General features: G+C 41.3%; 2 long non-coding RNA genes across 3 annotated transcripts; one reads left to right on the forward strand and one right to left on the reverse strand.

Annotated features, from left to right (window-relative positions):
* Window positions 1-6,110: 6,110 nt before the first annotated feature.
* Window positions 6,111-37,897, forward strand: LOC142830292 (uncharacterized). The gene is made up of 3 exons (XR_012905444.1): window positions 6,111-6,228; window positions 19,409-19,512; window positions 37,546-37,897. It is a non-coding gene; the product is annotated as an uncharacterized LOC142830292 (long non-coding RNA).
* Window positions 37,898-41,267: 3,370 nt separating this feature from the next.
* LOC112546220 (uncharacterized) lies at window positions 41,268-112,841 on the reverse strand. Of its 2 annotated transcripts, XR_012905445.1 has the most exons (4): window positions 112,189-112,841; window positions 109,514-109,694; window positions 44,739-44,804; window positions 41,268-41,767 (listed from the first exon to the last, which is right to left on the reverse strand). It is a non-coding gene; the product is annotated as an uncharacterized LOC112546220 (long non-coding RNA). The 2 variants fall into 2 exon arrangements; XR_003089866.2 differs by lacking the exons at window positions 41,268-41,767; window positions 44,739-44,804 and adding an exon at window positions 94,334-94,587.
* Between the last annotated feature and the right edge of the window lie 3,933 nt (window positions 112,842-116,774).

Consider the following 116,774-nt stretch of genomic DNA (forward strand, 5'->3'; position numbering starts at 1 on the left):
GCAGGGTCAAAGTTGAATTAAGCTACACAACCTTAGCTACATCAATTGTGTAGGTTAAGTCGAAATAGCTTAACTCGGCTTTTGGTGCTGTCTACACAGCAGAAAGTGAAAGGAAGAACACTCTTCCTTCAACTTCCCTTACTCCTCATGAAATGAGGGTTACAGGAGTCAGAGTAAAAAGTCCTCCAGCTCGACAGTTTTTTGAAATAAAGGCTTGTAGTGCAGACACACTTTGTTATTCAGAACAATGTCAGTTATTCTGAAATAAAGCTGCTGTGTAGACGTACCCTTATAGACTCATTCTCCTACATCAGTTAGTACAGACATTCTGTTTCCAGCCTCCTGATCTATTTACCTCCCTAGTCCTGTCTGTCAAGAAATGAAACCTTGCCCATGTCTAATTACTCATGTCAAGTTAAGCCTACCTTCCACTGCTTTTGTTTTTTGATTAGCATTCATTTCATTTGCATCATAGTCCTGTTTCTGTGTTTTTCTGTAAGTTCACTAGCAGTGTTTTATAAAGCCATAGTAGTTGTAATAATTTGAAAACACCATCAAATTAGGCTCAGTACAAAGTGGGAGTGCAAGCTCATCTTGCCAAATAGCCAACCAGGGTCCTATTCTATATTATCAGCTTCCTCTGCCTTTTAAAGCTTCCTTTTGTAATTTTAACTTTGCTTTTACTGTAATTACTATAAAATTTGCTTCGATGTATAAATAATTTCTGTTTATTACCACAGGAAATGTAAGTGTGAAACAATGTAGGAAAATTCAAATAACACTCCATGGGCCCATACCAGAAATTATCCTCTTCAGCTCCCTCGAGTAAGCCAACATGCCTGCAACTCTATGGGTAAGCCATTACTCCTGCACATGTACATGTCCCCCAGGTGCAAAGAGCAATGCAATATAGGAGCTTTACAGACCTTGCATTGGCTTGCTATGCTATTTCAGATGGAAAAACAAACTTTTTTTCAAAGCATAAGGATTGTAGTGCTTTCCATTACTTTCACTGATAATACCCCGGATGGAGGTTTTTGTTTTATTTTAGTTTTTTCTCCACAGATTTCATGGTACTGGACCCTAGTTAGTTGTTTGCTTGTTCCATATCACTTAAGGCTGCTTTTACTTTGTATTGAATGTGTAGCATGTTGGGGATACATGTGATTTACTGACTTAGGGTCAGCAAGCATCCTGACTTAGGGTATGTCAGAACATATTGACTTAGGGTATGTCTAGACTACAGGATTTTGTCAACAGAAGTTTTAACGACAGATTCTGTCAACAAAACTTCTGTCTACAAAGAGTGTCTAGACTGCATCAAGCAGATAGACAAAGCCATTCACTTTGTCGACAAAGAGCATCCAGACTGCCGGACACTCTGTCGACAGAAGAAGGCACCCGGAACTGCTTCTGCCAGGTCATAGGGGCAGAATGTACTTCCTGGTGCTGCTGCCTGCCCTTTGCAGAGACGCGTGCTAAAAGGGACCCCCCTGACCAGCTGCTGCAGCTGCCTTGCTTACCTCCTAGATGGACAGCAAAGGTTCCTGGGACACCACAGCAGTTTGAGTGGTTGTTGGTTTTTTTGGAAGGTTTTTCTGATCCCTTTGCCATGGAGCCAGAGCTGCCCCTGGGCAGGTGCTAGCCCCACTCCACGGTGCTTCAAATGCTGCTGCAACTGCATGAGACTTTCATGCTGTTAATGCCCGGTCTGGATCTTGCACCCAGGCTGGAGCCCCTCCTTCAGGATGCAGCAGCACTGTTCCTGCCTCTGAACTTTTTCCATGAGAGGCGATTTTGGAGGCTGGAGACAAGTACAGACTGGTGGGACCAGCTCGTAATGGAGCAGTGGGATGACCAGGCATGATCCGAAACTTCAGGATGCAGAAGTCCACCTTCCAGGAGCTCTGTAATTGGCTTGCCCCCACCCTGCAATGACAGGACACCCACCTGCACCCTGCCATCCTGCTGGAGAAGAGGGTAGCTATTGCCCTCTGGAAGCTGGCCACTCCTGACAGCTACTGTCAGTGGGATACCAGTTTGGTGTGGGGAGATCTACTGTTGGCGCCGTGTTGATGGAGGTAAGTCCCTTGGGGGGACGGGGACAGTCCATGAGGGGTAGGGGGACTCTACCAGGAGAGGGCGGGGGTAGGGGCAATGGAGGGTAGATGGTGAAGGGTTCCTGGCCTCACTCCACTGTACTGCTGGGAGCAATCACCGCGGGAGCGGGGGGACCTCCCAAAGACTTGGGCAACCCCTCTCACTTCATATTGTGTGTGTTTGTATGTGTCTATTTCTGCAGGTGGTGAGGGCCATCAACTCAGAGCCGCTGAGCCGGATTGTCCACCTCGGAGACCTAGACACCATCATGGCCGGTTTTGCAGGGCTGGGATTCCCAAACTGTAGAGGAGCACTTGATGGAACTCACATTCCCATCGTGTACCGCCTCTTTGAGCAGCCTGGTATATTAACAGAAAAGGGTACTTCTCCATTGTGCTGCAAGCCCTATTTGACCACCGTGGACTATTTACGGACATTTGTGTGGAGTGGTTGGGCTGGGCACATGATGCTCGGATCTTCCGCAATTTGCATCTTTATCAAAGGCTGCGGGCTGGAACCTTCTTCCCCCAGCAAACCTTTGCTGTTGGGGATGTGGAGATGCCAGTCTGCATTGTGGCCAATGCGGTGAACCCTCTCATGCCCTGGCTCATGAAGCCATACAAGGGCATCTGACACCAAGCAGGGAAGTCTTTAACGCACTCCTGACATGAGCATGTTTACAAGTTGAATGCGCGTTTGGCCGGCTGAAGGGGAGATTTAGGTATCTGTTCACTCGCCCCCCCGTCCTAAAACCTTCCCTCCCACAATCCATCCCTGCATCGGCCTCTGAACAGTTAAGACACACACATCATGTTAAATATGAAAAATATAATGTTTATTAACAAGTAACATTAGAATTTAGAACTGTTATAAAAATAGAATTGTTCAACAACTGTTAAAAATAAACTTTTTTGAAATATTAACCTGTGTTTATAACTGGGTAGGAGGGGGGAATGTCATCCTGGAGGGAGGGAGGGAGGGAGGGAGGGAGGGCAGACAGCTTAAGGGTAATGGTGGTATTGCCTGGGCTGCAAGGCTTTGCCACCTCTTGTCCATGGACCCTGCCATCCTCGGGCTCGAGTCAGGGCTGCAGATGGCTCTGCTCTAGCAGGGAGGGAGTGGGGGTAGGGCTGGAGGCATGGCAGGGGCTGAGGGAGAGGAAGGAGAGTCAGAGGGGGCTGGAGCTGGATGGGCAGGAGGAGTCCCCATGGGGGAGAGGACCTGGCACAGCCAGGGCCTCCTGGACGGTGGCACACATTGTTCTCCACTGCAGTAGGAATCGTCGAGCAGGTGATTATGCCAGCGAGCCTCCTCCCTGGTTCTTTTGGCCATGGTCTCCTCAATTTTCTCCATCGCCGCCATGTACCTCCACAAGAGGTCATTATAGGCCCTCCAATGCCTGAAGGTGCTGTGGGACTGGATGGGTGGTGGTACTGGTGTTGCCCGGTGGTCAGCAGCAGCAGCTCCGGCTATGGAGGAGAAGAGGGAGAACCGATCAGTGTTAGGAGTTCACACACAAGTCCTTACAACAAGGGATGGGAATGTTGTTACTGTAAGGCCACGTCTAACCCTGCCAGCCACCTCGGCTGCACAGGGGGCCCATTGTGGCTGGGGCAATGTCCACCTCCACCCCCTACATCCTTCCTCCCTCCACCATGGCTGTCCAGGCCAGATAAGTGTGCAGCCACAGTGGGACAGGGGTCTGCAGCACCTTGGGTCTCTCATGGCCCCCACCCACATACCCACTACCTGCCCGCCTGCTTGCACACGCACAGAGAGATGCAAGCTGTCCAGGAGGACCAAGACGTGCATATTGCTCTGCATCCTCTCTGCTTCCACCTCCCCCATTCTGTGTCTGTAACCCTGACTGCACTCACCTGATGTTCCTTTGCCAGCATCAGAAGATGCCTGCGAGGTTTCCTGGGTCTTTGGGACAGGCTGCAGGGTCAGGGTGTCCTCCATATCCTCCTCCTCTTCCTCCTCCTCCTCCTCCACATCTTCCCTGGGGACCTCCTGGCAGCCCTGCTGCACCGGTGTGTGCAACCCTGTCTGCATGAGTACCAGTGCACACATAGGTTCCTGGCCTCCCAGGATGAGGTCCAGTTAATTATAATAGGCGCAGTGCACCAGGGCTGCACCTGATGCTGAGCTCTGCTCTCGGGCCTTCACGTAGCCCTGCCGAAGCTCTTTAACTTTGGCCCGGACCTGTTGTAGTGTCCTGAGGTGGTGCCCTTTATCAGCCATCCCCTGAGCCATGTGGCCGTAGATGTTGGCATTCCTGTGCCAGGTGTGCAGGGCCTGGACTGCTTCCCCCTCCCCACACAGTTCAAGCAGTGTCAGGACCTCTGGCCCTGACCAGATTGGGGCTCTCTTTTTCTCTCATGAGGGAACCTGGGCTGGCTCCCTTGAAGGTCCTTGGGAGCCTCGTGGCTCTGGAGCTACACACATGGTCACGTGCAAGTGAAGCTGGGACAGCCGTGTGCTGACTGTGTTGGTCTGTGGCCAGCTTTCTGTCAGAATGCCTGCCAGGGGTGTCTGTGCCTTTAAAACATGGCCAAAGACAGGAAAAAGAGGTTTTCCCTGAAAAAGGACTGTCCAGCAGGGGGTTTCCTTGGAGGTCTTTTTCTGTTGACAAAAGAAACCCCGACGTCCAGACTGCCCTTTTTGTCGACAGAACTAGTCGACAAAGGCGTTATGCCTCGTAAAATGAGGTTTACCGGTGTTGACAAAACCGCCGCGTTCTGTCTACTTACTGTCAACAGAACGCGACAGTAGTATAGACACAGGTATAGTTTTATCGACAAAAGCCTACCTTTGTCAACAAAACCATGTAGTCTAGACACACCCTTAGTTATGCACACCTTTAAAGGCAAAGGCAACATTTATGTATTTGGTTAACAAATCATCATTAATGAGTCCTTAGTTTTACTCATTCAGTGGAGGAAGGCTGAAAAAGCTATATACAAGCTATTCATCTTGTATACAGGCAGTCCCCGGGTTACGTACAAGATAGGGACTGTAGGTTTGTTCTTAAGTTGAATTTGTATGTAAGTCGGAACTGGTACATATTGTAGGGGAAACTCTAGCCAAACATTTCTCCAGAGCTCAGTTTTATTCTCCCACACCTCACTTCCCTCAGTCCTTTATTCTCAAGCTGAGGTGTCTGCTGAGAAAAGCCACTCTGCGTCTCCCTGGTCTGCTGGGGAGGGGGAGGGCGCTAGCTTCGCGTCTTCCTGGTCTGCTGGGGGGAAGCAGCTAGTGCAGGGTTGCCTCACCCCGTTTGTAAGTAGGGATCTGATGTAAGTCGAATCCATGTAACCCGGGGACTGCCTGTATTTCATAATATTTTGGAATCCAGTTTTCAGGATACATAACAATTTGAATAAAATAGCTCCTACATTCAGGATTTTGGAATGAAAATATGCCTTCTTATCAGCTCTGAGAGCAAGTTCAACAAAAGTCTTGGTGGGTGAAATTGGTGAAATCATTAGAAATAAAAATAGGTTAAAATAAACTATTTTAATGTAAAAATTAGAACATTTGTAGATAAAGTTAGCTTCTTGTAAGGAAAGTACACAGACAATTATTGTACTGGTTCAGGGTATTCTATATATAATTTGAAAATTAAGCATGCACTGCTCACCAAACTTAAATACCTTCTAGACTATGAAGAATTGCAGATAGATTATCACTATCGTTCTAAAAGTAATTTCCTTTAGAATTTCAATATGGTTTCAGATCTGACCCATAACCTTGCTATCACAAAGTACTAATGAGCTCCATACGGGCAAAATATCATGATTTTTTTGGTGACTTGACAGAGTGTTATTAATTTATAAGGAGTAATTCAGTTACCAGATCTAATTTATTTCCCATTTATTTATTCCAAATATACTTCACCCAGCTGCTCTTTGCATATTACTAGTTAAATAAGACATTTTCTTAGGGGCTCATTCATTCTGCAAGATACAGTTGTGAAAAAGGGATTAAAATCTGTGAGTTTTATTTCAGATTTAGTTTGGAATTTTCCCCTCAGATGTGGGAAGGCAGAAGAGGATATTTGCTTCCCCCTCAATGGCAGAAGTCAGTTTTGCCTCCTAGACCTGGGTGTATCCCAAATCCATTAAGGTAAGAGCCTTCTGCATGGGTCCTATCTGCTTTGCATAGATGACCAATATCCCCATTCTCTGAGGTTTTTTCCAACATGGGCCACATGTTGGAAAAGCCTCTTTCAGAAGAAAAGTGGAAAAAGATACTCAAGTTGCGGTTCGCTATTTGCGTATCTTTTTCTGACTTTTCTTTGTAGTGTAGACAGCCTGAGTCACAGCACTCTCTGAACAATTACAACCTCTGCATGTGTCATGGTGCCAGAGATACTCCTGTCAGAATCCACCAGTAGGATTCTTGGCATAGTAGGGAATCCTGCCTACATCTACAGAATCTGTTTGCAGTAACTTGCTCCTGTTTTCTCACCCAGAGTTGGAGAAGTCTGGGAAAGCTCTTTTTGTTCTCTACTTGTTCTGTCTGTGGTCAGAAGACTTGTCTTTAGGGCTGTCACACTATCGTTTTTATTACTAATAAATTCACAATGTACATACATCACATGTATTGGTGGTGGAAATTAGTAGCATACATACCTATGTGGAACATCGAGCACTGGATGTTAATGTTCATGTGGCGTATGCCATGATCTTGATTTTCCTCTGTGCTTTTAAAAGATTTTTTTAAATGTCACTCCCCTCTCTTCTCTCTAATCCTCTGCTTAGAAATACAAAGGCTTTCAGGTTCTTTTAGAAAAAAGTAAAGCATTCACCATATCCTGCAGTCAATAAAGCTATTAGATCAATGACAACACACATCTGCATACAAGAATTTGTGCTTTGAGCAACACATGGACAAGAGAGAAATTTCTGTCAAAGTTCATCCCCAGCTAGTAATTCATTTCCCCTTATTTCTTACAAAGACTGTGTGTATGATGTTATAGATACACCAGTAATACTGCATTTTAACTAAATTATAGTTGTTGTTATTAATAGTCATAATAGTGCCTCTTTGCCTCTGATTACTATAATTGGTTGAACATCATCACGGGGTGGGAACATAGCTAAAACTTTGTCTGGTTTCCCTTTTTATCATCTGAACTCATTGGTTATGTCTACAATGCCATTATTCCTGAAAATAGTTGGCGTAACGACATTGCTCAAGAGGGTTTTTCTTGCGCAAGAAGGGGCAGTGTAGACAGCTCCTTCTGGTGCAAGAGCTTCTTCTGCAAAAATGGCAGCTCTTCAGGTATGCAAATGAGGCTTGGCAATATTCCACACTTAGCCTCATTTGCATATTTCTCACGCAAGAAGGTGCAAGTGTAGACATAGCCATTGAGTCTTAAAATATGCCAGAAGGCTTCCACAGGTGGGAACTCCCTGGTCTGGCACCATCGGGATCTGAGTAATCCTGATCCATGTGATAGGCTTTGCTGCTGGCCGGGGCAGCACTCCCTGCTGCCATCCCCTCTGCCTCTAGTCCCTCGCCATGCCAGATCCAGCGTTTGGCCCCACTACCTCAAGCCATGGTGGAGCTGTGCGTCCTACCACCACCCACCCCTAGGCAGGGATGTGCCCTGCATGACACTGGCCTGGGTTGTGTGCCCAGCCACTGGCCCCACTGCAGTCCCCACCACCAGTTCCAGCCAGGGTTGTGCTTCCCACCATGCTAGCTCTGCTGGGGCTGCACTTCACACCACCAGCCCAGGCCAGGCTATGCTTGGCCAGCTGGGACTCTCTGGTCCAGAAATATCCATGGTCTTTCTAGACCACGTATGTTGCCAGACCAGAGAGTCTGGGATTTTAGAGTAGGAAGAGGGTACAAGTTACGAGGTTGTGAGTTATGCTGTGTCTAGATAGCACCTTTCTGTCTTCTACACAGCACCCTTTGTTGCATAGCTTAGTCCTAGTCTAGGTTGAAAGAGCTTATTTTGAACTAGACAGAGTCACATTTCAAAATAAGGCACTATTTCGACAAATCCCTTAACCCTTGTGGAACGAAGGTTACTGAGATGCTGGAATAGCGTGCCTGCTATTTCAGGAAATAACGGGATTGCTTAAAGATGTGGCGTTGCTATTTCGGGATACTTTCAGTATCCTCAAATAGCGCCACAGTCTAGATGCACCCTTATGTGGTTTGTGTGGAGGAATAGGAATAAGAAAGGGAACAGGCAGAAATGAGAACAGAGACAGAAGGTTTGGAGTTGCTCTGAATCTTGAAGATGAGGACCAGATCTTAAACATGATGTGAACAAGAAACAGAAGGTTATGAGAAAAATTGTACATGAGTGTTCCATGGACAGGGTGAAAGGAGAGATATCCACTCTGTTTTGAACAGACTGAAGTGGAATAAGATCAGCTGGAGGGCCAGAGATGAGAGGGAGGTTTTATAGTATCAAGGCAGGCAGTGACCAGGGATTTGCCATGCAGCATAGAGAAGGTCAGGTTTTAGATGTACTGTAAAAGAACTATCAAATTTTGACAACTGTGTAGATTTGGAGGGAGAAGAAGAACTATGTTTCAGGATTTTGATTTCTGTTCATTCCTTGTGAAAAAGTTCCTGTTATCAGCATGCACTTGAAAGATACACATGTAAATCTTATGCAAAATCAGTTTCAGCCATTCGGATTTGCAGCCAACCTTTAAAAAATGCAGACTGTAGATTCAAATGAAAACTATACAAATAAATATTCTGGAAACAAAGAAAATCATTTGTATTCTGGAAAACCAATCTTCCTGTGGAATGGAGGACAGTGGGCTATTTTGAAATACGACTATTTTCTCAATTAATTAACAGTCATTTTTGATTAAATGAGAATACATACAATTGCTTTTTCATAAGAAAGGAGCCTTTGTACTAGGTAAATACTTAGGGAGGACTTGATTCTGCCACTCTTACTCACATTAAGTATTCCCAATAGATAAGTGAGTGGGACAAATATCTGGCACAATCATTCTTGCATATATGATGGTGAAAATTAAAATAAATATACTTGAGATTATGAAAACTGTGAGCCATCACGTAAAGATCAGGAAAGGAAAACAGCATGTCCAAGTAAAAAATAAACTACTTTGGGGCAGGCATGCAAAAGGGAGGGCAGTCATAACTATTATGGGTGGGGATCACAGGGCTGATAGACTAGATATAATGCATTACTGGTAGGGCCAAAGCAGAACCTATTGTCAATATGGGCCAGCACTAGGGGAAAAATGCATGGTACCATGTTTTAAAGTGTAACACTACCTCCCCAGCTCTCTGACAGCAATTCTGTTAGCTTCTTTCTTCTATAGCTAGACTACCTCCCACTTCCACTGGGTTGGGGGGCTCACAAAGTGCTGTGGAGGTGCTCACTATCATAATGATCAGGCTCAGTCACTGAATTTCTGACCTCTTCTAAGTGTCTCTGGCTGTGACTAGACTACACTTCTTCTGGAACCACAATTTGCGTATCTTTTTCTGCTTCTTTTTTCAGAAGAGGCTTTTCCAACATTTGGCCAGTCTACACTTGACCAAATGTCGGAAGAAAACCCTATTTCAGAACATCCCTTCTTCCTCGTAAAACAAGGTTCTGATACCTCTGGTATACCGGAAAAACTCTGCAGTCTAGATGTACCCTCTGATTTGCCTTAGCAGTTCTGACTTATGTCCAGCCTCTGAAATAGCATTCGTTCCAATGCAATGACAGTGGTAACCTGTGACAAAAGAGCCTCCTAATGAAAAAGCATTTATTTAGAACAAAAGAAATTCAGAGAAGAAAAACTAACTTAAAAACTAGATCAGCTTAGCAGGTGTTTAGCTTTCTTCCACATGGGGATCATCATATGCCCAGCTTCCCATACACTCTTCTGAAAAGCCTTTCTTTGTGTCAGCTGTCTGCTTCTCAAAGAGCACTGACAGCTCTCTGGAGACACTTCTGGCAACTCACCTTCCTTGGCAGGAAACAAGCCAATGTTTACAGCCCTTTGATATTGTAACTCTCAGTTTTGGCTAAATAAGGTTTCTAATTGGTAGCAATAAAAGATCGTATCTTTGAAGTTATCAGCCTAATCCATTGTCTTTCAGGTATTCACTGGGGTTTTCTTTAATCTATGAAGCCATTGTGTGGCCTGCATGTACAGACCTTGTTGAATCTGAGCATTATAGGCATCTAATTACACCACCCCCTATATGTTAGATCAGTATAGTCACACAGAAAATTCTAATAAATCAATGTTCAGTAGCTCCCCTGTACTGACTAGTCATCTACAGTGTTCATAAAATTTTCTCTGTATTCAGAACATTATTGCATATCAACTCTATGGGTTTCTTACTCACTGATATCAAACCTAGTGAGTTCTTAAAAATATAAGTCACAGAGGGGTAGCTGTGTTACTCTGTAACTTTAAAAACACGGTGGCACCTTAGAGGCTAACAAATATATTGTATCATGAGCTTTTGTGGGTAAAACCCACTTCATCACATGAGCTCATCTGATGAAGTGGGTTTTACCCAGGAAAGCTCATGATACTATATATTTGTTAGTCTTTAAGGTGCTACATGATTACTTCAAAATATAAATATAACTCTCACACATACCTTGGGTATAATAGCATAGCTTTCCAACTGTATCAATACTCTACTGAACATGTATTGTAGATTTACATCTCTACATGACTTGCAAAATTGCCATTTACCAGCAAAGACACAAAAGCCTACTTGTGTGCCTTTTCCATAATGATAGTGATGTGTTATGGCTGTTGTCACCAGGTGGCACTGTTAGTTATTGTCTTTCAAGTTCATGCAAGTGAGATTTTAGTTTTGGGAGAAATGCTTGAGCTTTTTAATGCAGCATTCTGGATAGAGGAAGCTATGAACAAGGAGAGTTTGCTTTCTGCCTTGGAATTTGATTCTTAGTCAGAGCTGCTTCCTGGGAACTGGGAATTTGTGTAATTTGTACTAATCATTTCTATTACCATTGCACCTAGGAGCCCAACTCATGGATCGGTGACCCACTGTGCTAGGTGCTGTACAAACACAGAACAAAAAGACACTTCCTGCTCCCATGAACTTGCATTAGCACCTTATTTCAGTAATCTCAGCCTATCTGTATGATGTTTGTGTCCAGCTCTGTTCCAGAACTGGTATATGTCTTTAAATAGAAAAGTTACATTTAGAATATATCCATTGTTGACAACTCCTGTACTGGGAAGCCAGCCTGTAAAGCCTTGACATCTGCGCTGATCAGTAGATGTGTGATGTGGTATTAGAATTCGGGCATCAATGTTAGAAGAAGGAACAATAATTCGCTTCACCATCAAAAGATTACTTTTTCTGTATAAGTAGCACTTTGCATGGCAATACTCCCTATAGCGTCATTTCTAATGCTGAAATGGTGCTTAGGTCTTACTTCCAGTTGGCATAACGTCAGCTATAACTAAAGCAATTGACTAGGACAACAGTCTAGCTATTATCAGGAATCTTTTTTATAAAACAGACATCACTTACAAATCTACAGGATTTTTTGTCCCCTAATTCCGCAGCACCATTCCACTAATCTCAGCAGCCTCTGATGAAGAGTCGATCAAGTTGCACATCGATGCTCTCATTAAATAGGCAGAAATGAAAATAGTCATTGATTTTTATTGGGTGAGTTGAGTATTTTTCCTGACACAGCTGCAAATCAGCAGAATAACAGGCAAAAGAAGTGACTCCTTAGTCACTTCTGGGAGTAGTGAATTACGGGAATGATAATTGTTTGAATCAGAATGCCCTCAGGGTTAATTATCCAGGCTCCACTCAGTACAAAGAGGAAAGAGAAACCACATCAGGTAATGTAACATTCGATGGTATTATTGTCTCTGCCCTTACCTCACTGGCTGACAAGCGCCTGTTTCATATACTACCCACTGTTCCCTGAAATTTAAATTAATTTTTGGTGGTGGGGCTTGCATAGGTTTCAGATGTATTCACCTCTTTGGTGCCTCCTGGTCTAAATTTTCCTCCTTACGTTTTTTGTTGCAATAGTTATTGTTACATTCAAAAATCTCCACTGTCTTCCAAGAACTTCCAAGAATGATAAGGGGGGAAAGAATTGCTGTGAAAGCTTTGTTGATCCCAGGATATTAGATGGTCAAGGTGGGTGAGGTAATGTATTTTATTGGACCATCTTCTGTTGGTGAGAGAGACACATTTTCACATTTACACAGAGCTTTTCTCCAAGTTGAGAAAACATCTCTCTCTCCAGGTTGATCCAATAAGAGAGATTATCTCACCCGTCTTGTCTCTCAAAGAAAAGAAGCGTTCATTTATACTTTCCTCTGGGTCCCCAGACTATTAAAAAAAAGGGAATCTCTGAAATAGTTCGCCACATATATATAACATTTTATTCCACTGCAATTGTGAGTTACACCTGAGATGACAATCAATACTCTCCCTCTTAACCTTACTATAATGACAGCCAACTTTGAGGACCTGTGAAACATGCAGCCAAGTTGAGGGGCCCTGCAGGATTTTCCTTACTCTAGGAGCTTTCATTTATGTCTTTTTATTCTGGACTATTTTTATTTTAAATGGAAGCCAACAACAAAGAAAGAACAAATGACTCTGACAGAGCACAGTGAAAGGTTCTTCCTGAACAGTGAAATGTTCTCTATTGTGAATTGTATCACGGTACTGCTCCTCAACTAGACAAGCAGGGAGATTCCTTGGATGAAGAAGGCCTATGAAGTAAATGATTGGAGTCAGTAGCAATACTTCCAAGCTAGGATTTCACCCCTGATATTGAAGGGGGAAGAGAAGATCTACCATTCTATCTCCCTCCCAGTAATAGTAAATGAATGAGAAAGCACAGATGGAGAAAGTTATATAAAAAAGAATAAAGCAGGAAAAAAGCAAGGGAAGCCAGATAGATTTGCAAGAAACAGAAGTGTTTAGGAGTATTGTCAAAAAAGGACTCACAACTTAAAGCCATCCCTGATTGTAATTCAGTGAGATGAAAATCAGTTTCAGAAAACTTGTGATAGCAAAATGAATTATCTATGAATTTGCAATAGTTGTTCCCAGCCTCTGACCTTCTCTGCTTTGATTCAATTTAATCTTCAGTGAGCAACTTTCGTGCAAGATAATTCTTTGATCAGTTACTTAGTGTGTAAAATTCATTAATGTAGTTCACATACAAAACTTTTCTCATTATTATTATTATAACACTTAGGCCTCAACTAAGACTGGGGTCCACTGGTGTAAGGAGGAGGCAAACACATAAGAAGAAAGAGTTCCTGCCCTGAGGAGTTTACAGTCTAATTAGACAAGACAAAGTGGAAACACCCTCATGGAGAGAAGCAGTGATTTGCCCACAGTCACACAGCAGTGTGACTCAGTCAGTGGCAAAGCCAAGAATAAACTCTGGATCTCCCCATCCCTAATTCAGTGTCTTTTCCAATAGATTGAACAGCTTCTCTAAACTGTTCACTCAGCTTTATGTTAAAAAAATGTTTGAAAGCAAAATCTTGAGTGTAGCAATGTTGTGCAAAGATTGACATTTCCCTTTTGACAGAGAAAACAGGACACAAGCAAATAGATAGCAGAACAGAGACTGTAATTATGGTGAATTATTGACAGAAATGCTAAGAGACAGATGTGTCATACATGATTGAATACAAATAGTATTTATTATCAGAATTAGACTTAACATTTTTAAAGTATTCTCAAGCTGGCTGAGACCACTGAGCATACAAAACAAAACAGACATGACTTGCAGGCACAAACTGAGGGAGTTTTCCATGTGGGGAATACCAGACATTATATATAAAATCTTGGAGCAATATGGAAAGTAAATGTAAACTTCTAGCCAGGATTTTTTGCATAGTGTCAAACACAATGAGAACTACCATCTGGGTGGAATAAGTAGAGCACATTAGGGTAATGTGCCAAGCCAACAAAAACAAAAAGGGAGGTAATGCAAGTCATGACTAAAAAGTGATGGAAGCAGCCAAGCTGGCGGAATGATGGTGATGATGATACATATGCATGAAGAGGAGGATGGCAATAAAACAGGGATGGAAAAGTAACTTAGAATGCTGAGTGACAGAACAAGATTCTATTTATCTGTCAACCTAGCTACCTTTATCTCCACTGTATTTATAATATGCCATTAATCTAATAGCTTGGTGCCAAATAGAACATTAAGTTCAATGTTATTCTTTGAACAGAACATAGGGATTACCATTAGTCCATCTAGTCCACTGTTCTGTCTCTGACCATCCCTGATGCTTCAGAAGAAGCTGTAAAAAACCCACAGAGAACTATGGAATATGCCGAGTACATGGGAAGTTAACACCTCAGTTAGAAGCTGTATTATGCCTTGAAGGTTAAAATACTCTTGAATGTACGTGTGTATGTTCTCATTCATATAAGTATCTAATCCTTTCTTGAATTTGGAATCTGGCTTCAATAACACCTTGTAGAAATAAGTTCCACAGGCTAATTATACATTGGCTATAAAAACTATTCGTTATTATGCATCTCCCAATTCTATTGAATTGTCTTCTTGTTTTTGTGTATGAGCCACTACATAAGTGTGCAAGCTAATTTTACCATTTGTTATTTTTATACATATGTATCCTCTCATTAGTTTCTTTTTTAATCAGTCTGTCTCTGTTTACCTGACTTTTCTACGCCTCTCATTATTATCACTAGACTAATACCCTTCTGTTTTTCCTTTATCACTTTTTGAGATGAGGTATTCAAAACTGAAGATTGTGTGTGCTCAGTGTTAGACTTTGTAAGCTCTTTGCAGCAGTTTGTTCTATGTTTGTAGCACCTACCACAATTGGGCCCTTGTTCATGATGGGGGCTCTGAGACAATAACACAGTGCAAATAATAAATAAGGGTATGTTTACACTACCACCCTAGTTCGAACTAATGTAGGCAACCGAAGTTGCAAATGAAGTTGCTTCATTTGCATCTTGTCAGGAGCCGCCATTTTTAAAGCCCTGGTAGTTCGGACTCCGTGCACGCGGCTACACGCGGCACGGAGTAGGTAGTTCGGATTAGGCTCTCTCGTACCGGAACGAGGTGTACCGGTAGTTTGGATTAGAGAGCCTAATCCGAACTACCTACTCCGTGCCGTGAACTACCGGGGCTTTAAAAATGGCGGCACCCGGCAAGATGCAAAAATTTAAATCCTGGGCTTCATTTGCAACTTCGGTTGCCTACATTAACCACCCTAGTTCAAACTAGAGTGGTAGTGTAGACATACCCTAACAGTGACCAGTGACTTGTTATACTTTCAGAGTTATTTTGCACCCCACTTCTTTTACATTCTGTTTGACTTTTGGACTGTTATTGTATATTGAGTGGGGATTTAATTGTACTGATATCCGGGTCTTTTTTTTCTAAGTGATTACAGATAATTTAGAACCCAGCAATGTGTATGAAGGGTTCTAATTATTCCCTGCCATGCACATTACCTTGAATTTCTCAAGGTTCACTTTCATCTGGCATTGAGCTGACTATATGCCTAGCTCTGGTAAGTTCTTCTGAAATCTCTCTCAGCCTGCTTTTCTGATTCTGTTCTCAGATAGTTTATCTCATTAGACTCCCAGCAATCTTTTAGGTGTTGTACAATTTCCCCACCCCATGAGATAATCTCTCTTTCCTGTAAATGTCTGTGTTAAGGATTCCATTTGATTTTTGACATCCTGCCAGGTTTCAGTAATGTCTGCTTTTAAAAAATCTTGGTCTTGAAATAATCAAGGTTGGCCTTGTTCTGATCTCTGCAGTAAGGAGTACCAAGTTTATGTTCAGTGCCAATAATAGTCTGGCCCTTATTCCTGAGTATTTCACCTTTGGTTCCATTGTTATGAGCCGAACACAGTGCAAGAGCTTCTGCTCCCTTGCATACTCCAACCCCTAAATGGAGGTAGCCCTTGGTCCTATCAAATCTCATTTTCTTCTGGATTGCAAATTTGGAAAATGTGCTATTGTCTCTCTGCCCACACCATTTATTAGCTAAACATTTAAGATTTCAGTTGCATGATACTCAGTACCTGGAAAAAGGATTATTATTTGTCTGATCTGCTGGGCTCTTTGCTCATTTTATACCATCTACTGAAAGAGAGTATAATTGCCTGCCTACTGTCCCATGCACTTAGGAGTAAGTCTTGTACTGTTTCTTAGGGAGGCCACTGGGATAGGAAGAGAGGTGGAAGTTTCTTGAACACCCCTCTCCTCTTAGTTCATAAGATCCAGGCAAATTTTGGCCTTATGAAGCATTTTCTTGAATGAGTTGCTTCTTTTGTCACAATGAGTGCCCATTATCTCAGCAATAGCAATCACTGTAATCATCAGAGTAAATGTCTCAGGATGAAAAATGATCTCATCAAAATGTCCCTAAAACTGGAACATTTCCATATGACTGTAATTAAAAATAATTATGATAGGCATGTTTTGTAAATTGGTTCTTTCTGCATCAAAGGTTTTTGACATGATGGAAAGCATTGGCAAAATACAACACAAAAGTCAACATGCCCTGTGATCTCTTAAGGATAGGGATAGTATCATATTTCCATGTGTTTAAAAATATGGAGAAATAAATCCCCTACATTTGGAATCCATTCTTTGTTGTAAATAGCTATGACATACAACGGCAATCTTTGTACTTTTTTGGTACACATTCCATATGACAATCTAGGCAGTAGGAATGTTACAAAAGTATGTTGGCTGCATTGTTGGGTTGGAATTGAGATTTTTTTCTCACAAACTTCTGCTTACTTTCTATCTATTGCTACAGTAGCTTCCTTTCTCATTACTAACAAAGGTAGATGTGACTTGCATTTGTATATCCTGTAGATGCACACACAGCAAATGAGTCCAGAATAAGTTTTGTATAAAGAAAATGGATTTTCAAGCATTTCATTTAAAATATAATGGAATACGGGAAAAAGATGGCTCTCTCTCAGGACATACAATGACTGATTCTTCTCTCATGCTAGTTTTTTGAAGTTTAATATTAGCAATATTTTTTTAAAAACCAGAGATGTATAGAATTGCTACAAACTATGCAAAAACACAACATCAAATATATGGTAGATCTATAACATCAAATATATGGTAGATCTATAACATTAAAGTGGCCATGTCAAATCATTTAAAACTTCAAGGAGACTTTAAATTGGATTTTACCAATTGATGTGGAATATTGATAACACCATGTATCTAAGGATACAAATGAGATATAATTGAAAAGAACTTCAGAAAGACTTAGAAATTGAATATGAGATTGCCTAATGCATTCAGTAAATGACTTCAGTAGGAAGAGAGTTAGGTCAATGTTCCTAGGTTTTGAAAATCACATGCTCAGAGTTTGGGTTCAAATGGTATTTCTATCTATTCCTTCTAGAAAGAATATCCAGATCCATGTGAATAATTCTTTTGATGGTTCAAACTCTAAAGTCCCGAGTCAGTATTTCTTCAAGTTAAATTTTTTCCAATTTTTAACGTAAAAAAGAATATTTGGAGGCTGTGGGATTCATTTACATGCAAGGTCTTGTAAGACCACACATGTTTGTTTACTCAACTAATTTCAATAGTGAATAACATTTTGGCATACAGGTGCTTAATGAAGAAGAATGAAAACAAATAAAAAATAGTTAATAAAATGCTAAATAAATTATAATCCACATTATCCTGAGAGTTTCTAGATTTGGACAGATTCCCAAGAGGAGCAGTTTCTTAATGGAGAGAGCTCTACAGTTGGATATGGAGGGGACCACATAAACTCCCAGCTCCTGCTATTACAGAACACTTGAAGTAGCTTGGAAAATTCTCTAGCACATGACCTATGTATGGCTGACATACATAGCTCTGTTCAATTCACTCTTGCAACCTCTACAAAGAGCAGTTGGCAGAAATGTTTCACATGGCACTACAGAAATTCTGGTGGCTTCTTAGCTCCAGGATAGCTCCAGGAGGCTGCTGTAAGTCTGAGCAATCTAGGAGCAGCTCTACCCTACTGGTCCCTCCAGTAGTGTGGAGTCTGAACTGTATGAAATTAGTGCAAAGCCACCTTGTATTCTTTTCTCCCTGGGCTCTGGTTTTGTGTTGTGCTCCATCCTGGAAACTTCAGCTATGCCACAGATAATCTTACCTGTCTCTTGGGGTAAAAAGTGAGAGGCTGTCTCTTTGGTTATTGGGTCCAAAGTTATTCAAGTATTCAAAACAAAAAACAGCACTATGTAGCACTTTAAAGACTAACAAGATGGTTTATTAAGTGATGAGCTTTCATGGGCAACAAAAGCTCATCACCTAATAAACCATCTTGTTAGTCTTTAAAGTGCTATAGTCCTGTTTTTTGTTTCAGCTAGACCAGACTAACACAGCTACATATCTACAAGTATTTAAAGACCTACATCAGTATCAAGAAAGTACACATGATATTTCATGTAGCATCCAGTTCCTTTGTGAGAAGAAACCTGGTAGTTAGATTCACCCCTCTGGAGATGCCAAGACCACAAGTGACCCACTCCCCCTAGAAATTCCTCCCACTTGAGACATAGTTGCTAATAGATACCCATTCTCTATCCATGCACCCTCCTCCTTATAATATGCATCCCCTAATTGAGATACCATGTGTGGTCCCCAAGTTCTTCCTCTTCTCTGAAAGGTACAGCAGCCTTCCCTTGATTCCTCTCATGGTCCCTTTTTTCTCTCACTGGAGAATTCCATTAAGTAAGGTTAGTTAAAACTTGGACTGAGGTAAATCTTTTATGTTAAGAGAGATATCTTCACATATGAGTGGATTTAAGTGAGGCAGGCTTGTGAGTTCCATCCCCTTTCTCTCTTCTCACTCTGACCATTGTGCACAGGCACAGAAACTGCGACATGTACACTAGAGGGAGAGAGTGCAGGTTTGAGATTGGAGTTACTTTCTCCTAGACTGATGCGCCTAAAAAGGCTTAGCAAACTCAGTCTGACCTGGTTTGGAAGCAGTTTCCCTTCTCCTAGGTATCGTTGGTCCATGGCACTTTATTCCGTATTATTTGGTGCAACCCCTCGCGATCACTTCATGGAGGGCTTCCTCAATCCGCCACCCTCAGAACGCACCTCAATGCTGTAATACCCCAGCACGAGGGGTTTCATATCTGTCATGGAAAATGTATACAGCAAGTCTGCCAGTCTGCATTGTTATATTATCCTGAAATATATCCTAATATGCTGCTTAGACTAGTACTTGTGGTTATTCACCTAAACTATAGTTTTAACTCCTATGGCAACTTTGATTTACTACAGGGCAAGGACATAACAGACAGTCCTTCAGAATCAGAAGTCATGGCCAGAGTTGTTCACCTTAAACACAAGGAAGAATTAAATGCAGCAATTTTCTGAATACTCAGGTAGGGAAAATATGACCATTAATGCTCATAGTTATTATGGCTCACTATTGTCTCTCATAGGTTTGACCAAAATATTTCTCCAATAATGTGGAACAAAATAGATCCTAGTTCAGCAAACCATTTAACATTAATGAATAATATTAACCGCAAAAGTAATCCCATCCCGGTTCAGCAAAATCCTTAAACCTGTGCTTATAATGAAATACATGCTTTAGGTTGTAATTGAGCAAAGCACATTTGCACATTTTGAAGTCCTTTTGAAGTCATTGGGACTATTCACATGTTTAAAATTAATCATATACTTAGATAACTTCCTGAATCAGTGCCGTAACAAATGTGAGATTCTAAGCTATTCATCATAAACAATTATTTGTATCTTTCCATATTAAATTCAAACTGTTACCTTAAAAAGGGTATTTTGAAAATTCATCTACTGATGAGGAAAGATTGAGTATAGTAAAACAAAGTAGAGTGAATTAATATTCAGCCACTCAGTTCTTTGCTACTGACACTTGTTTTTCTTTAGCTTTACTTTCCCTTGTAAAATTATTAAAGTGAAGCGAATGTACTCTCCTAACTGCTTAGCTGCTTAAAATAGATTCTTTTAGCACAGATAGAATTAATTAAATTTCCATGCAGACAATTTTAATTTTTATATATAAAGTTTTCATAAGGACAGGGTTGAAGGTCACATATTGGCTGTGCTAAAAAGACCCTTGTGATTGTTTTAATAGTAGGAAGGAGATTTAAATGATAAAGTCAAGAAAACCCAACTGGTAGTTCAACCAGTTTTTATGTAATGCAATCCTGAAGGAAGTAGGCTGGTGTATTTATGCACAACTCCTGATAATTTTGCGTCTGACTTTTTTTATTTTATCTTTCTTCTTGTTTGTCTCATGATAGATAAACTAAAATATGCCAGCAGTAAAAAGCCATACTTCTAGCTATCCCATAATAACAATTGGATAATATTGTATAACATTTCTGTGATGCATGATCATTAAAACAAACCAACCCCCAGAAATGTAGAGACCATACAACCTTGCACAAATTCAAGCAACAGAGAATACAGTGTTCTGTTTCAGATGATTGCACATCGCATAACTTAATTATCCTTAAGTCCTAGTTTCAAGAAACCAAAACAAAATGACATTTTAAGTTGAAACAAAGTGGAAATTGTTTTTTTGACATTTCGTGTGAGAAAAATGAAATGTTACATTGAAATTGACATTTGACCATGAAAATTTTTTGTTTTAATTAAATTATATGTTTTAGAAATAACTTTCCCCACACAGCCTCAACCTTTTTATCGCAAGAGCACCTTTAAGTGGGAGTCTGCCCCTGATGGAGTCGCTTTTTGATAAGTTAAAATTAAAATACGTTATTCACCCAAATCACTAGTGAATCCTGCTTATAACAGTTTATAAATGGACACAGGAATTTTGTTTAATGGTCAGTGAATCCTGTTTGGTTTATTGATAGGTAATCTAAACAGTTAATAAATGAACAGAGATAAATAATGTTAAGTAAGTCCTGTGAAACTGAATGAACATGTTTATTGCAGTTAGTTAAAAGAAGTAATTCAAAAAATTATTCATTTAAACATCAATATTTCTGATAAACCAACTCTGTTTATGGCCTAGACTTGCCTGGCAATTTCATGAAAATTAAATCTCTCACATTTAAATTATTTTTCACTATCTTAGAAGGTTATCTTGTGTCTCCTCTCTGGGAGTTAGTGTGCAGTCTAATCAATCTGATGTTCTGCTTTAACTTCTGAACTTACAATTCCATTTTTATATCTTATTAAAAGTATATGAAGAATAATTTCAAAGCTTTTTGTAATGCCCAGTAAACATCATCTCACCAACAGTGTTGAAGTCATAGTCATCATGCTGCAGAAGCAGTGCTAGGCTGGAAGTATTGTGTCTTCTTGTGTACTCTGTTCATACTGATGCTATCTTCTTGCTTCTGCTCTTTAAAACTAGAGGTATTGACTTGAAGGTGCAAAATAAGGTACACTAGAAACACTGAAGTTGAGAAATGTAGCAGCTGAGAGCTGGAGGATCACAAGCTTCCTTGGCTTTTATTTCTTCTTTTTCTATAGCCTTACACAGGGTGGAAAACTCTCCCCTTTCAAGTAGGCTGGAGAGACTGTTCCTCCAGCTCTGAGGGAGACCATGCCTCCTTCCAGTTCTCAAGGGGCCTGTCCTTCAAGCTGGGCAGGCTGACCAGTCCGGGCTCTGGCAGGGACACTAGTAGCAGTCTATTCACCTAGTTGTAGAGCAGAGTGGGGTAGCCGACGGTCAAGGGTCTGGTCTGCAGCTGGGCAGAGTGGAAGTAGTTTATTCACCATATCGCCAAGCAGGTGGGGGCAGCAATCAGTCAGGGCTCTGGCCTTCAGTCAGGCAGAGCTGCAGCCATTTATTCAACCCACCTTTAAGTGGGCCGAGGTAACAGTCAGGACTTTGGCCTCTGATCAGGCAGAGCTGCAGCCCCAGTCCCATCTATGGGGCCCAGGTTTGAGGTCCACTGAAGAGCATAGTCCTCCTGGCCTATGGAAGGAACATTCTGCCACCCCAGGAGGGGGAAGACAGGGCAGCAGGGGATGTAGGCTCACCCAACTGAGATGCATCCCAACCGAGGGCCCTGACATTGGCAGAGCAGTCTGCCACTGGGTTAGTAGGGATCTGCCTGCAACATGCAGAGCCGATTTCAGGCTCTCTCTCCAGGGGCATGTCTACACTACCACCCTAGTTCGAACTAGGGTGGTTAATGTAGGCAACCGAAGTTGCAAATGAAGCCCGGGATTTGAATTTCCCGGGCTTCATTTGCATGTTGCCGGGCGCCGCCATTTTTAGATCCCCGTTAGTGCGGACTCCGTGCCCGCGGCTACATGCGGCACGGACTAGGTTGTTCGGATTAGACTTCCTATTCCGAACTACCGGTACACCTCGTTCCACGAAGAGTACAGGTAGTTCGGAATAGGAAGCCTAATCTGAACTACCTAGTCCGTGCCGCGTGTAGCCGCGAGCACGGAGTCCGCACTAGCGGACATTTAAAAATGGCGGCTCCTGGCAAGATGCAAATGAAGCCCGGGAAATTCAAATCCCGGGCTTCATTTGCAACTTCGGTTGCCTACATTAACCACCCTAGTTCGAACTAGGGTGGTAGTGTAGACATACCCCAGTAGACCATTGCCTGGTTCCCTTGGATCGCTTCCTTCTCTCCTCCTTTGCCATACCAGTTTCCATGGACCAACTTCAGTCTCCCCGAGAGACACTGCCAGCTCCCTTTGAACTGCACTGCCGGGCTTTTATACTTCCCCTTCCTGTCCTACCCCTCTGTTTTCGGCAGCCAGAGTGCAGCCCTTCTGACTCTGCCCGCCCTTGTAGCTTGCAGTGCTCTCTCCGTGTCTGCGGGAGGCCATTCCTCCTTGTTACACGTAGAAATTATTATCAGAAAAGTTATTGAAGTATAAGCATGTCAGATAATTAACTTATTACCCAATTATAGTAACTATATTTATGTTCAAATGACTCTTTATATTAGCAGTTCTAGCAAGATCATTTGAGTACATGTTTATATATAAATAATTTCACTATTCATACAATCATGATGCCAGGAATTTTCATAGTGTATACTTTAAGTGCAATATGAGTTCCAGGGTATTCAATCACTTCTATAAAATATCCCCAACCATAAATGTTCTCCTTAAAGTCTTCTTTCTTGTAATTCTTGTATTGATAAAATGTCAGTTTCCATAAGACTATTTCTAGAATTCTTTGTTTGAGTTTAAATCTGAAGTCTGTGTCTTTGAAAAAAAGGTGTATGAGAGGAAGAGGTTTATAGAAAACAATAAAAGGCCTTTTAGCTTAGGTTTTTATGGTCTGGAGAACATCAGCTTCTTAACCCTTCTCTTGCCATTTTCTTAAATAAAGAGTATCTTTACATCCTTTAGACAAACAGACATCTTTGTAAGAACATAGATGTCTCAATTATTGAACTATAGATCCAGGCTGTATTAGACTAGTGTCTTGAATAAAAGAAAAGGAAAAGGTAGCCCGCTTTCTAAGATATTATTTGTCTTTTAAACAAATGGCTTTAGAATTGACAATTAAACTATTAAATACTCATGCAAAACATAAATCATAATAATATATATACAAGAATGTGTCTTTCAAAGTGGAAAAGAAAATAATACAGATTGCTAAAGCAAAATAAAAGTCATAAAGTTGCATTTCAGGGTATTTATAAATAGATTTGGAGGTAATAAATATGATTTTATAGCTAAAAGATGCTGTCCTCTGTGATGCTTTGATTCCTGTCACTTGTTGACAGAAAATAGCATTTCCTAGTGATTCCTTATGTTAGCTAATATGTTTTTATTTCACAAAGAGCATTCAAAAAGATATGATTAGTTGTCCTGAACATAGCTGTCAGTATTTACTAAAATTCGGTAACGCTGAAGGTATTTATTTAATTATAAAAATAAGTTATAATAATTACTGTATTACATATATCTTTTTTATCAAAATTGAGGTTTTTCTCCCCAATTTATTTCTAGATCACTATCTAAAATTTTCTGTTATCTATTGAAATGGAATTTGAAAATAGAAAAACATAATTTATCCATTGAACAGTCCAGATTTCTTATAAACTGTTTTTTCATTCCAAACTACCTAATGGTACAGTTTTATATCTTTATTTCCCTCTTGTCTCTTCTTATTGGGCTTTAACTTTCAATGCAGCTTGAGTCCATGTCAAAACTATTTAGCAAGTACAACACTTGTGCAAAACAGAGTTATTATGTAAGTTATTAAATGCACTATAATATTAAATCATGGTTGACAGCAGATAACATGCAGCTGAGAGAGCAACATCATAATGTTCTGAACCCATTACACCACAACTGCAAAATGGTTAGTAGTTTTGGAAAGGCAAGAGCTGTCAGAGAATCTGATTCCAGATCTCTTAGGCATACAGTGGATTTGGTGTGAAGGACCCTATTTATTTTGCATACTTGTACTGAATTTCAATGAGTGTACCAGCTGGTGATGGTTAATCTAGAGGTTACGCTTGAAAATTTGCTGCCAAAAAGATGGTAATTTAGACAAACATGCAAAACAGTAACTAACATACCAAAAATAATTGGCAAGGGACTGTGATGAAGTATAACTCGTATTCTAATTGTGATATGGATTCACTGTAGATGTGTACCCTCTCTTCCTAGTGCTAGTTTGTGTCTAGTGAATGTATTTTGCCGCAGTCATGCAACAATTTATGTACAACATAAAACATTTGCATGATAGCATCAAATGCACACATACCCAGACATGTTTGATTTCTATTTCTGTGTGCCTATATTCTGTGCCTTTTGTATACATTATCCATTATCAACTCTCCATCTAATCCCAAATTTCATCTAAAAATTGTTTTCTCACCTTGTTTATACTGCATTATTTCTTTCCACCCTCTGTGGTTTTCTCCCCACAGTTGCACCTATTTAATTCTAATGTAGGATACTATTTGTCTTAGAGATGCCCCAAAGTAAGATCCCCATCCTGTGGACAGTTAGGTTGGGATTTTTGTAAGTGTTCAGTGTTGGACTAATTTAGCTCTCAAAAAAGGAAATGTAGACTTGGAAGGATTAGATTTTTATCAGGCAACGTACAGAAATGCTGCCTAAGAACTTGTTAGTTTGATTTAAGGCTATTTACTTTGTATGTTTTGACATGTGATCTTAATAATTTGTATTGATGATTATAAACCTAACTTTTTGAATCACAATGGAATTTGAAGTTCAATTTTAAAAAAAGTTTAAACCTCATCATGTCTATGCAATTTTAAATCAATAAAAATGACAAAACCTCAAATACAGACATCAATATTATCTATCATAATTATTTAAAAAATAAAAATGGAATTCTGTTAAGCCTAAATAAATGGGAGTTTTACTGGTGGTGTCAAGGAGCTAGGCCAACACTAACCACTTTAAAATCCCACGCTTACAGTCTCACTAGATACAATACTTACTACAATGAATAGTCTTACTGACTTCAGTAGGAATATTTAAGTGACTAGGCACTAGTCTTCCCCCTTTAAAACACACACACACACACACACACACACACACACACACACACACACACGCTCATATTGAACTTGAAATACAATTTTCTTAGAATACATCTAAATATTAATTGCTAAAATTATTTCCCTTTTCCCATAGATTTTCTTGCACTTCATTTTTTTCATAGTTCTTATGAGCACAGTCTCTTGATAGCTATGTCAGAGCTGAGAAATATAATGTTGATTTAAAACCAATAACCAAGCACATCCACATACAGCACGTGAGGAACTTGTACCTTAGCCTGTGCAATGGGTTAAAGGTCATTATGTAGATTTATGGAGAAAACCATACATTCAGCATTTTGAGCATATTAGGACATTCTGCTGGTGTTCTGGGCAATGTAAAAAGACTTTCTACATAAACATTTAAATTTTAAATTTCTGAACATTCATAATACCCCCGGGAGGAAACAAAATTATATTATTGGAAGGATCTGCTTCTCTTTCTGTTCCTTCTAAAAGACAGGTCATCTGGTAAATTCTTAGTGCTATACCTCATGTGAGCACAGAGAGGAAGTCCATTTGAAAGGGCACAAGGACTAAAGTGCATATAAAATATTGCCATTTCCAACATGTGTTATATTATCTTAGAATTCCTGTGAGGACTTATACTAAATAACATAGTGTAACTCTATGCCCCGCTCTCTCAGTGTAGTGGGTCACTGAAAGAAGTACCTGGGGGAAATTATATTTAGGGATATGGAGATCTTGGAAAGGTAAGGAATTCCTATAGCCCGACAAATAAAGGGGCCAATGGACTACCGAGTGCCTTTCTTAGTGGAATTTTATATAGGCCAGACAATACATTGAAATTTAGGAAGCCTAAAGGTTGTTAAAAATACTTTGCCAAGAGTAATTTGTAGACCTCTATCTATGTCTATACTGTACATCGATATGACTTTTCACTTCCACAGAACTGAAACTTATTCCACCACCTTGTGTGCAGCATGAAAAGCATTCAGGAGTAGCAAATGCCACATTCATAGCTTCATGTGAACAAATGTAATAGTGCCCAAGATATAGTTAGACTCTAATTTCATCTCATAAAATGCAAATTAAAAAGGACATTTTGCATCTCTAATAATCCCAAAACTGATCTTCAATATCTTTTTAAAAAATATTTGTCAGCAAAGTACTTATAATTTGATCAGAGTAGGTAGTTAATGTTTAAGTTTCATGTTGTATTATAAAGTAAATGTCACTAATTAACAATTTCAAACACTTTTTTTTAAATTGTCTATGCTTGTTCATAGCTCAGAGGTGAGCTACTCATCAAGTTCTACATATATTAAAGCAACGTTTCCCTACATTTTCAGATATAATACATAATGAACCTCAGTTCCATGTATTCCAAAATACTGTTTTTTGACTAAATTATCCTGCTTTTCATTAAATGATACCACAGAACAAATCATGTCAGCTGCCTTCCAGTACCTTAATGCAGTACTTTATGTCCCTTTTCTCCTATCTCTCCTTTGCAACAAGCTGAGTGACTCATCAGACTCATAATGAGATAAAATATTACTGAAAAAAATGCCATACATATTACCTTAACTAATATGTTCCGTTCATATCAGCCTTTCTCAAAAAAGGATATGAAAGAAATAGAAGGGATTCAGACACAGGTGAACAAATTGATTAGAAACAAAGAAAGACTTTAAGAATCTAGACAAATTCAGATTGGAAATAAGGTGCATATTTTTAATGTTATCGTAATTAATGATTGGAACAATCGATCAAGGATCATGGTGGTTTCCATCACTGACAATTATTAAATCAAGACTGGATGTTTTTTCAAAAAGATGTGCTGAGTCTAAATCAAACAAATTAATTCAGGGAAGTCCTAGGGTCTATGTAAGGCAGTAGGGTCAACGGGATCACAGTAGTCCCTTCTAGTCATGCAATAGAATAGATGAAGACTACCATGTGTGGAGAAACTGAAAATCTTTGGGCTGTTTAGTTTGGAGAGAATACAAATCAGAAGAGACTAATTAAAAAGTATACAAACCAATCAGCTGGAGAAGAGAATACTCCCACTGCCCTTTATCATTATGCAAAAGCACGTTTAGTGAGGTCAGAGGCATTACTCAGATCACATAAAATTAAATGCTTGTTTGTACAAATCTTTGCAGAATTAGGCCTACTTTGTTAACCCATGGAACTCACTTCCATAACACATCCACTACTAAGAAGGAGTTAGAAAAGGATTAGGCATTTTTATGGACAATCAGAACACATCCCGTTACATGACATAAAATATAAAAACATTAATGATGTAAATCTACTTTTGTAAGAGCCTATGCCAATCACTAACTGAAAGGCTTTGGGAATACACTTTCCTAAGTAGATTGGGCCATAATTATGTTCTATGGATCTTTTCATCTTTCTCTGGTGTCATTGGCACTAGCCCCAGAAAAACAGGAGCCAGACCTAGATGAAGCACTGATTTTTAAGATCACAGGATTTAAAACGAAGACTTTTTCTCTTTTTTAAAAATAAATTATTACTTTCTCGGATCTCCCTGAGTAAAAGTCACTGTCTTTGTAAATTATTTAGTCTTCTAAAAACTGAAGTGTGTGATTCTCAACTCATGTAGGGATTAGACCATTGTAACTTCACTGATTTCAATGGATTGGCATCTGCGTGAGAGAAGAATGAGTCGGAGGTGTGAGAATATTAGCTCAGGGCTTCTAGAACAAGATTTAGCCACCTCAGTCATGCTGAAAGCACAATAGCACCTCCCCAGATGTGAGGCTTGCTTCAACTTTCTTATTACAACTGTCAGCAAGTATGTAACAAACCCTGACTGAATTAAGGAAATGTTCCTCCTTATTCAGAACAGCTGCCTGCCTAAACAGAAATTAAACTTCTTTGCTTTGAACACTTAGGATCCTCCAATAAGGTTTAATGACAGCTGCATGCGTCTGCCAAAATATCAGATCCACTTTGCATGTATTTATCTTTTCACCAAATGCACCCCAAGATGACTTCATTGCTTTATCATCAGCTCTTTTGGATTTAGTATCCTCCTTTTGCACTGATATCTAGATTGAGAAGATGTTTTCATTTGTCAAGTATGAAACACTTCCTGCCTCAATGTCGTTGTTGAGTACACATCTGCTTGCCATTTTCTTCCAAAGACAGCTGTGGTTCCTTTGAGATCTGCCATCCGGTGAGATTTAGAATCCAAATGAAATGTGGCTTTTTGTTTTTTTATTTTAAAGACCAGTACCATATTAAACAAATATTAGACTGACATCATTATGAAAGTACCTTCTGTCCCAAGTGAAACTCCAAACAATTGTACCTATCAAGAGCTCAGTTACAGCACTTGAAGTGAACCTGTGAGAGTAGGTTTGTGATAGAATTATATAATCATCGACTACTAGAACTGGAAGGGGCCTCACAGCAGGACCAAGCACTGTCTAGAATGTTCATCCCTGATAGATGTCTATCTAAACTGCTCTTAAATATCTCCGGTGATGGAGATTCCACAACCTCCCTAGGCAATTTATTCCAGTGTTTAACTACCTTGACAGTTAGGAAGTTTTTCCTAATGTCCAACCTAAACCTCCCTTGCTTCAATTTAAGCCCATTGCTTCTTGTCCTACCATCAGAGGCCAAGGAGAACAATTTTCCTCCCTTCTCTTTGTAATACCCTTTTAGATAGGAAGAGGTCTGTGCAAGAGGGCTGTTTTGAGACTCTGGCATGAACTTTCAAAAGAGCTAAAGACCATCATAAAACTCATCAATGAAGCTGGTCAAACATTTTCTACTAAAATATTCCCCCCTCCCCAAAAAAGACTAAATTGGCTAAATTTCATTAAAAGTTTCTGCTTCCAGGGAAATATTTGAATTTCCACCAAAACCTCCCAAAATTAGGAAAACCCCACTCATTTTCTGATCAGCTCTGCTCATGACTCTTTGCCCAAAGTTTGAAGTACACTTCTGCAGTCCTGCCTTCTTTAACACAACTACCTGTGTGTGTGTGTGTGTGTATATATGTATATAATGACTTATTTTTACTTCCATTGTACCTAGTAATAGATCGAAACTCCATTGTGCAGAACAAAAAGGTGGTTTCTGTCCCAAAGAACTTAGAATCTAAGGGTACGTCTAGATTACATGCCTCTGTCGCCAGAGGCATGTAGATTAGGCTACCCGACAGAGTAAAATGAAGCGGCAATTTAAATAATTGCCGCTTCATTTAAATTTACATGGCTGCCGCGTTGAGCCGACAAACAGCTGATCAGCTGTTTGTCGGCTCAGCGCGATAGTCTGGACGCTCCCCTGCCGACATCAAAGGGAGTTGTCGACAACCCAGGTATGCCTCCTGGGATGAGGCATACCTGGGTTGTCGACAACTCCCTTTGATGTCGGCAGGGGAGCGTCCAGACTATCGCGCTGAGCCGACAAACAGCTGATCAGCTGTTTGTCGGCTCAACGCGGCAGCCATGTAAATTTAAATGAAGCGGCGATTATTTAAATCGCCGCTTCATTTTACTCTGTCGGGTAGCCTAATCTACATGCCTCTGGCGACAGAGGCATGTAATCTAGGCGTACCCTATGTGTGGGTGAACACACAGTTCTGAACACACAGTACACTGAACACACAGTTCTCCCCATCTGGGAGGAGAGGATGGGAAAGCTAATGAACAATACATGACAGAGTGTAATCAGTCTACTTAATGCACTCCTAGAAGGCATGCAGGCCATGTCTTCACTATGTGGAAGATGGATGCTGCCATGGTAGATCTTCTGCAGTTCGATTTAACAGGAGTAGTATAGACGTGCTAGATCAAACTCAAAGGACACTTCCATCAGTGCCAGCTTCTTATGAGGAGTGAGGGAAGCATACTGGAGCATTTGCTCCCGTCAACCTCCCCCTGTATGTATGGCATGGAAACTCAAGTTAAGATACATCAACTCTACCTAGACAATTAACATAGCTAGAGTTGTGTATCTTAATGCCACCTTCCTCTGTAGAAAAGACCAGGCCTCAGATACTAGGATGATGAGGCTGGTATAAAAACCCTGAAGAAAATCATAGCGTTTAAGGTCAGAAAGGCACACTGGGTCATCTTATCAGGCTACTAAACACTGCCCAGCACCTGCACACTAAACCTAATGACCAAAAAGAACAGCAGGAAGCCAAGAGATACGCACTAACACCACAGTAGCTTATGGAAGTACTGTCTGACTCAGTACCTTCAGGACTCCCTAGGGAGAAGATTAGCTATGAGCTACCTGTGAAAGTGGATGCACTGAACTTCTCCCACAAAGTTCATGTGGAAGAGGAGTTGTGCCTTGGTCCCATTCACAAACTTTCCCCTCTAAAGAGGCTAGTATATTACTATGGACACTGGCCTTCTGGAGCATTGAACACAATAGTGTAGGATCAGCCCCTCTAAGCACAAATGCTGCAATTCTGCTTGCCTCCTTTATCCTCCACTTCCATCCTGCAACTTTTGTGTAATGATCAGGCATGCTCTAGCCCTGAGTTAGGAATGTTTCTATCACTTTAAGCCTCTCTGTTCAGGCTAGGAATATTTTTACAGTGCATTTTAATTTAGTTTTGTATACTAATACATCTTACTATGAGGTGCTAATTGTAGTGCTTAAGAAATATGCTCAGGGTTATGTAACACTTTACAGTTTAATACAAATTCAAATGTGCTAAAGGATTCCCTCATAATTTGGATATCAGCCGCTTTTTGCTGGTTTTCTAGCTCATTAATAACTAAGGATCCGATTCTGATCATATGCAAATTGTGCAACAATCGTATTCCATGGATTTCAATGGAGTTACATGTGATTTATGTCAGAGTAAGAGATAGAATTAGCCCCACATCATGTGCCACTTTTATTTATTTTGGCATGACACCACAGTATCTGAACTGAGATCAATGTCTGAGACAAAAAAGAAGTATGCTTCAAGTTTCATTTTTACACTACTTCATGTACATTAATTTCATCCTACGAGTCCAGCTTTAACAATACAGATGGAAATAATAAAATGTAAATGAAATATGTGTAAGATTGCAATGATTTCTGCAGTGACATTCCAAACCTTCAATAGAGAACAGGAATGCATAAAATGCTTTTATTCCTGCTGCTTGCAAATCCCTTGCAAATGGAAACTCTCCATTTTAGGTTATCTCCAAGAGGAGATCTTTACAGCACATAGCAACAGCCACATTCAATGGCTCCTCCAAACCCCATGTCTAAATTTCAGTGAGGGCTTAAGAATTTCATATGTAGTCAATCAAACTAAGAATAGATTCCAGCTGCAGGGCCAAAATTAATCACCAATGGGACTTAGGAATAATATACCTGCCCACAGTAGAAGGGGAGCTCAGCTTAGCATGTGCATTATGTGGTGAGTGGGGAAAGGAGCACAGTTTTGGTAGGGGAAATCCCTCCTACTGTGTGGAGTTTTTAAAGAGGGGAAGGGACAGGTAGCTGCTGGCAATTCTGCTTTGGTAGTAACATTTATTTAAAATAGTGACAAAGCTATCTGGAGTAGCAGATGGGCACTTTACATGTCATCAAAATAATTACATTATTAGAGGAGTTGTTTTGCCTTCTTCCAAAGCATATATCTTCAGTTTAAATGTAAGTATTAATGTAAGTAAATTAGCCACAGCCAGATACCAGGGACATATTTTGCTATAAAAGTATGATCATATTTAATGGATGTGTTCATATGCAGTACCATACACAGAGCCTACAGCAACATCAAATGAGAGCACTTACTGTGAAGACTACATGCAATTATATACTTAGAAAGTTGTTAGGTTGAGCCAATCTAAGTAGCTGGACGTGAAATGGCAGATCTTGTGTAAGATTTTTGGTTTATTTCATGTCATTTAATTCTTTTGTTTAAAAATTTGAATGAGTATCCTCTATAGAGAAGGCTAAAGAACCTTCATACCATACAAACTAAAACAACCCAAAGAGTTAACTAAAAAGAAGTTTAATGTTAGAAACTGTTCTTCTTACCCAGTAGGCATTTAGTCTTAAAGCAACCTTATTAGTCAAACAAAACAGCATATATGACAACAACTCTGTGTCCTTGGATTCAGCTGCTACAAAAAGGAAACAGCTAGCAAAAAAAAAAAAAAAAAAATGTTATTCAGAAGCAGAGATGATGCTGTTTTCCATACAAATGATTGAAGGTTCAAACTTATTTAGAAGTGTATGAAGCTTGGAAGTATATGAAAAATGGGCCCATTTGAATGAACAATGTTGTGGGTGAACATAACTGTGGTTGCATTTATATCTCAGTGCAACTGAGCTACTTTGGAGATTTCAGTATTTGATCTATGGACAAAATAAGGTAGTTTGACATCTAAATGAGCTAACCTGTGTCTCTGCAAAATTGTTCCCACAATTACTTATAGCAGCAAATTGTGAGCTCAAAAATAGAGGCCAATGCTTGGAATGTTGGCGTTTAATATTTAGGCTGCTGCATTGTGTCTCCAAGTTTTGCTTAGGAACATATTGGTATTGGCATCCTGGAACAATCTATAAAGAACTATACTACAACTAGCAATAAGTATTTCTTCAAGATCCAGTTGCTTACAAATTCACTTAAACAGAACTCATAAGAAATGAAATAGCGCCACGTGGCAACTTTCAAGTGGGATTGGTAGTTCAAATACAAAAAAATTATAAAAATCTTTATGGTACACTTAAATATCATTCTTTCTCTCCTTCAGATAGAATAAAACCACAGAGATTAAATATTTTCAACTTAAACGAGCTCCATAGATGTTAATGCAGTTAAAACTGTATGAAACTAATGCAGTATCTCAAAAGCAGCATCTTCATTTTCGAGATTGTTCTAAGAGCTCCTATGTTACTGTAAATTAAGGCACAGATTGTGGCCTAGCCTTGTGGGGGGGAGAGGGAAAAGTGTGTGTGTGGTCTGTCTCCATAGCCTCAAGGGGAATTCTGCCAGCACCAGCCAAAATATATTTTATGGATGTTCATTGTGGCATAACCCTCCACATCCTCACACAAAGCAGGCGCTGGTTGAAGGCTGCAATCTGGCCTTGATTGCCCAGAGTGCTAGCCCACAATCGATGGCTGATCTGTGCAACCATACCATTTACTAACAATGTATTCTGCTGTTAGAACATTACAGGAAAATTTTTCCCAGATACAATTGCCATCTGTGCATCACAGATGAGTAGTGAGAAGGATAAGAAAGGCTCCTTCATTGACATCAGGGGCGAACCTTTTTATTGTGGTGCCAAATGATTTACATGTTCAATTCCCTTTATGAATAAGGACCAAGAGTCATAGAACTCCCCACTTTCAATTTGAGTTCAGCACCCAGAAGAGAGATTAAGCCATTGTTCACCTTTTTTGTTCTTTGGCAGCACAATATTATTACTGAATGTTACTGTGGTCGGAAGAAAGGGCTTTTACAAACCACAGCATAATTCCATTTTACAAGGAAAAATGAGCTTCTGTTTCACTGATTTGGACATGCACTTGTAAATGGGTGCAAATCCATTAGAGTTGCTGGAGTACAGCCCGCTTGAACCAGATATGAATCTAGTCCTTTAAACATAAAAGTCCAATGCAAACAAGGAGTTCTTTTTTTGCCTCTCTGCGAGAAATCATTTAAAAGACATGATACATTCTGCAGGTGAATAATCCATCTATCTTATTTAAGAGGGATATAGAACTTTAGGACAAAATTCTGTTCTCAGTAACACTTATGAAAATTATTGAATTTTCTCCTGGAAGAAAAATGTTGCCTATGTCTGAGCAGAAACTTTTGAAAAAACAGAAATCTTCAGGATTTGATCCCTTCAGTATGTGAAATCAATAGGTCTACAGTCTGAACAGTTCATTGCTCCTTTATAATGATGACGATGATGATAAAGACAATTCACTTCTCTACAATCAATTTTTCCAAGGATCCCAGAACACTTTATGAATTCTTCCCACAGCCTCACCATTAGCAGAGGCTAATGATAAAAATTTCAAAAGTGGCCATTAATTTTGGATGCCTTCATTTTGGCGGTACCTTTCTTGAGACACTAGCTGATTTTCATATGTGCTAAGTACTCACACACAGATTAAATAGTGGAATAGCCCAGGAAGATTGTGAGTTGGAAATAAATCACAGGATCCTGACTCCAGTCCCCAGCTCATACCACCAGACTCTGTTTTTCTTGTAAGATTTATATTTCTCTTCTGCTCACTTTTGCAATGGAAACAATTGTATGATAATCTGATCCAGAAGAGGTGGATTCCCAGTTTCAGCCAACTGACCAGATGCAACATCTTCAGAGTATACTCATTAGGGATTTTTTCCACTTATATCTTCTACTGTAGTTATCCTCTGCATGATCAATGCATTCCTAATGTGGAGGAAAGAAGTTTTCCTGTCTTTCTAACTAATAATTTCTGATGATGAATGTACCAGGGAAAAATCCTTCTGATTATTTTTTTGGCTGGGGGAGAGGGGAAAAGTGTATTGTTCCCTTTCGGGGAAAAGGAGTTTTTTAAGGAATGATGAATGGAGCAAAGTAGTAATTAGGCAGTATTTTGAAGAGGAGAAAAAAGGCTTTGTGGAAACATTGAAAATGAAAGAGGGGAACCTATTAGATCATCTGGACCATTTTATTGAAGCAGTGCAAAATTTTTACAATTTATCCCCCTGCATTTTGTCTATTCCTCTAGTTTTAACACTCTCAAGTACTGAGGATTTGCCTGAACTTTAGCATAGGTCTTTCACCTTTCTGGTTAATATTTAAATATCCCTGACAAAAATGGCTTAATGTCTTGCTGGAAAATATTTCTGCATTTAGTCAAAAGAAGCAGAATGAAGTATAAAGACAAAGCATCTGGTGGAGTTGAGGAGGAAACCAATAGGTTTTCAATATTTTGTGTCTTAAACGTACAAAGCTTTCCACTGATTTAAAGAGAGAACTACACATGTACAGCTGCGGGATATTCAACATTTTATAATCATCTACACCAGCATAGCTATTTTACATAATGTAAACAAGCAATTGAATATTTTAAAATATTTTGACTTGCTTATATTTATTGCTTGTGAGCCATAACAGCTGCTACAACAGGTGACTCAAGAGATTCTCCATCCTCTATCCAAGCCTGAATAAGCTTTGCCGAGCTAGTCTTCCAGGGCACGTCTACAAAGCAGCGTTATTTTGAAATAACAAAGTGAGCATCTACATAGCAAGCCTGCCTTAGTCCTGAACCCATGGTGGCACACCTTCCTAACACGAGCCTCCACTAAGGAGGCTGCAGTCATGGACACACACATACAGCAGTGTTGTACACAGCACATGTTCAGGCCCTCACTCTTGGGGCATTATCCGCTCCTGGGCAGGTGCAGCAAGCCAGAGGACACCACGACCCTGCAAGGGGAGCATGCTAGGAGCAGAAGTGACCCCAGTACTACCCTCCTCTGCAAGTGGAGTCTGCTGCTCACACTCATCTCTCCCCAACACCTTCACCCCCTCCAGTAGGCAGTGTCACGTTACTGAATTTGAGGGAAGCAGCCAGATCACTGCTGCACACATACGTGGGGGTGTTGGCCCCAAAAATGTTATAAAAGGAGGCCATGTGGGGTGTTGAATAGAAGCTCACTGTCTGCTAATCCTATGTACGCTAGTCATGTGATTGTATAATGTCTGTGTGTGTAGTTAGGAATCTGTAATCTTTGTGGATACTGAATATTTCTCTGCATGTGGTTGAGCATTGGGCAGAGCCCTGCCTATGGACATGCTAATTAGCGAGGCCCTGAGGGACAATGGCACTCAACGGGCCAAGGACACACCTAAAGAATGAGGGCTGACACCTAAGGGCTGCCAGCAAGGAACACAGGGATAGGCTGCTGGCCAGGTGACCTGCTGCAGCCAAGAAGAGACAGGAAGGATGTAGAAAGAGGCCATGTGGCAGACTCCATTTTGGTACTCAGCTCAGCACTTCATCCCAGAGGCAGCAATGTAGGGATCGAAGAGCCAGAAAGAACTGTGGACCCATCCTGATCTAGGATGCGCAACAAGGATTTTAAGCCAGCAGCTGTAACATCTCTGCTAGAGCCTGAATCAAGAACTGGGAGATTCGATGCATGTAATGTATGATACTTTAGCAACCTTACTCTCATGCTTTTCTTTCTTGTGGTAATAAACCTTTAGATGGTAGATTCTAAAGGACTGGCTCAGCGTGATTTGTGGGTAAGGTCCAGAGTGTAAATTGACCAGGGATCTGTGGCTGGTTTCTTGGAACTGGACAGAACTCGTTCGGGGTAGGTGGGATTGGGTGCTAAGACCCCCCACTTGAGTATGAGGCCCGGGGCCATCTGGGGCATGGATATTTCTGGGGTGTCAGAGGGGTTTTGCTCGTGAGGCTTCAGGCAGGCTGCTGAAGCGCTCTGTGGGACTGGTTTGTGGCCTGTTTGGAGAGGTCACCAGTCTGGGGGCTGTAAGGAGCCCCAAAGTTGAGCAATTCGCCCTAAGCGGATGCCCTCAGCTGTGCCCAGACCGGCCTGGTCCGTCACAGGCAGGAATACAAGTCCCCTCCCAGTGAGACGCTGCTACTGCCAGTCCCGAAATGTGTATGGCACAGAGGGAACCTGAGCCAACCCATTGCTCCCTTCATGTCCGCAGACTCCTGGCCTGACTGGCACCTTCCCATGCCTGTTTGTCCTCAGGATGTGGGGGTAGCGAGGCTCCCTGCAGGGACATCTGTGCTCCTGCAGGAAGGGGCCCACTGTTTAGGCCACCGATGGCCTTGCCCCAAGCACAGTGCCTTCATCTGACCCAAGACCTTTTGCTGTCACCTCAGAGTTGAGGGCTTGGCTTCAGGCACCCTGTCTCCTGAGCTGACTACCCTTCTTTTTGTTTTTCACAGCTGGAACCAGCAGCGAGTGAGGCACCTGCAACACCTCCCGCGCTAGCCTCCTTACTCAGTGGGAGCCACTGCTGCAGACGAGCCCGTGAGGACCTGGAGCAGGAGCATATCACCACCCTGTGTGCACTGCCGTGGTCTCTGGAGGTGGACAAGGAGCTGCATTGCACCACCTGCAAGGAGCTCTTGCAGCATGCCCAGACCATGTACATGGCTTATACCACTGTCGACTGCCTGCTAGCCACTCCTGCCCCAGATCCTACCCCAGCTCCTGCCCCTCCAGCTTCTCCCCAAACTCCCTGCCCCGTGGCCACCGAGGGCCATGAACTCTCGATGCTGGGACCACCCAAGGAAGGTGCCATTCCCAACCCCATCCCTGAGCCTTTCCTCCCATTCCTGGTTCTTTCCCAAGTTATATTTTCCCCTAATTAAACCACAAATACATTTTCTTGTTTCAAAAACAAAAGGTCTGCTATATTGTATTAAAAGGGGAAGGGGAGGGATAAAGCGAAGGGGAAGGAAGAGGTGGGAGAGGAAAGGCTAAGAAGGGGAATGCACAGTCCCCTTGTGGAGAGGCCCGGGGAGAGATTCACTGGGGTCCTTGTGTGAAACTCTCGGGGCCTCTCAGATGCTCACAGCTCAGCTCCCTGATGGGCCTGCCAGATGGCAGCCATGTGTAGCTGTTCAAAGGCCCTGGCCAACTGCTTGGCCTCTAGCACCGCGCCCCCTGGCAGGAGTGTCGCCACCTTGTTCTCACATATATTATGCAAGATAAAGCAGGCCACCAGCACCTTGAGGACATTACACTTGTCAAGGTTGAGGAGGGTGAGGAGGCAGTGGAACCTCTCTTTCAGACAGCCAAAGGTGCCCTCCACCATGGTACATTCCTTGCTGTAGTCAAGGTGTCCTCTGTAGGGCTTCATAAGTCAGGGAAGCAGAGGGTAGGCTGCATCCCTCACTAGGCACATCAGCATATCCACATCCTGGACACGCATTGTGGGGTCAGGGGAAAAAGTGCCAGCATGTATCTTCTTGTAGAGGCTGGAGTTGCGGAAAACACGGGCATCATGCACATTCTCTGACCATCCAATGTTGATGTAGGTGAACTGTGCTCAGTGGTCCACAACAGCCTGCAGGACCATAGAAAAGTACCCCTTCTGGTTGATATATTCGGAGGCCCAGTGGTTGGGGGCCTAGATGAGGATGTAGGTGCCATCAATGTCATCCCCCCCCCCATAGTTGGCGGCAAATCTGGTGACGATGGGGTCCATGTCACTCAGGAGGATGAGCCAGTGCAGCAGGATGGTGTTGATGTCCCTCACCACCTGTAGAAGGAGACAGAGAATCAGTGTTACCAGGGCCCTTGGGAGGTCCCCAAGGTCAACCCCCTCACCCTCGGACACACTAGGACCAACCCCCTACTTAACCCATCCTCCATCAGGGTTTTGTGGAGGTTGGACTGAAAACCCTTCCAGGGAAGGAGCCTCCACTACTCCCCCACTTCCCTAGGAAACCCCATTCCAGCAATTCACCACCCTACGGGCACAATAGCACCATACCTACATGACCATGGCCCCAACAGTCGATCTTCCCATGCCAAACTGGTTCCTGAAAGAGCAGTAGCTGTCCGGTGTGGCAAACTTCCAGATAGCGATGGTGACCCACCTCTGGAGAGGGATGACAAGTCTTAAGTGGGTGTTCCATTGCATGAGGTCAGGGACCAGCCACACACAACTCCATCAAGGTGTCCTTCTGCATGTGTAAATTCTGGAGCCACTACTGGTCATCCCACCACTCCATGATGGTGGTGCACAGTGTACAGGGAAGGGTGGGCAGGGTTGTGCTGCATGAGACGCGTATGGAGAGAGGAAAGGATATGCCCCACAGTTGGGGGTCCTGTCCCTGCAGAAATATGAGAGTAGTAACTGCAGCAGGAGGTACGGTTTGGGGTCTAAGACCCATTGACTGCTTGGAGGCAGGTCTAGCTCCATGGCTGGAGTGCTGTGGTGTCCACAAGGGCAACCACAGTAAGGCTTTGATGTCCCTTGAGGAGATAGGCAAAGGAGAGGAGCCTGAGACATGGCTGTATGGCGTAAGGACCTTTCAAGCATGAGCCTTAGATAGCCTCAGGAAACAGCGCCAGGAAGCGACTGCTGTCCTGATGCCCTGCCTGAAGTGTTTTTGGGTGGCTCATCCAATGAGTATGGATGCTCTGTTTCATAATAGCTCAGTATTATTTCGATGGGCATTTGCAGTGCAGACATGCTATGTCAAAATAAGCTATTTCAAAGTTTCTATTCCTAAATAGGTTATTCCGAAATAAGTGTGCAGTGTAGACATACCCCCAGTGACAATTTCTCTTGCTTAAAGTTTGCTTGGTGAGGTTTTTATATTAGTGAGAAAGGCAAGAGGAAATGCCAAAAGGACACAATCTGGATACAAAACATAGGTTGACCATATATGCTAATGATCATAGTATCTAGATTTACCCAGAGGCTTTACATGCAGGGCCAGATTAAGGAATGGACTAGCCGGGCAGCTGCCCGAGGTACCAACCTATGGGGGGCACCTGATGGCAGCTGTAAGGGGCGCCACACGCCCAGCTCCTGGATCGTGGACTGCAGCAGCTCCCAGCGGCCACCCTGCAGCGGCCACCCAGAGCAGGGGCTGCGTTAACCCCCACAGCGCTGGCCAGCAGCGCCTTCCCCCTGTGGCCGCAGAGCTCTGCACAGCCTGCCCCGGGCTGCGCGCCAGTAGTGGTAGCTGGGTTGTGCTGGGCCAGGCATGTGCATCCTGCCGCCGCCTGCTCCACGCACCCTCCCTGCCACGCCGGCGCGGGGGCGGGGCCACACATGTGACTTCCCTCACACGCCGGCACAAGGGCGGGGCCGCGCATGCACCCTCCCCCACATGCCGGAGCAGGGGCGGGGCCATGCACGTGCCCTCCCCCAACCCGGGGAGCAATTAAACTGTCTTTCTGGGGCACCAGAATGGCTAGGTCCAGCCCTGTTTACATGAAAGCCACCGAGCAAATCTCACAGCTAACAAATATTTGTTGAAAATGTTAACATTCACAAGTGCCCGTATTTCATTTTTAAAAAATTAGAATGATTGCAGAAGAACAATTCTCAGATGAACTGAACTTTCAACATCAAGGAGAGAGAGAAAAAATCTTATGAATAGGAAAATTCTTTACCCATTTTTATCCATGAATACTTACCTAGAACCACCAAAAATTGTCATTAAAGCTAAAATTAAATCATAAAATTGGAAAAAACTGCACAAAACCCACCAGATCCAGAAATTTTAGTGCAGTTAGGAGTCATACTGTTTTAGTTCATTCCCAAAACATTAAGACTGTGAAAAATTATTTCCAGACCAGCTTGTCTGAATAAAGATAACAGAAGCTTGTGTGGGGTAGGTTATATGCAATGGAGGTCATTTGATTGAAGACAAATCATTTGTCTTTGATCCTGCCCTTGCTAGAAGATTTCTAACTCATTAACACAATATTAATGAGGCTGGATTTTAAAGCAGGTGTTGTTAAGTGCAATCAGAACAGCTTTATTATGCTGCAAATTGTCTTGAGTTGACAAAGGAAGTCAGATTGGTTCATGCTCAGTTAACCTTTGTCTATATGCATGACTTGGTTGATTAAACAGTGATTGATAATGACCTTCAATCGGGTGAAGCATCTAAAGGGACTGCAGTGTAAAATTCATGGTGGTGGATTTAAAGCTTTATAGCACAGTCACCTTTTAAATTTAAGAATCTATAAAGTAATTTTAAAATTAACCAATATCATGCTACAGTGAGCCAACTAATTTATTAGTGTTAAACAGATATTTTAAGTTTCATGTAATCTGAGGCAGAAGCATTAAAGTGGCTGCACATTTGCCAGCACTGATAATTCATTATCAGTACCTAAAAAATGCTGACTTTCCACAGAGAATTGCCTGTAGGAAAATTAAAGTTAGCAATTCTCTTTTTGACGTCTGTAAGCATTGACCCAAAATCCATGAAAGCATTTCCACTGGCTTCAGTGAAATTTACATCACGGCCAAACCATTTATGAAATATGTAACACCTCCCCTAGGATGCAGCTCAAACCTCTTCCCTGGTGCATGCTATTTTTTTAGCTTTTCTGTTCTTCTCTCATTGGCTAGGCTTTGGGGTCTCTTTCTGATGCCTCATGCCTCTTCTCAAAGGTGACTCTTCACTTTGCCTGAGACAGAAAGGGTGCTGTCACTGGAAAATGAATGCTACCAACAGGCAAGGAGTATAAAACTCTGTGCACAAGAAACAATAAATGTATATCACTACAAACCTCAGCAAAAATGCACCCCAAAACAACAATGCAGCAAAAGTGACTTTACTAGAAACAGGAAAATAAGAGGCCAGAAAGGAAAGGATTAAGGTTAGCTAATACATTATAAATATCAGATTAACCAATTTCCCATCTCTGAACACTCATAGTTCTTCCCAGCCACCAGCTTCCTCTTGGCAGCTTCCCAGGCAGATGGTACACTGAGAATGAATTCTGAGACAAGTGTTACGGTGCCAGGAACATTTGCTGACTCACAGACTTCTTACTGTGTCTTTGCCCCTGGGTGGGGAAGGATCCTCTCCTGCTTCTGAGGAGACTTGATAACTTCTGAGAGTGAGGCTCTATGGGTGTCTTGCCTGGCTGGGTATGTCTACACTAGCCACCCTAGTTCAAACTAGGGTGGCTAATGTAGTCATTCGATCTTGCAAATGAAGCCTGGGATTAAAATATCCCGGGATTTATTTGCATGTTCCCGGGCGCCGCCATTTTTAAATGCCCGGTAGTTCGGACTCCCTGCCCGCGGCTACACGCGACACAGGCTAGGTAGTTTGAACTAAAGCCCCTAATTCAGAATATCGATAGTCCTCCTGCAATGAGGAGTAATGGTAGTCTGAATTAGGGGCTTTAATTCGAACTACCTAGCCCATGCCGCGTGTAGCCGCAGGCAGGGAGTCCGAACTACCGGGCATTTAAAAATGGCAGCACCCGGGAACATGCAAATAAAGCCCAGGATATTTAAATCCCGGGCTTCATTTGCAAGTTCGAATGACTACATTAGCCACCCTAGTTCAAACAAGCTAGTGTAGACATATCCGCTGTCTGTTAAAGGTGCCAGGTAAGATCTCTGCCACTCTGGGCATTGGTTTCCTCAGGCAGGAACTGCTTGACCCATGCACCTAATCTCACAACAGTTCAAAGGCTCCATTTGCAGGGACTGGGAGTAAATCAGAATCCTCAAGGTGTTCTGCTTCTTTTTCAGCCCCCACACAAGATCAAAACAGAAACTAAACCTAGTCTCTTTGTCTCAGTCTAATAGGCTATGTGTATACAGCAGCATTGTTTTGGAATAATCTTGAGCTGGAGGACTTCTTACTCTGACACCTGTAACCCTCATTTCATGAGGAGTAAGGGAAGTCGAAGGAAGAGTATTCTTCTTTTGACTTCCCGCTGTGTAGACAGCGCCAAAAGCCTAATTAAGCTATTTCAATTGATGTATCTGAAGTTGTGTATCTTATTTCAAATTTTGCTGTGCTATGTAGACATGCCCATACTGTTCTCTCCCATTAAGGTGCTGAGCAGCACAGGCATTGTTGGTCCAGCAAAATGCTTGTCCATATCAACCCATTCAGAAGTCCTATTGGCCTTAGCAGGAGTTTCTAGTCCATCGTGTAATCCTGACTTCAAGCTAGAGGAGTTGTATCAGATGGCTTTGGTAGTCACTATCATTGAAGTCCCTTTGGCAGGACCCACTCAAAGTCTTAGTCAAAGTTCCAGAAAATGGCAATCGGTTACATTTAATTAACCCGGAAGATTGAAGCCCTTCATATAACCACAGAAAACAGGTGGGATTAGGTGAATATAAAATTCTCCATGCCACCTGCTAATGAAAGTAAACTCATATGGAAGGAGAAGCTGTAATGATTCAGACCTCTGATCTTGCTACTTGTTCCCTTAGCTGAAGATACCATAAAAGAGGCAAATTCTGATTATTATTTTGATAACTAAGCCATTTTATTTCATTCAACAAATAGCTAAGAGATGAGCTTCACTACTTCAGGAAGCAGCCAAGTTGGGTGCTTTATTTTGCATCACTTGAACGGCAACAAGTAATGTATCATTGTCACTACTAGAGGCCATTCTAATGCTAATATGCTATGGAATATTGCATTATGTTACCATGCTGATTATTAAGGACTGCATTTGATCTACTGAATGATAAAAAATTTTAGCTCTTATTACATTCACCAGAGCTATCTAGTTCGCATTTAGAAATTAGTAATGTTCCCCCAAAGGATTTGGAATGCTTAGCATGAAGTTATTTTAGTTTTTTGACATGCCACGTTCCAACAGAAATTTTTTGAACATTCTGACTATGAAGGTTGAAAATAATCTGAAATAGTAGGAGGGGTGAAAAACACTGTATTAATATATTTTAGCAATCAAGATGTCATTGCATTTATTTAAATTTACCAGATTGTAATCTTTCCCCCAAAAAATTTACAATAGACATTGGTGACTCACTATTTTAGAGCTGAGTCATCTAATAACATAAATGCATAAAGACGCCCAAGGAAAAGCTGCAAATATATTGTGTAGGTGAATCTGGGGTTGAAATCTTAGTGGAACAGGACTTCCTGGAATACAACCTGTATTCACAATTAGGGAAAAACCCACATTAAACCTGGCAAAGTTACAAGATAAATGTCAGCATAAATCTATGTTTCTCTAGAAACAGTTCAAAGCTGAGAATGACACTTCCTTGTTTATAGTCCTCAGCATATCCATTAAAAATACCTGCTGGTAAAGAAAAGTATAGAAGTGGTGCAGTTGTCACATATGGATATTTGTTAATGAAATGCAACTGAAAGCACAAGGAAGTACTTAAGAAGTGTTTAGTTCTCAGGTAGGAGAATTTTGCCCTGAAAGTTGTAATGCACCATAGGCATACAGGAGAGTAAATTGATCTAGCTAGCACAATGAACACACACCAAATTAAAGGATCCAAAACCATAAGCAATGATTGTCAATGAATAGAAATACAAAATACAACTAATAATTCAGAAACAGGGCCAGATATTTGGCAATAGTCCTGCAGAAGGAAAGGGCCATTAGGCTTTCGTAACCCCATTCTTCATCCAGTCTGACTGACCTTGCAGGTAGTTTTTCACTCAGCTCTATGTAGGATGATTTTTCCATTTTCAATGACCCCTAGGATCTGGAAAAAAAATGTAGTTCAAGTTCATCAAAACATTGCACTTTGTTTGCAAGAAGCTGGAAGAGGGTGAAGTGATGGATCACCTGGTGATTGCCTGTTCTACTCATTCCCTCTGGCATTGGCCGTTGTCAGAAGAGAGAATACTGGTCTAGATGGACATTTGGCCTGACCAAGTGCAGATATTCTTATGTTGATTTTGAGCATTTATTTTTTAAGCTAAATTTTCTAAATTAAACATCATTGTGAAACATTCCCCAGATTGCAACCTGCAACTGGGGTATTGCTGAGCCCTCTATCTTAGCAGACTGGTCTCCCTCTCACACTGTGATGCTGTGACATGTTGCAGCCCCTTCCAGGTCCAGCACTCTCACAGCCATCCACAGGCAACAGTATTACATTAATGTTTTTGCCAGCCACTCATAAACAAACAATAACCAATTCTAACCGATTAACCCCCTCCTCCAATTCTCCAGTCAAGGACTCCAAAGCCAGACCTTCTTGCCCTTGTCAGAAGCCCGACCAAGGTAAGTTGATTACAAAGACCTCCTCCCATGTGTAGTAGACATGCTCAGCCCCTGTCCCTGAGCAGATTTCCCTTTACACTTCAAACAACCACTGTCTTAGATTTAAAAAAAACAAAACAGATTTTATTAACTACAGAAAGATTAAGCATACCGAGCAAAGTTGGTAATCAAAGAAATGGAAGTAAAAATTCAATCCAAGTTCTATAGACTAGCCAGGATTTCAATCAAGCAGGTCACAATTTTACTATGTACCAGCTACAAATCCCCTTCAGCCTGGGATCAACTCCCCCTGTTCATTCTTTGTTCTCTAGATGTGTGTTCAAGTGTTGAGTTGTGAGAAAATAAGAACAAAGTGATGATGCCTCTTCCCCCTTTTATTGATTCCTCCCGGTTGCTGGAAAGATCTTTGCGGTGACGAGTCAAATAGTATCCATTGTTTATGTGCCCCCTCTGAGGAGTCTTCATTGTGCACAGCTCTTGTGATAGTCCTTAGTACAGCGGATTCCCCTTAATGAGGCATCAACACCATCTGTCTTCTTCAATGTTGTACCTCAAAGGCTTTTTGTGGGTGTTCCCAATGTGATAACATATTTCAGGTAACACATACTTATTAAACTTCCCAATTTCACATACAATGACAACACATGCCATCCAACAGGATATTAATGCTAGCCATAGCAAGACTTTTAGAATGATATATTCATGCTCAAACATACTAACTATTGTTAAAAGCAATATTTCATATACTAGGCCATTCCTTCCTTCTGCAGTATTCCTTTGAGTTGCCAGTAATAATGAATTTGAAAAGATAACTGCTTCAATAGGCCATACATCCCTTACCCAGTTGAATGTTAACATTATTCCCATCAATTCATCTGTTACAATGGCTATAAAATTAGGTATGCTTTTAGCTTTCTGAACTCTTGTTCAGGAGATGTTGAAACAATTTCATTTTTTTTCAAGTGGAAAAAATTAGTGTAAATTGTGGGTCAGTTTTAACAAATTGACATTTCAACAATGAAAAAAACATTTTGTTGAAAAAATCCCAACCAGCTGTAGTCAGATCCAATGAGAATCAGAGTGTACAGTCATTCATGGAGGACAAGCTCATCTCCCCCATCCCCCAGGCACCAGTCTATCAGTTTCATGTGCTGCTCCTGTGGCGATTATTAGAGCCTCAGGGTAGCAGTTCAGACACCTAATATGGATTAATCTGAAGGCTTGTCTACACTTATCGGAGAATCAGCCCTGCAGTGATCAATTCCCCCAGGGGTCAATTTAGTAGGTCTAGTGAAGAACCACTAAATTGGCTGCTGATCACTCTCTCATAGGCTCCAACACCCCCATGGAAACAAGAAGCATAAGGGAAGTAAAATGGAGTGTTTTTTTCCATCGACCCTCCCTGTCCTCACCAGAGTTACACTGCAATAACTCAACCTAAGGTACATGGACTCCAACTATGGTATTCATGAAGCTGGAGGTATGAAAATTAGGTCAACTTTGCCCTGTAATGTAGATCTGCCCAAAGAAGGGAAGTTGGGAAGGGGAAACAATGTCACATTCCCTTCATTGCTCAATCTCTCTACTTCCTTCCTCTTCCTCAGTGCTCTCTCTTATTTGTGAGCCTTCTCAAAAACAGGAGGGAATATGTCATAGATAATCTGACAAAATACAGTCAAGTGTGTGTGTGTGTGTCAGTGTAATGACTTTCCTCTAGAAAATCGGTAGAGGGATCATGGGTGAAGAGGTTAATAAGAGAGAGGGGCTGGAGGAAGTGGGAAAAAATCACTATTGTTGCATCTACACAGCACCCTAAACTCAAAATAAGATCCACAATTTGTGCTATGCAAGTTGAATATCTCATTTTGATTTAATTTCAAAATAGTATATTTCAAAATTTGGTGTGTCTACACACTATTTCTAGATATTCCTTAACCCTCGTGGATCCAGGGTTACAGGGATACTGAAATAGGTCTTGAAATAGCAGACCCATTCAAAAGACATGGGGTAGCTATTTTGGGATACTTCCAAAATGGCCCCGTTGTGTAGACATATCTTAAGAGGCATTGGGTGTTCCATAATATTAAAAGCATATTAAAAATAAATTAAATTGACAAGTGTTATTTAGTAGAGACAGCAGTTTTGTGAATTGGAAGAAAAATTGACAATAAAAACACTTTCTCTCCTAGAAATAAAATCTTTGTATCCTTGAAAAAGTTAACTTTTATAACTTTATTAAAAAAATATGTTATGCTGGCAGTGTAAAACTTTTCACAAGTCATCACAACTCATGAGTTTGATTTATATTCTCAATGAAGAGAATCCCAGACCTCTCAATCCAGTCTTTACCAAAAATCTTGAAAGGGGAAACTTGATTTGATGCTTCTGCATTTGTCTCAGGGCAAGTCTAATATCCTATAAGCAAATTAGAAAAATATTACACTTGCTCCTCAGCAGACAGAATAAATCAAAGAAATAAGGAGAGTTGTATCAAATCAAACCAATTAAATCTAATTTATTTTACAAGTAAAACATTAATTTATTTATAACATTTCAACATATAAGTCAAACCTGAGCATATTCCTCACCTAAATATATGGAAAAGGGTGGTCTCCATTATGAAAAAGTTTGGAAACCTCATTACTAGATTAAAGGTGATAGTGAGATCAGTCTAGTTCATTGTGAACAATTTCCATATCACAAGACCAACACCACTCTTGACACCCTGTTTGGCAGCCTCTAGAGAGAGGCTTAAAGGTTCAGTTACATGGAAAACAATGTTCTCATTTCAGTAGCAGTCAGCTTCTGGCCCATTGAAAGAGCAGGGTGGGGACCTTGTGCTACCTGTGCTCTTCTAGTTTTGTGACTAAGCACAGGGTACTGGAATCCAGGCTGTTAGACTGGTATGAAATTCTTTGGAAAACAAATCTGTGAAATGGAAGCCAGAGTTTTAAAGAAAGCACTGCTGAGGCCTGTCTTAGCCACCATGACTGGCCAGAGGAGACTTGTTCATTGTGAACAAAGCTCTGGCCCCATAAAAGAGGATCTCAGTTGTCATTTAAAATAAAATGTCAATTTTCTTGCAAAGATAACCCTAAAAACCATAAAACTATACAGATGGGAAGGCTAAGTAGCAGGTTGGTTCCACTTCTATGATGAGATGCTAGAGAGAACCTACAGATAGACACACACTTTTATGATTCATTTAAATTGGGTTATATTCCCAAAAGTTATGTGGCTTTTTCTCTCTCCAAAATAGCCTTGCATTGTCCAAGCATGCAGTAACGCGTCAGTGTTAGATAATGGATAGGAATATCAATTATCAATGTGGGGTGGCAAAAAGGTGCTCCACAGACTTGATGAGTAAAGCTAAGGCCTGTTCTGCATGAGAAAGTTCTCAACTGGTTCCTATTCCCTTCCTCATCCCTGAACAAAAATTCTTAGAACACATACTCCCTCAGAATTGTTGCTGCATGATCATCTGAAGTACTCACAACCTAATTTCAACATGACTCAAGTGAGGCTCCTTAGCCAAAAAGAAGGAAAAGAGCGGAATGATGAGCTTCATCATAATCATCATCATAATAGTAATAATAAAATAAAATAAAATAAAATAAAATCTCATGTTTATTCAGTAAGATATCTACACACTGAATGGCACACTGTGTCTTGCCCACCTGAGTAAGTGATACTCAGTTTAAGTTCAAGTTGCTTAATTGGGCTCTAATGGACAAAACCAGGCAAAGTTAATGGATCCAGAATGCGACTCCACAGCTTGAAAACAAACTGAGAAACTGAGAAACAAACTGAGAAAACCAGTTATAGACTTCACTTGTGCTTTAGAGGAAGCAAGGCTAGTATCAGTTAGGTCATGCCTAGATTTTTGCTTTGCAAATGGTAAACCCTGCCTATCAAAAGTCCTTATACACTTTTGTAAATTAGCAGGAATACAGTACATAGCAGTTGTCACTGGAATTAAAGGTGGCGAAGGAACCACAAACTGGGAGGAAGGAATTAAATTTGGTTATTAGTTATACTTGTACAGTTCCATTAACTGACTGTAGAACTTGGCCTAAAGCCCCTATGCATTTTGGACAAGTGCTCAATCACACTAAACTAAGGGAATAGCGTTGCTAGTTCCAGGCAGCAGCAGATTTTCTAAATATTACACAGAATTCCTTAGAAGTTCAGTAATGTGTTGCTCTCACAGATGGTCTGTTAATTACAGATTTGGGAAGTTTTTACGCTTGTTTTGTCTAGAAGACAATCTGTGGGGACAGCACTGTAATTATAAAACTTTTCTAAATCAGTGAATATGCCCTACAGCAAGATAGAACTCTTTGTGCAAAGGCTGCTGCTATATGTAAATATTCAAATATTCCTAACTTCTACCTGAAGGCAGCAGGACAAAGGTGACAAGAGAAAAGGGCTTGGTGCATCAGTGGAATGACTCTTCAAGTCTATAATTTCCCTGCAAAGAAACATGGAAAGCTTGTATTTATTTTTCAGTGAAAAAAGGAGATTAGCTCCAAGTTGTGAATTAGTAATTAAAAGCTTATCTCCAGTTCATTGGCTCTCAAATCTTTCTCAGGTATTTTAATAAAATTCTGTAAACATATTTAAATCTTTTACACATTCTCAGCATAAATAAAGCTTTACTGACAACAAGCTGGCCTGGCAAAACAAATAAAATAGAATGGACATTTTAGATAGTATCATAGTTAAAGGATTTGATAATATTATCGTTAAAGGATTTCTTAGGGGGACACAGTTAACTACTTATTTCCCTTCCCCTGTGCAGTTCATTGTGTAATGAATGGGAAAGAGGACTTTGCCTAAATCAGTGTAAATATCAATGCTCCCATACAATTTCTGGAAAAAGTTTTATAATGATTTAAAAAAAAAGCCAATGGTATTATTTAAACATTTGTACATGATCCCTGTGCACTTATAATCTGTGCACTTTCTGGGGGTGGTGCACTGACCCATCCAGCGGCACTGAGACCACGTGTCTGCTCTACAGCTTTAGCTGAGAGTCAGCAGACTTTTAGCTCATGTATTAGAGGCTCATGCACTGAGGTCCCAGGTTCGGTTCCACCTGTAGGTATTACACACTGTAATGAGTCTAGACATGGTGCATGACAGCTGCAAAATGAAGACAAATAGAAGCCTGTTTATGAAGGTCAGATGGTTCAAATACATTACGTCATGACCTATCTGCTCTGTCTGTGATGATAATCGTATTGCCCATTTTTCATTCTCTTTCCATGTTTGCCCGAGTCACAGGAGGCCCACACTGCTCCATGTTGCCAAGCCACTATGGTCTCTTCATCTCAAATCCTTCTTTAAAAACACCCCAAATAAGCTCTTAGTCTGTCATGCATCCTACAGATGCATGCTCACTCCTACCTTATCCCCACCTCTGAATTTCTTTTAGACTGTAAAACCAGACTTTTAGACTGTGAACTAAACAAATATAATAGCGGTAAGAAAAGGAAGCAGCAGCAGTTCCTGTCTCACTTGCACCAATGATTCCAGAAGCAGAGTACTCTCAAAGTTTTCTGGGTAGACCTATGCAATTAACATAGCTGAAGTTGAGTATCTTAATTTGACCTTGTCTCCTAGTGTAGGCATACCCTGTGGGGTTTGGCTCCAATTGTCATAGCAATGAGAAAACAATTTCTTCAAAAAACATCCAGTAGAGGTGGGGAAAGTCAGCAGTGACCTTTTGATCTAAAGGGCAGGATTCAGGACTAAGAGGTTGAGGGAAAGCTGGCCTAAAGTCAATGGGGAGCTCCAACAGAAAGGGAGGGGTCAATACTCCACCACTGGCAATTTTTAAATCAAAAGAGGATGTTTCCCCAAAAGATCTGCTCTTTGAATTGTTTGTGAAGTTCTATGACCTATGCTGTACAGGAGGTCAGATTGGATTATTACACTTGTTCTTTCTGGCCTTGGAATCGATGAAAAAAATAACTCTTATCTTATTCTGTACAAAATCCTCTTCCTCCTACTGGCAGAAAGGGAGCTGAGAGCCTGTATATAGCTGGTAACTATTATCACCTTACACACACACACATACACACCCCTGATAGCCAGAGATCATTCTGCACAGCCCTGCCTCATTTTCTCTTTTTACTTTTTCCTGCGGATTCATACGACTCAGCCTTTCAGCTGGCTGTCTATGTTCATTTGCCTTTTCTCGGTAACAAAAGTCCGCACACAAAAAAGTCCTTTCACTCCAGTTTGGCTAGTCTTCCACCCTCTCCCAGGCCTTCCTCTCTAGAGACTTTTTTGGATACTCCGAGTCTTACTTGCCTGGAGTCTTTTCATCTCCTCATGTGGAAGGGTCTCCTGGAGTTGCCTCCTGCTCACTTCTACTCTCTTGCAGCCTGCAACTCTTGGCAGCTGCCCTCCTGCTTTCTTCAAGCAGCAACTTCCAGGACTTTCTACTGAGATCTCAGAGTGGGAAGTACCTCTTCAGCTCTGCCATCTGGCTCAGGCACTGTCTTCCTCAGCTAACCCTCAAATTCCTCTTCTGTTTTATGGTGAAACCTGCTCATCTATTGAGTCAGTGGCTGCCATGCATATTCCTCATACATTTCTGCTACTGTACTCTTATCCTGCTTTCTTTCCTTTAAAACATAGTAGAACTTTCTCAATGTTAAACCCATTTTCCAACAGCCTCAGCATGGGCAGCAGCTGAGCCTCAGGCTGGGGAGGCAAGTGCCCCAAACCCATGGGAGGCAAGCACCCCACCACATTCTAGGGGCAGGCCACCCCTATCCTAGTTGGTGGTACATGGCCCCAGCCTCCCCCACCTCCAGTCCAAAAGCATAAGGGGGTTGAATGAGTGATGCATAGCTCCAGCCTTCCCTGCCCCAGCCAGAGTACATGGGGGTGTGGCTGAGGAGAGAAGGCACTGCAGCCCCAGCCTTCCCTGGCCCAGGTCAGAGCACGGAGAGAAGGAGGAGGAGATCAATCAGTGCTGATATCCAGCCTTCCTTGGTGCCGGCCAGAGCACGAGGAGAGGGGGGAAGCAGGTGGCACATGGCCTCAGCCTTCCTTGGCCTTGGTTGGGGGGAGGGGAGGGGCTGTGCACAGCCCCAGCCTCCCCTGATTGGAAAATGAGGAACGAGCAGGCAGTGAATGGCCCCTGCCTTTCCTGGCTCCAGCCAGAGCATGGTGGGGGGAGTGGACAGAGTATGGCCCCAGCCTTCTCTGTCCTGGCCAGAGCACTGGGGAGAGAGAGGATGGGTGATGCCCAGATCCAGCCTCCCCAGCCCCTGGACAGCTGGCAGCACAGCCCCAGCCTTGGTGGGACTCAATCCCAAATAGCCCAGGGAGATGCAGTGAAGGTGGGTGGAGACTGGGAATGGAGTGTGGGTGGGGTGGGCTGACAGTTTGGGGAGGCATTGCCTTCCCCTGCCTATTATACTTACCAACCATGAGCCTCGGAGAACATTCCATCTCTTTAAACTATCTAAATGTTTGAAGGCCTAGAAAATATGACCTCCAAGGGAAAATTGAAAGACATGGGTTTGTTTAGTCTGGAAAAGAGAAGACTGAGGCAAGGCCCATAGTACGGGGGAAGGTCAGCTTAATGTACTCAGTTCTAGCTATTTAAAAAGCCTAGCAGGAGTTGACGTACTTTAAGACAAGCTTTGGCACCATACTCACGGTGGGAGGTCGACAGGAGAAACACTGGAGGTCAATGGGAGAAACTCCTCATGAAGAATAGGAGTATTGGTGCCAATGGGAGCACCATCAACATTCGATTTAGTGGGTATTTATTAGATCTTCTTTATCAAATGCTGGAAGATGGACTGCCACAAAGTTGATTTTCGCGCAAATAGAGATGTGGCACAAGAGGGGACATAACAACTTTGAAGTACTTAAAAGAATGTTACAGTGAGGAGGGAGAAAAAATATTCTCCTATAATCTGAGGATAGGATAAGAAACAATGGGCTTAAATTGCAGCAAGGGAGGTTTAAGTTGGACATTAGGAAAAAATTCCTTTCAGGGTGGCTAAGCACTGGAATACATTTCCAAGGGAGCTTGTGGAATCCACATCACTGGAGATTTTTAAAATCAGGTTAAAAAAATACCTGTTAGGAATGGTCTAGACGGTGCTTGGTCCTGCCATGAGGGAAGAGAATTGGACTTAATGACCTCTTGAAGTTCCTTCCAGTTCTATGATTCTATGAAATTCTTAATCAAGAACTTTTCTTTCCTGGGAACATTCCCCGAATTCCCATAAAGGTTATCAGCTATTTCTTTAACTTGACATGTGTTACATAATCCATCCTGATTTCTGATCAATAACCAGAAATTATTACTCAACAAGATTAATATGAGTATTTCCCTGATTCTTTCATAACTCTGTAGTAGAGCATAATCTTATGTTTTGGGGCATACTCCATAGAAACTTCTTCCTCTTTTCTCCTCGGTCCACTATTTGTAATCTTCCTTTTAAATCCTTTTTAAACTAAACTTTTATATTCTTGCTTACTTATATGAATCTTTATATCATTTTCTCTATTTTAAAGCATTTTTCACTTCTTTATCAGACATTTCATTGCCATTGCTATAAACTGGAATCCATGCTGCAACTATGTTCATTACTCCCACCAATTCATTCATCATAATAGATACAAAATTAGATATGCCTTTAGTTTTTTCAACTCCTGTCTCAGGGATACGAAAGGAATCTCCCACACATATAGGATGACTCTTAATTCTCTTTATTTTATTATAGAATTCTAAAGCCACAGAGATACTATTTTAACTTACTGCTACATAACTACAGATTTTAATCTTTTGGGCTTGTCTACACTACAGAGAAGATCAAAGTTGCCGCAGTTGATCTTCTGGGGTTCAAATTAGTGGGTCTAATGAAGACACACTAATTCAAACCAAGAGGGCACTCCCATCAGCCTGCTAGTCCTGCTTTTCACAGGACGTAAGGGAAGCCGACAGAAGCGTTTGCTCCCATTGACCTCCCGCTATGTGGACAGCATCAAAACATGTTTTAAAACACTTCAACTTCAGCTACATAATTAACATAGCTGGAGTTGCATATCTTAAGTTGACTTTCCCGTTTAGTGTAGATCAGGCCTCCTAGTCCTTCCTTTTCACTTTACTCTTTTACCCATGTTTTCACAGAAAACCATGAGTAAGTTTACTGTGTCGGGCTATGTTTCATCCTCTTAATTCCCAACATTCCTTGAATATTGGTTCAGTAGTCTAATCTGTGCTTCCTCCCTTGACTTTAGCCCAGAATGTCAGATCTAACTTATTCATTCTCAGATTGATAGGCATTTCTTCAGTAGCATTACATACTGTGGTATTAGAAGAAATGCACCACATGCAGTCTGTAGCATTTGATCTTGAACTGACTATCTTTTTAAGCTCTGATCCAGATGCAGAACTAAAAGCTTGACACCCATAATCTGACTGATTTTATTAATACTGTATGCAGCATCATAAATGCTTTATCATCTTCCTAGTTAATCCCAGAAGTACTTTTAAATAGATTAATGCCACCTTTACATTTGTTTGTAATACTTTCTATAGGAGTCCTTTCAAGTAAGTTTATTATCAAACAATGTACTTTACAGCTAGTGTCTGTTCTGCACATAGAGATAAAGCCCACTCCTCTTTAATTTTTTTTCTAGTGATGATCATTCACTTTGTTTTAGTGACTGAAATTGTAAATTCCCGAACTTCATCCCAGCCTGAGATCTCCTTGAGAGCTCCATTGATTCTTGCTCCAGCCACTTTACTTCCAGTATGTTTGCCATATAGCACAATCATCCACAAATATGGTAATATCTATTCTTGCCCTTAACTTTCTGGAAGATAATTTTGTCATAATGTTAAATAAGGTAGAGCTGATAACATTCCCCTGTGGAGTGCAACTGGCAGCATGATACACACTCAATAAGACTTTCTAACCTGTATGGTCCTCTTACTTCAAACCAATCTCTTATCCACCAAAACATCCTTCCCTGTAATGGCCAGCTTATATAACAAGTCCTCCCTCCAAAATATATCATACACTCTTCTTACTCGTACCTTTTTGTATTGCTGTTTCTAATCTTGCATGACTGATCATATTGTATCATCCTCTCCTAAATCCACTTTACATATTATTGAGATTCCATTTTTTCCAAGTGTGCAAATAGACTTAAACTGCGAAGCTTTCCTCTTTTAAAGTCCCATCCTAGGGCAGGTGTAGCTGAACAGAGCTAACTGAACAGTGTCCGCTAACCCGAGAGATGAAACTTTTGCAGGTCAGAGACACTGGCCGATACTGCCCTCCTGAGAGGCATCTTATCACCTGCCAATGTCTGGAGAAAGAAAACTATGAATGAATCTGAACAGTGTCCTAAAACAGCTTTACCCTTACTGACAGAGGCTAAGTGGGATTTTTGAGAACTCCACCCAGGTATGATTTAGTGCATTTTTTCTCCTATTCCAACATTACAGTCCCTTCCCTCTTAAAGTACATCCCACTGGCTAACTCAGCTCAGCTTGTTTGCCTTTATGACTTTCTTTTCAGTTTAATAAGGACTAGCTCTTACTAACATCTACTACATTTTTAAATAAGGGGGATCCATTTAGTGACAGTGCTTAGGGACAAGGTTGGACTGTTGTATTTAATGTTAGTTTACCTGCAATAGAGTAATTTATTTATTTAACTCTAGTGAGTGTAAATAGAGCAATTAGAATTAGTAAATTAGTAAATTTCTTTTTTTCTTTTGTCTTTATTTTCTTAACTCCCAGTAAGAATAAAATAGAGCCATTTTGGGTAGGTTACCCAATTTCTATGTTTTTACTGTTCTCTTGTGTGATTTATCAATTGCTTAGGGTACATGTTTTCATCCTATACTACAAGGTTTTTTCTAAAGCCTGCGTCCTGGTTGTGCTTCCTGTTTTATCATATGTGTTTATCTTCCTAAAGAGGATCCTCTCAGGTCACCTGCTTACAACTTGCAGACTTCTGCCCAGGGGATCAAAGCCTTCCCTAGAGTGGATGAAGTCCCAGTGAGGAAAATGTCACATTGTTTTATGTTGACATTGTTTCCCAATAAACATAGAACAGCGTTGTGAAGATTGTATGAAGTTTCTTATTGTGCATGCATCAATGGATAGGTCGCTATTTTGGTTACCCGTTTCTTTAAGGATATATAAAAAGCAACGAGATTCTTTTTCTTTCACTTCAATGCCTCTTTAATTGCTACACACCACAATCTACCAGCAGCTAATTTTGTTATGTGCTTTTTTAAGACAGATAAATGCTAGTGCTGAAACCACTGTAACTGGCAAAGCACCAGTGAAAAAGATATTCCAGCCATCACAGTCTGATGTAAAACAACAATGGGAAAGAACCGTAATGAAGTCTTACAAAATATGCATCAAAACAACAGCAAATGATATTTTGCTTGTTGTAAACTTATGATTCAAGTCTTTTATATTCAGTCATCCAGAGAACGCCATGTCTCCAGAGATGCAAACCATGTGTTTATACCGTATTGTTTACTTCACCTTTTTGATATTTCTTTTATCTTTTTTTCTGCAAATATGCACATGAAATGTGCCAGATTGACAGCTTTATCCACCAAACAAACAGAACAGAGAAAGCCTCTGCAAGCTTCCCTTTATGTGCTACTGATACGCAACATTTCTATTGTCTAGTGAGCTAGAGAAAAGCCTCCCAATCCTGAGGGAGCCACCACCACAGATGAACCCATGAGGACCTGGAGTGGGAACGCGAGGGTCTGCCTACGTAGCCTCCAGTGCTTCCTTGACCGGCAAGACTAGCAGTGGGAAGCAGACCAGGAGCTGCACCGCAACATCTGGCAGAAGCTGGCACAAGAGGCCCACAGCATACGCGCAGTGTACACAGTTGCCATCAACCACCTGGTTGCTGCCATAGAGAGGTACAGCAGCTGCTTCCCCTCTCCCACTCCAACTCTTGCTCCTGCTCCTCCAGCTTCTCCCCTTGCTCCTCTGGCTTCTCCGCTAGCCCTCTCTCATGGCCACCAAGGGCCCTGCACAAGAGGTAGTAAGACTGCCTGAAGCAGGTGCCATTCCCAGCCCCAGCCCTGAACCTCTCCTCCAATCTCCTCTCCCATCCCCTCTCACAGATACATTTACCCCAGATTTTAAAAAAGCAGTTTATTCTTTGAAAACAAAAGCATTGGTTTATTTTATCAGAGGGGAAGTGAGGAGGAAGGGGGGATGGAAGAGCAGAAGAAGAGAGGCATGAAGAAGGAAAAGCACACTGGGGCACCACAGAGGCCCCCATGTGGGGAGGTCCAGGGAAGAGTCTCACAGATGTCCTTGTGTGAAACTCTCCCTCAGAGCCTCTTGGAAGCATACAGCCCCCTGATGGTCCTGGTGGGTGGCAGCTGTGTGCAGCTGCTCAAAGGCCCTGGCGAGCCCCTCATCCTCTGCCCCCCACCCTGGAAGGAACGTCTCCTCCTTATTTTCACATATATTGTGCAGGACACAGCAGGCTGACACCACTTGGGGGACATTCCACTCACCAAGGTCCAGCCAGGTGAGGAGGCAGTGGAACCTCCTTTTAAGACACCCTCCACCATGATGTGGACCCTGCTGAGCCTGCCTTTGAAATGTTCCTTTGTGGGGTCCATGTGTCCAATGTAGGGCTTCATAAGCTAGGGGAACAAAGGGGTAAGCTGCATCCCCCACTATGCACATGGGCATGTCCTTGATGGTGCAATTGGAAAAATGTGTCAGTATGCATCTTCTGGAAAAGACTGAAGTAGTGGACGATGTGGGTGTCATGCATCTTCCCCCACCACCCGACATTAATGTCTGTGAAGTGGGCCTGGTGGTCCATGACAGCCTGCAAGACTATAGAAAGGTACCCTTGTGGTTAATATACTTGGATGCCCAGTGGTTAGGGGCCGGGATGGGGCTGTGGGTGCCATCAATGCCCTCCCTGCAGTTGGGGAAACCCCTGGTGGCAAAGCCGGCGATGATGGGGTCCATGTCGCCCACAAGGATGAGCCAATGCAGCAGGATGGTGCTGATGGCCCTCACCACCTGGAGAAGGAGTCAAACGGAATCACTGGGTTGCCAGGGTCCTGGGGAGGTCCCTGAGCCCAACCCTTCCTTCGCCCTTGCACCAGGACCAACAGTTTGCCCCATTCCCAGCAGGGATTTATGAAGGCAGGATTGAAAAACCTTCCAGGAAGGGCGCTTCCATCACCACCAGCCCCCACACCCCTAGGAAACCCCATTCCAACCATTCACTGCCCTCCCAATAACATAGTAAGAGCACCATACCTACTTGACCACAGCCCCAAAGGTCGATCTCCCCACACCAAACTGATTCTCAGTGGAGCAGTGGCTGTCCCGCCTGGTGAGCTTCCACAGTGTGATAGCAATTCACTTCTGGAGGGGTGTGGCAGATCACATGTGGGTGTCCCATCGACTAAGGGCAGGGGAGGGCCACTCGCAGAGCTCCAGGAAGGTGTCCTTCCTCATGCAGAAGTTCTGGAGCCACTGATGGTTGTCCCACCACTCCATGGTGATCCAGTCCTACCAGTTGGAATTGGTGCCCAGTTACCAGATGCAATGGTGCATGGTGTTCAGGGGAGGGTGAGATGGGCTGTGCTGCATGAGCAGCACATGGAGTGAGGTGTGGCGATGTCCCACATGGAGCTCTGGGTCCAGATTCTGTAATGCCACAAGGGCAGCCTGCAAAAACTGCACCAGAAGGTCCTGGAGCTGGCGACTGCTTACCAGCAGGTCCAGCTCCATGGCAGAAGTGCTGTGGTTTCCGCAAGGGGAACCAGAGCCTGCAGTGGAATGTGTTTGCGGTCCCTCAAGGTAGGTAAAGAGAGGAGCTTGAGACACAATTATACAGGAGTGTCCTTTTAAGCTAAAGCCTCAGATAGCCTCAGGCAATAGCTCCAGAAAGTGACTGCTGTCCTGATGCCCTGCCTGAAGTGCCTCCTGGTGGCCTTAAATGCAATTCAGCCTCCAATGAGCATGGATGCTCTATTTCAAAATAACTCAGTGCTATTTCGATGGGCATTTGCTGTGTAGATGTACTATTTCGAAAGAAGCTATTTCAGAGTTTTTCTTCCAAAATTGCTTATTCTAAATTAAGTGTTCAGTGTAGACGTACCCTAAGGCTTTAACTGGGAGGGGCTGTGACAGTTGCCACTGGGTTAGTGGCTTCCCCAGACAGCTCAGTGGCTTCTCTGTCCTTCCCTTCTCCTATGTCAGTTTCAGTTCTGCAATGAGGGAAGGAATGGGGGCATGATTTACAAGGGAGCTTGCTTTGTGGCAAGAGGGAAGACTCAAGTGCCAGTCTATGGCTGGCTGCAGACCAGGCTCTGTTGCCAGGAAGAAGCCATTGAGAATGTAAAATAACATCCAGGTGTCAATGACAGAGAGACTGTTTTCTATGCCCTTCCCTAGTTGAAGGCTGACAGAGAACCCACAATAATTAGGCTGATAGTGACTGGGATGAATTTGAACTAACCATCTAAATATAAAATATGGAGGAAGATACTGACAATCCTGTTAAGATTTAAAGTTCGTATAGATGAGAATTCTTGTCCCCAGAATGAGAGTTATCCATGGGAAATCCAAGTCAGTGTGAATATTTTAGCTAAGCTGACTGATAATTGTACGTTCAAATCCAACATCTGGTTCATGTTTTGGGCTGTAGAGCCAAGTTGAAACACTAACTTTACATCTGCATTTATATCTGTTTACTGTTCTGCCACATCTGTACACTAGAGAGTAATACTTACCTATCCTACAGAAGTGTTGTGCAGATAGGTGAATGCTTGTGAATGCTGTGTAAATGTTAAGTATAATTATTTATAAAAGTAAAGAATGTTCCCAAATCAGGTTGTGGGTGAGCTTTCTGGGATACTTCTAACCTAGGACTACAAGGAATAAAAATAAATTAGCTCAGGAGAAAGAGTACCATGCCTGAAAGCCACAACTTTACTTCTTCCCCACTTATACCGTAGGCTCATAATACTGATGATATAACAAAGGACTGTTGGGTTGGGTGTAATGAGAATTTACTGGGGAATCAGAAGCTTGGTAATAGCTGGGAACAGGGTATCAGAGGCTTTATCTGGGATAAGGAATAAGAAAATTAAGACACAGCTGAAAACTTATTATTCTTCAATAATGTAATTAATTTTAGTAAGGTTATCATTGCTACTGAAGGGAAAGAAATAATTAATACACCACTTCTACATTAATATGCCAGAAGGATGTGTTCAAGGGTCATGTAAATATAGTTCATCAGTCTCTGTCAAATAATGTATGATTTGTGATAAGCAGTTGAGACCACTGAGTTTCATACAACTATTGATTATTCATTGGATAGTGCTATATTCATAGTTTATAGGAAAGGCAATGCTAGTGAGGGTAGAAATAACTGCCCTTCCAAATAACCTTTCACTACCAAGACAGAAATGAGAGCTACAATACATTTTTGAGCTAACATTATATATCACTGTGAAATGCAATGGAATATTAAACACACTTCAGCTACATGCTGTGCTTTGACATATATTTACTGCAACATATTCTATAAGCAATTCCAATTTGGATATGGTTTTCATACATTGGGTTCTTCAGGAGGGTTGGAAAGTGAGCAGAATAAAATACAGATGAAAAGTATATTCCACAAATACAAATCTTGCATTAGTACAGGTAATGCTATGTAATCCATTTATTGGTTCATTGGCCCAAAGTCCTACAAGAATTCTTACAAACCAAATGATGTAACTGAGTCCAACTGACATCTCTGGTTCAGTTTTCAGATGTTAGCACCATAAAAGTCAACAAAGCCTGTTTCAGATCAGCTTGGACATCTGTAGCTTTCACCAATATGAAGTCTTTGCTATTACGTGTTTTACATTAACATAGCTATTCTCACTCTAATGTATGTAAAAATACCCTGTGATATTTCATTTTGCTTCATGCAGAGCCAGGCATTTAAAATTCTTGTATTATGTCTGTTGGTGTAGAGGTGAGTTCTAGCTTTTCACTCTTAGCTTTGTACTGTACTTTCCCACAACAGACCCATCCAATCTTAATGACACATTAAAATACCATTGGTTCAATTACTATGGGTCTATTCACAAGTTTAAAGTCAAGCATACACTTAAGTATTAGCTGCTCATTTGGGGGTTGCTCAGGGATAGCTGCCAATGAAATTAAATGGCTGAAGACAGGGTAAAAAGTGTATCAGGGTTTGGTTGGGAAATTTACATATATGCAAATGTCAATGTATTATGCCCAGTTCCAACATTTCATGGAGATAAAGTATTTTCAGAAAACAGATGCTGGGCTTGGAACTCCAGTCCCCTCCCATTTCTCGGTTTATGTATTATGACAGCCTCAACAGGCATGTTAGCCAATCTGTTCTAATTTCCTTCCATCTGCTAGCAGCATCACTTCTATTTCAATCATACAAAGCACAGCATACTTTTTTATATCTCTATAACATAACTGCATACAAAATCATCCACTCAATATTATGGGTACGTCTACACAGCAGCTTTATTTTGGAATAACTGACATTATTTTGAAATTACAAAATGCACGTCTACACAGCAAGCCATTATTTCAGAATAATGTCAAGCTGGAGGACTTCTTACTCGGACTCCTGTAACCCTCATTTCACAAGGAGTAAGGGAAGTCAGAGGAAGAGTCTTCTTTCTTTGACATCCTGCTGCATAGACAACGCCAAAAGCCGAATTAAGCTATTTCGACTTCAGCTACGCAATTTACATAGCTGAAGTTGTGTAGCTTAATTCGACTTTTGCCCTGCAGTGTAAACGTGCCCTAAGGCAATATTACTTTCAGCAGTTTTTCAGTCATGTAGAATATGACTCAGTCAGGGACTTAATCCTTCAAATTCACTTGGGTGAGCAGTTACACTGCCCTTACTGGGGCAACATACAATAGTAAGGGCCACTCTCATGAGCAAGGGCTGCTGCAGAATCAGGGGTGAAACTATCACAGATTGATTTAAAATGAACTAAAGAAAAGATGCCAGATCTTTAGCTCTTGTGAATTCAATAGAATTACCAGCTAAGGATTTGTATGGAGTCCATACACTTTTATTCCCTACAGAAAACACCCACTTTCATTATTCACTGCACCTGTTTTCCTCTGTGTGTAACTGAGTATTTCTCATTTCCCAGCCTCAGGACATATATGCACAAAGAGGCCTAATTCAGACAAATTATCTGCAGTGTTTGTAGGGAAGGAAATGAAGCAGAAGACCAATAATTTTCGACACATATGTCTGCTTAGGAGTTTATGGGACTGATCCAGAAGTCCAATGAAGTCAGTGGAAACACTCCCATTGTCTTCTCAATGGACCTGTATGGCTTGTTTCATAAACTTTCCATCAGAATCTAAAACTTGCACAGCTCTAATCTGTACACAATATTTTTAAATTATTTAAAATATAGCTCACTGCAACCACAGTGCAAAAGGTTTCCAATAAAACTTGTTTCAGCTAAGACAAAAATGCAACATATTGCACCATGCAATTATAATAAACTTAATCCAATCACTCTCTTCCCCTTTTGTTATAGTTCTTTTAAAATGAAACTTATGATGTAATGTCTTATGTTCAGAACATTAAACAATGATTGGTCTTTGCATCTGTTTGTGTTTGAACTGTACTGTCTTACAGCTAATATTTAATTTTTCAGGAGATGACTCATAGGGAAATGCCAAACTCATTGACAGAGGATTTTCAACAAAGAGTTTTTAAAAGGGTATGAAATAAAGAAGTAATCTATCTAGAGTAAAGTGCACTATTTAATTACTTTTCATTTAGATTTTAAATACATTGCTACAGAGGAGGGTAAATCATGAGCCTAATCCATAGAAACGCAGATATTGTGACATCAATACAATCAAAGGTATGATTGGCTTACTGCTGGCATGGGTCACTATTCCTTTGTTAATAATCCTTTAATAAGAAACCCTATAGAACTGAATAGGGACAAAAGCAATACAGCCTTACACATTGTCTCTTTGGCTATGTTTATACAGCAGCGTTATTTCAGAATAACATTGGTATTTAACGGTATTCTGAAATAACAGTCAACGTCTACACAGCAAGCAGTTATTTCGGCATAATGTCAAAATAATGTTGAGCTGGAGGACTTCTTTCTCCGACTCCCATAACCCTCATTTTATGAGTATTAAGGGAAGTTGGAGGAAGAATTCTCTAATGTGGACTTCCTGCTGCGTAGACCGCTCCAAAAGCTGCAATAAACTATTTTGACTTAAGCTACGCAACTGACATAGCTCAAGTTGCATAGCTTATTTTGGCTTTAGCCCTGCTGCGTAGATGTGCCCGGAGAGTAGCAGTATTATATCATCTCATGAAGGAGGCTGTTCCCAAAAGTATTTGTCAAGATAATGATAATACTTAGCACTTCGTGACTGAGATTCAACTGACACTACCTAAGGGGTTTGGGCATCCAGATCCCTTTGGTGGTTTTAAAAATCTCAGCCTTCATCATAAAAGTGTAGCACAGGTTGAAGCTCTCTAGAGCCAGCACTCTTTGGTCCAGCAACATCCATGGTCTGATATGATTTTAGTTAGCTGGATGTCCACTTCTGTGTCTGGCCAAGTTTCCCGCACTCTCAAAGTTTGTTTACAGCCACCAGTCCTGGCTCTCAGTGCTCTATGCTGTTATATGAGCTTTAATTTACTCCTAATGTCTTCTAAGAGCCTAGTAAGCAGTGGGTGGGGCCCAAGAATGCAGGATTACAATTTTTAGCTAATTCAGCCTTGCAATACACCTTGGTGTTGGTTTCTATAAATAACTGGACACACTGACCAGTGCCATTGGAACTATTTTTAGGATGTGAATGTGGAGCTGTGCCCCACCACCTGTTCATGCCCCTTCTCCCTCCAGGCTGGGGTCACTCATCTTAGGTTGCCAACTCTCCCAGTCTGGACAGACTGGATGTCATTTGCGGCAATGGCATCTGGTCCATGAGAGTGGGCAATCTAGTTACAGATAGAGGTGGCTGTGGAGCACCAGGCAAAAACTAGGAATAGAGACCCCAGGACCAGTGGCCTAGACCCAGAGGGTGACCGGTTGCCAAGCCTGTGGGGGCAGTGGCCTGGCCCCTGGAAATGGCAAAGCCGGTGAGAACGGCAGGACCCTGGAAGTGCAGTGAATCCAGATGCAAATCTGGGGGTGCTACAGCACCTCCCGCATCACTATTTTCAGCACCTATGAAACTGACATACAAAGAGAGTCATGTATCAGAGGGGTAGCCGTGTTAGTCTGGATCTGCAAAAGTGACAAGGAGTCCTGTAGCACCTTATAGACTCACAGATGTATTGAAGCATAAGCTTTCATGGGCAAAGACCCACTTCGTCAAATGAAGTGAGTCTTTGCCCATGAAAGCTTATGCTCCAATACATCTGTTAGTCAAAAAGAGTGAAGTAAGTTGCTAAAGTCCTCACTGTATGGGAGCTGAGGATGGAACTCAAGTTCCTAACTCACTTCAGCCCAATCAGCAATCCAGTGGAGCACATAGTAACACTGATGGAGGATGGAAAAGGGCAGTGGCAGGCAGGCATCCCCTGTAGGGTGATACATTTGAAGGTGGAGAGATAATAAAGTTCAGTGGACACCTCAGATTTCCCCCATCTCCAGCGTATTCCACTCCCTAAACTGTCTAGTTGCAGGTCGGAGACGTGGCAGCAGTGGTAGCAGAGGAACGGTGGTCTGGGACTCAAGAGATCTGTGTTCAGTTCTTGGCTCCACCTCAGCCTGTTTTGGAGAACCTTGGGCAAATCCCTTGATCTTTCTGTGTCTGTTTTCCATCTATCAGTGTAGGTAGAATTACTTACCTCACATGGTGATTCAGAGTATGCATCAATTAAAAACAAGCAGCCTGGATGGAGCTGAGGAATTCTAAAACCTGCACAGTGCAAACAACTCTGGCTGCTGGGTTCCTGGAATATTTAACTCATGTCATGGGGCTGAGGAAAAGTCTACACATTTTCTCATTCAAAGTATCTTCTGTCAGACATTCTCCTTTCCCCACAGATTTTACAGCTTGAAGGATGCTGTTCTGAAAGAAACATCGAGTTTTCAAGATGAATGAGATTTTTATTTCTTTTGCCATGGCTTCCTGTCAAAGGGTAGATTTTAGTTTGCTTTGTTTGTTATCTTTCTAGTATGACAAGGATCAAATTCAAAGCATGCATGCAACACTGCTGTGTATTAGCAAGAAACAAATAGATGATTATATTCTGATTCTATGACAGAAAGCAAAACAGATACCTGTTTGTATTATCTTCAGGCAGCATCATCAGATGCTAATGTTTGTTTAACATTAATTCAAGCAACATTTAATGTTGATTTTAAAAAAGTACACAACCTTTCTGTGTGTAGCCACAATTAGTACATAGATAAACATTGTCTAATAAACAAGATGGTAAATTATTTTTAAAAAAATCAAGGAAGATTAAAACTTCAGATGTAAAAGCTAAGAGAGGGATTAAAGAATTGTGACAATATGAAACACTCTTAAGGTACGTCTATACTGTGGTGATATTTTGGGATACTTCCGGTATCCTGAAATAGTTATTCCATGTCTTTTGAACAAGCCTGTTATATCGAAATATAACAGGCTTGCTTTTCCGACGTTCCTGTAAACCTCATTCAACAATGATTAAGGGACGTTTCAGAATAGCGCTCTATTTTGAAATTTGGTGCTGTGTAGACAGCATCAAATTTTGAAATAAGCTATTTCGAGAACTTGAAATAAGCTATGCAATTTGTGTAGCTCAAATTGCGTAGCTTATTTCATGCTAAGTGTGCAATGTAGATGTATTTAAAAAGTAGTGAATTGTAAAGTTAATCTGATTTTTCCAGTTTTCATTATAGCTGTCAAAGGTCTTTGCCTGTATCTGCACCCTCCCCGCACCAAAGGCTCTGTCACACATCTCTGTATTTTGAGGATTCAACATTCTTTCTATTAATAATCTGTCTGACAATATGTACACTGAGCTTTTCCTTAAAATATCTCACAGTGTTGTATGTAGGAATAATGCTGGTGCTGGATTGGCAATTTGCAATTTTACTAGTGTATTGACCTGGTCTGAATAGCATTTGCCAGAAGAAAACTATTGATGGCGTTCTACATTCTCACGTCCTCCCATTGACTGATGGGAGCTGCAGTTGTGCTATGACAGCAGGGGGAAGGGTTTTTTTTAGTCCAGTGTAGATGGGAAAAGGCTGCATAGACAAGAGGATATGGGGAAGGTTTGTGAGCACAAAGTGCATCCTCTCTGCTAAAGGCTTGTTTGTCACTAGCTTAGGGTACAAGAGTATAGAGGTTGCTCCCGCCAGGTCTTCCTCAACTTAAGGTGTTGTCATTAAGCCATTAGGTCAGGTCATGAAGAAAGCTCATTTGTGGCACCCAGATTTTAAAGACATTATTAAGGGGGAACAATCTGTTCATTCTCTTTATTTCCTTACCAGTACTATTGTAAAACCCAATAGTCAGCAACAGAAATGCTTGTTGAATGGGTCATTATTTAATGAGTTTGCATCTTATTATGTGACTGATTTATTGTGTAGTATAAAAGGATTCCCCCAGGGCTGAACTGTATAAACAGTTTGGATAACATTTTGGATAGTTTAAATACAAAAATAAGATTTTTTTTACACATGGAAACTCGTATTCACTTGCACATATTGCAAAAGCTTACAAGCTCCTTTTCTTGCTAGGATCTCTCTCCCATTCTTATCCGAATATTAGATGTCTGCAAAAGCAGGGTGATAGGTTGAACTAAGCTGTAGCTGGTCACACACGGAAGCAATTAAAGTCAAGTCTCATTCACTATACTGCATATAATTTTGTGAAAGTAACTAATCTGTTTAAATAACCAATGTACAAATTAGAGGGAACTTCCTTTCCATCTGGTATTCTGACACAATCATTTCTGGCATCAACTTGGTAGAGTAGCTCAACAAACTCTCCACTCAGCTCCTCCCTATGAGGAGCTCAAAGCTCTTTGCAAGTATTAAAGCATTGCTGTGAGATGGCTATTGCTGGTAAAACTGAGTTACAGAGAGTTTAAACTCTCTGTAGTTTAAGCTAAGGCTACACGGGCATTTTACTGCACTGCAGCTTTCTGGCTCAGAGATATGAAAAAACACATTCTCAAGTGCCTCTAGTTACAGGACTGTAAACACCAGTGTAAGCCAGGCTATAGCTCTGGGGGTAATGTTCCGAACACTGTTAGCTGTTCCCCTTGTGGGGGTGGTTTACCTAGAGAGCTGGGAGAGTTCTCTCCCAGGGCATGTCTACACTACAGCATTATTTCAAAATAACAAGACAAATGTCCACACATCAAACACATTATTCTGAAATTATTTCACAATAAAGAGGTTCTGATTTCGAAATCATAGATCCTCATTTAATGAGAAATAATACTTATTTCAAAACTGCTATTTTGAAATAGCTCCTCCCCAGTGCCATTCAAAGGAATTACTCCCCAGTGCTTCCGGGAGCTCCAAATCAAGATAGCACGTCCATATTAGGGGAGTGTTCCTCGGACTAATTTTGAGGCTTCCCTGTACTGTGAATGTGGTATTTCAAAATAGTTATTTCAGGAGCTGTTATTTCTAAATAACTTATTTTGATGCTGTGACCACACTGCTGCATTAAAGTGCTTCCATGTTATAGGAACTCCATGTAATTTAGGTGAGAGTTGAGGATCTGGGAACCTAGGTGGGCTCCTTTGGTGGACCATGGCAGGAAAATACAATTGCAATTGCCCTCAACTGTGACATGGCCAATGCAGGAAATGTGAAGACAATGACAAACTCCAGTGCACCTGATGAAATGTTTTTTACCCATGAAAGCTTATGCCCAAATAAATCTGTTAATATTTAACGTACCCCAGGACTCCTCAATGTTTTTAGAGAGATCTATTTGTAGTCACAAAGCCAAAGTTCCTCCATGGTTACAGGCCTGAGTCACTGCACAGGTGAACAGGGTTAAGGAGAAGGAGGACCATGTCCACAGGCCCATTGAGGTTAGAAAAAACAAGCACTGACTGGCTCTAACATCCATGTTTAGGAAACTGCACAGAGAACTGTGTGTGTGTGTGTTTATTTATTTAATTAATGTTTTCGAATAACCAAGCCCCTCTCTGAGAATTTTGCAGTCCTCACAAGGAAAAAAAATGAGTCATCTTTTAATGAAGAAGATTAGTCTCTAAATGAAGCACAATTTCCCTGCACAAATTTCCATATCACACTCCTGTTTGGACAATATATTCCCACAGAAAATAGCTCTGTGCTGAAAAGGGATGTCATTCTAGACAACCATGTATTTTCATAGAATCATAGAGCTGGAAGAGACCTCAGGAGGACATCAAGTCCAGCCCCCTGCCCAAGACAGGACCAATCCCAACTAAATCAACCCAGCCAGGGCTTTGTCAAGCTGAGACTTAAAAACCTCTAGAGATGGAGAGTCCACCACCTCCCTAGGTAACCCATTCCAGTGCTTCACCACCCTCCTAGTGAAATAGTTTTCCCTAATATCCAACCTAGACCTCTCCAACTGTAACTTGAGACCATTGCTCCCTGTTCTGCCATCCGTCACTACTGTGAACAGCCTTTCTCCGTCCTCTTTGGAACCTCCCTACAGGAAGTTGAAGGCTGCAATCAAATCCCCCCCCCCCCCGCTCTTCTCTTCTGCAGACTAAACAGACCCAAATCCCTCAGTCTCTCTTCATAGGTCATGCACTCCATTCCCTTAATCATTTTGGTTACCCTCCGCTGGACCCTCTGCAATGCATCCAAATCCTTTCTATAGTGGGGGGCCAGAATTGGACACAATATTCCAGATGTGGCCTCACCGGAGCCGAATAAAGGGGAATAATCACTTCTCTGGATCTGCGGGCAATGCACCTCCTACTGCACCCTAATATGCCATTAGCCTTCTTGGCTACAAGGGCACACTATTGACTCATATCCAGTTTCTCATCCACTGTAATCCCCAAGGGTATGTCTCCACTAGCCCCCTAGTTCAAACTAAGGAGGCTAATGTAGGCATTCGAAGTTGAAAAGGAAGCCCGGGATTTAAATATCCCAGGCTTTATTTGCATTTTCCCATCTGGGTGCCATTTTTAAATCACCTTAGTCCAAACTAACTGCCCATAGCTACATGCGGCAGTCAAATGTTAACTCGAACTAAGAACTGACCTCCAGTGTATCTACCACTCCCCCTAGCTTAGTGTCATCTGCGAACTTGCTGAGGGTGCAACCCATCCCCTCATCCAGGTCATTAATAAAGATGTTGAACAAAACCTGTCCTGAAACAGATCCTGGGGACACTCGGCTAGAAACCGACCGCCATCCTGACATCGAGCCGTTGATCACTACCCGTTGGGCCCGACAGTCTAGCCAGCTTTCTATCCATCTTACCATCCATTTATCCAATCCATATTCCCTGAACTTGCTGGCAAGAATATTGTGGGAAACCGTATCAAAAGCTTTGCTAAAGTCAAGGTATATCACATCCACTGACTACCCATATCCACAGAGCCAGTTACTTCATCATAGAAGCTAATCAGATTGGTCAGGCACGACTTGACCTTCGTGAATCCATGTTGACTATTCCTGATCACTTTCCCCTCTTTCATGTGCTTCAAAATGGATTCCTTGAGGATTCTCCATTTGAGTCAGGTGTCCTGCTTTGTTGCTCATTCCTCGTGTTCCTTCCCAGTATCTGACTTCCTCACTTACCTCAGGGCTTTGGTCACCGTCCCCCAACAAACCTAGTTTAAAGCCCTCCTCATTAGGTTTGCAAGCCTGCTTGCGAAGATGCTCTTTCCTCTATTGGTTAGGTGGATCCCATCTCTTCCTAAAAATACTTCTGCCTGGAACAGAGTCCCATGGTCAGAGAAACGAAAGCTCTCTCTCCGACACCACCTGCGCAACCATGCATTTACTTCCTCAATTCAACGATCCCTCCCTGGACCTTGTCCTTCAACCATAAGGATGGTGCTGACTTGTCTCATCAATCCCAGACCTTACAGATTGGTGATCGCCTGGTACATGGGGCTGCTCACCCCTTATGTCCCCCCTCGTGCTCCAGGATGCACAAGGATGCCTTGTCTCTGTTCCCCATTTGCCTCTATCCTTAGCCCTTCAAAAATAAAAATCAACTCTCTACACCACAAAATCAAGCCTCCCCGCCCAAGCAACCCAATATACCATCAGAGAAGGCTGACTGATGTCCAACCAGTCTGTCGCCAAACCATGCTTGGAGACTACAGGCAGTCCCCGGGTTACGTACAAGATAGGGACTGTAGGTTTGTTCTTAAGTTGAATTTGTATGTAAGTCGGAACTGGTACATATTGTAGAGGAAACTCTAGCCAAACATTTTTTTTTAGTTTTGGATAGCATAGGGAAAGGTTAACTCCCCTCTAACGTTTGTTTTGCTGTCTGTCCCCTGTTCAGAAGATTTCACATCTATTTCTGTCCCTGTGACAAACTCAGGACTAAAGGAGTAACTCATCAAATACCAAACAGCTCTGCACCATGCTTTGAGCTAATAGCTTTATTTCCACACACCACTCAGGGTTCTAGGAGGAGGGTCCTTTTTTTGCTAACACAATGAGGCCAGCACTTTGTTTGTTTTGGTGGAGTCTTTGTTTGCCCAGGGAGCCCAGCATGTATAGGGGGAGGAGGGGCGGAGAAGCTGCTTTTGTCTGCTGTTCGGCAGCCTGTTGCTCAGGGGAGGGGGCAGCCTGTTGCTGGCAGGGGGGGAGGGGGGAGGCGTGCAGGATGCGAGGCCGCGGGGGGGGGGCAGCGGGCGTGGGGAGGCACTTTTCCTCTGCCCGGCAGCTCTGCGGGATCCCTGTCCCTGTGGCCAGCTGCTGCAGGCAGAGGCCAGTTGGAGCCGGCCGAAGAGGAGGAGGAGGTGGATTCTAGGACCCAGGTGAGCGAGCCCCGGGGACGCTGCTGCGCTCCGGGAGCCAGGCATGTATAGAGGGGAGGAGGGGCAGAGAGGCTGCTTTTGTCTGTTCGGCAGCCTGTTGCTCAGGGGAGGGGGCAGCCTGTTGCTGGCAGGGGGGTGGGGGGGGGCACTTTTCCTCTGCCCGGCAGCTCTGCGGGACCCCAGTCGGAGCCGGCCCGAGGAGGAGGAGGATCCTAGGACCCAGGTGAGCGAGCCCCGGGAATGCTGCTGCGCATGTGCGGGAGTTGCCTCACCCCGTTCGTATCTAGGGATCCGACGTAAGTCGGATCCACGTAAGTCGGGGACTGCCTGTATATATCTTAGCTCATGCACATATGGTGCATTTCCTTGTACTTTTTTTCTACCCTGACATCCTATGGCAGGAATTTCAACAACCTTGCAATGGTGTGGAACCACAGGGAGCCATCCAAGACCTTAATCCCATTGGGAACATGATTGATGGATCTAATAGAAGCTTCTGATATCTTCTCTTTCTGCAGCAAGAGATAGACCTTGGTGATGCCTCCCTCCAGTGAGCCAAATTGTAGCCTCTCTTCCAGCTCCTCCAGAACCTCAGGCTGACCCTCTTTTTTCCACTTTTTTTCCCTTTGTACAAGTCCTGTTCACAGGACATCCTCATCCACCTCCTCCTGGCACTGGTTAGATGGTTATCCTTTCGTCCAGGTTCAGGAGGTTCTCTGCAATGGGGTAAGGACCTATTTTCAGTCCCTATATATCTGACATATCTTGACAGAGATCCTCTGGGCAGTGTGCACTGAATCCTTGAAGTCCTTCATGGAGGAGTGTGCAGTTCAGTGTTGTCTATTTGACGTACTCATCAGGTTCTCTTGTTTTCAGTATATGAGCTGCACTCTAGTGCTGGTTTTATTGTTATCCCCAGTGTTTAATTGACTCCTAACTTTGTGGCTCCTCTGTCATTTGAGGAGCTGGTTTTTTAATATGGAGATTTTTTACAGACTTGTTTTAACCTTCATATCTCACTAGGAAATTGCATTATATTTACAGAACACAATGTCCCAAAGTCCTTTGAGGTGAATGCACCTCTGTTCATTGATGATGAACTGGTTTTGAATCAGTCTTTATAGCTTTAAAAGCTCACAACAACCTGATTTCAGCTCTGGATTCTGACAAATATGGCAATTTCCTGCTGCATCTTTGGGAGATCAGTTTATGTATTATTGTGGGCCAGGAACTGTGTGTAATTCCATTTGGGAGGATGATTCAAATTCCTCCGAGAACTAAGAACAGTGTGTATGTGTACGGGGGGAGGGGAAGATATTAGGCATATTCACTCAAGTGTAACCATTCCAGAGAAGCGGCAATAGCTGGAGATGCTGGCGTATTCTAAGTTCCAACTGGATTCTCCAAAGAGCAAAAGACGTGAAAGGTCTTCTAAATAAGCAGCCAGAGTTTATACCGACTAAGAATCTTCTCTCTTGTCCTGCAAATGGACAAGACCTTTACCTAAGAGGGTCTCTGTCCTTACTGGGAAAAGCTGGAAGAACTTTGACTACAGTCAGAGGCACCATAAGACTAATGAGTGATCTCTTGTATGCTTTTAGCATGACTTTAGGAACTTCTGCTGTTTTACATATATTTTCTCTATAACACTTACACCTTTAGAATAAATGTACTTGCTTATATAGAGGTGCACGTTAACTCAAAACGTCTCGCAATTGTGTTGTTCTTAGCCTTTAAAGAGCAAGCAAAGTACAAAGCAGTCTGATTTGCTGGTAGCATCACAGTATAGGCAAGGAACATGCAGTTCAGAAAAACTCCAAAGTCAGAAGGGAGGGAAACACCAGTCTCCATGTAAGTGAGGTGCTAGCTGAAGATGTGGGAGCCTTTGGTGGACCATGTCAGGTGTATACAAGTTCAATTGCCCTCAACTGTGACACAGACAATGCAGAAAATTTGAAAGCAATGTCAAGCTTCAATGCATCTGATGAAGTGGTTTTTATCCACAAAAGCTTATGCCCAAATAAATCTGGTAGTTTTTAAGGTGCCACAGGACTCCTCATTGTTTTTAGAGAGATCTGTTATATTTTTACATGTTGCAATTAGAGCCAAGTGTTAAAATTATAGAAACATGGAATGGAAAACAACCCCATCAAAATTACATAGTGGGTAAATGTAGATATGAAAAATAAATAATGGGGTTAAACATGCATGCATTTCTTTTGTTGAAATCAGGTTTCTTTCACGTAATATCACATTTTCATTAATATCAGGTTTTTTCACGTATCACATTTTAATTTATATAAGTTTTTTCACATAATATCATAGTGTTAGCTTTTTCTAAGAAGCAGCTAAATAAAAATATAATTAAAGCTTGGTTTTCTAGCAGTTTAAGACATACTTATCAAAGGCAAAAAAATCTACTTTTTTTTTTTTTTTACATTGCCCTGCTCTCTTCTACAGAAATTGCCTAGCATCGTCATTTGATTGACTGGATAAATGTCAGTTTCTTGTCAGGTTTCACTGCTTTTGTCTATTACTTATTATACTTCCCTATACCTTCAATCTCAGTTAAAAAGTATGTTCTGAGTACAGAGATTATAGGATAATATAGAGTTTGGTCTTACTATATATGGTACACTATACACTCAAAGGGTTCAAAAGCACTTTATGGTAACGGTTTAGATATTGGGGGACAGATACTCAGCCAACATAAACTGATGTATATGCCAGAAGTCCAGTGACTGTTTTGAAAGATGTATCAGCAGTTATGCACTTGGCAGTACTGTAGCTCAAACACATCAATGACACTAAATGTATTTGATTACTGTTATGGTAAGATCTGCATGCTTGCGGCAACTTCAGGTTGTGAACTCCAGACGGTTTCAGACTTTCAGCATTTTGTGAGTTGGATAAATATGATCTCCCTTCAAGGAAACTCAGTCATAGAGAAGTGAAGTGCTCAATCCTGCAAGATGCAAAGCACTCCCATAAGGTTCTGAGCATTCCCAGGGCCCATTGTGTCAGTGAAACATGTACTGCTCCCTGCAGAAAGCAGCCCTATGGAACTTGCCCAAGATCAAACAGAGAATTGCTGCAGCATTTATCCACTCTGGCCCCGATCCAGTCCTTAAAGTTAAGCACTGAAATAGTTCCACTGATGTCACTGATGCCTGGATCTGGGCTAGAGTGCTCAGCACCTTGAAGGAATGAGCTCTGGGAGGCTAGGGCTGAAAGCAGAGTTTTTCGTGTGTTTACAACATGAGTAGTTCCATTAAATCCAGTAAGACAACTTATGTGCCAACAGATAAGCATGAGCTCCAGCCTTTGCAGAGCCTAAGGCATTATTGTGATTGGCATGCTTGAAATGCATAAAGAGATACACAGAGAAACAGATCTGAACCAATGGATACAAATACAGCATAATATTATTTTGCATGTAGTATAGCACATCCCAGCATTTCAGTGTTTTTTCCAAACATGAAATAATGTGGGTATTTAACATGCTCATGAAAGGCTGCTAGCTCCATACACATATTTTTGAAAAGAAGTAAACTCATACACAAAAGTCCTGAGCTGACTACCAGTTTCTTGCTCTAACAACTAGATCACATTTTCTATTCTTTGACCATTAGAGTTTTATGATTTGCCTTTTGTGACAAAACATTTTTCCATAACTGTCCTTCTTTTCCTAGCTGGGGAGGGCAAAGGTGATGCATAGGAGGAGGCATGTAGGGTCATGAGGAAGTTTTCAATTACACACCTGCCTCATCCAGACAGGCTGGCTATCCCTCTAAGGGCTCATCTTGACTACGCAGAAGATTCGAAAGAGGATAAGCAAATTTTGTAGGAATTGGCATATCTTCTTACGATCTCACTTTCGAAAGCAGAGCTTCGAAAGTGAAAGTAATCAAGACGCGGTTTTTTCAGCAACTATCCTCCCCTTTTTTGAAAAGCCGCTTTTCCTCAAAAAATGAGGTTTACGTGGCATTTTGAAAAAGGGGGGTTGTCAAAAAGCCCGCGTCTTGATTACTTTCACTTTCGAAAGCACCGCTTGATTACTTTCCTCTTTCAAATCTTCTGCGTAGTCTAGATGAGCCCTAAGATGAGCCCTAAAACTAGTCAGGAAGGTGGAGGAGGCACTCTTTCCCACAATCCCATAGTGTCAGCAGCCCAAGCCACCTGCAATTGCCACCCTTCCTCTTCAATGTTCCTCTGCATTCTGCTAAGGGGAGAGGGGTAGTTGAGAGGCGAGGTAATGATCCTCCAGTTTAAAAACCTCTGTGGGGTAGTCACATCCCCCCTGAAACTTTAAAACATATCCCCCTATTATGAACATTACATGTTTCATTTGCTGCAGGAGCACATCTAAGGGTGAGTCTACACTGCACCCTTATCTCAAAATAAGGTATGCAATTTGAGCCACGCAAATTGCATATCTTATTTTGATTCTTTTTCAAAATAGGCTATTTTGAAATTTGGTGCATCTACACAGCACCAAATTTCAAAATAAAACACTATTTCAAGACATCCCTTATTGGTCGTGCAACAAGGTTTACAAGGAAGCCAAAACAGTGCGTCTGCTATATTTCTCAATAGCAGGCACGTTCAAAAGACTCAAGGTAACTATTTCGGGATACCTCTGATATAGACGTACCCTAATACTTAAAGACAGAACAGCCAAGCACATACACTGGGAACATTTCTTCTGAAAAGTAGTGTGGCTAAATGTAGGAGTAGACTTGATTTCTATTCCCACCTCTTGCTGAAGTGACACTGCACAATCCCTCTGTTAATGCATTTGTGGAACGGGTGAAGCTGATTTTAAAACAAAGATGCAAACAGATTTTAAAACAATGACACCAAGCTATACATCGGAATACCCAAAATTAGGTTAAGCAGTGAATAGATACTTTTTGGAAACAAATCTAGCTCCATCATTTACCGTGAATCCCCAGCAATTTCATTCCCACGTCTGCAATGTAGAAAGAAACATTTCTCTTCATTTAAACTATTACAAAGAATAGATGAGGCTGATAGTCGGCTGAACACCTTGTAGAAATAATATGAAATATGGGGCTAATAATGGAAAATGCAACTCAGCTTCAAGTACATCCTCACAAGCATGACACTCTGATCCCTGCTACAAAGGATTGGTAAGTAATTAGTATCTTTCCAGCAGCATTTCTATGTTTGATTTTGCAGCTTAGAGAAGGCCAATCAATTATAATATTTTAGTTCTTCACAATCCATAAATCGGACCTCCAGTGTTACAATGATTAATGGCAGTGTCTGCCTGGTGTATCTGTGAGAAATAACTTCACTTATCTAAGGTATCTATTCTGACAAAAGATTAGTGGCAGTGCCTAGCTCACCCTACCAGGGGCTGGAGATCAGAAAGGTATTTGAGATCATCCAGAGTTGCTTTAATAGCTAAAAATCCAAGTCTAATGCACTCCGGGAGGATATTTTGGTCAGCAGAAAATTGTCAGGGATTTTTAAAGCAATCTTCACTTTCACATATGTAGCTACAGCCCTTTTGGCCATACCAGGGTAAAAAGGCTCAGCATCTCCGTAGAGTCTGGTTCTGCAACATCAGTTTCAGTCTGAGCAGGACTGGGATTTCCATGATCCAGTCCCCTTGGTCTACAGTGTAGAATGGAGGGGCGGTAGGGGGCAGAGTGTAACATCTTAACAAGATCTGGGGTTTGTATCAGACAATGGATTTTTCTTGAAATTAGTCAATTGAAAAATAAATAAATTTGACAGTTGACAGACACGTTTAGTGCCATTTCCTCTACCAAACATTATTACAAAAAGAGTAAATGAACAACTTAGATTTGAGGCCTGATCTTAAATTTACACTCTGACTGCCTGTCAAATGATAGCTGCCATCATGGCATAAGATATTATGAACTCATTTATTACTGACATCTTTTTTTTTTTTACTGACTAAAAATGGGACATAGCTATTTATTTGGAGGTGGGGAGGAGGATGAAGGGAATACAGGGTTGAGCTTTGTCTTGAACTGGATTGACACCTTTATCTAATTTTTCGTGTATCTAGTTTTTATTCAAAAAGATACAATTTAATGTTTGTACAGCATCTAACACAATATAGCTAAGGTGTATAGGTACTACCCTGATATACACAATATATAAAAATAGTAATGTTATTTTTTGTGTACATAGTAGTTCTCACTAATATTAATGAAAATTGCATATGCATTTATTTTATGGACTTTAGTAATATTTAGTTAAGAAACATGGCATTTTTTCTACAGTTTGGTCATGATAAAGCAATAAAAGCTTCAAGAAAATGTGTAAAAGGCTTTGTGGCATAAATCTAATATTGCTCTCCCAGTGCTATACTGGCTTACCATTCTGTCATCATCACGGTGCCTGACCACTTGTCTACTCTAGGACCTCAGTCCTAAATAGCATCCCACCACCAAGTTAGTAACTGGTGCAACCACACCACCGCGCCCATTATTTCAGAACAAGGGGTTGTGGAATTCGATCTGTGTACTCTTGCTTTTCATCAGGAATAATGCTAATTCCAAACTTGTAAATCCAAAATAATGTTAGTGTGGATGCTCCAGTGCCGCTAATTTGAACTAACTGGTCTCTGGGAGGCCTCCCGCAGCTCCCCAGAGTGCTTCTTGGGGCTCTAAGTCCGAGGTAGTGCATCCACGTTAACGGAGCCCACCTCAGACTAATTTTGAAGCTTTTTTGTAGTGAGGACATGCAAGTTCGAATATTTTAAATCTCGAGTTCTTAAATTGAATTTAGTAATTTCTAAATAATTTCCTAGGATAGACATAGGGTAGGAGTCTCAGCCATGGATCAGGACTTCATAATTTATTTAAAGGGTGGAAGCTTGCACTGATGTAATTAATAGAGAATGGTGAAAATTTTACAGGAAATGACAATATTCTCACTTGTTAGTTATGCAGGTGGCTATTTTCAAAAACACTTTTTTATGAATAAAAGTGATGAGGTCTAGTTTAAGCGATCTGAGGTATATCAGTATTTTGCATCCTTTCCAATATCTCTGTTTGCTTTCCTACTTCTACACCTCCCTGTGTCCAGTGTGGATTTTCACATAGGAACTTTGCATGCACTAGGAACAGAGTACACAGCATCTTGCAAGACCAAGGACTTAGACCTCTGCTAAGAAGCCACTTCCATTCTATCTCAATTAATTGGAACTATTTCAGTCTTCTCATGCCCCAAACAAAAGCTCTAATTCACTTTTCTCTTCTAAAAATAAAGCTCTTTTTCAAAGCTTCTCAGTGTTGATCTCTCCAAAGACTATTTCACATCTGAACTTGCTTTTCATGGTACTGGACATAGCTGTTGCAGACAGTATGGAGAGGGGTAACTAGTGGTATCCCCCAAGGGTCAGTCCTGGGACCAATCCTTTTCAACTTATTCATAAATGATCTGGAGAAAGGGGTAAGCAGCGAGGAGGTAAAGTTTGCAGATGATACAAAACTGTTTAGGATAGTCAAGACAGAAGCAGACTGTGAGGGACTCCAAGAAGATCACACCAAACTGAGTGATTGGGCAACAAAATGGCAAATGAAATTTAATGTGGATAAGTGTAAAGTAATGCACATCGGGAAAAATAACCCCAACTATACGTACAGTTTGGCTACGACAAATCAGGAAAGAGATCTTGGAGTTATCATGGACAGTTCTCTGAAAACTTCCACATAGAGTGCAGCGGCGGTCAAAAAGGCAAATAGGATGCTAGGAATTATTAAGAAAGGGATAGAAAATAAGACCCAGAATATCTTACTGCCTCTGTATAAAACTATGGTACGCCCACAGCTTGAATACTGTGTACATATGTGGTCTCCTCACCTCAAAAAAGATATTTTGGCCTTGGAAAGGTTCAGAAAAGGGCAACTAAAATGATTAGGGGTTTGGAACGGGTCCCATATGAGGAGAGGTTAAAGCGACTGGGACTTTTCAGTTTAGAAAAGAGGAGACTGAGGGGGGATATAAAATCATGAGAGGTGTGGAGAGGGCCGATAAAGAAAAGTTATTTATTAGTTCCCTAAATAAAAGAACTAGAGGACACTAAATGAAATTAATGGGTAGCAGGTTTAAAACTAATAAAAGAAAGTTCTTCACACAGCATGTAGTCAACCTGTGGAACTCCTTGCCAGAGGAGGCTGTGAAGGCAAGGACTATAATAGAGTTTAAAGAGAAGCTAGATAATTTCATGGAGGTTAGGTCCATAAAAGGCCTCTGTGTGTCAGAGGCTGGAGAGAGATGGCAGGAGACAAATTGCTTGATCATTGTCTTTAGTCTACCCTCTCTGGGGCACCTGGTGCTGGCCACTGTTGGCAGACAGGATACTGGGCTAGATGGACCTTTGGTCTGACCCAGTACGGCCGTTCTTTTGTTCTTATGTTCTTAGTAAGGTTCTTGGGATTGAAGCTTTGGGTATGTCTAGATTACAGAGTTTTGTCAAAAAAATGGCCATTTTCCTGACAAAACTTGAGTTACGTCCACACTGTAAGTGCATTCTTTCGACAGTAAATCGAAAGAACAGAGGGCTTTTTGCGCAATTGGTAATCCTCATTCTATGAGGAAGAAGCCCTTTAGTGAAAGAGCTCTTTCGCAAAAAGGCATGTGTGAAGGGGGAAGATGGAGTTTTTTTGGAAGAGGGAAGAAGAAAAAGCACAGGTACGCTGGTGACCATTCTGTCCATAGCAATCACTGCTTACATGTGAGATAGCATCCAGGCAGTTTGGACGCTATCTTTCAAAAAAGCTCATAGTTTTTTCCATGAGCTTTTGCAGTGTGGACTCTCTATTGTGCAAGAAGTTTTTTCAGAAGCTCTCTTCCAAAAAAAGCTTCTTGCACAAGAAGCCTGAAGTCTAGATGTAGCCTTTGTCTTCAAGTGCACCCAGTCCACTGATCACTCATGAATCTCTCTAAACAACAACCTCCTTTTACTAAAATGAATTATTTGATTTCTTATTGACTTTGTGTGCAATGTTCACTGGGACTGTGAATAATGTGTTTTTGTAGAGAGGGTGGCAGGGTTTGACTCTACTTGCCTGTTGGTTGGAAATGAGATTTCAAAAAGTCTCCTGCAATTGGTATCAAAATATGTTTGCCCTAAACCTGTTCAAGAGTTCCTCATTTGAGAGTATGTCTTGTCAATATCACAATATGGTTAAGTGTTGTCTTTTCTCGATATAATGTGCCAAGCAAGTCAGAAGAGGCGTTGTATGAATAGCAGCCTAGGCATGCCAAGTGATGATATCTGTTCATCCATCATTCCATTTAGACAAATGAGAGATTACAGAGTTATAAGAAAAGGCAGCAGCAGCAGCAGCACAATGCCTTTTGCAGAAAATAAATTACCAGCTTCCACTGATCTTTCTGACAAGTAAATTACCAGAGAAAATAGCACTGATGGAAACACAATGACAAAATGCACCAACTCAGCCCTTCCAAAGACGTGTAAGCCCTTGAATAGAACTATTTCCTTTAAAAATCCTTATTTTATTTTAGTGGGTAGATATAATTTTCAATTTACATTTACAACTTTCTGACAATTTAGCTATTGGTTTGGAATATAAAATATCAAGAGGTAGCAAAAACGAAAAAAAACAATGTTGCAAGCATGAGAAAACAATACTACTTTGTACTCAAGTTGGACCCACTCCTGCAAACATTTACACTCCTGCTTTGTCAAATTCACGAGTAATCTCAGTGAAGTCATTTACATGTTTAGAATTAATACTAGTAAATTAATTGCACAATGCCAAAAAATGCAAAACAGATTTTTTAAAAATCATTAAAAAGTTATAGTGAACAGAATTCCAAAGCAAAATCTGATGCCATTATCAGGTTTAACACTTTAGAACTGATAAATGCAAACTAAGAATCATTTATAGTAATTATTTGGTGACTATTTCAGTAGCAAATACATTTAAGAAAATCACAATCTGTTCTCAGATAACTCATGAAAGAGAGAGGATGCAATATTTGTAAAACAAGTTATGAATAAATCACCCCGCTTCAGTGTAAAGGGATACTTTAGAGTGCCATCTGGAACATTTCAGAAATGAGATGCACATTCACAAGTGTAATTTGAGTCCTGGCTGGGAAAGAATCCTTGGATTTGGTTGCATTTTGAAATGCTTTTGGCTAAAATCGGGAACTGATTAAAGAAAACCCACTATTCCACAGATGAGAGAATTCATGTGTACCTGGATTTGAGGACTGTGATGTGGAAAGAGAAAAAATTGCAAGGGAAAAACATAAATACACAATTTTTATGGGTGAGAGAGCAGAAGCAAATCTGCCAAACTCTATAATGTTTTCAACATTTTGGGGGGGAATAAGAGAAGAAAGTTCAGGGCAAGAAAACAAGACTAGGTCAAATCTGAACATTCTAAAACTTTGTGTCAGAGATGTATCCACTGTTGCCATTCATCTAGGACTGTAAGCTTCTGGGGAAGTGACTATTTTTATGTGTGTTTGCACAAAGCCTACCAAATGAGACTGGAGCCTCTAGGGGTTACTGTAATGCACATAAATAATGTGTAAATAATGCACACCCAGATCTCCCTTGTGTTAATACACAGTATATACAGGGGGTCTTGCCTGCTACACAGAGCTCATTGCACAATCAAGGCCCTAATAGTTCTATAGTAGGGGAATACACTAGAAATGCAACAGATAGTTAGTGGTACTGTTAATAACATAAATACACATAAACACACACACACAATTAGAGACAACTTCTACTTCTCTCCTTATTTCCTTTATAAACCACTGAATGACAACTTTTCCTTCCTTCTGGGACTTTCTGTTTTCCCCATCCCACTGAAGAACATAAACTGCAACTGAATCCACATAAGCAGACTTTTTATATACGTATTAAATGACTTGGTGGAAACAATGTGTACTCAAAATTGTCTGGCTATCTAATGATGCTAATTACAAGGGCACAAGTCCCAGACAGGTTTTTAAATCAGAGCTGCACAAGAGAATTTGGAGAACAGAGAAATATGGCAAAGACACAAAAATCAAGCTGCTGTTCAAATGCTCGGTTTTTCACGTTAATCGGTATGTGGGAGTTATAGCATTAATGCTGCTAACTAGTAACAGTCTAGTTTTTCCTCCAGAAAAATGTAAACATAATTATTCAACTATGGCAGAAGGAAAACACATGTCAATTTCAAGAGTGGAATCACCAGGTTTTTCTTGCCAAAAATATAAAGTATTGTAGCACTCACAAGTGATAAGCACTGTAATATTTTTTCAATATAAATTCATCCTCTTTTGGGGAGGGTTTAAGTGTTTGTTTTGCAAAAATAATGGGTATTATACCAAATCCCTGAGTTATAATATATATATTTAATCTGGACACTACTCCCAGATTATCTCTGGGAAATAGTGTGTTTTTCCCAGCTAAAAAGAAATTATCCATATGTCACTATTTCAATAAAGGTTTCATCACATCACCAAGTTCTGAATAATTCATTGTTCACCCCACTACCTAGAACTTTTATAGTAGTCTCATAAAACAGGCATAGACCGGCCTGTCAATGGCAGAGGAGAGGGGAGAGGGCACCTTGTCCCAGGGCCTGACAATTCAAAGGAGCCGGGGTTCCTAGCTGCTTCAGCTGCTCCTGCAACAGCAGTGGCTGGAGCCCCAGGATCTTTAAATCACTGCTGGAGTACCGAGGGCTGGAAGGTGTGCCAGGGATTGGTCAGTGCTTCCCTGTCCCTGTCCCTTCTATCTCAGTCTCCGCCCCTTCTGAGAGCACGAAGCCAATCTCCCTACTCCCCTTACCTAGGGGCCTGGCAATGCTGTTGGCTTCTCTGGGCATGGAATGAATTTGGCTAGCGAGTGAAAACCCACTGGAACAGACTTCACAGAAGTTCACATTACCACTTTGCATGCAATTGCTAAATAAAAGAATTAAGGCCCCCAGCGTTTTATTAACCTAATTTTTTAAAGGGAACTTCAAGAAACTTGCCTAAAAATGAGATCTAAATCTTTTATTTTTCTAAACTCTGGTTGGTTGGTTGGTTGGCTGGCTGGCTGGCTGGCTGGCTGGTTGGTTTCTACCCCTGCATTGGATATATTTCCTGTTTAGAAACTCTACGTTTTTTACTGTTTTGTTTGTTCATTTGTTGCTGGTGAAATGTTCAATATTTCATACTGATCTCTCAACAGCATTTTTCTCTGACTTGAACCCATGAAAACTGTAATGTAAATACAGTGCTTATACACACAGGAAAGAAAATTAGAAAAGATCCTAGTTTTCCTATTGTTGGATTGTCCTTTTTTTTTTTTTTTTTTAATCTTTGGTTACCCCTCATTAAATTGGGAGAGAAATGAATTCCTTTACCAAACATGAAACACAGAGACAGACTCTCTTGTATAACTCCATTAATGTTGATTAAATGTAGTGAGAGTTATTTCATTCAACAATAAACAAAAGGAAAATTAATGAGAAACCTTTAAGTCACCATTCAAACCTGGAAGATTAATTTTGCTATTGCTACCCTTGAAAGTATTTGTTAAGGTGGTCATTGTACATGCTACATCAATCTGTAATAATAATCAAGCACCGTTATAGCCATGGTACCCAAAAGGTGAGTGAGGTAATATCTTTTATTGAACTAACTGCTGTTGATGAGGGAGACAAGTTTTTGAGCCAGACAAAGCTCTTCTTCAGGTCAAGAAGAACTCTGTGTATTTTGAAAGTTTCTCTCTCTCTCTCACCAACAGGATTTGGCCCAGTAAAAAAATATTACCTCCCCTACCTTGTCTATCATGATAACCAAGTGACAAATAGGAGCTATTCTTCATTTTAAAGAGGGTCCATTTAGAAAGTCTCTGGACTCTATGGATTTCAAGTCTCATTAATTGGAAAAAAAAATCAAATGACCCTGGGGAATATTTCAGACATTTTGACAGATCTGAGTTATATCCTGGTTAAGTCTTAATGACCTTTGCTATACTGTACATCTTACCTTATGGGAGATTTAATCAAGGAAATAAGTAATTAGAATACTTTGATTTATGTTCTATTCTTTCTTCAATGCACCACTGTATTTTGCTTTCCGTTCTTTACAATAGTCTTACACTCATTTTGATGGATTTAAGAAGTTTCCTACAGTAACTCCCAAATCTATTGCCTTATCAGCATGCTACAATACCTTCTGAGGCCCTTCACACTCTGACTTTTAGAACTTTTTTTGCCATGACTTATTATCCCATCTATTTATCTGCATCAGACCACATTTGTCACATTCCAACTCATCAGGGCTAAATCAGATGTTTATAAATTATATCTTAAATAATCTTAGCTTCCTACAAAGTGGCTGTGTTGTCTCACAATTAAGACACCTTCTGAATTGATGTATATTAGAATAATCTGCAAACAACTGAATACAGAACACATATTCAATCTATTTTGAAAAGTCAGTGGTAGGATGAGCAATCATAAGGAAATTTAGATATTCTTCATGTTGTGTAAGAAATAGGTATTATATTTCTCTCTTTTCCTTCCCACTTTGTGGGAGACTATAAAATAATAGGCCAGTGAATGAAAGAGTGAGGTTTTAACTATTGTTTCTATAGTACTTGGACAGTATGCAGATTGTATGCTGATTAAGGATAGAAATATATAAATGGATTTGTATCCATAAAAATTTTTCAAAGCGGATTAAAGCATGTAGAACACTACACAAATAGGAAAAGGCAGAAGTACAAAACTCAAGGCAGGAAATATTCATGGATGAACCTAAAAAGGTTCAGTGGTTCAGATAGCACCTAGCAGTTCAGATGTTTATCCAAACCTATCTAACCCTAACCCAGACAATTCTGTGTATTTTTTTTCAAATGAGCTGGAAATCTCATGAAAACAGAGCTTTCTTGTAAATTTTCTTGGACTTCCATTTAGCTGAGCCAGAAATATTGCAATATGGACTTGGTTGGTTGGTTGTGATATTGTTGTTAGTTCTGCTTTCAATCATAGCTGAATATGTCAGAGCAGAGTGACATTATTAATGGCATCAGGATCCAATCCGTTATTCTGAAATAACACTGCTGTGTAGACATTACAAAGGCTGCTGCTGACAGTTTTAAAAGAATCAGGAAGGACACCCTTATACCTAAGGGTTGGGGAGGGAGAGCCACACTTTAGCCACTGAAACTATAGAAAGACGATGAGAAGATGGAAAATAGCTTTTCATAAATTGTATGAACTCTCTTTGATTGCCAGCAAATCAATAGATTGTGCAGAACATTACAGTGAAATCCAATACTCCACCTCTTCTCATGCAAAGTTGTCTGTGTCTCTTTGATCTGCATGTTTCCCTTCTTGATATAATTGTCAAGTGTAATATCGGAGGCCTCTTGCCTACCAGATTTAATTGCTGAGAAAAGTGAACCACTAAAAAGTTTTTTCAAATATCTTAAATATAGTAACAATCAAGCAGGAAACTGACCTTTTGACAACCTGATGACACAGGAGAGAAAGAATTGGCTTCCCTCCATTTGAATGGTTGGAAATCAGGTTGTTTCCAAGTTATTGCAATTAAGTTCTATAATTGTATTTGTTTTTATTTTGTTTAAAGATTTGTTTGGTCTTAACAGCTGGTTTAACAAATGGTAGATGAACCAAACTATTATTTAAAATACATATACTGAATTTACAACAAATATCCACTGGGGAAACCTATTCTTTAGCTTTAGGGAGCAGGGATTGACCTGCTAAAGCCAGGGTTGTGAGCTCAATCTTTGAGGGGGCCACTTAGGGATCTGGGGCAAATCTGTCAGGGATGGTACTTGGTCCTGCCATGAGGGCAGGGGACTGGATTCGATGACCTCTTAAGGTCCCTTCCCAGTTCTATGAGATAGGTGTATCTCCATATATATGATTATAAATAAATTTTCTATACATTTGTCTGTCTCTATTACACCATAACCTTAGTATGGAGGCATCAAACTAGCCCTGCTGGTGCTTGGCAGCTCTCTATAGGCATGTCTATACTTACCAAAATATCAACACTTTGGAGGTTGATCTTTTGGTTTTCAATTTAGTGGCTCTAGTATAGATATGTAAATTGAACTCTGAGAGCAACTCCCACCAGTATCCCATTCTCTTCTTTATGCAAGGAGTAAGGGAAGCCAATGGGAGCATTTGCTCCCATCAGCCTCACTCAGTATGGATGCTGCCAAGGCTCAGTTTAAGATAAGTCAACTCCAGCTACGCATTTTGCATAATTGGAGTTGTGTTCCGTAAGCTGACCTGCCAGATCTAGTGTAACCTGGCCTTCAGGTACTAGATATTTTAAAAATATCTATTATTTCCAGAATCTGCCATAAAAATTCCTTCTACAATATGTGTTATACAAAAACACTATATTAAAAGAGCACTCAAGTTGTAAAGTCAAGCACTCAAAAGTTAGAAAATTTGAGAATTAAGGTTACCTGATGCAATGTTAATACACTACACCCTTCCTAGTATAGATCTTTAATTATATGATCACAGGCTATATTTTTTACAAGACTCCTGGCCACATTCAGTGCACTGGATAGACTGCTCACTTAGCTCTGGGCCACACTAGGACTTTATTTCAAAATAAACCCCCCAATGTTGAATTCATAAGTGGAACATCCATACTACCAAGCCCATTATTTCAAAATAATGGGCTGTGGAATTAGAAAGCTGTACTCCTGCTTTTCATCAGGAGTAACGCTAATTCAGAAAAAGTTATTTCGAAATAACGGTAGTGTGGACACTCTGATGCAGTTATTTAGTTCATATTACTCTGGAGAGTAATTATTTCGAATTGCTCCCCAGTGCTCCCTGGGGCTCTAAGTCTGAGGTAGGGCATCCACATTAATGGAGCCTGCCTCAGACTAATTTTGATGCTTCCCTGTATTGAGGAAACAATAGTTCAAATTTGTAAAATCAAGAGTTCTTAAGTTGAATTTAATAATTTAGAAATAGTTTCCTAGTGTAGACATGGTTTCCATAGTATATTCAGTATTTTGTTTTCTCCACATTGTTCAATGACTAGCCCAGTGTCTTATTGACTGCACACTATACATACCCTGTTCCCATTGCTCTGTCTTTCATCTCTTTCCTAGTCTCAGTTTGAGTCAGGCAGTTTCCTCCTCTACACTATGAGGGCACCATCTGGGGGGTTATTGAGTGTGTAGGAAAGACAAGCTCCCTACTATCTGTTCAGAGTCTAGTCCATTCAAAGCCTGGCCTGGAGCAGCCATTATAGGATAAAACCAACTCCACCCCGGCATCTTAACCTTGCTCATTTGCTCTGTAGGGATGGTGTACATGCAGCCTGGTCATTACTAGAAGCTGAGAGAGGCTCAAATATACTTCTGCATGTGACCAGTCGCTGTATGCACCGCCTGGAATCGTCAGAGGTTTTAGCTGCTATAATCTACAAAGTATATTCTGATCATATGCAAACTGACTTTTCAGGTTTAAAACTTGGCCAAAATTTGAGTGGATTTTTATAAGAGTGGCAAAAGATATATGACTGACTCAAAGGCCACCACACTGCCAAATTTCAAGTACCTGTTCCAAAGGATGATGGTGCTAGAACTTCTCAAATAACAGTTTGCTCGCATTTTTAATACTGTGAAACAAATTTATTTTTTTGCTGTCAGAAATAGTGACACCTTTTTGGCTGAAAATTTCCAGAAAAATTATTTGGAGATGGATAGGTGGAATTGCAGCACACATGGTTGAATTTTGGCAAAGTCGTAAGTAACTGAAAACAGGTCCAATGAGACATGTTGTGCAATCCTAATAATGGGTGGTGCTAATAACTCCAGCCATATGCTATAACTGGAAACATTTATTTTACTATCTAAAGCCCTGATTTTACAAAGATTTATGCACATTTCACTGCATGCACTATGAGTAATTCCACGGACTGCAATCGGCTACTTCATAATGGATAGGTCTTTGTGGAATTGGGGAGTTTAACATTAAAATTTCCTGCTAGAATTTCCCTTGAAAGTGTTTATAGGAAAAGGGGATACTACTTGAGTACTCCTTTTTCCTTTGCAACTAGAGCTCTGGTTCACTAAGAAGGAATTGACCCTACATTTGGCTGTGTGGTGGCAGATTCACAGCAATGCATTATCCCAGTGAATTTCCCAGCAGGATTAGAAAGCAGCTTACACATCATGTATTCATTTGGTCTGAATGAAAAAAAGTAACACTGCAACTATTTTTTTCTTGGAGACTACACTTTAAAGTGTGTCCAGATACTCACTTGGGAAACTTGGCATGCTAGAAAAACATATGGAAAAGATTTAAACAAATTTCACTTTGACCTAGATCCCACCAGAGGAAAAGTGTACATGTACAAAATAAGTTTGCATAGCCAAGCACATAGAGAAATCACCCTATTTAGTTGTCAGATTAGCAATAGTTTGGGAAATTTTGCTGAAAATAGGAAGAAACCCCAAATTGCAGATTTAGATTATGTTCACATTGCAGCGAGGCGTAGACAAATTATCCAGCAAAGGTAGACCAATTATCTGCCCAAACTTGAACCAAGGACAGACTTGGACTGTGGCAACTAGACAGAAACATTGCCTGTTGCAATGTTCACACTGCTATTTTTAGCATGTTACCTCAAGCTGAGATAGTGTGAGTCTGTCTACTTGTGTTAGGAATCACACCTCTCAGGTGTAGTGTATAGACATGCCCTATATGTGCTTTCTTATTCACTCATTCTTTCTACTACTTATTATTAAAATAGCTGCCATTACATAAAATAAAAGATAGAAATGCAAATAAATTGAGGGATTGTCCAAATTTAAGCCATACTAGATTACACCAATGGCCCACCTAGCCCATCTGACTCTGGCTAGCCTATGCCTGTTGTGCTCTGAAGTGTGAGGGCATATACATGCTCTGAAGTGTGTAGGCTTATACGTCTTCCACTGTGATTTACCCTATGGGTATACAGTACTCAAGATATTCATTCTCCAAAGTCCAGATGTATTTTACCCAGAATAATTTCTGTGTAAAGCTATATTTGTTGTATAAGGAATTTAATTAGTATTAATCAATCAGGTCTATTTAAAAATATGTACGATGATCTCCTTCTCTCCTACTTGGATTTTCATTCAGCATATATTAATTCTTTTCCTTTTATATTATTTTTCCTTTTTTTGTACCTGACAATAGACACTCCTCTACCATTAATATGCTGCTTTATAATGTTCCTCAGGAGATCAGCCTTACTCTTTATTTATCTCTTCTTGGCCATCTTCTGTTAATTCAACCTTAGGTAGCTTACTGTGTGGATAATACTCACATTGCTACTTCCCTTCCTCTTTGCATCTTTTCAGCACTTCTCAGGCTACTCAACTCCTGCCCATGAAATAAATGCCTTCAACAGAATACATTACAATCTGAACTTGCTCTTCAGTTTAAATTCTGATGCTTCTACCTCACTCATTGATTCCTTTCATATTTGCTTTTCCACACCTCTCAGGTTTGTAAACCTGCTTGTTTTCATTATTTGCCTTTGAATTATTTGCATTAATACACAACTGTCTCTAACTACAGTTCATGCCTTTCTTTCCTATTGTCATTTCCTTTTCTAACATCTTCCCAAAGCTGTATTTCAAACTATCCACAATGCAATAGCTCACCCTTTTACTGAGCCATAGAAATGGGAGTGCATGCCCCCCCATTCTCAGCCATGTACTGGTGGCACCCCAGATATTTCAGACCTCGCATTTGTTTTATTTATCCCTAGGTTTGCCCGTAAAGAATGTGAGTGACATTTCATGTCCATTTTATTAATCATGCACCATTTCTGGCCTTCTAAGTTCTTTATACCTGTTCATGATTAAGTAGCTAATGTCTGAGAAATACTTAAACCTGATGCTTTTTGTTTATTTAAATTACTGTCGTTTCAATAGTGCAGAAAAGACATCAAGCCCAAGTGCACACAGATGGTGGTCTCATAATGTTAATTAAGACTGTGGACCTGCCATCTGTGTTCACTTGGGATTTTAGCTACTATATTTACTGAATATTTCCTTGCTCAGTTAAAACATGTGTAAAGTAGCTAGTAAAGTAAAGTAATGTCTAAACATGTGACATAGGGACAAGTGCACCCTAGGATAACGTCTTCATGGATTTTAGAAGTTGCAACCTTTAAAACTGTGGCTCTTCATTGCTCATGTAGTATAAAAACTGTCTACACCAGAAATGAATTTGCTTGCACTGTCAAAGCTTATGGTTTTGATGCACTTTCAGATATTTGAGCTGATTGAATGTCAAATCCTAAAATGTAATGCCAGACATTGTGATTTCTTATATAATACAGGCTACACATGTGCCAGCTCCCTTTAAGCCCTGGGGAGTGCTCAACCCTCTGCTCTGTCCCTGGCCCCACCCCCACCTATACCTCACTTCAAATCCCCATGCCTTGCCCGCCTCATCATCCCTGCCCACACTTTGCCCCAGGCTCAATCCACCTCTTTGGCCAGGTCCCCAACTTCACCCCATCTCTCTTGCCCCACTCCATGTCCACTGTGCCTCTTCCCATCCAATTCCACTTCCTCTCCCAAGTGTGGCTTGTTCCTGCTTCTCCCTTTTCTTCCCAGTGCCTCCTCAGCATGCCATGAAACAGATGATCGTGGTATGAAAAAGAAACTGGCTGGGAAGAGGAGGAGTTGATCAGCAAGGCTTCTGGTGGATGGAAGGTCTTAGGCCTTATTTCCAGTCTGAACATGTCCAGATTCATCTTCCAGCCAGTGGATCCTGTTACACCTTTCTCTACTAGGTTGAAGAGCCCATTATTAAATATTTGTTCCCCATCTAAATAGCTATAATCAAGTCACTCTATAACCTCCCCTTTCTCAAGCTAAACAGACTGAATTTTTTCAGTCCATCACTCAAAGGAATGTTTTCTAACCCTTTAACCATTCTTCTCTCTCTTCTCTGAAACCTAATTTCCCAGTATCCTTCTTGACTTGCGGAATCCAGATCTGGAAACTGCATGCCAGCAGTGGTCACCAAACTTAGAGGTACAATACCCTCTCTGCTCCTCTAAATTGTTCTATTAATTGTTCCATTGCAAATATCTAAATAATATGTGGCAGACATGTAGTAGCTGCCCTAATTTATGCAAATGAAGTATCTTTGGATGAACTTCTGGCCCTAATGAAGTCAATGTGAGATTGAACAAATTAGTTTGTAGTACCTGAAATCTTTAAACAATGATGATCCTTAAAGTAAGAGAAGGAGAAACAATTATAACATTTACTCAACATGATGGGCAGGTTAGGCTATTGGGCTAATCATAACAAATGTAAGACAGCATTTAATTCAGAAAGGGGAACTACACAAAAATGAGGAAGTTAGTTAAACAGATATTAAAAGGTACAGTGACAAAAGTAAAATCTCTGCAAGCTGCATGGAAACTTTTCAAAGACACCATAATAGAGGCCCAACTTAAGTGTATACACCAAATTAAAAAAACACAGTAAGAGAACCAAAAAAGTGCCACCGTGGCTTAACAACCATGTAAAAGAAGCAGACACAGATATAAAGATATTTTTTTAAAAGTGGAAGTCAAATCCTAGTGAGGAAAATAGAAAGGAGCATAAACTTTGTCAAATTAAGTGTGAAAATATAAGAAAAGCCAAAAAGGAGTTTGAAGAACAGCTAGCCAAAACTCAAAAAGTAATAGTAAAATGTTTTTTAACTACATCAGAAGCAGGAAGTCGGCTAAACAACCTGTTGGGCCCTTAGATAATTGAGATGTTAAAGGAGCACTCAAAGATGATAAAATCATAGCGGAGAATAACGGTAGGAATAAATAAGTTTTCCGAAAATGGAGAGAGATAACTAGTGGGGTCCCCCAAGGGTCTGTCCTGGGACCCATCCTATTCAACTTATTTATAAATGATCTAGAGAAAGGGGTAAACAGTGAGGTGGGAAAATCTGCAGATGATACCAAACTGCTCAAGATAGTTAAGACCAAATGAGACTGTGAAGAGCTTCAAAAAGATCTCACCAAACTAAGTGGTTGGACAACAAAATGTTGATAAATGTAAAGTAATGCACATTGGGAAAAATAATCCCAACTATGTATACAATATGATGGGGACTAATTTGGCTACAACTACTCAACAGAAAGATCTTGGAGTCATTGTGGATAGTTCTCTGAAAACATCCATTCAGTGTGCAGCGGCAGCCAAAAAAGCAAATAGAATGTTAGGAGTCATTAAAAAAGGGATAGTGAATAAGACAGAAAATGTCTTATCACCTCTATATAAAACCATGGTATGCTTACATCTTGAATACTGTGTACAGATGTGGTCACCTCATTTCAAAAACGATATATTGGCATTGGAAAAGGTTCAGAAGAGGGCAACAAAAATGATTGGGGTCCCAACAAAAATGATTAGGGGTGCCATATGAAGAGAGATAAAAAGGACTTGGACTTTTCATCTTAGAAAAGAGGAGACTAAGGTGGGGGGATATGATAGAGGTGTGTAAAATCATCACTGGTATGGAAAAAGTGAATAAGGAAAAGTTATTTGCTTATTCCCGCAATAAAAGAACTAGGGGTTACCAAATGAAATTAATAGGCGCAGGTTTAAAACAAACAAAAGGAAATTTTTCTTTACTCAGCACACAGTCAACCTGTTGAACTCCTTGCCAGATGATGTGGTGAAGGCTAGAACTTTAACAGGGTTCAAAAAAAAGCTAGATTCATGGAGGTTAGGTCCATCAATGGCTATTAGCCAATATGGGTAGGAATGGTATCCCTAGCCTCTGTTTCTCTGGAGGTGGATGCCAGGGGAAGGATTACGTGAGAATTACCTATTGTGATCCCTCCCTCTGGGGCATCTGGCATTGGTCAATGTCAGCAGACAGGATACTGGGCTAGATGGACCTTTGGTCTGACCCAGTATGGCCGTTCTTATGTAAGGGATCTCAGTAGGTCATGTAGTCAGACCTCATCACTCAAGGCAGAAATAAGGAATAACTAGACTAGAGTGTTCTTAAAAACTTCCAGTTACAGAGATTCTACAAACTCCGTAGGCGATTTGTTCCAGTGCTTAACTATCCTAACAGTAATAAAGTTTTTCCTAATGCCCAACCTAACTCTCCCTTGCTACAATTTAAGCCCATTGTTCCTAGTCCTATATTCAGAATTAAGAACAATTTTTCATTTTCTCTTTGTAACACCCTTTTAGGTACTTAAAAGCTGCTATCATGTCCCCACTCAGTCTTCTCTTCTCCAAACTCAACAAACCCGATTTTTCCAAACTTTCCTTTTAGCTCATGTTTTCTAGGCTCTCTCTTTTTTTGGTAGCGAGAGATTCCAGTTTATTTTCACTTATTTAACTGTTATTCTTTCTGCCATACTACATTGTTCTATCATGTCAGCTCTCACAGCTTAGTACTGAATTGATCTCCCAGCATGCTTCTAAATGTCACTGTGGTGCTGGAATTTCTGGTTTGCATATGATAAATAAAACCATAGTCTCAGTTAGAGCTGGGTAAAAATTGCAAACTGTATTAATGAACATTTTATTTGGATAATCCTGCAAATGTGATTTGAGTTCCTCTTTGCTGACTTTTCAGTATCATTTCTACTGGCAACTTAAATGTTCATTGAAGAAGAAAGTGCTATGACTCTGGCAATGTGACCATCTTGAAAAATCTTTGGATATCATTTTCATATTTGAAAATCATTCAGTTAAAGAGTATAAACAAAACCATGACCAACTACAGATCAAGAATTTCAAAGAGTGAATGCTGTTAGCAATATGCATGATGGGTAGTTTGCAAGTAATTGATAAACTGGAATACGTTGGCAGAAAACGTTTGTGAAATAACTTTAACAAAAGAAGGAGAAAATTTGTGGATGGATGTTTCACAAACAGGAGTAGGATTTATTTCTTGACTACATTGTTTATTAAAATATTTTGTCGAGCTCTAAACCTGATCAGTTGGCAGATTTCCAGATGAAGTATTAACTCCAATGTCTTAAGCAAATTCCACAGCAGGATCAGATGACATTCTTCCTGACCTCATTCTCCTGGGGTGTGTGTCTGGTTCCTTTTCAGTATGTGACCATTGTTTCAATGGTGGGTGCATTAGCCACTGTTAATACTTACTACATTGGGCATGTAAATGACACTATGGAATGAAAAGTGCCCTGTGAATAACAAATATTTCATTACTTTAAGTTTACATGGTTTTGACTGGTTCTATACCAGTCTGGCTTAATTAATACCACACGGTCTATATTTTATCATGCCAAGGATTGCTTTCCCTAGCTATTTTCATCAGCAGATGTCTTTGCACAGATGGAAGCAGACAGGAAAGCTAACAGACTCAGGAAGAAAAAGGAGGTGCTGATGTATTCTCTCTGTCCTATATACAGAGCACATTTTTGAGGGATAATCAGTTTATTGCATTACTCAACCCTGTACTAGAGGAGATTTATATGAACTTAAATTAACACTTTCACTTTCCTTAGAAATTATTTTTTCTGGCACAGGATTTCTCTGATTTCCCAGCACTACTGGAAGTTGTTTTAATTTTGTTTCTAACTGTCCAACATCAAGTTCAAGTCCATTGCAAATGGAAATGTTTGTTCATTTGTTTACATATCACTTTGAAGGACCTGAAGCGGGGGAGCAAATTTTTCAATGGAAGGTTCTCCTGCATGGAAGGTTACACTTACTGCAATGGCTCAGAATTCAATTGGATTCATGAGACTACAGGGGGCCATGGATCAGCATTCATGTCAGTCTCCCTATCAGAACCCAGCCCAATGATCCAACCAGTGAACCAAAGTCAGCAATGAATCCTGGTCACATGCCACCTGAGACATATTGCACATATGTCAAGAAGACGATTGCATGCAAAGTATCTTATAAGATAACTGCAAGGATGAGCTTTCACCATGGCAGCAGGTGAGCAGAGAGAGGAGTCCAAGAAGAGTAAGATGTAAGAGAACTAAGACAACACTGGAAAATATTGCAAATTTGGTGAGATAGAGGTGGAGGGCTTGTGAAATGGAGGAAGAGAGATGGAAAAGATGGAGAGGTGGTTGGGTTTCTGGCATGGAGGAGGGCAAGTGAATGAGAGGGAAAGGTTAGAGGTCTTCTGAAATTGAGCGAGGAAAAGTAGAAGAGGGGGAGAGTGGAATACTTTGGAAGACTGAAGATGGAACGTTTCTAGTGGAGGGGAAAGAAAATGGGTCAGACATGGAGGGAGAGGTGTCCTGGGTCTATACTGAAAAGTTACATTGGCAGAATTATGTCCCACAGGCACGTGACCAATCCACACCCCTGAGAAATGTAGGTAAGCCAACCTAGTCTCAGGTGGACAGAGCACTAGGTCAACAGATGAATCTTTCTGTCAACCTAGCTACCTTCTCTCAGGATGCTATATTACTTACAGTGACAGGGGAACCCCTTTTATTGCTATAGTAAGAAGTTTTGCTGACGTGCTTCAGTGGTGCAGCTTTAGACACTGTCTCTGAAAAGGTTTCTTTTTACTATGTCAGATTGTCTAATGTGTGTGTCTATTAGCACATGGATAATAACATATTAGATCATTAAGTGGGATCTGCATTCTGCTTGTGGTTTGGAGTAGAATCATAGAATCATAGAATCATAGAATCCTAGGACTGGAAGGGACCTCGAGAGGTCATCGAGTCCAGCCCCCTGCCCTCAAGGCAGGATCAAGCTCCGTCTACACCATCCCTGACAGATGTCTATCTAACCTGTTCTTAAATATCTCCAGAGAGGGAGATTCCACCACCTCCCTTGGCAATTTATTCCAATATTTGACCACCCTGACAGTTAGGAATTTTTTCCTAATGTCCAATCTAAACCTCCCCTGCTGCACTTTAAGCCCATTACTCCTTGTCCTGTCCTCAGAAACCAAGAGGAACAAATTTTCTCCTTCCTCCTTGTGACACCCTTTTAGATATTTGAAAGCCGCTATCATGTCCCCCCTTAATCTTCTTTTTTCCAAACTAAACAAGCCCAGTTCATGAAGCCTGGCTTCATAGGTCATGTTCTCTAAACCTTTAATCATTCTTGTCGCTCCTCTCTGTACCCTTTCCAATTTTTCCACATCTTTCTTGAAATGTGGCGCCCAGAACTGGACACAGTACTCCAGCTGAGGCCTAACTAGTGCAGAGTAGAGCGGCAGAATGACTTCACGAGTTTTGCTTACAACACACCTGTTAATACAACCTAGAATCATATTTGCTTTTTTTGCAACAGCATCACACTGTTGACTCATATTCAACTTGTGGTCCACTATGACCCCTAGATCCCTTTCCGCCATGCTCCTTCCTAGACAGTCGCTTCCCATCTTGTATGTATGGAACTGATTGTTCCTTCCTAAGTGGAGCACTTTGCATTTCTCTCTATTAAACCTCATCCTGTTTACCTCCGACCATTTCTCTAACTTGCTAAGGTCATTCTGAATTATGTCCCTATCCTCCAAAGAAGTCGCAACCCCACCCAGTTTGGTATCATCTGCAAGGATGAGTAGGATGTCTTCATTTCATCTATCACTTACTCTTTGCTGAAGGGATTTCATTTAGTCAGAATCACATTTTTAACGCAACAGAAGGAAAGCAGAGAAATAGATCTCTCTCATTGTTTGGGAAGCTGGATGAATTGGCATAAAAATGACTGCAGGTGTCAAGGGAGGGAATGCTAAGAACTATGAGTTAACTCCTTCAGGCAATTAGCAATGTCCCGCAGAAAGTCTAGAAAACTTACAGCCATGCAAACAATTTGACAAATGAACCCCATTTTTCCTTTGCAGACTATGTGCAGCCTGATTGTGATTTTCTCCACCTCCTTTGATCCTTGTGCTACACAAGCTTAAATTTCTTCATCTTTTCTGCCAAGGCTGTCCCTACCAATATGCAAAATACACAGCTGCATGAGGCACTACCAAATTGCCCCAAATGTTGTGGTTCCCCAGGCAGCTGCATGATGTGTATGGGATCGTGCCAGCTCCAGCAGCCATCCCCATCCCTCATAAATCCCCCATGGGCTGTGCCCAGCAGGACCATTGCTAGGAGGTTGCAGGGACCAGGACAAACCCCTCATTCTGCCCCTACCATGCCCGTACTCCACCCTCCCCTAAGAGATATGGCCCAGGAAATTAGTCAGGCCTGGCCCTGCACTCACAGCCGATGGCAGAAAGCAGAGAGACTTGGCCCCAACCCAGTCCACTCTGCTGGTTCCCAGCCGTATCACTCCACTTCCTACTGCCAGTGAGTGCAGGGGTGGTTCCCCCACTTCCTCCAAGCCACCTCCCCGAGTGACAACAATCAGAGCCAGGAGAGAAAAATGGTCTGGAGCCTCTGCGAGTGGTCTGGAGTTGCTGCTGCCTCCTCAGCCAAGAGTGCAGCCTCCCCCATGGAGAGGCCAGACCTCCCCCTGTGGGGGCTATGTGGGGCACCAGAATCTCTAGGGACAGCCCTGCTATCACAGTACCATCAGTATTGTGTGTGCTAACTTTTAGTCGAATAAAAAAATCCTCTTTGTCTTCTGAAATGCCACATAGTACCATGAACTGAAGGCACACAGTGCTGCTGAATCTAGGAAAAGAACAACCACGTCGCAATTACAGGCAGTCCCCGGGTTACGTACAAGATAGGGACTGTAGGTTTGTTCTTAAGTTGAATCTGTATGTAAGTCAGAACTGGCATCCAGATTCAGCCGCTGAATCTGGACACCAGTTCTGACTTACATACAGATTCAACTTAAGAACCCCAGGCGTCCCCAAGTCAGCTGCTGCTGAAACTGATCAGCAGCTGATTCCAGGAAGCCTGGGGCAGAGCAACTCTGCCTCGGGCTTCCTGTAGTCAGCCGCTGGTCAGTTTCAGCAGCGGCTAACTTGGGGACGCCTGGGGCAGAGCAGCTCGGGTGCTGCTGGGTTGGTCCAGTAGCACGGCCACTCCTCGGCGCTACTGGACCAACCCAGCAGCACCCCAGCTGCTCTACCCCAGGCGTCCTGATTCAGCCACTGCTGAAACTGATCAGCAGCGGCTGAATCAGGACTCCTGGGGCAGAGTAGCTGGGGTGCTGCCGGGTTGGTCCAGTAGCGCCAAGGAGCGGTGCTGTGGGACCAACCGGCAGTGCCCCACCTGCTCTACCACAGGCCCCGAGCTTTGCTCCACATCTCCCTGGTCTGCTGAGGGGGGCACTAGCTGCGTCCCCCCCAGCAGACCAGGGAGACGCTGAGCAAAGCGGCAGAGGACCCGGGGCCGGATCCGCGGCGCTTCCAGATTACCTGGAAGCGCCGGGGTCTGGACCCGGGTCCTGCGCGGCTTTGTTCAGTGTCTCCCTGGTCTGCAGACCAGAGAGACGCTGAGCAAAGCGGCGCAGGACCCGGGGCCGGACCCGCGGCGCTTCCAGCTGATCTGGAAGCGGCCTCGGGTCCTGCGCTGCTTTGCTCCCTGTCTCCCTGGTCTGCTGGCTCCCGCAGCAGACCAGGGAGATGGGGAGCAGGTTTTCTCACCCCGGAGGAGGCGGGCGGCGGGACCAGGCGCCCCGCCGCTCCAGTCCTCCGGAGCGAGAAAATCCCTGTTCGTATCTGCGGATCCGATGTAAGTCGGATCCGCGTAACTTGGGGACTGCCTGTATTCAGTGCAAGTCATGCTCATTGAAGACAGGAGAAAGGTAAAAATATATAAAAACTGAAGTATATTGTTGCCCCTTTGATCCAAGTGGTTAGCCAACATTCAGGACCACACAGGAAAAGGAGAAATTGATTATCTGAATCAGGCATGTTTTTTAATGTGTAGCCCAAGGTCCAGTGTGCTTCAACAGCAGCCCTAGGTACTACAAGCTGTGGAGTACAAACTGTGGCAAGTTGGCAGAACTTACTGGTTCCTGCCAGGATGTATCCTGTGCCCCCAGCAAGGTCTCAGCAGGGACTGAGCTCAAAGCAGCATGCAGGCTGTATGCTGAGAGGAGGGGCTGCTGAACTGTGATCCTATTTTATGTTTTTTACAGAATAAAGCCTGTTCCTGGTGGTTTGTCTGAATGGGTCTGGTCTGAGGTGCACACACACTAATACACAATACAGAACACACCAAAGTGCCTCAGGCCTAGCCTCCCACAGTTGTGTAAGAAGTCACAAGGCATCTTCCCCTATGCTGAATAATCTCACACTGGGCTAGTGAACAGGAGGGGGTTACAAATACAATCCTGTTTATTTACAAAGAATCTTCACAAAGACAGTGAAGGAACAAACATCAGACAGGTTCCTTCCTCAAAAATACCTACGCCTGCCTCGCTAGGATTTTCTGCTCCAGAAATGTTGCCTCTTTGCTTCTGTTCAGGGTCATGTTCTCTACTGCTTTTCCTGCCTTCTGCTGGCTAGCTCCTGCTTTTCTGCGTCTAAACAGGCCTACTGACAGGAGGGGGCAAAGGGGGCAATTGCCTCAATGCCCAGTGATTCTCAAGGGCCCAGGGCTCCTGGCTACTGATGCTATTGCAGTAGTAGTGGCAGACGGAGCCCAGCTCCCTTTAAAATCACTGCCAAAGCACTACATGGTGCTCTCCAGAAAGAGGAGTGATGGAGAAGGAGTCCTGGCCCTCGGGGCAGTGCTGGGGGCTAGCTGCCTCAATCCCGCCCCTTCCAGCCAAGGCCCTGCCCCTTCCAGGAGTGCAGAGCTGTCCTCTCTGCTATTGCCCAGGGACCCAGAAATCCTGTCAGCTCTCCCACTTCTAACATATATACTGCCACGACCAATATCATAGTCCCTGTTATTTGCAAACAGTCCCAGGGAAACACCTAAGCTACGTCTACACTGGCCCCTTTTTTGGAAGGGGCATGTAAATTTCACTAGTCGTCGTAGGGAAATCCGCGGGGGATTTAAATATCCCCCGCGGCATTTAAATAAAAATGTCCGCCGCTTTTTTCTGGCTTTTAAAAAAGCCGGAAAAGAGCGTCTAGACTGGCCCCGATCCTCCGGAAAAAGTGTCCTTTTCCGGAGGGTCTTATTCTTACTTCGAAGTAGGAATAAGAGCCTCCGGAAAAGGGCACTTTTTCCGGAGGATCGGGGCCAGTCTAGACGCTCTTTTCCGGCTTTTTTAAAAGCCGGAAAAAAGCGGCGGACATTTTTATTTAAATGCCGCGGGGGATATTTAAATCCCCCGCGGATTTCCCTACGACGACTAGTGAAATTTACATGCCCCTTCCGGAAAAGGGGCCAGTGTAGACGTAGCTCTAGTGACCTGGGTTAGTTTCTGGAGCAAGTTTTGCCACGTGGCCCATCGCCCTGGGTGGTGCCTTCTAGCTTTTTTTCCAGCTATCTCAAAACATAAATGGGATTACTTGCTGCCTCCATTTAGCCTGAGCGAAGGGTGCATAACATACTCACTGGCTTTAATCGGGTCCTTGATTGTTTTTACATCAAAGGCTCACTTGATGGCAGCCATTAACAAGTCACAGCATAACAACATACACCCCCAGCATTGAAAATGACACAGAATGTTGATGAGATCTGGAGAAAGTTCAAACAGCAATTTTGAAATATGCATGAGAGCAATGGTGTTTAGTAAAACAGAAGATGCGCACATACAGAAACCCCTGCTGTGTTTTTGATATCAGCAGGTGCAGAGCATTGGGTCTAGACAATATATTTTGTACTGAAAATGATGTCAAGGAAAGGAAAGAAAGCTACAGAAAAGGAATTAAAAGTGTATGAGGATCATTTTGTTCCAGGGAAGAAAGTATCCTATATCTGGATAGGATCTGGAGAAAAGGAGAAACAGTGATACAAAGACTGAGCAATTAAAAAGTGAGACTGAACTAAAGTAAAGAACAAATTCCAATCTTGGGACAGAGTGAACCATTACTGAATTATAATGGTAAAATAGTAAAATAAGATTCTGTGGTAAAGCTATCAATATTTTCCTCTAAACCACCTGTGCCCTCTCACCCCACCGAAGTCTTAGTTTTACACTTTGCTCAGCCATGTCAATTAGTATCTGACATGGGGGGAGTTGCAATTAACTCTGGAAACAAGATATTCATGTATGATTGAGGTTTAAGTTTATTATATGAGGATATTCATAGGAAAATGATACTTTTTGGCAAGATACAGGATACTCTGGGAAGATTTGGAACCTGTTATATATGCCACCTGAAGTATTCTACAAAGAGTCTAGAGAAGAACTATACAGCCTGAGAGCAGATGGCATCCTTTGCTGTACAGAAAAGTCAGACTGGATTTACTTCTCAGTAACTGTAAAGCAAAAAAAAAAAAAAAAAAAAAAAAAATGTAGATACGGTTTCTATTCTGCTTCCATGTATGTTTACTGAAATCTTCATGAAAAGAACAAATACTGGACAATATTTGTGGAAAGCAAATTTTCAATCAATTGTGAGAATTTTCACTAGAAACTCAATTTAGAAGATTATGGTCATCCAATCCAGCTTTATCCAGCTTTAATTCCCAACACAGAATACATTCAGCAAACTGTTTCTCATTGGTAACTATTCTCCATAATTATTTGGCAAACATTTTGAATAATGATCTGTTCAAACCAATTTGACCCCCACCAAAAAATGACATTTATTTAATAAAACCTTTACACGTTATTTGATCAACTCTAGTCTGGCATGTATGTAAAACAAAATGCATTTTTTTCCTTTCTTTTCTCCTACTAGAGGGGTAGACCTTGTGCCAGATATAAAACTCTAACATCAAACAGCCAGGATACCATGATCACTGCTTATGGTGCTGATCCAAAATGTCTCCCCATTTCCTTGTGCTTCCCATGTCTGTGTGTTGTGTCCAGATGTTGCTTCTCATTGGTGGATTGTAAGATCTTTGGGGCAGGGAACAGTCTTTTATTTATGTTTGTACTGCAACTAGCAGGCTGGGGTTTGGGCCAACTAAACAAGACCAAAGAATAATAATATAAATACTGAACTACAAACTGTAAAAAATAGGAGTAAATGTGCCTAATGAGAAGAAGGTGTGACCCTAATGCTTGCCATTAGTATAAGTACATAGAATATGGATAAATACAAGTGGCTACTAAAATACTAGTACTGGTGATATGACTTCTTCTCAATTACAACTTCTCTGAAGTATATTTTCTTTCCACAAGCCAAGAACCTGGCAGGCAGAATTTTTTTTCTAAAGGGTACGTCTACACAGCAGTGTTATTTTGGACTAACATCTGTTATTCTGAAATAACTATGCGAGTGTCTAATTTCAAAATAATGGGCAGCTTATTTTGGTGTTTACAAACCTGACTGCATGAGCAATAACTTCTTTTGAAGTTATTCCTATTTTGGAACAGCAGTAGTGTGGACACTCTGCTGCTGCTATTTCAAAATATCTCCTCCCCAGGGCTATTCAAAGTAATTACTCCCCAGTGCTTCCTGGGGCTCTAAACTGTGGTAGCACATCCACATTGGGGCAGACTGCCTTGGACTAATTTACAGGGTTCCCTGTAGTGTAGACGTGCTATTTCAAAATAAGCTATTTTGGAGTATTTCTTCTGGAATAGCTTATTCCAAAATAATCATGTAGTATAGACAAAGTCTAAGATACCCCACATTTCCAGCACAGTGTTCTACCACTAGTCATTCATTCAATATTTAGTGTCTGTTTTGGACAAGGTGCACATACTCATTATCAGAGACTTCAGGCAAGGGCTTGTATTAATCACTGTTATATTATTTGTTTTTGATAGTGCACACAATTTGTTAGGTATATGCTACCCAAAAATATGACAAGGTACCAGGCCTAATTACATTTTAGAAAAGATAAAAAAGAATGAGAATAAGATTTTGAAGGACTATGTATCAGAGTTGTAACTTTTTAGCCTGAATTGCCTACATTGATTAATTACAAAAAACTAAGATGTTGTGCCTGAACATAAAATATTAAATGTACTAAAGAAAAAACTTTCTGCAGAAGAACAAAAGGCATCTGCTATAAATAAATAGCCTCTGATCTCTCTCACCAATTGTAATTTTTGCATGACACTGCATTATTATTTATCATGCCTTCATTCAGGGTATCTAATCAAAGTTGTGCTCAAACTGTACATGAACCTTGAACTTAGCCCCAGTTTCTTTTTCTTCATGTTAATTCATTCACGTTATTGTAATGTTTCAAACCTTTACACAGCTTTAACTCTAAACCAATGACTAGATGATTCTTACCAACCACCACAGGACATACCACACTAATACCAACCCTGGTACCTTCCCTTGCAACAAACCCCGTTGCCAGCTTTGTCCACATATTCATTCTGCTGATACCATTATTGGACCTAACCAAGTGAGTTATAAGCTCAAGAACACATATTCCTGCGCATCCAGAAATATAATCTATGCTATCATGTGCCGAAAGTGTCCGTCTGCTATGTACATTGGACAAACATCTCAGACACTTCGCCAAAGGATTAATGCCCACAAAACAGATATCAGACAAGATCACAAAGAGAAAACAGTTTCTTGCCACTTTAACCAGAAAGGACACTCTCTAAATGACTTAGCCACCTGCATTCTGCTACAAAGACCTTTTACATCTGCACTTGAAAGGGAATCCTCTGAACTGTCATTCATGTTAAAATTCGACACTTGCCAACAAGGACTTAACAAGACTTTGAACTTTCTCACCCATTACCAAGACAGTTTCCCCAATTATCACCTGTAATACCATTAACTCACAAACATCCCACTCTCCCTACCTTTAATATCAGCAATTCACAGACACTTACCTTCCTTCCTCCCCCTTCCCACCCCCCCGCATCCCCCTTCTGTTCTGCAATGTGATTTGTCCTTTTCATATTTGTTCATTTTTTTTAATTGTATCCTTTGGTATATATGGTTGTGACTACTTTCTTCCACTATTTGATCTGAGGAAGTGGGTCTGGCCCACGAAAGCTCATCATCTAATAAACCATCTTGTTAGTCTTTAAAGTGCTACATTGTCCTGCATTTTGCTTTACATACCTTTTGACGCACATTGGAGTAGGTGTGCTATTCACACAGAAAAAGGAACTTTTAGCAGCAAATATGGAGAGACCATTTGTACTTAAATCAGTTTGCTTAACTATTCATGTTCTGAATTTCCTTGTTTAGTATTTCAGATATTTCTATGGCTAAAGCTCACTCTCTCCTCTCCCCGCTCCCCCACTGAACCTATTCTGAAGTCATAACGATCCTGTCTTTTGAGACATCAGTCTGTTGCCCAGATGGAAGATATGTGATTCAGTTTTGGTACCTTGACTCCCTAGCAGGATCAAAGAGAACAAGAAGATGGGTTGGGATGGAACAAAATCTAACTGAAAAGCCCCACATCTCTGTTGATAAACCAAGGTTGCAAGAAAAATTATGATGTAACAAATTTAGGGAACTATAGACTCCAATTTTTCTCAGGTTTTAAGTTCATAATGCCTTTATAAAAAATATAGTTGCAAAATATATTACATATTACTATCAAACTAGAACTTTCTAGCTATATCAGGATTAACTAGCAGCTCTGGTGAGTAGGTAGGGGAAGAGGAATACAATTATTGTGAAAAGAAACCCTTCTCTTAAAGTGATACATTTGACCCTTCAGGGCCTCCTCACTATTTTTCTTGAATATAAGTTATGCATTGATAAATAAAAAGGAAGAGATAATAATGTTTAACATTAAGGTTTTAAAAAACAAAACTATTATTATGATCAGTTTAGCATGAAGCACAAAAACTTACTCTCCCAGCAACACAATATAATGTGTCGCACACTAGAGCAATTAATAAAATGAAAGAACCGTTCCTTGCAGATGGATATGGAGGGAAATAATGGAGCAACACTACACTGAGCTGTCATGCATCAGATACTACATCTGTTATGGAAATCAGTGGTAGTGGGGGCCTTTTGTTCAGGCTAAAGCCCTCCCAACGGGGATTTGGCTGAAGTACATTTTCTTGTTATTAAACATGATTTCTAGCTAGTTGTGAGCAGATGCTACTGCAGCATTTGGAACCAGTAACCAACTTTCAAGTGTGCGACACCCCTTAAAGAGTCTGGTACTGTCTGAAAGACCAAATTCAGTTCAAAGATATGCTCAGTTCAGTTTCTACTTTGCACATGAATGCAGCTGACACCAGATGAGCCTTATGGCCTTCCTGTTGCCAGAGACTACAGAACAATAATACTGACCTTGTTTTCCTGCAACGATCAGAGTATATGTTTTACATTGCCAAACAAAAAGTGAAGCAAACTCTTTTAAATTCATTTACTAATACTAGATTCCAGAAAAGCTGGGTATTGTTTGTTTTGAGTGGGAGTTTTGTAATAAGGAGAGAACAGGCACAAATTTACACTGAGCTTGGTAGATTTTGCTGATCCCAGTGAATTTCACATAGTTCTGCTCTTCCTGCTGTGAGTTTTGTTGAATGGTTCACCAAGCCTTCCCTCCCCCACCACCTATTCATAAATAAAAAACCTTCTTTGTCTCTAGAAACCACTTTAATTCATGAGTCTGTATCATTTCAGCCTCTAATCTTAACAAAATCCCTTTTTATTTCCTCTGAAAATAACATATGAGTTCTAGAGCCTGTTGATCAAGCATACTCCAATTTTAGAACTAAAAAAAGAGAAAGAAATGGAATAGACATCTGTTCTCTACACAGGGAAACACATTTTCATCAATAACGCTTTTTCTGATAAAAACAGGTGGCAGGTAGGTCAAAATAGAATCAAAATATTTTACTTCCCAAACAAAAATGCACCTTCACAGTGCCTTGTGGTTGGTAACTGAGGGCATGTTTACACTATGTGGAAGATTGACGCTGCCCTGGTCGATCTTCCCGCAACATCAAATTCAGAGGATGCCCCTGTCAGCGCCAGTACTCCTGCTCCTCACAAGGAGTAAAGCAAGCTGACAGGAAGTTTGCTCCCATTGGCCTACCGCTGTGTGGACAGCCCGGAAATGCTTTGCAAGATACGTTAACTCCAGCTAGGCAATTTACATAGCTGGAGTTATGTATCTTAATTTGGCCTTTCATTATATTGCAGACCAGGCCTAAATGTTTTGTCTCTTCTCTCACATTTGCAGAGTCAAACATTTTGACAAGAGTGCCCAAACTCTTACATTCTTTTTAGAATCTGTCTTATTTTAATCTGGATTCCCCACACTTAACAGATAGTTTGATTTTAATTTGCCATTGCATTTGTAGCTATTCTAAAATATTACACTCTTGCTTGTACAAGCAGATAGCCTTACCCTGAGATTTGCAGTATTTTTACAAGTCATAAAAAGGCTCATTATAAAAAGATCACCACCACACTGAAGATCTTTTAGTTTTCAAATCTATTTTTAAATGACTGGTAAATGATTATTTAAATATATGTGAATTGCATATACGAAACATGGCAAATCATGTGTTACGGATGCAGAGCCATTTCTTGAGGTTTTACAATTATTTCCCCCCATTTTGGACTTTGGGAGTTTTGGGGACTTGGAGGGGCTGGCAAAATATTTCTAAACAGACTAATTTCAGAACCTGAGTTCCAAGCAACAGTCTTAGATACCATGTCTACATTAATGAACTTACAGGGGCACAGCCTTAAGGTCGCTTGTATAGCCACTCTATGCAGACTGGAGTGAGCTCTCCTGTTGACTAATTAAACCACCTCCAATGAGTGGCAGCAATTTTGTGTATGGGAGAGTGTCTCTTGCCAACATAGCACCATGTACATAGACACTTCTGTTGGTGTAATAACCATCACTCAGAGGGGTGTTTTATACACCCTTGGAGACAGCAGTTATACCAATAAAAGTGCTAGTGTAGACATTGCTGTAGGCTCCTAGAACACTTTGGCACATTTGAAAATGTTACTACTTGTCTGCAATATGGAAGATTTGGAAGCTCAAAGGTGGCCAATCAGATTTGTTCTTTCAAGTGTAGTTTTCTCTGTGTAACTGGTTTATGTACTCTTACTATCTAAATGAGTAGAAATCTTCACATATCTCCTATTAATTGCTAAGGCCATGTCTACACTAGGAAATTATTTTGAACTTACTAAATCCGACTTAACTCCCGATTTAACAAATTTGAACTAGTGTGTCCACACTATGGGGAAGCCTCAAAATTAGTCGAAGGCAGGCTCTGTTAATGTGGATGGACTACCTCAGACTTAGAGCCCCAGCAATCACCGAGGAGTAATTAGTTCAAATTACTCCGGGGAGCAATTATTTCAAAATAGTGGTACCGGAGAATCCACACAACCATTATTTTGAATTCACTATTTCCAAATTAGCATTACTCCTGATGAAACTCAGGAGTACAGATTTCGAATTCCGCAGCCCATTATTTTTAAAGAATGGGCTTGGTAGTGTGAATGTTCTGCTTGTAAATTTGAGGAGTATGAAAAGTATTTAAATGGTATTCAGGAACTGGGAATGTCAACTAAGCCAGTAAATGGGCGTGAAATAATAAGGTGCAGATAATGCAAAACATACAGTATTTTAATTTTCAAAAGCATTTAGCACTGGCCTAACTCTGCTTCCATTGAAGTCAAAGGGCCAATACTTTGGAATATCACACCTTTTAAGCTAGCCACTTTAGAGTAGTCTACTAGGGAAGAGGAGGAAGCTCCTGAGCTGACTAAAAGTAGATGGAAGGAAGCACTAATAATTACATTAGAAAGTGCTGTGCTGCATTGTCAAGAAGATGGGCTAGATAACTTAATAGGCCTTTCTATCATGCAAAGCTTAAGGGGATATATTCTCAGCGAAAGGTGCAGGACTTTAATAATTTACCTGCCTTCAGCATTAGTGACTAAAGTCCTGGATATCAAAAAAAGAATATATATTTCCCTAAATGTTAGACAAACTACAGGATAAATGACTCACTAATTTAAAAGTAATATATTGAATTTAATTTGGATTTAGTACAGTCAGAAAAATCTTTATTGGTTCATTTTGTAGCCAGAAGCTAAACTGACCTACAACAAAAAGTCTTTCAAAAACTCACTGCAGATCATTGTCTGTGTAGTCAATAAAAAAAAAAAAAAACACTCTGCCTTGCAGATTTCTAAATTAGATTGGTTTCTCTCTGCTCATATTCAACAAGTTTACCTATTCAATAAAATTAATCGGTTTTTAATAATGGGACCATGTTACTTCAGAATTTCATTTATCTTCTTTGAAAAGTATTTTAATGTTTACTTCATGTCCATTCTGTATACAAAACATTATATCAAGAGAAATTTATGTCGGAGGTTTGTAGTCCAAACTGAGCTACTATTTCATCTTGATCTGGTTCTGTTCTGTTAATCTATTCTTTCTTTTTACAGTTCCCACCGTAAGTCAATGACATCTTCTGTCAACACCACAGTAAGCAAAATACAAAACTGTTGTACTCTACCTCCATTTTCATCAAAGGTATTCTATCAAGGTATGTCTACACTGCCACCCTAGTTCGAACTAGGGTGGCTAATGTAGTCATTCGAACTTGCAAATGAAGTCCGGGATTAAAATATCCCGGGCTTTATTTGCATGTTCCCGGGCACCGCCATATTTAAATGCCCGGTAGTTTGAACCCCCCGCCCGTGGCTACATGCAGCACGGGCTAGGTAGTTCGAATTAAAGCTCCTAATTCGAACTACCATTACTCCTCATTGCAGGAGTTCAAATGACTACATTAGCCACCCTAGTTCGAACTAGGGTGGCTAGTGTAGACATACCCTCAGAGATTAATTTGACTAGGTAACTTTTGCAATTTGTTTTGCATGACATTGAAAATCACCTACAATGAAAGGTCAAACACAGACCCTGCCCATTCCATTGCTAGTAACTTATAGCTGCAGTAGACTTTTCTGTTCCTGTGTTTGTTGTCGTTATTTACTCCTGGAGAATCATTAATTCAAAGAAGTGTGGGGCAGGAAGGGCCTCAAAATGTTATCTAGTCCAGCCCTCTGCATTGAGGTAGGATCAAGAATACCTAGACCATCCCTGACAGATGTTTGTCTAATGGGTTCTTTAAACTTTCCAGTGATGGGGGATCTAGACCTCCCTTAGAAATATATTTCTACATTTAGTTATCATTATGTTTTTTTCTTATACCTACCTTTAAAATCCCTTCCTACACATTAAGCTAGTTTCGTCTTGTCCTATCTTCAAATCAAGTGCTGCTCAAAGTCCAGAAACACACAGTTTCACAACAGCACCAAAGCATTGTCTCAGCCAGAACTCAAGTTTGAGCTGAAATTCTCAGGCAGCAGAGTTATTAGAAGTTTACATCTCCGGAGCTATCATGAAAAAACAAAGAATTATGAATTATATACCCAATGCCATAACTGTGTTCAACTACGTGACCTATTTGAAATGCTCCTTTATCGGTTCTCATATATTTCCTAAATATTAAGTTTTAAATTTCTCTGTTTTTAGCAAAATCCACTTGAAGACACACTTAATAGTTGACATATTTTGTACATAAGGTCTAAATTCTTATGAATTAATAGAGTAAATTTTTTAGTCTGGCTGAACTTTGCTAAACATAAGGTAAAGGGGAGTGGGCTTCAAGATGGCTGACCATCTGCAGGATAGCTTGGTCAAAGTCTGATGATAATGGTCCATAAAGGGCAATTACACACCTTGAAAATGCATGTATTAACTACAGTGAATATTGTGTACTTTTAAATATGTAAGCAGGGACTTTTCTGATAAAACTTCTAGTAATTGGTTTTGGAGCCATTGTTTTATGTGAAAATCAGACTAGAAGGGAAACTGAATATGACATTTACAAATTAGATAAATTGTATACATTACATTGAAGATTTATTCTCAAGATGAATGGTGGTGAATTTTATGTGTAAATGGAGTCTGGCTTTTATGCAGCTGAGTGTTTTTGGAACTAATGTATGTCTGAAATTCTTTCCTGGAGACACAGATTTATTTCATTTCTTTAAAAAAAAAACAGGTCATTTTAGTGTCCATGAAAGTGAGGGAGTGAGAACAGCAGACAGTGCACAAATTCATCTGCTCAGTTCTGCCCATGAACTGTAATCTTAACCTGAAAGCACCTTGCATTCCCAGGAATGGGGCTCTTTGAGCGAGATTAGCAATTGAAATCTCAGAGGAATTCAGTAAGGAAAATGCTGAAAATCCACCAGATTCATTTTCACTTGTATCCTGTATGAGTGAAACCTGAGCCCAGGTACCCAGAGGAGAAAAACTAATGTATTAGCTCAGAAAACTAATGTATTAGCCCCTACCTCTCAGAAAGGAAACAAACAACAATCCTCCCACCCCCTCAAAAAAAACTCTATTCTAAGGAGATATTTATTCCTCAAGCATTAATAGGTTCAGGTGAGCCACTATTTTCAAACCTGCCTCCCTTTGCTAGAATGACTTCCAACCAAATTACTGGACAAAGATCTACTTCTTCCTAGGGAGCTTGCCTTTAAAGTCTGCTATGTTTCTCACTAGCTCCATCATTTCAAATTAAAATGTGGTAAGTGCTAAACTCATGTGATTCAGAGACTTAGGCTATGTCTAGACTGCAAACTTCTTTCGGAATAAGCTTTTCCTGAAGAGATCTTCTGGAAAAGCTTATTTTGAAGGAGAACGTCCAGATGCAAAAAGCGCAACAAAATAGCAATGTGCTTTTTTGAAAGATAACGTCCACACTGATTGGATGCTATCTCACATTTAAGGCCACCCGGAACCAGTTCTAACAGATCATTAGGTCAGCAGTTGCTTCTGGGTGCTATTGCTTAAGGTTAGCTGAGATGTGTGCTTAAAGGGACCCCCAAGACAACTGTTTCTCACCTTCTGCTGCTTGCTTGCCTACCTCTGTGAGGGACAGCAAAGCATTTGCAATGTGTGCTCTAGCTACCCTTCCTTTGGACACCACAGCATACTCCTTGCCATGAAGCTGGAGCTGCCTCTTGGCATGCGATGGCCCCACACGGCCATGCTGCAGTTTCTGTAGCAGTTTGTACAGGCTGCCTTCATGGTCAAGCCTACACAAACTCGACTCAGAGCTCATCCTCAAGACCCTTTGCTGTGCACGGGAGCAAGACCCTTGCAACAGCACACCATAGAGAAGAGATGGTTCTGGAGGCTGGACACCAGTTCCGACTGGTGGGAACAACTGGTGATGGAGCGGTGGGGCAACTAGCAGTGGTGCCAAAACTTCCGCATGAGGAAGGCCACCTTCACGGAGCTGTGTGCGTGTCTCACCCCTGCCTTCGGATGACAGGACACCCAGATGCGACCCACCATCCCCCTGAAGAAGCAGTTCGCCATTGCCGTCTGGAAGCTCACAATGCCAGACAGTTACGGATCTGTGGACAACCAGTTTGGCATGGAAAAGTCCACCATCAGGGCCCTCCTCACGGAGGTAAGCACATTCGGGCTGCAGTCCCTGAAGATGGGGCGGGGAGGACTACTGGAAAGGGGGACCCTAGGCAAAGGGGGGAGGGCTGGGGGTGCCAAAGGCTCAGGCACCCCCTCTAATTCTCTGTTTTGTGTGTTTCTTTGTGTCCTTCTGCAGATGGTGACGGCTATCAACTCTGTCCTGCTGCAAAGGGTCATCTGCCTGGGAGACCTGGACCCTATTGTCGCTGGATTTGCCGCTCTGGGCTTCCCCAACTGGGGGGGAGCCATAGATGGAATCCATTTCCCCATCCGCACACCACAACATCAAGCCGCCCACTACATTAACTGCAAGGGCTATTTTTCAATGGTGCTTCAGGCTCTGGTAAACCCCTGTGTGTATGAAAACCTAAGAGAACTCACCTTATGATTTCTCCCCAGCCTCAGAGGATGCCTGGGAGAAATCCAGGCCCTGGGGTACTGGCTCCAGGCTGAGGGTGACAGCGCTGGCTGTGTCTTCCTCCTCCTCCTCCTCCTCCAACTCAGCATCCTCCTCCTCCTCGTCAGTTAGGACCCCTGGGCAGGTGACAATGGGCATCTCCAGCCCTGAGCCCACAACCAGGGATGAGGAAGGGACTGCCCCAGGCCCCAGGATGCGGTGCAGCTTGTTGAAGTAGGGACAGCAGTGTCTTTCTGCCCTGGAGTGAGAGCTGTGCTCCCTGGCCCTGGTGTAGCCCTGCCGCAGCTCCTTGACCTTGCTCCTGACCTGCTCAAGGCTCCTGGGGTGTTGGCCCCTCACTGCCAGGGCTTTATCCATCCAGCCGTGGATGTTGGCTTTGCGCCGTCTGGAGCGGAGAACCTGGAGGGTCTCCTCCTCACCCCATACATCAAGGAGGGCCATGTCCGCTCCAGACCACAATGGCACACACCTTTTTGTGCCCTTGGTAGGGTCCTGGGAACCCTGGGCATGCTCCCTCTGAGGGCCAGTGGGTTCTCGGGTGGCTTGAGGCTAGGCCATGGTGCCAAGGAGCGTAGCAGTGTGAGCCGTGCGGTGAGATACAGCTCCCAGGGCTGGCTTCCTGCCACAAGCCTTGTCCCGGGTGCCTACGTCTTTAAGAGCTGCTAGGAGACAGGAACTATAGTATTGTGATGAGTTTGAATGGAATGGCCAGCAGGGCACCCGTGTAATTTCCTGGTGGCCTCTTTTTTCGACACAAGTCCCTCTTCCACATCCTTACATGCCTTTTTCCAAAAAAACGTTTTTGGAAAAGGTATTCTTCCTCGTAGAAAGAGGTTTACTGCTATCGGGAAACCCCCTCCATTCTTTTGACGTTCCTTTATTGATATTTTATTTTTATCAGGAGCTTGTTTTTGGCTTTAAGTTTAAAGAACGTTCAGTATATCAAGATACACACACGACTCCCTTGCAAAACTCCCATTAGCTATTCCTGTTTGCTAGCTCCTCTAGTCACACATGGCATGTCTACACAGCAGGGCAAAAGTCAAATTAAACTACAACTTCAGCTATGTCAACTGCATAGCTGAAGTCAGAGTAGCTTATTTCAGCTTTTGGCACTGTCTTCACAGAAGGAGGCTGAAGGAAGAACAACCTCCTTGTGAAATGAGGGTTACAGGAGCTGGAGTAAGGAATCTTCCAGCTCACCATTATTTTGCAATAATGGCTTGTGCAGATGTTCTCTTTGTTATTTCAGAATAATGTTAGTTATTCCAAAATAACGCTGCTGTGTAGATATGCCCTTAGGCTTTTTAAAGCCCTGGTCAGAGTTGCTCCTCCTCTTAGTTAAGGGTTTTATGGATTCTGAAAGGCTCATTAAGAAGCTTTCAACCTTGCTTAGCTAGCTACTAGGCTCAGCACACGGACCTCAAACAAACAGACTACACAGTATATTTCAGTCAAACATCAAGCACATCATAAACACCAACACACAGACTATAGTCAAACAAACATAGTTCATGCAAACTCCAAGGTCATGTAATCAATCCTCCCTTTGGGAGAATTCTCTCACAAAACTCCCCTGTTAACCACTCCAGTCCACTACCTAAAATATACAAAAGAGGCCACTGATGCCTTATTTGAAACACCACATTTCAGAAATACTTTTCATCTGCAACTGAAATCAGTGAGTGTGGTGGTCCTTCAGGTACCCAGAACTTTGAGTCACCTTGTTCCTCCTCCGGCAAGGAAGAGATACTTGCTAACCCTTATTTGGATGTAGTCACCCAGACAATCCCCTCAAGGCTATTGTCATACTGTCAGTGTCATCCTGTCAGTGTCATCTGGTCAGGGTTTTCAGGGTTGTCCCGGTGCGCTCCTGACAGGACCGCTACTCCATCAATGATGATAAACTTTTGGCTGTGTGCGTCAATGGCAATGCTCACTTTATCTAGAGTATTAGACCCCGTGCACTTGGGTCAACCTAGGAGACCTCAGAGAGCCCCCAGAAATCACAGATTCATGCAAGGGTAAAATCATCAAGCAGGTTTATTGTCAAATGTGATGCAGTAACAGTTGTTAGCAGAAATTCTCAACACTAAACCATTGTGCATTCGGCACACGTTGACAATGTGCCAACACATAGCAGGCCTGTTACCAAATAACAGATATTAACGTGGGTTAGTAAGCCACTGTGCATTCTGTAAGTGTCAGCACTGACACCTGCCATTTCAGGTGCACCCCCACCAAGTCGGTTGGAGTGTACCCTTTGCAGTGTCCTTTTATATACAGGTACAAACAAGTTACATCACTTCTTTACATACAAGGTTGCCACCCTCTGTTGCCTAGTTACCACCCCTCACCTTATGGAAGGGGGGCTTACTTACTATCCTTCATGCTGTCAATCTTGACCCGGTCCTGAACCTAGGTCGGTATGTGCATTCGGTTTTGGGGAGTCTTTGTACCAAGACATTTCTTATTAAGATGTTTTGCTACTCCCCTTTGGCTTACAATCTGTACCCAGTGCCTTCCCTGTGTCCTTCCATGCTCCACCTAACTTACACAATTATCAATAGGGCCTCTTTCTTGGCTCCTGTGTTACTGAACAAAAGTCTTACTAGATTGCAGGTCTGTTGCTGTTTTCATGTTATAAGCCTCTATTCAGGCCTACGAACCCTCAACTTACAACAGCTATTTTATCCCTTACTTTGCTTTACGGGTTAACAATAGATGCAACCCATCCCTCAAGCCCTTTTGAAGCATTTGCCTGTGATATCCACCCCTTGTAACTGGCTACTCACAAGAATACCAAATTTGCTTTGTCTGCCTTGGTTTAGATTTTTTAGGAACATATTTCAGAATAATTATACATAACTTCATAGAAACACATTTCGCAATGCTACTAATGACTAGTGTTACCCCAGTTTTTATTGAAGACCTCACATGACATTCTTTATGACTAAATAATACAAAAGAAGTATGCTAGAAGTAGTTTTTTCAGCCTGTCAAGAGTAACTTTTATAGAACAATGACCCCTTTACCAGTTGCAAATGAGGAGCTCTTGCAAGTGTGACATAGTTACTCTATGAACCCTGGTCTACACTATGGCGTTATTTCAGAATACTCCACCCTCAGGTCGAATTTATAAGGGGAGTGTCCACATTACCAAGCCTATTATTTTGAAATAACCGGCCACTTAGGGTGCATCTACATTTTGAAATAAGCTATTTTGGAGTATTTCTTCCAAAATAGTTTATTTCAGAATAAGCATGCTATGTAGATCTACCCTTATTTTGAAATCTATACAACCGCTTTCCTGGGGAAATAATGCTAAGTTTGAAATAATTATTTTGAAATAGCATTAGTGTGGACACTTTAGTACCTCTATTTTGAAATAAGTATTCCCCAGAGTAATTTGAACTAATTACTCCCCAGTGCTTCTTGGGGCCCTGTTGAGGTAGTGTATCCATGTTAATGGAGCCTGCCTAGGACTAATTTTGAGGCTTCCCTATAGTGGGGACATGTTATTTCGATTTTGTAAAATCGGGAGTTAAGTTGAATTTAGTTATTTTGAAATAATTTCCTAATACTGTATATATACACATGTCCTGATTGAATAATTGTCTTGCCTACCTGCTTTAAACAACTAAGTTTGAAAATATTGGCCTAAGTTCATGATCAATGTAAATATTATACTGCATTATTTAAGGAATAATATAGATTGTGCTATTAAAGATTGCCTTATAACTCATGCCAGCAAAGTTAAGGTCACAAGCTTAACCTTAACTTCAGCATCTCCTGCTTTTGAGAGCTTAACTGTACTGCCTTAAGTTTGCCTTTTAAGGGAGAGAGGTTTTTTTAAATTTTATATCTATTTATTTTTACATTGTATACGTCATTAATCTTTATTTGTACATAAATCACAGATAATGATCAGTAATTAGCTTTTACCATGTGAGTTGATATGCACCAACATAGCTTATTCTACAACCATGATGGGAACCTGGATGGCCCATCGGGGTTCTGTGTGTGGCCTGTGAGACATTTTGTTTATCATTGCCCAGGTGCAGAGTTGCCAGATTCTGCTGGTTTCCATCCGAATAATTTTTTTTCCTACTGGTATTACTAAAGTGACGTGCATGTAAAGCAAAGCACATGAATTGAGGTGCATGCTGATTGCACACAACATTGACTGTGAGAGCCATGCACTCCCTCTGTGTCCAATCAAAGAGCTGCTGCAGTTCAAGTGACACACTCTAGGTACACAGGCACAGTTAGCAAACCTATCCTAGCCTAGGGGACTGCCTTGATTATGACAATCTTGTGGCCCACTGAGATGAAGGAGGGCAGCTCATGTGGCCTGCTCACTACCCTAGGTTGCTCATCACTGTTCTACAAGCAAAAGAGCTAGTATGCAATTGAGTATGTGAAGAAGGAGCTGTGCAGAATCCTGAAGAATGAAGGACTCCATGACAAAGTAGAATACTACAACATGACAAATGGTCAACATATGTCTGATCAAGCATTAAAAGCTTGAGAGATGTTTTTAGAAAAG

The sequence above is a fragment of the Pelodiscus sinensis genome, chromosome 7, assembly GCF_049634645.1.
Source record: "Pelodiscus sinensis isolate JC-2024 chromosome 7, ASM4963464v1, whole genome shotgun sequence".
In the NCBI taxonomy this organism is placed as follows: domain Eukaryota; kingdom Metazoa; phylum Chordata; order Testudines; family Trionychidae; genus Pelodiscus; species Pelodiscus sinensis.